Source organism: Phalangium opilio, unplaced genomic scaffold (genome assembly GCF_054372755.1).
Source record: "Phalangium opilio isolate 3A_F unplaced genomic scaffold, DU_Popi_V2 ptg000352l_1, whole genome shotgun sequence".
NCBI classification, from domain to species: Eukaryota; Metazoa; Arthropoda; class Arachnida; order Opiliones; family Phalangiidae; genus Phalangium; species Phalangium opilio.
This window is the reverse complement of record NW_028324228.1, coordinates 1,535,757-1,679,219: the sequence shown is the minus strand read 5'-3', so window position 1 is coordinate 1,679,219 and position 143,463 is coordinate 1,535,757. Positions and strand designations below refer to the sequence as shown.

Genomic DNA, 143,463 nt, shown 5'->3' with positions numbered 1-143,463 from the left:
CGGAATAGGAAAATGACCAAATAATTTGACCAAATAGTGTGAAGTTCAAAAATTCGACCAAATTTAAATTTCTATAAAACTATTCTACCAAATTTCAAATTTATAAATAATGGGACACGGAAAGGTACTATTGAACATCTGAAAACTTATTTTTGAACGAATCAAATGTTATATTTATATCAAAATTAGGTTAGTTGTCAATATATCCCTACTCGTTTTGCAATGTATGACCTCTTCCATGATACTATATTTTTTAATAGGTATACTGTAGTGACATATTATTAAGAAGTTCAATATAGTTAGCTCCGCAGCGAAAAGTTGATAATAACCATTACCCTTTAAAACCTTTAATGGTTTATCCTTGTCTATGAACTTCTAAAGACTGAGTGGCTGAATCCAGCTATAGCCTCCTAGATCACGCGACTCGGTGAACGCGGCTAATACTTAACAGTAGCCACGTCAGAATTTTAAGGCTGTGTCGGCCGAGTCGCGTCATCTAAGAGGCCACGGTCCAGCGGACACTATCACAGCGCCCATGGGGATAGGAGCATAACATTTATTTTCCTATCTCGATGACAGCGCCCTCAAATTCAAAAAATCAACAGAAAAATTCAGTAACTGGTTGCGAATACCAAATAATTTGGTCAATAGACTGTTAAAAACATTCACTTTCAAATTGTTTTATCCGCTATAGAATAGTTGGTTTTTCGAAGCTCATTATTTGGTATTCTAGAATTTTGAAAATCATTATTCGATTCGTCGGTGCGAATAGTAAACGTCAATTTTGACCAAATTATTTGGTCCGACCAAATAGTAACGAATAGTCTGCACGGCCCTACCTCCAAGCTTCTAGGCATAAGCCATTCAACGGATTTGACTTATTTATTTCCAGTTTGATCTCTTGGAGTCTGAGATCGTGGGTCCTATTGTCGACCCTCTTGTGACTAATGCGTAATTCAGGACCAATCAGATAGCCTTTGTTCCCCCAAAATAGTAGCTTCAAATATTAACTATCCATTTTAAATATTTATGTTTTATTAAGTTTAATTAATCTCGAAAGAAGTACATAAAATTCTCGTTCAAGACATTTGACGAGGCTTTCGACTTTTTGGAATAAACAGTGACTGTGTGTATAGTAGATAAGAATTATAATTCTGCACTAGGACCTTGGGAAACGGAAGTGTTCTAGATGAATAACCAAATCCCAGACTCCGCTTCAAGCCTTTTATTCGGTTCATCACTTTTTTTTTCAAAAATGTTAATTTTTACAACAAATTAGTTTTGCTTAAGATAATATTCAAATGAGGTGATATAAATATAATAGCCTTCTTCTGATAATATGTAATCACTGATGTATTTCAAAGTAAATGTAAAATAAAAAGATAAGTTTGTTAAAAGGATAAAAAATTTTTTTATTGTCTATGGCTCCTGAATCGTACAAAAAAAATCACAAAACGTGTCGCCGTTTATATACAATAAATTTTTATCTACGTGTGACGTAGTTTGTGGGATTAAGAACTCATCTCAGGTGGCCGTGAAAGTGTCGTTTGTGGATAGGGCTCGGGGTTTTTTGATCGATTTTTTCGAAAAATACGATTAACTACAAATAATCGAAAGCTATTCAGAAGTTTATTCGTTTAAACAATACAACAATTTTAGATGATATTTTTTGAGATTGAATATTCTTAGTAAGATTTTAACTGACAAATGTATTCAATCGACAAAATTTTCCGAAAAAAAATTATGTAGAAAAAAGGGTCGTACTCTACGTTCGGTTAAATTAAAAATATTTTCTATTTTCTAAATCTACTTGCTTTGAAGTTTAAATTTAAGCGTAATATTTTGAAATTTAAGCTTTGTAAAAAGTATCCAAATTATTTTTTTGTAGTAGACATTCATCTGAAATATTGTCACTATTATTTTTTATCAGAATTTAACATGTATACGTTTTTCTCCGTATCAGTTATTTATCACAAGCTCGCCTAACTCACTTATTGTTACTATCTTTTCGATAAAACCCAATTCCAAAAAGCCATAGTTATTACGTTAGTGGATTCTATAGCAAAATACTTTCCTCCAAACACCAAAAAAAGTATATCTGTGATGTTTTTGCTATAGGGATCTCGCGATACCACCTTAAACTAGTAGCAAAATTACACAGGTTTTAGTAGGCAAACTGAATTAAGTGTTTATGAACTTAACGTCTTTGATTACCGGGCTTGAAAATTACTTTTTCTTACCATATCGTCGAAATGGCGATAAAAGCAAAAATTAATGTGTAATATCAGAAGGGAATAATAGATAATGCTATCTTTTTAATTCGAAAATGGACGCTTTCGATTCTTGTTGCGAAACCCATCCATATTATCTAAACATAAACGTCCGAGACTCGAAAAAAGTGGAGTTAGTGTAATATAAAAGGGTCAAGGTAAAAATGGGAAGTGAAACAATATTTGAGGATCACCAACATACCTATTCTCTATAGGCTGTCTCTTAGGAGAAGTAAAAATGCACTCGTTCCTACCGCCTACTATATTTCCACTGCCTTCTCTAATACCAACCCTTGCGATAGGAATAAAAGGAGGGTGGAAGTTAGGATTTCACAAATGGCACTAGATGTCGCTTGACTGACGTTTCAAACTCTCGGCAAATTTAAAACAATGGGAAACTGTTAGCTACGACGAAGTGTAATCTGCTAAGTTCGTCTCGAAAAAGAAAGCAAAAAACCGGTCAATAAACCGGTTCATGATGCTGAACGGTTTCCGAGTTCGAAAAATACTAGTTTAAATTTGGTATATGTTTTGACAAGTGTCAATGGCGTCTGCATGGAAATTTCAACCCTTAAGTTTTTCCCAAAAACTGCCACTGCCAATGAAAAGGAATAGCGAACTGATTTAAAAATGATCTCAAATCTAAAGAAAACCTTACTTTTTTGAGAGTTTAAACTCTTCTGATTCCAAAAATATGCTTAATAAATATTTAAATATGAGGCAAAACACAGAAAAAACACTTCGAGAACTTGAAATTTGGGGGCAAAAAGCAAATTTGCGGAGAAGATATTTGGCGGGTTTTTCTCCTTGCTACGTCACTCACGGCATCTCGCGGAAAAGCCAAGCGCGAGCGCCCGATACTTCCGAGTATACTAATGCCGCGCGAATCTGAATAAAATAGGCTTAACGCGGCGCTGAGACACTAACAGGGGTCACGATAGCGACATCAAGAGAAAAAATTTCTCCTTACTACGTCATCAGGCGAAACAAATTTTAACTAGGCCTTTCCCAAACACAAAACTTTGATTGCAAGTTTATAAATTTCTACGAAACCAAATACAAAAGTAAACATATCATAATAAACTAAATTTTTCAAGGATTCTTTTCGTATTTTAAGTTTGTGGATGACGAAAATTATGGCACTAACTTTTTAAGTTTGATTTGGATTGCCCAATGAGCGAGCTTAGGAGAAATAGGAGGAAATTTCTTTGGCAGCTGAATTCGGACACAGACATTACCTCCAATTATTTAATTATCCACTTCTCTAGTTTAGCAGACGATGTGCCCTTGTCAATGGTCATGGACCAGGTTATTTAGTCCAGTTTAAAAAATCCTTATTTCCCTTCCTGGTCCGCCACAACCGAAAGACGTGACGTCATGCGAGACTGCGCAGTACGAATTTACTTTCGACATCGCGAAAATTCGCCTCAGAAAAGAGCCATCTAACGGTTACTAAGCGCAAAATCAAAATGTCACAAAAAATGCTTCTGTTTTACATTTCAAGGCCTAGTATTAGAGAAGGCAGTGATATTTCAGAGAGTCACACACTTAAAACATCTTATGATCATTTACTTCTAAATTTTTAAAAGACTTCTCCATTCCGTTTTTATTAACTAATGATATCAATACTCATCCTTTATTAACTTTGGAAAGAGTTTCATGGTACAGTGGAGTAAAGTCTCAATATCTCGCTTTATACAAACTATTAAATGTATCCAGTCTTTCGACTTCATACCCAATCTTCGTTACTTGTCCTTTATAAACTTTGACTACAGATTTTTCAGTTAAGAGAGGTTTTCTCAAATAATTTATTAAAATTATATGATATTAATTAATTTTATCTGAAGTTACTTATTATTCTTCTAGTTGTATCGTTTTAAGATTAGTTTTTCCTAAAGTATGCGTCTTTCGCGAGTGTCTGAAAGACCTTATAATTGTGTAGTTAGATTGTTGATGACAGTTAATAGAATAGTGGTCAGTACAGTTTTTCAAATATCCGTCAACTGTGAATACGATCTGGAAATTGAGAACCCTTTGGTTCAGATTAGCAAACTGCGAACGCGATTCCCTGGGGTGTAATAACATTCAGACAGCCCAACAAAAAACATACAGATGGATATGTCGAGAACAGAACGTTTCAAAAACAATCATCACTCAGTGAAGTAAAAAATCTAGCCTCTATATTGTCTTCAATATGAGTCCAATATATCGGTTAGAAATTTTCTTAAATGAGTGTTTGATTTTAGTCCTATATCGGTTAGAAATTTGTGCAATGTGGGCTTGATTGATGTGTGAATAATATCCTGACCATTTCTGGGTAATAACTGATCCCTTAATAGATGACTCTAAATTCAATTTTGGATGAGACTCCAAATCTGGCTTATCATTCGACAATCCGTTTTTGGACACTAGTTACGTTATCCAAAAATAGATGAAAAACTGTGCTGTCTCAAAGTCAGCCGTTTGGATCCACTTACATCCAATTTTGGACAACATTTTTTAATAGTGCACGCCTTGGGAAATATTCAAGTGCTAATAGAGTAATGATGAGGGTACTTTTTATCGTGTATGTGATTCGATTTAGTAACCTTGTTTTTAATGTTCTCATGTTACCACGCTTTGTGGTACACTTCTCTCGAAGATAAGTATTATATATTTCTGATAATATTGCCAATCATATTGATAGTTCATATCTTTATCAGGTTTTTTAGTACTGTACAATTATTTGTCAATGATTAAAACTTTGCTTATTTTCGTTAGTAATGAGCTCAAACAATTTAAAAAAGATCAGAGTTTATCGTAAAAAAATAATAGTGGCGGTTACTCGTCCAAATACTAATCGATAAAACAAACCAAAACCACATTTGTATCAAGAAATGTATGGATCATAATTTTTTATTCGAAATCGAGTAAAACGTATCGCAAAAAAACTTTTTGGAGTAAAATTATTTTGATTATGTTGAAAATTTTAGTTTTTCGGAAAAAATACATACGATTAATAATTGCATCACTCTACCTTTTTCCAAAACAAATCAAGACGAAATACTTTTATATAATCTTCGTTTTACAAATTTTAGTATGTTTATTTATTTGAATAATAGTTAACCGATCCCCGAGCCCTATTTGTGGAAAATACACGAAAAGCAAGAAGGGCAGTAGGCCTAATGGATGATAGGCGGAAACCGGGTCGTATTGGGAAAGAGATTGTTGGTATTATTTTAGAGACCACACCTGTGTGCAGAGTGAGTAGCGGAACTTATTTTCGAGCAAATAGTTGCTAATTTCACATCGAAAAGAAATATATCACAAGTTCTACAGAAAAACTATTACCACACCTAGCATTGCGATGGTGTTTTGTCTGTGGGTGTGTGTGTGTGTGTGTTTGTAGTTGTTATCAGGGATAGATAGACTTTTTTAAGACGGAATGGGTAACAGGGTTATTCGGGTGCGCGTCCTAGTCCACGACCCCCTTACCCGTGACGGAGGGGTATGAAAGAAGAGGCGGGTCTTATTTTTGTTATGGCGTTGTATGTATATCCGGGTCAAATAAACGTCGTCTGCCCCTTCGTCTGCCAAGTCGGAATGGGCTCGGATTGTAATTTTTGAAATAACATTGTTTAAAAATGGAAGTTACACAAGACATAGGGCTTGCAACTGAAAAAAAAAACGGGGAAGACCCAAGATAATTAAAAGTGGGTTAGAATTGAGTAAAAGTCTTCATAGATATTACAGCACGAACAGGTTTTAACCAAACACTAAGCTCACAAAACTCCTGACCATTCACTAAGCCTTGGTTAACTTCATCAAATTCGTTTACAAAATCATGAGGATAGTAGAAACGATTGGCTTAAGATAGAATTAGCGAACACTTTTCACCTTTACAGATGTACTCCAAATCCAAAACACCGGCACCAAATTCACTAACTACCTTCTTAATTGCTATTAAAAACAATTCCCGAATAATTACCGGACCCTTGAATTTAGACGCCTCCATTTTAAACCCATGTGAAGACGCTTATCTGTACAACCATAGCCCACTCGATCCGCGCTCTATAGCTATAGTGCGAGCAGCTTGCGTCGTGACGCGCGTGATCGAGTGGGCTATGTTACAACGCAAGAGGGGTCGTAGTCATGGCGACAGAGGTAAACAGGAATTACGTATTTTTGGCCCTCCCCGTCAGTAACGTCACCAATACGTAGTTTTTGTGAGCCAATAAGATAATTTAATTTTTTGGTTACGTGTTGAAGGAAGGGACTATATACTCGTCTATGAGTCGGACTGAAGTAAAGGCCAAACATTGTTTATTCCGTCTTAAAAAAGTCTATCTATCCCTGTTGTTATAAAGTACATTCTTTATTTAGATTAAAATACCGACTTGGTTCTTTATTGTTATCAGGGATAGATAGACTTTTTTAAGACGGAATAAACAATGTTTGGCCTTTACTTCAGTCCGACTCATAGACGAGTATATAGTCCCTTCCTTCAACACGTAACCAAAAAATTAAATTATCTTATTGGCTCACAAAAACTACGTATTGGTGACGTTACTGACGGGGAGGGCCAAAAATACGTAATTCCTGTTTACCTCTGTCGCCATGACTACGACCCCTCTTGCGTTGTAACATAGCCCACTCGATCACGCGCGTCACGACGCAAGCTGCTCGCACTATAGCTATAGAGCGCGGATCGAGTGGGCTATGGTTGTACAGATAAGCGTCTTCACATGGGTTTAAAATGGAGGCGTCTAAATTCAAGGGTCCGGTAATTATTCGGGAATTGTTTTTAATAGCAATTAAGAAGGTAGTTAGTGAATTTGGTGCCGGTGTTTTGGATTTGGAGTACATCTGTAAAGGTGAAAAGTGTTCGCTAATTCTATCTTAAGCCAATCGTTTCTACTATCCTCATGATTTTGTAAACGAATTTGATGAAGTTAACCAAGGCTTAGTGAATGGTCAGGAGTTTTGTGAGCTTAGTGTTTGGTTAAAACCTGTTCGTGCTGTAATATCTATGAAGACTTTTACTCAATTCTAACCCACTTTTAATTATCTTGGGTCTTCCCCGTTTTTTTTTTCAGTTGCAAGCCCTATGTCTTGTGTAACTTCCATTTTTAAACAATGTTATTTCAAAAATTACAATCCGAGCCCATTCCGACTTGGCAGACGAAGGGGCAGACGACGTTTATTTGACCCGGATATACATACAACGCCATAACAAAAATAAGACCCGCCTCTTCTTTCATACCCCTCCGTCACGGGTAAGGGGGTCGTGGACTAGGACGCGCACCCGAATAACCCTGTTACCCATTCCGTCTTAAAAAAGTCTATCTATCCCTGTTGTTATCTAACTTATCAAGTCTAGTTACATTGTAAAAGTGATCTCCCGTCTTAACAAGATCGTCAGCTTCCACTTAATGTGGTCACGTGTTCTAACCGAGTTCGGTTCAGTTCTAAACTGTAACCTCTTCTAGTTCGGTTCAGTTCTAAACTGTAACATCTTTCTTTCTTTATAAAATTTAAACATTTCTAAAAATTTTAATTTTAACTTATTTAATTTTAACATTAACATTTTTTTTTTTTTGAAAAAAAGTCTTATTGATAACGTTTGGGCGGGATATTTAATCTACCACTTCTTGTTGCTGGAAATGACTGCGTTGAGATATTAGAGCTTGTAAATGCCGTTCTTTGCGGAGGTCCTTTATGTATGATCAGAGGCCTAAGCATGTCCGTTGCTCCTTCTCTTGATGTTGCCAACGTTATATTTGGATGTTTCACTGATGTGGTGTTTTGTTGTTGTTGTGGTCTATCATATATTTGTAATGCACGATGTCCTTGTCTCGGTGTTGGTTCCTTTTGTTTATGTTGTAAGCCGTCCGGACCCTCTTGCATTTGCTCCTGATTTTGGTAGCGGTTAGTATTTTCCCTCTGTTCCGGTTCCTTTTGTGTTCTGTTTATATTTAATTTTGTTGTTGCCATTGGTGACTTTGTTTCGTTCGTGGGTGTTACTATGCGAGTATGTGTCCTTTTGTGAGTATTTTCAAGTCTTCCAGCGCTCCTTAAAACTATATTGGTTCTGGGACGTAAATGAATTCTTGTTCTACGATAAGTCTGTCCTCGTGGAGTTATTATCGTATAGGAGTGAGGTTCGGGACCAATTTTCTTGATTACTGCTGGTAGCCAATTTCTGTGGCTCGCAAAGTATAGCACTTCTTGTCCTTGTTGTAAAACTGGTAGATTTTTTGTTGAACGTGAGTTGTATTGGTTAATCATTTCTTTTTGATGTAGTTTTAATGTATTCCTGGCTTGTTTCAGATTATATTTTGGTTGTAGAGTTTCGGTTGTTGTTGTTAATGGTGTTCGAATTCTACGTCCTATACATAATTCCGCTGGGGAAGGCAGGTCCAGTTTCGGGGTAGTGCTATTGTTTAACAGAACTTGTTGCAAATCTTTTCCATCCTGTTGTGCTTTTACCAACGAATTTTTTATGGTTTGAATGGATCTCTCAACCATACCGTTAGGTTGCGGATGATATGGTGAGGATGTGATGTGTTCTACCGACCATTGTTCCATGGCTTGAGCAAATTCCCGAGAACCAAATGGAGGTCCATTATCAGATATGAGGCGTTGCGGGGCGCCATGACGTGAAAACTGACAAGTTAGGAATTTAATTACTGAGTTTGCATTTGTGGATCCCATTTCTTGAACTTCAATTTATTTAGAAAAATAATGCACTAGGAGAATATAATTTTGTGATCCTAATTTAAATAGGTCAACACCTGCTGCTTCCCATGGGAGATTCGGTAACTGATGTGGAGTCAGTGGAATTTTCAGATTTGCTCTAGCTCGATTATTGCAAATTGGGCAAGGGCGAATGAATTCAGTTAAATCTTGAGTAATCGTTGGCCAGAATACATTGATTTTGGCTTTTGCGAGGCATGAATTTATATCTTGATGCGTCCCATGTATGTCCTTCATAGTTTGTGTCCTCATTGTTGTTGGTATGACCAATGTGGTTCACCGATAAAGCAGATCTCAAACAGTATGTAATTCATCTTGATGAGGCCAGTACGGTTTGAGTTCCGAACTTAGTGCTTTATGGGTGCGAGGCCATCCCGTTTTTGACATCTCTTGAATCTTGGTTAATATAGGATCTTCAGCGGTAGCCTTTTTGTATTTTTCGTGATTGCTTGTGGATAGTGCTGTAATAGCATGAATCGCTGTGTGTGGTCCTTCCAAGTTATCCGTGTTAATGAGTACATGTTTTTGAGGAGTTCGACATAGCATGTCAGCGATATGAAGCTGCTTGCCAGGTACATATACCAGTGTGACTAGGTATCGGAATAATCTCATTAGGAGTCTCTGCAGTCTTGGTGATATCAAATGCAATGGTTTCTTTGAAATTCCAATGAGTGGGTTGTGGTCTGTATGTACGGTGATGGCGGTACCAGCGATGAAATAGTGAAAATGCTCACAAGCGAAGACAATAGCCAGGAGCTCTTTTTCAATTTGAGCATAGCGTGATTGTGTTGAATTAAAACTTGTTGATGCATATTCAACTGGATGGCCTTCTTGCATTAAAACCGCTCCTGCCCCGATTTGACTGGCATCCACTGATAAGACTATTTTGGCTTTCGGATTGAAAAAAGCCAAAACTGGGGCTGTGGAGGCGAATTTCTTCAGTTGATCGTAATGGTGCTGGTGATCAGGTTCCCATTGAAATAGTGCGTCTTTCTTCAGAAGGTTGCGTAGAGGAGCTGTATGGCGGTTGGCATCTGGTATAAATTTGGCTATCACTGTAAGAAATTACCGTAAAATTTACAGTCAAATTACCGGCAGCTTGCTGCCAGTAGTTTGACAGTGAAAAATAATGTCAAATTTACATTGGAAAAAAATGCAAAAGGATAGAAAAAAACGCAACTGGTAGGAATGTAAATTCACAGCTTTGTCATACTTAAGTCTGTGATTACATAAAATTAATTTTCAATGAATAATTTCCATTAAATTAACGGTATGTTGCATATAAAATTTACAGTTGCATCTTCGCCAAAATGAACGGTTGCCATGCACTTGATTTAAAATTTTATATATATTGAATTTAAGTGGGCCCAGTAAATTGGAATGTACCCGAAACGTGAACTTCGCATTTACGCAACATTTTGTATTCCATGACACCGTAAATTAAAATCTTATTATCCCGTAATATCCTGGTAATAATCACATTCGGCTAACATTTGGTTTTCGATGATCCCATAATAAAAAAATTATTAACCAGTAAAATTCGCTTGGTTTTCGAAAACGATCGCCGTAAACTAAAATGATGTTACACCAATAAAATGCCCATTCATGGAACATTAGGTTTTGTCCTATTAGCCCAGAACTAGCTTCAGACAGTGAGAATATGCACAAGTGAATGGATGATAGAGCCTGATCATACCTCAGCACTACGGCTGTAAAGTTAAGGTCATAACCCTTAATTATATATAGTGAACTTATACGTTATTTAAACGTGTTCCTAACTTTCGGCTCGTTCCTAACTTTCGGCTCGTTCCGAACCGTTAGGGCTTTCCAGAGAGTTTTAACTTTCCTTTTTTATCTAGTAATGTAAAGATCTGCATTTAGATTATGTATAAATGTAGTAAAGCTAAATTTAGTTGATAACACCCCATTTTAAATATGAATATTAAAAGATATTTTTGGCATGTGTAAATGAAGCAGAGCTTTATATCTGCGCAACTACTAAAGGCAACGCTATGCCGAAAAATATTTTCCATATCTTCCTTTTATCGTGATAAAGACCATATTAATGTCTATAAGGTTACATAGCATCTTAGCACGAAGAATAACTAACTAGGACCAGGAGTATGAACCAAGGAGTAGAAGCGGCAGTCTTATTATGAAATATGAAACTTTTCTGCTAATTTCCTTCATATAAACTCGTTAAATAAGATCTACTTGTGTTCCACTATAGTCTTCGTCTATTTGATATTTTATGAGAAATCTGCTTTATTAACTAAAGATATCCTTACTAAAATATAAACTTTGGACAAAGTTTCTATGATTTGTAATGCATTTAAGCAACGTCTGTATTACTATATATTAACTATGAAATGAAATTAGTGTGTCGACTTCATAGAAAATCTTCATTACTCCTTCTATATAAACTTTGAGGATTAACAGATGCTTTACATAAATAGTTTAAGATATCTAATTTATGTTAATTATTTTCTTCTTTAATTACTTTTACTAACTGTGAATCAATTGCCTTTATACCCTAAATTTACAAAAATTATGAAAAAGGTGTACGCTAGAAGTCAAACGCTAACAGAAACTATGTTTAAAATTATTTTAGGAATAACGTTTCTTATAACGATTAATCTTGTTCCATTATACGATCTTTTTGTAGAATTTATGATTCAGGAAAATCATCCACTGCTTTTAAGAAGATCAGATTCCGATTTTGTATTGAACTATGGTAGAAAAAACTGTTAGGTTTAATGTTGTTTTACTGTAGAAACAAGTTGGAAAAACCAAAATATTACCTCTCCGAGTCCGGAGGAGGACTACTACCACAAACTTATTAACCTTTCTCATTTTTGAAGTAAAATTTACGAATTATTAAAGCAGTATTCTAAGCATAGCGAATATACAGTAGAGCAAAACATAACGCGCATCATAAAAAGAATGAAAACTCCATGCTACTACCCGTATTCCATTAGCCCTTTCACTGATCTAATTTAAACCATGGTGCTTAGTGCTTACTTCTATTATACAATCTAGACATTATGCAAACGTGTAATTAACTTTCGGCTCTCTCTGAACCATTAATGTCGCTTCGTTACAGACATGAAAATCAAAACCCCTAACTTTACTTCGTCGCGGGTCTCAATTATTTCCTCTTTGGTTCACTAAGCCTATTATGGATAATAATTGATTTTCCCGACGGAATCTAAGCCTTAGTTTTCTTCTTGCAATAACTACAGCTAGGATTATTCTATATACAGATGTAGTATAGCTTAATTAATATATAAACAGCCATTTCAAATAATAATATTATAAAATATCCTTGGAATATCAAAATGAAACAGAGCTTTAAAGCTACGAAACTACTAAAGGCATCGTAATTACGAAAAATATTTCCAGATATTCACTTTATATTATGGAAAAAGGGAATATTAAGGTTCTGTAGGATTTCTTTACAAGGCGAACTGCTAACGCGGCGCACTTGTGTAATAACGGACGGACACACACAGAAAATCACATAGACTGCTTCTTAACCCTTTTCGTATTAATTTTGAGTTGAAAAAAAAAGATTATCTTAAATTCTTAAATAAATATAATTAATTTTAAACATTTTCTTCGTTAGTTATCCGCCTTAATGAGCGTTATATCGTTTAAGAAAAGAACAATTAATCATTCTTGAGAGACTTGACTAATATTTACGTTTGAAATGAAGCATACTCCTGTTGCTTCGCCTTACACAAATAGGTAGTATATAAAGGTTTCGAATCGCAGCTATAGGCAAGAACAGCGCAATTGCGTGAACCTTTGGAGGAAGACCCCGCCAATGGAAGGCTAGACGTTTCTCGTAACCCTAGCCGATCGCCGCGTATGTCTTAACCTTAACTTCCTTAAGGATGATGATGGAGTAGAAGCCCGGTGTACAGACTGGTGTCCATGTGGGATGGACAAAGCCCAGAGGCTGGTGGTGTTTGACAGGCAGTGGAGTAATAGCCTGTAAGCGGAATACAATTTCCGGGACTGTAAATGCGGTTCGGAAATTGAAAACACCTTTGCTCCGATTTGCAAACTGCAAACGCGGTCACGTGGGTGTGGTAAAAAGGATGGAGTATGACATGCATTTCTATACATGATTTTTTTACCTCTCCGTGTGACGTAGTCCAGGAGAGGTTCTGTAACGGCCGTGTCTGTGTGTGTGTCTGTCTGTCTGTCTGTGTGTCTGTCTGTCTGTCTGTCTGTCTGTTGTTACACCCACGTGACCGCGTTCGCAGTTTGCGTATCGAAGCAAACGTGTTCGCCATTTCCGAACTGCTTTCACAGTCACGGAAATGGCTCCTCTACTTGAGTTCTCACACCACCATCTTCTGGTCTTTGCCCATCCCACACGGACACCAGTCTGTTCTTACTGGCTTCTAATCACCACCATTTTCTGTTCTTTGTCAATCCCACATTGACACCAGTCTGCACTTACACTGGCTTCTAACACCACCACTGGTCTTCCGTCTATTCCACATAGACACCAATCTGTATCATTGGCTTCTACTCCATTATCATCGTTTGGTTTTAGGATATACGCGGCGATCAGCTAGGGTTACGAGAAACGTCTAGCCTCCCTAAGGTGGGATCGCCACCAAAGGTTTTCGCAATAGCGCTTTTTCCTTACTATTATAATGGAAACGAATCGTATATATACCCCAAATTTGAAAAAAGCGGGCAAGAGGGGTACCCTTCACTTTAAACGTCAATATTAGCAAAGTTTGAGAAGATAATAGGTATAACTTTATTTTAAACGATTTAACTATTATTAATGTTAATTATTGAAGATTAAAATAATTAAAAATAATTATATTTATTTAAATATTAAAGATAAACCTCTCGTGCAAAGAGAGAGATTATCATTGCCTCCTATATCTACCAAGGCCCGTGCATGCGATATATTTCCTTCATTGCCTCCTATATCTATCAAGGCCCGTGCATTGTGATATATTTCATTCATTGCCTCCTATATCTATCAAGGCCCGTGCATTGTGATATATTTCATTCATTGCCTCCTATATCTATCAAGGCCCGTGCATTGCGATATATTTTTCAAAACAACAACAAAAATGGGAAACCCCAACTCAGAAACATAATAACGTTTTCATTGGATACTTAAGTTTATAGAATCTTCTTGACACGGAGAGGTAATATTTTGGTTTTCCCAACTTGTAAATACTATATATTGGATTTTTTAAAGCTGAGTCATAATCGAGATGAAGTGATATTCGACGCCAGTTTTTACACTGAATACATTTTTTCAACGGTTAACCTTTGTTTTTTAGAGTTTTAACCGTCTGATGAAAAAAATGCTATTTCAAATTAATTTTAACAGTGACTATCTCTTTTCCACGTTGTACTGTTTTATGTAATGGTTTGTTACCGTAAACCAAAATAACTTCATTTTGACCGTTGTTTTAACTGTCAGGAATGGCTACTGTGATTTGGCCGTTAATTATAATGGCAAATAACATGAACGAGGAAAAAACTAAATTGACTGTTAAATTTACGGCGAAACTTGTTACAGTCGTATGACTGTACATTTTACAGTGTTTTAACGGTTTGGTTACGGTAATTTCTTAGAGTGTATATAATTTATCATCCCCAGAAAGCTTTGGAGGGCTGGTTTGTCTGTTGGTGAAGGAAGCAAACTTATAGCTGCCACTTTGGCGGGGTCAGGTGTGATGCCAGAAGCATTGATGTGATGGCCCAAATATTTTATTGCAGGTACGGCTAGTTGCATTTTTGTAGAATTGAATTTTAGGCCATAAGTTAATGCACGATCCAGAATTGTTATGAGTCGTGCTGTATGTTGCTTCTCATTAGTGGTAGCGATCAAAAAATCATCAGTGGAGATGTGAACGTCAGGGAAATCTGATACTGGGTATAAAGAACGCATGGCATGTTGACAGATTTCTGTTCCAGTCACAATACCATAAGGGAGCGAAACGAAATCGTCCATAAGGTGTTGCAAAAGTACATAATTTGGAGCTAGTTTCTGTGAGTTTTATTTGCCAAAAAGCACTCATTGCATCCAGAACCGTGAAAATGCGTGATCCTCTTAATTATGAAAATATTTCTTGGTTGGTTGGTAAGGGGTATGGCTGACGTTTAATCGAGTTGTTTAGTTTTCGAGGATCAAGGCAGATGCGTACACGAATTTCAGCAGGATCTTGAGTGGGTTTTGGCACCACAACCATAGGGTAAACCCATTCAGTTGGCTCGACAACAGGTACAATAATACCCTGTTCTTGCATTCGCTGTAGTTCTTTTTGGACAGCTGCTTGGTATGCTATCGGTATCTGGTGAGCAGCAGAGATTGATGGTGTGGTGTTCGGCTTGAGTTGAATAGAGTATTCGCCTGGAAGCAAGCCAATTTGATCAAAACATTCATGGTATTGTTTTAAAACCTCTTCTATTGCAGGGCTAGCAGTCTCTTGTACTTGAGTTGGATGTGGCAGTATCGATGTCGATTGTATCCCCAGTATCTGTTGTTCATTTAAGGCTTGCCATCTCGGCAAAACCGGGCTAAGTGGTTGATATTGGTGAATGATTAGTCCCAGTTGAGTTGCTGCTTGCGCACCTAAGATAGGGGTGCGATTTTCCTTCGTGATGTAGAATGGGAATATAGACATCGCGTTGGTTGAAGCGCAAGGTATATTCGTTACACCCATGATAGGGACTGAGTGACCCGAATAAGCTGTGATTGTGTATAATGGCGGTTGTATAGGTGGTTGTTGTGGAAGGGCCTTGTACATCTGTTCGGTAATTATGTTTACTTGGGAGCCAGTATCCACTTTAAAAATTGTTGGAGCATCGAATAAGTATATTTCATCATAGATTTGATCGGATTGTTGTGATAATGCTTCTATGGTGAGCGGTGATTGCTTTGGTAGCTCTTCAAAATTGTTAGGATGAGTTGTCAGGCAGTAGGTGCTGTACTGTAGAATTGCATCGTGTGGTGTGGGAACATAACACGTGAATGAGTCCCCATATCACCATTGGAAGGTTGATCCTCATAGTTCGAGTAGGGGTCATGAAGTTGAGAATCGTCATTAGGTTCATATTCTTGGTTTGGTATGTATGGTTCTTCTGTGTTCAGTGCATGCGACGAGCGACATCGGGTGGCCCAGTGACCTCGGACGCCACATTTCAGACACGACGAGGTTTGTGCAGGGCAAGGACGTAACGGGTGTTGCGTGCCGCATCGAGAACATCGATTTGGGTATGAAGAGTTCTGTGGTAACGGGGAATAGTGATGTGGTCGTGAAGAATGTCCTGCACGCTGATTGTGTTGTAAGTTGCGAGGGGGCAAACGGTTAGAATGAGCTGACGATGGCGGCGGTCTGTATTGAGAGCGAGTAAAAGGACGGAACCGTTGTGAGCTGCCGCGGCGTTGTAGAGCGTCGAGTGTATTTGGGGGCTGAGATTGAGAGGGAGCCATAGCACCGGCATAGACCCCGAACTTTCATCAGCTTGACAGATCTGTATGGCTTCTTGGAGTGTTAGACGAGGAATGGACAGAAGGCGTTTTCTTGTCAGTTCTTGTTTGATTCCCATGACTATCATGAGTGTGATGAGATCATCAAGAAGGGCCCCCAAGGGACGGTTCTGGGCCTTGGTTTTGAGATCGATGAGAAATTCATCAAAATTTTGGTTGTCGGCTTGTTTTGTGCATATAAACACGTAGCGGAGATACGTGACGTTTTTATAATGTTCATAATACTTATCGAAGGCGGCGAAGATCGCTGGTAGGGTGCGTGCATCATCTGTTTCTTGTATAGTTAGTGTATTGTAAAGGAAGATCCCTCTATCTCAAAAATAGAAGCTAGTTCTCATTCAAATAAAATGGCGCTACGCGGCAGCACTTAGCAATCGCCTACGGAAGGGTAGGGGCGTGCGCGAGGTACACTGGGAGAGATACGGTGCCGCAGGTCGCCCATCATCATTTCCAATCCATCTGACCTCCCTTATCCCTGGTTGTACCCACTGTACCAAGGACTTGTTTTTAAAAAATATCCTTATTTCCTAGGCTTCTTTCCTGTGGCCGTTAGGAAAAATTTAAACCTGTCTGCTACACGTTCTCTCTCTAGCGAAGTTGCGCTCCTATTGAAGTGAGTTTTCATGTACAAGAAAAGCTCTTAATGAAAGTGGAAAATCCTTCTCCCAAAGACACGAAAAACGGACCAGTGTGAGTAACTGTTAACGCTGAATCTGTGTTTATGTTCATATTTTTATTATTATTGAAATGTTATGTATGTTATCTTAACAGGGAAACTATGCTAGAAGTATGATGGATTTTCTGAAAGATTGTCGTGTTATGGTGGAACGTTTAAGCTGGTAAGTGAAGCGTATAATGCGACTTGGATATCAATAGGGCATGTAATGGATCCAACCATATCGAAACTATTATGCTTTGAAAGAAATAGATCTTTCTTGAAACCTTTCTTGTTAATTGTTCTTTTTTTAAATGATTTTATTTTAGGGAAGATTTACAATTTCACAAACTCTCTTTCCAAAATTCCGAAATGAGTTTGGTCAATCTTCAAAGGGTGGCGATTAAAGAGGTGTTTGCGAAATTATTGGAATGTCCCCTGTTTTGGGCAAATACAAAATTACGGAAACTTTATTTTTAGGAAATGAAAGATGAGGAAAATTTTAACTATGATGACTTAAGCAAAGATGATCTGATCAAAGAAGTAAAAGCCAAGGATGATCGAATCAGGGAACTGGAAGCCAAGGTATTTTTCAAAGCATAGGGTTTTTTTAAGTAGTTTGAAATGAAGCTTAAAAATATGAGAACTTTTTGGGACCATGGCCCATTTTAAATGGATGAGTGGTCGAATCTGGTGTACCTTAAAGTAGAACCAAACTCTATGGGGTGGGTGAATTAAGGTCCTTGGTGAAGTCATGAACGAAATAGTGAACAATCCAGGACATGCCTCTAACGAGAAAACCCATCCACTATGTGTAACAAGCAACTACTATCGCCCCCTGTCGAAACAAATTCGCGCTAGCGGAACTACGTCATTTTAGGGACAGAATTAAAGGTCACGTGAGAGTTTGGCTGTTTATGGCGGCATACACGAAATAGAGAATGCGGTTGTAAGATGTAAATACCGATTATCTCTATTATGGTATGGAAACACACGGTTCTTATTCTTAACCATTTTACCTAAATAACGACCATATTCCAATAATTTGAAGAAGAGTAAACCGCTGATAACGTTTTACGCCACTCGACTTCAAAGGTTCAAATTTTATGCTTTATTTATTCACCCAGAGATGGTGTTAGCAAAACCGGAAATTACTGCTTCAATTTGTCCCCAATTTTTTTCTCTCTCTCAAACTTCCATCCCCTCCGCCTATCTTTCCACCCCCTTGTTAGCGCTTTCGCCTCGCAGCAAGAGGATCCCGGGTTCGATTCCGGACTGTGGCACCGGGTGAAAATCCGGGAACAAATCCTTCTGCGTAGAGTTTGCAAGTTCTCTCCCCGTTTGTTAAAGGAGTTTTCCTCCGCGGTCTAACCCGGTTTCTCCTTTCCATCAAAACTTGCAGAGGTTAACGGTAATAGTTAGTGTAGGGCGCTGTAGGTTAGCTGTGGCATAGGGGCTAGCCACCACCCCTCTATGCATTGTAAAGGGACCCACCTGTAAATAAGTCGCGAGTTGACTTAGTGTGGATATCCCTTCCTAGACCAAGCTTAGATTATTATTATTATTCTTGTTGTTACAACTAGTGGATGTCTCGGTTTGTACGTGCAAAGGTACAGCTGTTAAGTCCTGGATTGTTCACTATTTCGTTCATGGTGAAGTCCCTATCATGATTGGCTCAAAGCTAAGGGAATTTTTCACTGATCCCCCTTCTTCCCTGCTTTAAAATACGTTCAGGGCCAAGAAAGTCCCAAGAATATTACAGGGTTGCCACGTGTCAGGGAAAAGTCAGGGAATTTAAAAATGGGCCGAAAAGTCAGGGAATGTTAAAAATTTCAGCAAAGTCAGGGAATTTGGTTTTAGAGGGTAAACTTTCTGGGGATAAGTCTTTATTGAAAGAGTAATGAGAGTTTCTCCTCATCCTCTCTGAACACAGAAAACTGTAGAACAATCCTTAAAAATTTATTTTTGTAATGGAATCTTATTTTGTTTAGTGTAATGTTCAAATTTCAAAAATGGGAAAAGAGAGAATCAGAACTTCATTAACGATAAATAAGCAAGTTGACGAAATTGATAGACTCAATAGGCTCATTAAAGAGCTGGAAAGGAGGATGAAAGATCTGATGGTATGGAAATAATGGAACATTCTTCATTTTCATGGTCAATAGAAAAATTAATCAGTTTAAGAATTATTGTTAATTATTTAATAAAATAGGAGCAATGTGGAGTACATCAATTAGCCAACGATGACTACGTGAAAACTGAACCTGTTGAAAATGATCCAGGAAATTATGGCCAGGAGTTAACCCTTCCAATCGTCCAAGGCAGTCCGTGTAAAGAGGATCTTATTCAAGAATCAACTGTTTCTGAGTGTCAATATGTTGCGGAGGTTTACAATACAAACACCGAAACTAAAATTACCTCGAAAAAGGCTGAAAATGAGGGGCTTATAACGCAAATTACGAGTAACAATTTGCCTCTACGCGCGCCATTACCCTCTAACCTCGAGGTCGAAAACCAATTCGCAATATCTCCTGACACATCAACGACAAAAAGCTGTTCGCCACCTGAAGCTCTCGAGAACAATATTAACATTAACGATGATCCTTATCGTAAATCACAAAATGTCTCGACTGAGGGAGAAACTGAGGATATTGCAACTCGATCGCCGAAATTTCGTGTTTTAGAATTTAATGTTGAAGTCGGAAATCATCTTGACGCAAATGTGAAAGGAGCCCTAGAAAACGATCTTGATGATAACCAATCGACAATTGCGAGGAAAACTTATAAGAGGCTAAATGAAACTATGAAACTGCGCTTGCGAAAGCGAAAGTTTGTTGATCCGAGGTCATCGAGTGATCCAGTGTGTGTACCTAAACTAGGACGTAACTCAAGTGAAATATCAGAATTGACCTCCGCCTCAATGAGAAGACATTTGCCCGCAATGCCGCTTGAAGTTGAAAGCAATAGTTTGGTGTCCAACTTGGAGACACGTGAAGATGTCGCTCCGAAGAATTTCGTAAGGAAAGCCACCTTGTAGGGGATTCACTGAACCCGCGCCTTGCTTTAACAGGGTTCATACAAACCTGGAAAACCTGGAAAAATCAGGGAAATAAATAGTTGACAAAAACCTCAGGGAAATATAGAATTTTTAGTAAAATTCAGGGAAATCAGGGAAATTTTTGTCAAACAGGGGCCGCGTAATTAAGCAAAATGTTCATAATAATACCCTCCATAATATTAACCTTACACTATATTAGGAGGCTCATAACTCTGGTTCTACTAGAGATAAGGGGATGTCCTTTTAGTATGTTAGAGTCCTATTAGCCCACCGTCCTTCGATAGCATTTGCTCCATAGGATACTCCATATACGGGAAAACCTGGAAAACTCAGGGAAGTATATGGGGAAAAAACCTGGAAATCTCAGGGAAATTTATTTCCAAAATTTGTATGAACCCTGTTAGTTTGACCCGAGCCGTAGTAGTAATAGTAGTTGTAGCCGGAGTTTTCGCTTTCGTTATGGTTATTTTTTAGCTAAAAAGGAACTTTATATTACCACAACCATGAGTTAATAATATGTTAGCTCCCTATAAGTTACTCAGGCAATTCATTTTCATACTCCAGCGTTTTCTCCCGCGCCGCCGGCTTCCCAATTATATGCGACGCTCTGCGGCCGCCACGTTAACGAAAATCTTATTTACTCTTCTTTCCGATTTTCCCCGGAAGCGCGTGTAGTGGAAGCTAGCCAATGATATCGGAGCTATTTAAGCAGCCGAATATTTCGCTCAGTAACCTCGGTTAAGAAAACAGTTAAGAGATCAGTGGATTGGATTTAGCTCAGTTGTATAATTTTCTGGTTACAAGTCACAATAACAACTCTTATCTTTAGCATTCTTTATCAATAGAGAGTTTAAGCATCCCCTAAACGCGTACGTGTAGCTACCTTCCACAGTGCATTAGACCAATGCATTGTCAAAGGTGGCTACACGTACGCGTTTAGGGGATGCTTAAACTCTCTAATATCGGCAAATTTCATTGAGTTCCTGTACTTTTATGTCTCAATACTGACACAAACGCCATGATTTAATGTTAAATTGTTAAAACAAAATCATTCACGACTAAAACACTCCCTTGGTGAAAAAGCAGCCGACCACTCGATGTCGAGAAGCAGTACGAGCGGGATTTTTTTTTTCGACAAGAGAGAGCGCAACATTCGGATTTTTTTCCCGCGCGGGCGAAATGAGAAGAAATCGCTGGATACATTACGCCTATGGAGCCTGAATAACTTATAGGGAGCTAACATATTATTAACTCATGCCACAACCCATCTATAGGGGAAGCTGGGCTCGGTTAGAGATTTAATTTTAATTGAAATATTTTCAAATCGCAGCCGGGAATCGAACCCGGATCGCTCACGCAGTAGAAAGACATTCTACCACTGAGCCATAGAGACTTGATAGAATCCCCGAGTTTTTATCGTTAAATTTTATCTCTAAAATTTCGGGGTGATGTGTGGTGGGGTACCTCTTATCTATGGGGTCGGATACTTTTGAATTTTTATCTGTGGGGTCGGATACTTTTGAATTTTTATCTGTGGGGTCGGATACTTTTGAATTTTTATCTGTGGGGTCGGATACTTTTGAATTTTTATCTGTGTAGTCGGATACTTTTGAATTTTTATCTGTGGTGTCGGATACTTTTGAATTTTTATCTGTGGGGTCAAATACTTTTGAATTTTTATCTGTGGGGTCGGATACTTATGAATTTGTTTGTTTGGGGTTTTTATATTTATTTTCTTTTAATTTATGTGCTAATTAAATAGATAACGATTTTCCCCGTTTCCTACCGTGCTCCTCATGTGTAGCTATCTATGTTATGTTTGACTGAAACGTTTTGGCTGTTAATTCAAATGTGGGTTTAGATAGAGCTAACATAGTGTTAAATGAGCGTTATGCGTTTGATCATTTTAGCATTGCTAAAGGTAAATCGAGGGGACAATCACTAAAATGGGTAATCACTATAATTAAACTTTCTGTTTCAAAGGTTCTGGGCATAAGTCCGTGTTAGAAATTTATAAGATGCGATAAGTGTGCATCGGCATAAGTGTATGTTGTAAACTCATCGAGGGGATTATCACTAAAACTATCTGTTCTTCGATTCGCCGGAATATTAGAATTACAGCATAAGTAAATTTATACGGTTATAATTTTATCACTGTTTAGAGTAGGGCATCGAGGGGCTATTCACTCTGATTTTATGCACGGTAAATCATTTAAGCATTGTAAAAGATAGCGCTATTCACTCATTAGGGTAAGGTATAGAGGGGTTATCCACTCATTAGGGTAGGTATAGAGGGGCTATTCACTCGTACGATGTGGCTATTATTACGAGCCCTTGGGCCGTCTTGTTAGTATCTTCAATTAGTCCTTTCTAGTTACTTTCGCTTGACTATTTTCAAAATAATTAGTCACTTTTTCACTTACTAGTATATTATTATCAGGCATGCGTATTATCAAATAATTTCGAGAATTTTATAAAATAACTAGTTCAAAATCTATGTTCGCCATGTAAGTTATTGCAAATGGTCGGTTGCTTTTGATGATTTTGGTCAAAGAAATTTGATGAATTTGGTCAGGGAAATTTGATGAATTTGGTCAGAGAAATTTGATAAATTTGGTCAGAGAAATTTGATAAATTTGGTCAGGGAAATTAGATAAATTTGGTCAGGGAAATTAGATAAATTTGGTCAGGGAAATTAGATAAATTTGGTCAGGGAAATTAGATAAATTTGGTCAGGGAAATTAGATAAATTTGGTCAGGGAAATTTGATAAATTCGGTCAGGGAAACTTGATGAATTTCCTCAGGGAAATTTGATGAATTTGGTCAGGGAAATTTGATGAATTTGGTCAGGGAAATTTTATGAATTTGGTCAAGGAAATTTGTGGAATTTAGTAAGAAAATAAGAGTGAATAGCCCCTCGATGCACTACCTTTAACTGTTTTAAAATTATTCCTTTTATTACTTCTGTTTTAATTATAATAATGTGATACGAACGGAAAAAGTGAGTGAGTACCCCCACGATGCGCATTCTTTAATAGTGGTAGAACGAAATAACCGAAAATAACCATTAAAAGAAATACTGAAGATCAGACTGAAAAGCCCCTCGATGTCCTGGCAAAAACTATAACCCTTAATGCTTACTTCAATAAATTTACTCACGTTATAATTGTAATATCTGGGGCCCCAAGCTAGCATCTTCTTTTAAAACTTTTCTCGAATTATGGAGAAATAGACGTAACTTCTAATAATAAACACCACCTTAAAGCCATAATATTTCACCAAGTTAAAACATAGGATAGTAACATTCAACTTTTTCCCTTCTTTTTAGGAATTTACATGCACGTTTCCGGACTGCCATCGCTCTTATAAATGCCGTAGCAGCCTGTAATTAGTTTTATAATTATACATATCCTGAAACCATTTTTTAACCGTCGTTGCATTTCGTATAGTAAACTGCACGAAAAAAAGCATAGAGAACAGCTCTACATTCCATGTAGAGTGGATGGCTGCGAGAGTTATTTTGGATTAACCAACGAACGTGTACTACACGAACTTCGGATGCACGGAGTGTTCCCAGAAGGGGATCGTTTACCTCTATACCTACCTCCGGTTAGTACAATTTCTTTCAAAATCCCTAAAATCAGGAGTTCATAAAACTCCTGCTAAAATATACAGAGTGTAAGTGATCAGATGAACGTTTATTTATTTGAGTATATCTTTCAGAGATGGGCCGATACCAGTTTAAACCGATACCGATGTATCGGTTTAGCCAAATACTGGTACCGATACCGATATTGGTATCGTATCGGCCAATCTCTAATATCTTTGCTAAACTTTTTATAATTGATTGTTTTACGGAAAACCATCAGTATGTTAGAAAGGCTAGAAATAAGTAGTAGTACTGCGGCATTGTAGTCATAATCAATGTGTCTACCTTGAATATTATTATCAAATACTATTCCGTTGTAAGGGTAAAAGAAATGGTTAGACAATGTTTCTTGTTGTATTTTGATCAATGAGAATAGGATTTTTCCTTCGATCCTAAATACCTGTAAAATAATATACCAGACAACACCTTCTACTCTTTGTTTCATACCCTAGCCTACTTTTTTATCTTCTAATATGTTAAGTAATCCCACAAACCTTAATATTTTAATTTTCCACAACATAAAATGAATATATATATGTATATTAGTGAGGTTAGACACAATCCAGCTTTAGTATTTTAAAAAGTTAACAATAAAGCTATACATTGTTGAGGAATAACGAGAGGATAGTGTTTTCACGTCAACCGAGTTGTGAACATTAGTTTTTATAACACGTATAATTGATAATTTTCATTTTGACGTTAGCAGTTTCTTATCAATAGAAAGCAATAATTGCAACTCGAGGTAAATAAGTGGGTAGATAGTTATTATCTCGCCTCGAAGAGGTATAATTTTGTTTACCCAACTTGTTTGTTAATTAAGTAATTTTTGCTGGAAAATAATGAAATACTTCGGAAACGTCTCTATTTTAGACTTCAAATAGTCGTAAGGGCCATCCATCGTTTAACCCTGGAAGGCCACGAAAGAGAAGGGCCCCGAAAAAAAAACAAAGCGGTTGAAAAGGCAGTGTGGTTAGTTTTAATCTTTCATTATAAATAGTCTAAAATCTAAAAATATTTTTTTAAAAACAAACTATCACGCTTTTTTAGCCACTGCTCTTCTCTAGATGGCACATGGGCATGGTGAAAAATTTATATAATATCAAGATGTTCAACTTCAAAGTTAAATATCATCAATTTGACAGTCTATGTTTATGAACCGCATTGAACTAAAATAAAAACTATCACTTTTATATCAGGAATCGCGTAGAACTCGATTACAAACTAGGAAAAGTGACAGAAAAGAGGCGAAAATTGTTGCACTCTACTTTTTAATGTTCAATATCTTAAAACTGGCACGCACAATCTTAATTAAATTTAAGTATGTTGTTAAGTGTATAAAACTTTACCAGAACGGTTTGGTTTATACCAGTTAGTCAATCTAGACAATCAAACCTTAGAAAACTGCAAAATCGCATTTGATTGTCTCCTAACATTCACTATCAATTTAAAGGTTGAATATCTTAAATGTGACTATAATTTAAATACGTTGTTAAGCGTATAAAAATGTACCAGGATGTTATTTTAAAATATTCAATTATCGTTGTCCGTCGTATTTTTGTTTATAACTAGTGTTAAAATCTATTTTTAAAAAGAGTTAGGACTTAATTTGGTTATACCTATTTTCTCCGTGTTGAGTTCTCGAAATTTGAATTCCACCTCACATTCTGCTAAATCGACGGCGCTGGTGCCTCAATGGGGATGGCGGACCAAACAGAAGGTGCCGCTAATTTTGAACCAGAAACCACTTCCAAACAAAATATACAAACATCAAGACTATGTGAAGACGTGGGTAATGATAGCATTAATCCTCCTGGAGATAATGTACCAAAAGTGTCATCTCAGTTATTTGAACAATGTAGAAGTAAAACTTCTGAAGCAGAACAGCGTATGAAAACTAGGCAAAGAATGGCGATAAAAAGAGCAGATCCCGAATATGCCTCGAGGGAACGAGAAAAAGCTCGTCAAGCCAAAGCTAGAAAACGAAAAGACCCTGCCTTTATGGAATTTGAGCGGGCGAGAAACAGAGAATTGATGGCTCTGAAGCGCCATACCCAGAATATGCAGCTACGGAACGAGAAAGAGCTAGGATAGTCATGGCGATCAAACGGAAAGGTGCTTAATTTGCTGAAGCCGAAAGAGCCTTAAACCGACAAAGAGCAGCCGTGAAAAGGAAAGATCTGGAATTTTGATCTTCCTCGAGTGACTACCACGTCTCTTCCTCAAATTGTACTTAAATGATTAATTGTATTAATTTATTGCCGTAAAAGTGCACACTTAGCTTTATATTATTAAGTTAAAAAGTGACTTTAATGGAACAATAAGGAATGGGCAAAAGGGTGATATTGTCACACCCTGCTTAGCCAATCAGGCGCAGTCCCACACTAGGAGGAGCCACCTACGACCCTATAGATAAGACAATGGAGTGAACTTTTGTCAAATAGTGTCTTTTGTATTGTTATTTGTCCACTCGTGGTGCTACACATTATTTCCAAATAAATTTCAACTGTGAGTGGTTCGAACTTATGCCATAAGGGTATGATATGCTTATGCCTATGCCTATATTTAAAATAAATATTCCTACTCACAACTGTATGTGCAACTTTGAAGTATATACTCTTAAATGTAGAAAACATGCTGTCACATGTGGTGGCAAACAGTGGTTTATTTTGTTTGATACCGACATTTAAGAGAAAAAAATAAACCAAACGGAATTATCATTTTGCCTGCCTCCTTGAATTTCTTCTAAAAATTTTATAATAAAAAGTTCTAAAGCAAGTCTTGACTTTGGTTTAGTTCAAACAAATGCCACTAGATGATCCCATAATCGAGGGATGGAGTGACAGACCCTATTAGTAGAGTGGGATATAGACCGAGTGGGGAAAGGTGAAGCCCCGCCCATTGACATGCGCGGTAACCACTGGATGTTTTACTTCCAACAGTAACAGGTAGATGGCGGGAAAAATTGATCTTTGGCGCGAAATTTAAAATACTTTTTTTAAGATCGTCTGCTTAGGAGTCTGCTCTACATTATGCGTAATCTGAGACTGTACTATAGAATTTGGGCAATAGTGGCATGTCACGCACCAAGTGCATTACACGACTTTTATTATATGCATATTACAGAGCTGATGATCTGGTGAAATGTAGAACATCTTTTTCATTTTAAAGGTAAGGAATTTGTTTCTAATGTGCATTCTTAGCCTTACAAACAAGTTTACAATTTTTCGCTCGACATTGCAACAACTTAACTCAACCTCAATGAGCCTTTTCGCACTGCGGGGAGGGAGAGAACAGGGGAGTTCGTTGGGCATGCGCGTTGCGTTGTTTGTAGCCGACTGCTGCCCAGGGTGATTGGGGCCTTTGGAGGTGAGTGGAAATTTCTTTTGATTTGTAAGTTTAGATGAAATATTTTATGTATTATTATTTTGTTTTAGGATGACCAATTTGTTTAGTTCTAAAGACAACCAATCTTTAATAAATTAGCATATTAGATAGTTAGAATTTTCATTAAAATCAAAATGCCTTCATGTTGTGTAGCTGGCTGTAAGACTCGGTCAGGTACCGATGTAGCCAGAAGAGATAATGTCAAATTTCACCGAATCCCTATTGCAAGAATTAAATTATGGCAAAGGATTATTAATAGAAAAGACTGGAAAGCTTCATCCACTAGTAGAGTGTGCAGTAGACATTTTATTAGTGGGTACCCAGGCTGGGAAGTCGAAGACCCAGATTGGATACCAACATTGTTTATGAAACCAAGTTCAACCCAAGTTAAAGCAAAAAGAATACGGCTATCGCAGTCACCTAATACCAGTAAGATTCTTGAAAATAAATCAGTGGATCCTGATATTGTCCCATTCTACCAAGAAGAAAGGCCAGTAATTTCTATTAACGAGAGAGAAGAACGATGCAAAACGAGGGAAGCTAAAAAGGTGTGATGATGACTTAAAACTTCTTATAAATACAAGATTAATGTTGCATATTTCTTTTTCGTAGCTTAAAAGAGCTAAAGAACTGAAAAATAAAAACTTCATGACAGACTCTCTTAAAGCTTCGTTAAATTTTCATGACTATGTGGTTAATTCAGTTAGTGAGACTGTTGAACAAAAGAAGAAAAACAGCGAAATAATTTACACTTGTAGGTATATTTTTTCTTGACAAGTAATTAAACGGTTATTTATACTATATTTTTTAAAGCTATTGGCACGCAAACAATTACTGACCCACTTTTATACGAGAATCATTGTTTAAAAGAAAAAGTTCAAGAATATGAGGAGATATTACGTCAAAAGTCATGGTCGGTTGAGAAAATTCAACACGATGATAATGTCACTCGATTTTATACAGGAATGCCAACTTTTCCTGTTTTCATGTGGTTGTTTAAGTAAGTATCTTAGCGCAATACTGTTTCGGGGAACTTTTGTAAATTTTAAGTGTTAATATGTTATTTAATTAATATTTTAGTTTTTTGAAAGAAAAAGCGAGAAAAATGACGTATTATCGAGCCTCAAAGGTTGAGAATAACGAAAGGAAGAACGTGCGGTTTCGGAAATTGTCCCTAATTAATGAATTTTTAGCAGTGCTAATGAGATTAAAACTCGGTCTGCTTGTGCAAGATATTGCCGACCGTTTTGATATTAGTATATCAACTTTTTCCGAAATTTTTACAACTTGGATTTGTTTACTGGATAGAGAACTTTGTGGTTTATGCCCATTTCCAGACAAAGAGCTTGTGAAAGATTACATGCCTAAGAAATTTCGCAAATACCCGGATACGCGTATAATCCTAGATTGTACGGAAGTTTTCATTGAGTGGTCATCAGATATGTTAACTCAGAATGTAACATTTTCTTCATACAAACATCACAACACAGCTAAATTCCTTATTGGGATTACACCAGGAGGTGTAATCTCATTTATTTCGGCAGCATGGAGAGGTCGAGCCTCTGATAAAGTGATTGTTGAAAAAAGTGGAATATTAGATATGTTAGACGCCGGTGACAACGTAATGGCTGATAAAGGATTCTTAATAGAGAAAATGTTAGAAGAGAGAGGGTGTAAACTTAATATACCTCCAATGAAAAAATCAAATAGAGATCAATTTACAGAAGAGGAAGTCCTTGAAACTCGGAGGATAGCCGAGTTACGAATACATGTTGAAAGATCACATTGTTAAGAGGTTTAAGACCTCTTCTAGACATCTAGAATACTGCTCTTTGAGGTCTTTTTGAAGTATTCTAGACGTCTAGAAGAGGTCTTAAACCTCTTAATAATTTGCACCTGCGCGAAACCATGTTTAGTCTGATTTTAAGATGGTCTACAGACCTCTGTATAGAATAGCCCTATACAACGTCTGTTAAAGGAATGGTTAGAAGATGCCCCTGAGAGGTCTGAATAGAAGATGCTCAGCAGAAGTCTGATTGGAAGATGCTCTCGAGAAGTCTGATTGGAAGATGCTCTCGAGAAGTCTGATTGGAAGATGCTCTCGAGAAGTCTGATTGGAAGATGCTCTCGAGAAGTCTGATTGGAAGATGCTCTCGAGAAGTCTGATTGGAAGATGCTCTCGAGAAGTCTGAATGGAAGATGCTCTCGCGAAGTCTGAATGGAAGATGCTCTCGCGAAGTCTGATTGGAAGATGCTCTCGAGAAGTCTGATTGGAAGATGCTCTCGAGAAGTCTGATTGGAAGATGCTCTCGAGAAGTCTGATTGGAAGATGCTCTCGAGAAGTCTGATTGGAAGATGCTCTCGAGAAGTCTGATTGGAAGATGCTCTCGAGAAGTCTGATTGGAAGATGCTCTCGAGAAGTCTGATTGGAAGATGCTCTCGAGAAGTCTGATTGGAAGATGCTCTCGAGAAGTCTGATTGGAAGATGCTCTCGAGAAGTCTGATTGGAAGATGCTCTCGAGAAGTCTGATTGGAAGATGCTCTCGAGAAGTCTGATTGGAAGATGCTCTCGAGAAGTCTGATTGGAAGATGCTCTCGAGAAGTCTGATTGGAAGATGCTCTCGAGAAGTCTGATTGGAAGATGCTCTCGAGAAGTCTGATTGGAAGATGCTCTCGAGAAGTCTGATTGGAAGATGCTCTCGAGAAGTCTGATTGGAAGATGCTCTCGAGAAGTCTGATTGGAAGATGCTCTCGAGAAGTCTGATTGGAAGATGCTCTCGAGAAGTCTGATTGGAAGATGCTCTCGAGAAGTTTGATTGGAAGATGCTATCGAGAAGTTTGATTGGAAGATGCTCTCGAGAAGTTTGATTGGAAGATGCTCTCGAGAAGTCTGAATGGAAGATGCTCTCGAGAAGTCTGAATGGAAGATGCTCTCGCGAAGTCTGAATGGAAGATGCTCTCGCGAAGTCTGAATGGAAGATGCTCTCGCGAAGTCTGAATGGAAGATGCTCTCGAGACGTCTGATTGGAAGATGCTCTCGAGAAGTCTGATTGGAAGATGCTCTCGAGAAGTCTGATTGGAAGATGCTCTCGAGAAGTCTGATTGGAAGATGCTATCGAGAAGTTTGATTGGAAGATGCTCTCGCGAAGTCTGAATGGAAGATGCTCTCGAGACGTCTGATTAGAGGAAAAATTCAAGTCGTCCGATGTTTAGGAGAAATTCGGGCTGAGTCACGCGATAAACGTATATAATATTTTTTCAATCATCACAATTAGTTTAAGCATTTGAGGTATTTTTATTTAAATGATATTGTCTTCGTGCACATTTCCTTCAATGTCACTCCCACATTGTTGCTCAACGGCGACGGACTTGCCTTTCCCAATAGATTCTTCATTTGAATCATCTGCTCTGCTGCATAGGTACAATAATCGGAATTATTTCACTATCATTTAAAACTTACCATAGAAGAATAAATCTTTTTTTATTTAGATTTACCATTTTTCGTTGTTTATAGTCTCAAATAAGTTGGTCATTTCAGATATTTCAGTCAACATGTCTCTCTTGGAGGCATTATTTTCTCGGAGGTCTTTTTCGTCCTTGGGGCTTTTTACTTGAGAATTTATATCCAATGCAAATTCATCATCTAAAATACAATTAAACTAAGCCAGCTGTTTTGCAATTAGGATGAATGGTCAAATTACCACTTATTTTTAAAATTTCTGACAAATATGCAGATTTCTTCCATTTCACTATCGTGGTCTTTCCCACGACACGGTCTCCTGTTGCTTGCACTTGATCAAGGCCAACTAAACTCTTTTTACCGCCCTTCGCCATGAATTTATTTATTAACATGAATATATATCTGCATTGACTAGTTAAACTACATATTCAGGGATGGGAGGGGCTTAGTTTGCGTGACCTCAGAGAATTTCCGGTGACTTGTTTTGAAAGCTAAAGCTCTTGTCATGCGAAAGGTTAATTATGCTTGTAAATTGATCAACTACCGCATTAATTTTACTTCCAACGGCAGGAAAAAAACCAGCATCATCAATTCTCGCGATTTCAAATGTTAGTAGTTTATTTTCAACCGTTTGTTTCATTTTCTTAATGGCCAAGGCTTAGCACTTTACCAACCTTTCAGAACAGGAAAAACATTGCAGGCACTTAATATAATTTCCATTAAAATATCAATATCACTTTCGGAAATCGTGTTGAGATATTTATTCACGTATCGGCGATCATTTTTAATATTCAGTTGACGCAGTTTGGTAAACCTAACCGAAAATTGTATCCCTCATAGAATTTTGTTAAACTGGTCGTCTGCTGTTCGAATTTCCAGGTGTCTCGATTTTGATTGGCTACCGCGATGACGTTAAACGCGTATGTAATAGAAAGGTCCCTCCCATCCCTGAATAACATGATAGAAAGGCTAATGATACACATGTATATTCATGTTAATAAATAAATTCATGCCTTCGCCCATTTAACAATCGCTTTTTTCGAGGACATATTGCGTAAGACTCAAACATCAATTTCACCAATACCAGACCATGTAACGTGCAAACAGAATTGGGCTGTAGTACTCAGAATGTCTATATGGTAAAACGTCAGTACTAATTTATAGAAAGCTCTTGTTTCAAGACTTATTTCAAAAACTTTATTCTAATTGAAAAAACAGTGAATCTAAAGGGAACTAAACAATGGCTGCGTTCAGTAACACTCATCAGGAAAAACATCGATGTTTGGGAAAATGAAATCGATGTTCTTTTGACGTCATGATGACGTTGCAGTTGTTGAACGGCACAATTTTGTGTGTGATGCTTTTCAAAATGGCGACCATATTATGATAACGTTACGGAAGAGGCTTAAATAATAAATCCGAAATATTTACAAAGATATTGTACTTCAATTTATCAATTAAATCAAAATTTTGTCAGAATCCGTTTTTTACCGAAATAATATATTGCTTTTTAGTATTATTATCGATAAGGATAATATTTGTCAATTCTACATTATTTTAATTGTCGTGGCTCAAAATGACGAAATTTACGTCATGAATCCGATGCTCATCAAAAAAACCTCCTCTCACAGCTGATTTTTCTGATGGGCATCCGATGAGCATCATGACGTCACTCCCAAAGACGCGAAAAACCGTTCAGTAAGACATCGATGTCATCTTTTAGTCATCGATGTTTTTGATGCTGGTTACTGAACGCAGCCCTTATTGTGCCCTGTGGATCTATAATTAACCTCTTGGTTTTACAACCTCTCCCTAAAGAACCATTTACAATGTTAGTAATATTAAGTCTAAATCAGGCTAAATAACACTATGTTTCCGGATACAAACAGAAATAATTGTTGTATCACATAATTAAGCTTAATAATTGACCTTATCCATCCATAATAGTTGGCAAATGTCGGGGACACTCTCAATTAATGTAATAAATTAAAAATATATTTCGTTTCCCTTATAGTAAAATCAACGCCACACAAATAGAATATACTTTTCCCTGTTTACAATTAAAACAGCATAAAATATTTACTTGGTACAATTTAGTTCAACGATGCAGGTTTAGTATGAAAATTAATCCGATGATACCTGACAGATCTTTTAAAAACGGGAATATGGAAGCGCGAAAAATCCGTTATGTACATAACCGGCAGGCTCTCACCCGACTGTGGCTCGATGCGATGCTCGAACGTTCATTTCCCGCCTTTTTATTATACTTCCACGCATGCGTCAGGCTGTTTCTAGGCTAGAAACCTCTCATTTTTAGACCTTCTCACGGTTTCATGTTTTTTCCTTTGACCTTCTACAGTCTGCATGTTCATTTCCCGCCTTTTTCTTACACAACCTGGCTGTTTCTAGGCTAAAAACCTCTTATTTTTGGAACTTAAGCAAAAAGTCTCAAGCTTTAATTTCTAGACCTACAGTCTGCCCTTTTAAAGGTACTTATTTTAGACCTTTTAAACTGTTCGAACGGAAAACTCATACGAGTTTAACGCTACTAAGAATGAAAAGACATAATTGTTTCATGGCATACCAAAATAGCGACGGTGGCTTAGATCAAGGATAAATTATTTCTTTCTTAAACACGAACACCCCCCATCCTTCAACCGAACCCCAGAATATTTTGCTATTGTTAAGAAACTGATAGTTAATAATAATTTCTGTCAATAATGTTAATTCGCATCAGATTTCTATTTGGGTTGGGCATGATATTTTTCTTAATGGCATTGTTAACGTGTTGGAATATGACAAGATAATGAATAAACATAGTCGTCTGAAAATGTAGATCATGATTTTCTGCTAAGGACTTGCAGCGTACGACGTTATCCTTAACCCTGAGCGTAGGCGTCTATAGGACTGCTTAAACATCTTAATATTAGACCAGACTGAAAAACCTCTTGGAAAGAGGTAGAATTAAAACCTCTAAGTTGGTCTACAAGGGCAATAGATTTTAGGTGTCTTCTTGAACCCTGAACATAGGCGTCTTTAAGACGTCTTAAACATCTTAATGTTAGACCGGACTGAAGAACATCTTGGAAAGAGGAAGAATGAAGATCCCAAAGTGGTCTACAAGGGCAACAGAATTAAATGTCATCCTTAACTATGAAAATAGCCGTCTTTAAGACGTCTTAAACATCTTATCTTAGACCGGACTGTAGAACCTCTTCGAAAGAGGAAAAATTAGGACCTCTATATTGGTCTTCAAGGGCAACCGTTTTAAGATGTCATCTTTAATCCTGAACATAGGCGTCTTTAAAACGTCTAAACATCTTAATGTTAGACCGGACTGAAGAACATCTTGGAAAGAGGAAGAATTAAGACCTCTAAGTTGGTCTACAAGGGCAACCGTTTTTAGATGTCATCTTTAACCCTGAACATGGGCGTCTTTAAGACGTCTTAAGCATCTTAATGTTAGACTGGACTAAAGAACCTCTTGGAAAAAGGAAAAAGTAGGACCTCTATGTTGGTCTGTAATTTAGGGAATCCAGAATTGCTCTTGGCTAAGACCGTGCAAAGACGTATCATAAGCCTAAAATGGATCTTAAGTTAGACCATCTTAAAACTAAAGCTAAATATTGGTCTTATAATAGCCTAAAATAAACCTTCGATCATCCCTATTTTTAACTTAGACTAATCAAGAACAAAATAAGACTTCTTTTAGTGTTTAAAGTGCAAGAATAGACCATGTTTAGACCGATTTATTTTCGTAAGGGGTATTTCCCATTACCCAAATAAAGCTAATAAGTCAAATATTTAGTGTTTGTGCATATTTAACCAACATTAATAAACCAATAATAAGATAGATTTAAAAACGTTTATAATAAAATTTATAGTTCAGTAAATTTAACATTGTCTCACTGAAATCTTTTGTACTATAATCAAATTTTGAACATTTGTGTACCCGTTATGTTTATGATTAACAGCATTTTTTATTAATATTTATACCATTCTCAATTGTAAAAAATAGGAACTTAAACCTGTTGTTATATAATATAAGGTACAATGTAGCGTTGATAAAATTCAACAAGACTGGTTTCTAGTCAGGGTTGTTGATTTTTTTGATTTTTTTCAAAAAAATCAAAAAAATCGATTTTTTTGATTTAAATCGGATTTTTTTGATTTTAATTGATTTATTTGATTTTTTTGATTTTTATTGAACTACTAGATAGTAAATTACCAACATGAAAACTATTGAGTCAAAATTAATCAAAAGCAAAACAATCATGACATTTTAGCAGCTATTGGATATTGTTACTATTCAAATGCTTGCATAAAAAGACTAGCTTGACCGCTATATCATTTCCTAGCCTATCCAGCAAGACAAACTGCAGTTCTGGGTAAAACTTAAACTAAAATATACCAAAACCATGATTATTTTTAATTTTAGGTCTTTTCTAGTTAAGTTTCTTCTCGAGTTTCTTAAACTACTTCTTGGAATCTTAGAAAACCTTTTTTAAAATTAAAAATATATTCTTGATTTTAATCAAATGATTTTTTTTAAAAAAATCGCTTGATTTAAATCAGTGATTTAAATCAAACTGATTTAAATCAAACAACCCTGGACAGCACCACACCAGGCGTCGCTTTGCGAGAATCTGTGACGTTTCACGCACGTCACTTCATGACAAGCTCTCAGAAACCAGTGACAAATTTATGGAATATATCGTATGAACTTATGTATTTACCCAGTGAATCTGCAATTTCTGCATGATTTATTTTCAGTTTTCGAAATATATTCGGTTAAAATATTTCTGCGTATTTAGAGCTATCAAAGCTAGTGGTCGGCATTTGGATAGGATAATATCTGTTTGTTTTATCTTTATTCATAATTTGAAATTATCCACGGGAAGTCTATGATTAATGCTATGTGATCACGAATAATTATCTGATTATTATCCATGAATAACTGATTAACCAAAATTCTGTGGATTATCTTGTCCAAACGCCGACCACTAATCAAAGCTTATTATTATTGTAGCCACAATTAAACGCTATTATCCGTTAAAAACGTTTATATAAAAATGAAATACCTACATTTGATAAAACCTAGATTAACACTGAATATTGTCCTTTTGGATTTTAAGTTAATTTGCTTGACAAACGTTTCTCGAGTTATTGAATACTTGCAAGGAGAGTACAATTTTACGAGTCCTATAAACGCTAGTGCTTTTTATAGAAACAGGGCTTTCCGCGAGTTCTCTACTAAAGCGTGTTTCCGTTTCGTCGATATTTGCTTCATTTACTAAAACATACAAAACTCCTTTGTTTTTATAATAATAACAACCCACTTTTACTTCTACGAGTGTCCGTATTATACGCAGGGGTTCTGTTTCCAACATCTGTGTATGTGTGTTCTTACTCCCCACTCCCCAGGGCAGTTATTTAAAGCGTAACGTATTTAGTGTCCAAGCGTTTCTCCGCATCCAAGATATAATTTTCTGTTTTTTCTGAGGTCAGAAACAAGACACGTTAAAACGTTTCGGGAAGTAATTTTACTGGTTTTAGGATTTTTCATATCATTAGGATACCCTCGGATACTTCAACCCTCTACCGCACTCGAAAGTATAGGATAAAAATTATTGGAAGAAAAAACTTAATAATATGCTCATCAGGAATTTTATATAAACCATAAGTTTATAAGATATGTTCCATAAGTATTACACTACCTACACTTCAGAGACTTACTGAGAGCTAGCTCGAGAACAACAAGCGAGAATTGACTACACTCAGTTAATTTTGCAGTCCATCTTCTCTTATTTCGGCTATACTAAGCCTTTGACAGTGCCTCACCAGGCCTCGCTTTACGAGAATCTATCACCTACGTCACTTCATAACATGCTCTCAGTAACCAGTTACAAATTTATGGAACATATCATATGAACTTATGTATATACCCAGTGAATCTGTCATTTCTGCATATATTATTCTCATTTTTCGAATTATCTATATCTATATAAATCAAAGTCCTGACTGACAGACTGACTGATAATCAACGCCCAGCCCAAAACCGCTTGCCCTAGAAGGCTGAAAATTTGCAGGAACGTTAATCATAAGTAGTAGGCGCGTACTAAGAAAGATTTTTCCAATACGCCGCCATCTTAAAAAATGGCGCCCAGAAATGTAAAAACTTTTCTCTATGCAACTAAGTTCGCGCGTTTCAACCGATTTCACAGATATTTAGTACACGGGTTTCCTTTAACCTATTGACGGGCTGAATGGTCTTTTGGTTTCGATTTGCTGCCATCTTTTTAAATGGCGGCCAAAAACTAAAATCTTTTCTTTATGGAATAATGTCCGCGTGAAAAGTAATAAAAAATGTCCCGATGGGCTGACGGGCAACGCCGAGTGGCTTCTCTCCTAGGGTGCTACAAAAATATCAGTCATCAGTAAAATCTACCCATTCTTTGCATCATTTTGATGGAAGTTCTTATTACACGCGAGCGACGCCGCGGGTAACAGCTAGTATTTCATAAATTTGCTCGTATTTAAAGCTATCAAAGTTTATTATTATTGTAGCCTTAATTAAACGCTATTATCCCTTAAAAAGATTAAATAACAACAATTGATAAAGACTTTGTTAACATTAAACATTACCTTTCTGGATTTTAAGATAATTTGTTTGGGAAACTTTTACCGAGTTATTAAATATTTGGTAGGAGAGTACAATTTTACGAGTCCTCTTAACACTAGTGCTTTGGACAGAAACAGAACTTTCCGAGAATTCTCTACCAAACAAAGTCTGTTTTCGTTTAGTCGATAATTGCAACATTTAGCAAAACACACTATACTACTTTGTTATTATTACATTAATTATTCAATCATAATAGCAACCCTTTTTTACCTCTACGGGTGAAGTAATATACGTAGAGGCAGAAGTGAGATGAGACTAGAAGTACTGAGCTAACCAAATTCTTCACTTGGCGAAAGTGAATATTCTTGATAACACACCAACGGTTGGCCCTCTGGTAGCGGATTTAGAATTTTCCCACCAAAACGTGAGACGCTCAAGGCGGTAGACGACCGAACTAGATTCGCGGCTTTAGGTTGAGGGGAAGGGGGTAGTAAATTTTTTGTAACTCGACCAATTTATTTCTCTCTAGTGTAGGCGCGATGGAAGCGGCCAATAAAATCCTCAAATTTGTTCACTCGTGCCAGGGTCTACTACCAATGCTAGCGCTCTTTACTTCTAGTCTCATCTTACTCCTGGTAGAGGCTGTGTGTGTTTTGTCCCCAGGGGATTGCGTTTCCAGTTTGCAAAACGGAGCAAACGTGTTCGCAATTTCCGGACCTCATTGGCAGTTTTGGGAATTGTATTTCTGTACGTTAGCTATTCCACCTTATTTCAACTCACAGTTTTACTTTACACAATCACTCTTCAGCGGCGTTTAAGAGGACAATCATGATGAAAGATGAAGTTTCATCCTTCGGTTGGAATTAGTGCTTTGAAAGAACGTTCACTTTCATAGTTCAAATAGTGAAACCTTTGAAAATAGCCTCTAACCAAAGCTCTGATATTTATTAATGAATACGATATACTTGCACCCCCATCAACCTAGCAAAATTTCATGATAAAATATTTTGGACAAATGTAATTTTCGTAAAAAAAAACCGAAGATAGAATTTTTATTATAATAATTGTTTATAACCATGTCTTTAAAATGAAAAATTTTAATATCTGGTACTTCAATCACTCAATTTTGTTTTCTTATCATTTACTTTCTCTAGTCTTTGTCCATCAAGACATTTTATATTAATTTATTATTTTATTTTGGGGTTGGACATTTGGCCATCTTATAAATGGTATCCCGGAGTGTAATAAGAACACCATGATGGGTAACTTCGGGTCCCTTTGCTACCCGTTTCAAATAACGCATAATATAATAGATACACACATTGTTTTGCTTTCGAAATAATTTATAATCGCTTGAATTTTCAACAATGACTTGTTATGACATATTTCTTTTTCATTAAAACGAAGATTAATCACAAATTTCGAAAAACAATACGTTTTTTTGAATTAAAATTTCTGACAAATGCTAGCTCGAGATTAAAAAATTTAAAGTTGCACGAGTCGACAATTTTTCAATGGCATAGTAGCGTTATATAAAAAGTGACGGTGAAGGTGAAGCATCTTCGAATCATTTTCAAAAGAAAAATTATACTCGGATTTGGTAAACAGATCGTATATTCTATAATATATGTATTTTATATTTGGCGATTTTAATATTATTATTTTTGAGAAGAAAACACGCCCTCTATTATCAGCTCAGATTCTATTTTATCTTCTCATACAGTTAATTTGAAAAAAACTCTTTCAGTTAACAAACTGTCCTGCTGAAACTCCCCTGATAGACGGAAGGTGTTTTTGCAAAACGCCAGAGGATTGTAAGAATTATCCGTGCAACAGAAAAGAATCCGATCCATCCTGCGGCTCAGGCGTAAAACCGGTGGGGTGTTTCTGCTGGTCTAAAGCTGGTAGAATCCAACCCGAGGATTCTTAAAGAAATCCAATCATCTTAATATATTCTGTGTAAACAAAGAGTTATATTATTAAGAATTATTAAATAAAACATTGCATTTATTATTATGTTTCACATGCAGTATTCAGTTATTACATTTTGTTTTCTTATAATTTTATTTTTCTATTTTTGTCCACAAAGACATTCTAAATTAATTTATTAATTTATTTTGGGGTTGGACATTTCGACATCTTGTAAATGCTATCCCAAAGTGTAATAACAACTTGATGGGCAACTTCGGGTCCCTTTGCTACCCTTTTCAAATAAGGCATAATATAATACGAGTACACATTGTTTTGCTTTGGAAATGATTTATATTCGCTTGAACTTTCTACACCGACTTGTTATGACATTTTTCTTTTCATTAAAACGAAGATTAATCATTAATTACGAAAAACATACGTTTTAATCCACATCGTAGTATACGATGAGGCTCTTAGTTTGACCCGAGCCGTAGTAGTAGTAGTAGTAGTAGTAGTAGTAGTGGCCGGGGTTGTCGCTTCGTTATTGTTAGATTTTAGCTTAAAAGGAATTCGATAGTACCTCAAACCACCCATAGGGGTAACTGAGCTTGGTTAGAGATTTTATTTTCATTTAAATTTTTTTTGGTCGCAGCCGGTCTTGTTTGAATTAAAATGTCTGACAAATGCTAGCTAGAGATTATAAAATGGAAGAGTACACGAGTTGACAATCTTTCAAAGGCAAAGTAGCGTTATATAAAAAGTGAAGGTGAATAGAGTTCGGCATTATCTATCCATTATCCACGTTATTTTATCTTTATCCATACTCGAAAATTATCCACAGAACTTACATGTTAAATCGTATTATAATCCACAACTTTGTTTATAAATAATCGGTTATCCACCAATTTGTGGATAATGGGTTGAAAATGCCGAGCTCTAACGGTGAACCATCTTCGAATCAGTTTCGAAAGAAAAATAATCCTCGGAATTGATACACAGATCGTTTATTCTATAAAATATGTATTTTACATTTCACGATTTAAATAATCGTTGACGCCATCTTGTTAAAACTTACACCGATATAACGTCGTCCGGTTGCTTTCTGCTATAGTTAGGGCTCACACAAGACAAGCCAGATTTACGAAAAAGTCAGGTACAAGCTAAATGTCCTCTTCATTGCAAGGTGAAAACGTTGTGACATTATGCCTAATCAGGTTTACGCCTTGAAAATTCTTTGATTTTTCTACTAACAAACCAAATTTGTTCACTGCTTAAATTTTTACATTTTCAAATACTTATAACTATCAAAACCTAATTCAAAATTAAACGCAACTTTCCCTTTAAAATCAAAAATTTCTTTTAAAAAATACCACAAGATAATAATTCAAATCCAGGGGACCCCTTCTCTCTTGCATTAACTACTTCTGATAAATTTATTGTAGAGGTTGCAGCATTCCTAGAGAATTTTATGAAAGATTAAGCCAAGAACAATTCGCAATTTTTTAAATAACTCCCTAGCTTTAAAAAATGAATGCAATTAATTTAGCTTGATTCGGGGATTAAGAAAAGAACTTGGGAGTCCATCTCATAACACTTGTTAATATTCAGTTTATGTTAATATTCAGTTTATATTAATATTCAGTTTATATTAAAATATTGTAAGTTTATACCGAAATGAAAAGTAATAATGAGGGAAATATTGCACAATGAAACCCAGGGTCTCGCAGCAAGAGAGCAAAAACGACTTGACGTGTTCCTAGTCAGTTTACTCTACAGATGTATTAGTTTCCTATTTTTACCAACGAGTCAAAATTATTTTAAGTTTTGATTCCGAAAATACACCTTTCTTCTCGGTTTGGTTTACGTTTTACTGCTTGCTTCTGTTTGAAGCACTCGCAAAAATTTATTTTCACTGGACGTCGATTCTTGAGCTATCAGAGAGAAATTATAATAGGGAGTGGAAGCTCTTGCCCTTGACAGTGCTTAATGCAATGTAGCTCAAACAAGTAGGCTGCGACGCGGAAACTGACCAGGTAAATTTCCGGTCACATGACTCTCCTTTAATTTTAAAGTTTGACCTCAATCACTGTTGGTTGTTCTATTACCCAAAAATTTATTTTCACTGGACGTCGATTCTTGAGCTATCGGCGAATCTTTTCTCTAGGTCCCTAATCAAGTGCCTCGTGTTGATTAATTGGCATGCAGAGGCTCAGATTCATCTTTTCGAATTTCATTATTTTTTCTAAACCACTGAAACGTTTGTGGATAAATTTAGAGGTTCCAAGTCAATTTGGAAACTTTGAAAAGAGGAAAATTGTTGATTTTAATATTATTATTTTCGAGAAGAAAACACGCCCTCTATTATCAGCTCGGATTCTATTTTATCTTCTCATATAGTTAATTTGCAATCATCTTAATATATTCTGTGTAAACAAAGAATTATGTTCTTAAGAATTATTAAATAAAGCATTACCTTTATTATTATGTGTAACATGCATTATTTTATTTCTACAAACATATAGAACCGGAAGTATACCCTAAATCCTTACTAATGTTATGAAGAGGTAAAATTTGTTTGTTTCTTTGCATGTATAGGTTTGGTTACGCTAGGCTAATGTATAGGTTTCGTTACGCTAGGCTAATGTATAGGTTAGGTTTTGTTTTGCTTAAAGAGAGGGTGAAGTAGAAAATCAAGTGATTTTTTTACCGATTCTTCTGCAAATTATAAGACCAGTCTGCCTAGTGAAACATTCAGGAAATACTTCCGAATTATTTTAAAATTGGAATTAGCTTCTGATTTTAAGGATAATATTAAAGAAGGACCTCCGACCAATCGTGTAACGCCCTGCCTTTTTATTAACAAAATTCTCGTTGCAAAATATCATGATAAAATATTGCAAAATATCATGATAAAATATAGCAAAATATCATGATAAAATATTGCAAAATATCATTTTCGAGGAAAAACGAATATATAGGTTATTTATAAAATAATTTATGTTTTATAATCATGTCGTTAAGGTGAAATTTTTAATATCTGTTACTTCAGTCATTCCATTTTGTTCTCTTATAATTTTATTTTTTAATTTTGGTCCACAAATACATTTTTAATTAATTTATTAATTTATTTTGGGGTTGGACATTTCGTCATCTTATAAATGGTATCCCAAAGGGGAAAAAGAACACCTTGATGGGCAACTTCGTATCCCTTTGCTGCCCGTTTCAAATAAGGCATAATACAATACACATATTGTTTTGCTTTCGAAATAATTTATATTCGCTTGAATTTTCAACAACGACTTGTTATGACATTTTTCTTTTTCATTAAAAGGAAGATTAACCATACATTGCGAAAAACAATGTTTTTTGAATTAAAATGTCTAACAAATGCAAGCTCGAGATTATAAAATGAAAGAGTACACGACTCGACAAATTTTCAAAGGCATAGTAGCGTAATATAGAAAGTAACGGTAAAAAAATACTTGGAATTGTTATACAGGTCGTATATTCTATAAAATATGTATTTTACATTTAGCGACTTGAATAATCATTGACGCCATCTTTTTATAAAACTTACACCGTTATAACGTCGTCCGGGTGCTTTCTGCTATAGTTAGGGGTCGCACAAGACAAGCCAGAATTACGAAAACGTCAGGTACGAGCTAAATGTTTTGTTCATTAAAACGTTGTGACATCATGCCTAATCAGATTTATGCCTTGAAAATTCTTTGGATTTTCAACTAACAAAACTAATTTGTTCTCTACTTCATTTTACATTTTCAAATATTTAAAACTATCAAAACCTTAAACGCTACTAGCCCTTTAATATCACATACTTCATTTGAAAAATACCACAAGGTAAGAATTCAAATCCAAGGGACCACCTTTCATAAACTACTGATATATCGGAGCCTCCGGAATGAACTAGGCCCATGCATGTCAAATTTTATGTGGGGAAATATCCAGTTTGTTAGAAAAAATATTTTCACCATAGAAGGCGCTTATTTTTCCGTTGTGACAGGGGTCTTCCTTAAATTATCGTTGATATTTTAGGGGTCAGTCATAAAATTTTTATGATAGAGAAAAGTTTCATCCTAAAATTAACGTAAATGTTTTTGGGGCTATTCACTTTTTACTGAATCTTTCGGTTAGATGGTATTGATGACAACAAAATAAATTATTTCAATTAAAATAATTCAGTAATAGTTATAAAAACGTATACTTACAATCCGCGACCTTGGCCCAAATACTTAAGCAGTCGACAGGGTCACGGGGTTGAACTTTGTTTATTTATCGGTCGTATCAGCGCCCCCAAACGGGAAAACACGGCGAACTAAATTAGTTAAAAAAATATTCTTGCTTCGCCACACGCATGGGCCTAGTTCATCCCGGAGGCTCCGGATATATTTATAGTGGAGTTTGCAGCAATCTTAGAGAATTTTATAAAAAATTAAGGCAAAAACAATGCGCAAATTTTTAAACAACGCTCGATAGCTTTAAAGAATGAATTTAATTAATTTTGCCTGATTCTGGGATAAAGAAAAGAATATTCAGTTTATTGTAAAATATTGTAAGTTTATACCGAAATAAAAAGTAATAATGAGGGAAATATTGCACAATGAAACTCAGGCTCTCCGCAAAAAATTGACGGGTTGGCCCCAAGAAAGCGAAAACGACTTGACGTGTTCCTACTCAGTTTACTCTACAGATGATACCTCACCTTGGACAGTACAGTCTTTTAAACAATCGTGATTAAGCATTTAACTAGAGGAATCTTACTCGCCGTACCTTGTGCCACAACTCAGCGGATTTTACCCTTGTAATATAAGTATTACCTTTTGACTATATTACGAGACTGAATTAAGAACCGTACAAGCAATTTAGCAACTCTGTAGGTTGAGCTCGTAAATCAAACTGTTTTGTGAATATAATGCGCAACTCCAACGTCTGAATCATCATTTCATAGTTCTCTTAGACGCTAAGTAAAACAGCTTGAAAATTTAAATTGCGCTTACTAACAGTCAAATAGGTTTAACGATGAAGTTGTTAGTAGTTTCGGTTTTGTTGTTGGCCAGTGCATTGCAGATTGCTCAAAGTGAAAGGGATAAGGGTATGGTAAAATAGTATTTTATTATTCACCTTATAGAACAGTATCACACACATTCTATTATTAAACCTTCGAGTCATAGTTTACTTTTCTCAAATAGTTGGATATGGTCCACTCTTATGTTGTGTGTGTAGTGTATTAGTTTCCTATTTTTACCAACGAGTCCAAAATTATTTTAAGTTTTGATTCCGAAAATACACCTATGTTCTCGGTTTGGTTTAGGTTTTATTGCTTGATTCTGTTTGAAGCAGAGAGAAATTATAAAAGGGAGTTGAAGCTCTTGCCCTTGACAGTGCTTAATGCAATGTAGCTCAAACAAGTAGGCTGCGACGCTAAAACTGACCAGGTAAATTTCCGGTCGCATTACTTTCCTTTAATTTTAAAGTTTGACCTCAATCACTGTTGGTTGTACAATTACCCAATAAGGGTTCGCGATTTCGAGTGCAACTGGCACCATTTGGAGTTATTTTAAGTCAGATGTTTCCCTTTCCCTAAATAGATAGTGTCCATTTCCCCTAGACCCTCCCGCAACATTCTAGACCCGCCCTAGAGGGAGGAGCCACAAAAAATAGTACCGTAAATAGACCTGGCCAGTTTTGTTGATCACGTGATTTTTGAGCTACATAATATTTCTCAGTTTCCACTCCCTATGATAAATTCTCTCTGGAGCTATATCGGCGAATCTTTTCTCTAGGTCCCGAATCAAGTGCCTCATTTTGATTAATTGGTATGCAGAGGCTCAGATTCATCTTTTCGAATTTCATTATTTTTTCTAAACCACTGAAACTTGGGTGGATAAATTTAAAGGTTCCAAGTCAATTTGGAAACTTTGAAAAGAGGAAAATTGTTGATTTTAATTAATAATTTCGAGAAGAAAACACGCCCTCTATTATCAGCTCAGATTCTATTTTATCTTCTCATACAGTTAATTTGGAAAAAAAACCTTTCAGATAACAAACTGTGTCCAGATGAAGCTCCTCTGATAGACGGAGTATGTCATTGCAAAACGGCAGACGATTGTAAGAATTATCCGTGCGAAAAAGAAATTTTCTTACCATCCTGCGGCACAGCCGTAAAACCGGTGGGGTGTTTCTGCTGGCCTTTATTCCAAGGCAACGAGTATTAACGAATTGCAATCATCTTAATATATTCTGTGTAAACAAAGAATTATGTTCTTAAGAATTATTAAATAAAGCATTACCTTTATTATTATGTGTAACATGCATTATTTTATTTCTACAAACATATAGAACCGGAAGTATACCCTAAATCCTTACTAATGTTATGAAGAGGTAAAATTTGTTTGTTTCTTTGCATGTATAGGTTTGGTTACGCTAGGCTAATGTATAGGTTAGGTTTTGTTATGTTTAAAGGGAGAGTGAAGTAGAAAATCAAGTGATTTTTTTATCGATTCTTCTGCTAATTATAAGACCAGTCTGCCTAGTGAAACATTCAGCAAATACTTCCGAATGATTTTAAAATTCAAATTAGGTTCAGATTTTAAGGATAATTTTAAACAAGGACCTCCGACCAATCGTGTAACGCCCAGCCTTTATATTAACAAAATTCTCGTTGCAAAATATCATGATAAAATATTGCAAAATATCATGATAAAATATAGCAAAATATCATGATAAAATATTGCAAAATATCATGATAAAATATAGCAAAATATCATGAACGAGGAAAAACGAATATACAGGGTGTTTCTGATAAGTCTGCCATAAATCAAGGGGCGTGTTCTTTGGGTCAAACTGAGTGGAAAGTGTCAAAGAACATGGGGTGTACAAGAATTTGCAACGAAGATATGGCCCCCCAAACATTGGCCCCTAAAACAAGAAAATATTCGAATATGTAGACTAAAACAAATTCAGCCTTATCAACTTGTTTAGAAATAATGAGACAATTTCAATAGTTTCCCTCTAACATCGTTATTGAACTTTCACCTGGCAGAAGTGTATTAAATGAGTAGAAGTATGCCTACTCTAGTAAAGTAAATTCAAAGTATCATGGTAACTTTCGGTTGGTATTACTTTTATTCTTAACAAGTTAACATGGACGTTACAGGTATTGTTCAAAATGTCCACCAACGGCGTTAAGAGAAACATGAACCCGTCTTTCGAAAGATTCTTGGACATGTTGGAAGATTCCTGGCATGTTCCTGATTGTTTGACAACCTTCAATAATTCGTCTTCGCAAGTCTTCCTCATCACGGACTTCATTCTTGTACACGATGTCTTTGAGATGACCCCAAAGATAGAAATCGCACGGATTTAAATCCGGAGATCTGGCTGGCCACGCAACTGGTCCTCCACGCCCAATCCACCTCAAATTAAACGTAGCTAGTGGTCGGCATTTGGATAGGATAATATCTGTTTGTTTTATCTTTATTCATAATTTGAAATTATCCACGGGAAGTCTATGATTAATGCTATGTGATCACGAATAATTATCTGATTATTATCCATGAATAACTGATTAACCAAAATTCTGTGGATTATCTTGTCCAAACGCCGACCACTAAACGTAGCATTAAGATGTTCTCTAACTGCACGGCTGAAATGTGGGGGTGCCCCGTCGTGCATAAACCACATGTCACGAAGTAATGCAAACGGTATGTCCTCGAGTAGTTCAGGTAAAGTGTCTCTTAAGAACGTGAGATATGCTTCACCATTTAGTCTGGGTGGAAGAAAATGCGGACCTAGTAAATGATTACCGACAATGCCGCACCATACGTTTAAAGAAAATTGCTGTTGGTGACTTCTAACACTAGTTGCGTGTGGGTTTAATTGGCGCCATTCGTGGTGGTTGTGATAGTTCAGAATTCCATCCCGGGAAAAATGTGCCTCGTCGGTTACTAAAAGGACCCGTGGAAATTGATTGTCCTCTACTCTGGCCAAAAACCACTCGCAAAAGTCGATGCGTCTTGGATAATCTGCCGGGTTAAGAGCTTGCACCTTTTGAATATGATACGGGTGAAACTGATGTCCGCGGAGAATTCGCCAGACCAAAACGTGATTAACATGTAATTGTCGTCCAACTTGTCTGGTACTTGTCGAGGGGTCCTCATCGAACATGGCAAGGACGTCTTCCTCGATTTCCTCCATGTCTTCTGGAATGTCTCGCTCTCGAACGTTGTTGGGTTGTACTTGTCCGATGTCCCTCAAGCGCCTGTCAACAGCCTCGAACGTACGACGATTTGGTATGCGTCGTTGCGGAAATTGTTCCTGGTATCGCCGCTGTGCTTCCACTGAATTGCCCTGCGCCAGTCCATACATGAGATGCATGTCTGCATATTCTGCATTGGTATACGCCATACTGTACTACCACACGTTCGTTCGAAGTGATACTGTGACGTTATCAACAACATCGCGTTACTTTATAGCAAACCACCGTTTAGTTTTTACGTTTGCGTCATGACTGTCAGCATTGTTTTTTATTCACAAACGTAAACAATAAACGGTGGTTTGCTAAAAAGTCTTTGGGGTCATCTCAAAGATTTTTTTGACATCGTGTACAAGAATGAAGTCCGTGAATAAAAAAAAATGCTGACAGTCATGACGCAAACGTAAAAACTAAACGGTGGTTTGCTATAAAGTAACGCGATGTTGTTGATAACGTCACAGTATCACTTCGAACGAACGTGTGGTAGTACAGTATGGCGTATACCAATGCAGAATATGCAGACATGCATCTCATGTATGGACTGGCGCAGGGCAATTCAGTGGAAGCACAGCGGCGATACCAGGAACAATTTCCGCAACGACGCATACCAAATCGTCGTACGTTCGAGGCTGTTGACAGGCGCTTGAGGGACATCGGACAAGTACAACCCAACAACGTTCGAGAGCGAGACATTCCAGAAGACATGGAGGAAATCGAGGAAGACGTCCTTGCCATGTTCGATGAGGACCCCTCGACAAGTACCAGACAAGTTGGACGACAATTACATGTTAATCACGTTTTGGTCTGGCGAATTCTCCGCGGACATCAGTTTCACCCGTATCATATTCAAAAGGTGCAAGCTCTTAACCCGGCAGATTATCCAAGACGCATCGACTTTTGCGAGTGGTTTTTGGCCAGAGTAGAGGACAATCAATTTCCACGGGTCCTTTTAGTAACCGACGAGGCACATTTTTCCCGGGATGGAATTCTGAACTATCACAACCACCACGAATGGCGCCAATTAAACCCACACGCAACTAGTGTTAGAAGTCACCAACAGCAATTTTCTTTAAACGTATGGTGCGGCATTGTCGGTAATCATTTACTAGGTCCGCATTTTCTTCCACCCAGACTAAATGGTGAAGCATATCTCACGTTCTTAAGAGACACTTTACCTGAACTACTCGAGGACATACCGTTAGCATTACTTCGTGACATGTGGTTTATGCACGACGGGGCACCCCCACATTTCAGCCGTGCAGTTAGAGAACATCTTAATGCTACGTTTAATTTGAGGTGGATTGGGCGTGGAGGACCAGTTGCGTGGCCAGCTAGATCTCCGGATTTAAATCCGTGCGATTTCTATCTTTGGGGTCATCTCAAAGACATCGTGTACAAGAATGAAGTCCGTGATGAGGAAGACTTGCGAAGACGAATTATTGAAGGTTGTCAAACAATCAGGAACATGCCAGGAATCTTCCAACATGTCCAAGAATCTTTCGAAAGACGGGTTCATGTTTGTCTTAACGCCGTTGGTGGACATTTTGAACAATACCTGTAACGTCCATGTTAACTTGTTAAGAATAAAAGTAATACCAACCGAAAGGTACCATGATACTTTGAATTTACTTTACTAGAGTAGGCATACTTCTACTCATTTAATACACTTCTGCCAGGTGAAAGTTCAATAACGATGTTAGAGGGAAACTATTGAAATTGTCTCATATTTCTAAACAAGTTGATAAGGCTGAATTTGTTTTAGTCTACATTTTCGAATATTTTCTTGTTTTAGGGGCCAATGTTTGGGGGGCCATATCTTCGTTGCAAATTCTTGTACACCCCATGTTCTTTGACACTTTCCACTCAGTTTGACCCAAAGAACACGCCCCTTGATTTATGGCAGACTTATCAGAAACACCCTGTATAGGTTATTTATAAAATAATTTATGTTTTATAATCATGTCGTTAAAGTGAAATTTTTAATATCTGTACTTCAGTCATTCCATTTTGTAATTCTCTTATAATTTTATTTTTAAATTTTGGTCCACAAATACATTTTAAATTAATTTATTAATTTATTTTGGGGTTGGACATTTCGTCATCTTGTAAATGGTATCCCAAAGTGGAAAAAGAACACCATGACGGGTAACTTCGTGTCCCTTTGCTGCCCGTTTCAAATAAGGCATAATATAATGGATAACCATACGAGTACACATATTGTTCAGCTTTCGAAATAATTTATATTCGCTTGAATTTTCAACAACGACTTGTTATGACATTTTTATTTTTCATTAAAACGAAGATTGATCATAAATTTCGAAAAACAATGCGTTTTTTGAATTAAAATTTCTGACAAATGCTAGCTCGAGATTATAAAATGAAAGAGTACACGAGTCGACAATTTTTCAAAGGCATAGTAGCTAGTGACTGTAAAAAAATATTACTTGGAATTGTTATACAGGTCTGATAGTCTGTAACATATGTATTTTACATTTCGCGATTTGAATAATCGTTGACGTCATCTTGTTGAACCTTACACCGTTATAAAGTCGCCCGGTTGCTGCTGCTATAGTTAGGGGTCGCAAAAGACAAGCCAGATTTACGAAAAAGTCAGGTACAAGCTAAATGTCTTCTTCATACGTTGTGACATCATACCTAATCAGGTTTACGTCTTGAAAATTCTTTTAATTTTCAACTAACAAAACTAATTTGTCCATTGCTTAATTTTTACATTTTCAAATAATTAAAGCTATCAAAACCTCACTGGAAATTAACGCAACTAGCCCTTTAATATAAAATACTTCATTTAAAAAATAATTCAATAGGTAATAATTCAAATCCAAGGGACCACCTTTCGCTTTCATAAACTACTTATGATATACTTATAGTGGAGGTTATAAAAAATTAGGTCAAAAACAATGCGCAAATTTTTAAATAACGCTCGATAGCTTTAAAGAATGAATTTAATTAATTTTGCCTGATTCGGACATAAAGAAAAAAACCTGGGAGTTCCTTCTCATAAAACTTAATAATATTCAGTTTATTTTAAAATATTGTAAGTTTATACCGAAATGAAAAGTAATAATGAGGGAAATATTGCACAATGAAACCCAGGCACTCCGCAAAAATTGACTGGTTGGCCCCAAGAAAGCGAAAACGACTTGACGTGTTCCTAGTCAGTTTACTCTACAGATGATACCTCACCTTGGACAGTACAGTCTTTTTAACAATCGTGATTAAGCATTTAATTAGAGAAATCTTACTCGCCGTACCTTGTGCCACAACTCAGCGGATTTTACCCTTGAAATATTAGTATTTCCTTTTGATTATATCACCAGACTGAATTAAGAACCGTACATGCAATTAATCAACCCTTGCACTTCGTAGGTTGAGCTTGTCAATCATATTTTTGTGAATATAAAACAACTCCAGCGTCATTCTCACTTCAAAGTTCTCTTAGACGCTGACTAAAACAGCTTGAAAATTTAAATTGCGCTTACTCGAGAGACGAACAGTCAAATAGGTTTAACGATGAAGTTGTTTGTAGTTTCGGTTTTGTTGTTGGTCAGTGCATTGCAGATTGTTCAAAGTGGATACTACCTCGATAAGGGTATGGTAAATTAATATTTATTCACTATAAAGAACAGTACCACACACATTCCTTTTTAAAATTTCGAAACTCAGTTCACTTTTCTCAATTAGCCGGTTTTGACCCACAATCAAATTGCGTGTGTAATGCATTAGTTTCCAGTTTTGGCCAACGAGGCAAAAATCATTTTAAGTTACGTCGATTCGGAATATAGTGTACCCTCTTGTTTTGGTTTAGATTTACTTGCTTAAAGTCAGTTTGAACTTTGAAGCACTCGTAAAAATTATTTTCACTGGAAATTTAAACTTCTTGAGCCAGCGGCGACTCTTTTCTCTAGGTCCCGAATCAAGTTCCTCTTTTTACCTCTCCGAGTGACGATGACTCTTAATTACGTTTCGACTCGGAGAGGTTATTTTGGTTTCCCAACTTGTTGATTAATTTGCATGCAGAGGTTCATATTCCTTTTTTAAGATTTAATTATTTGTTGTTAACCACTGGAAAGGGTTTTATTTCATTGAAGTTTTCGAGAAAAAACACTCTCTCTATTATTACCTGAGATTCTATTTTATCTTTTCATACATTTAATCAGAAGTCCCTTAAATTAGCCTAGGAAGTGAACAATTACAATGGCAGGTATAGCGTACGTCTCTGCTGGGATAAAAACTACTTCTAACTCCATGGATAGGGGGTTAAATTTTTCCCCCTTTCCTAACACAGTTTCAAATCTCGAGCTCCTCTCTAGAAAGTCTTTCTTGACGTGAGCGGGGCGTGACTTCTTCAGCCCATGAACGCTGCATCTCTAAAGGGTAGATTGTTTGCTTTATAAAAAATTAAAAAAGGAACGGCCAGTAGAAAATCAAGTGGTTTTTTAATCGATTCTACTACTAATTATAAAAAGGCATGGGGTTACGCGATTGGTCGGACGTCCTTATTTAAAATTATCTTTTAAATCTGAACCTAATTTGAATTTTAAAATCATTCGGAGCTAGTATTTCCTGAATGTTTGACTATGCAGACTGGTCTTGTAAACAGTAGGGGAATCGATAAAAAACCACTTGATTCTCTACTTCACCCTCCCTTTAGATAGTTTTTTTTCAATAGGTTTATGAAGAGTCATAAAAAACTGAATGACCTTGACTGTTCCAAAATTCACACCCCCATCCCTTCTCCTATTTTTAAGCGGGCTCGGTTTTACAGTGGAAGGGGGCGTTTTCGGCCAATAGTTTTTTCTCTCTCGATAGGGCAAATTTTGGCGTACGAGTCGCACCTAAACCGGGCATCTGAGAAAAATTATCGCAGGTGGCGAATGTGTCGCTCTTCTTCAGTATTGCTACACAAGAGAGGGGAGTCGCAAACCCCGCTTTGGTTACTTCCTAGGCTAATTTAATGAACTTCTGATTTAATTTAAAATGAAAAACTCTTTCAGATCTCAAACGGTGTCCAGAAAAAACTCCTCTGATAGATGACGTGTGTCATTGCAAAGCGAAAGAGGATTGTAAGAATTATCCGTGCGACAGCAAATTTTACAAACCATCCTGCGACAAATCCCGTAAACCGGAGCGGTGTTTCTGTTGGTTTAATTACCATAGCAGAGGTCATTAATGTATTCAAAATTATCTAAATATATTCTGTGTAATCTAATATTTATAATATTAAGAATAATTAAATGAAAAATTATGTTCATTATTTTGTTTTAAATAATTTATTTTTACACTCAAAGCCAACCGGAAGCATATGCTAAATCTATACTAATATTTTAATTAATTTATTTGTTTGTTGTACGTATGGGCAGGGATAGATAGACTTTTTTAAGACGGAATAAACAATGTTTGGCCTTTACTTCAGTCCGACTCATAGACGAGTATATAGTCCCTTCCTTCAACACGTAACCAAAAAATTAAATTATCTTATTGGCTCACAAAAACTACGTATTGGTGACGTTGCTGACGGGGAGGGCCAAAAATACGTCATTCCTGTTTACCTCTGTCGCCATGACTACGACCTCTCTTGCGGTGTACCATAGCCCACTCGATCACGCGCGTCACGACGCAAGCTGCTCGCGCTATAGCTATAGAGCGCGGATCGAGTGGACTATGGTTGTACAGATAAGCGTTCATAATGGAGCAGTCTAAATGCGAGGGTCCGGTAATTATTCGGGAATTGTTTTTAATAGCAATTAAGAAGGTAGTTAGTGAATTTGGTGCCGGTGTTTTGGATTTGGAGTACATCTCTAAGGGTGAAAAGTGTTCGCTAATTCTTTCTTAAGCCAATCATTTCTACTATCCTCATGATTTTGTAAACGAATTTGATGAAGTTAACCAAGGCTTAGTGAATGGTCAGGAGTTTTGTGAGCTTAGTGTTTGGTTAAAACCTGTTCGTGCTGTAATATCTTTGAAGACTTTTACTCAATTCTAACTCTTTTTTAATTTTCTTGGGTCTTCCCCGTTTTTTTTCAGTTGCAAGCCCTATGTCTTGTGTAACGTCCATTTTTAAACAATGTTATTTCAAAAATTACAATCCGAGCCCATTCCACCTTGGCAGACGACGTTTATTTGACCCGGATATACATACAACGCCATAACAAAAATAAGACCCGCCTCTTCTTTTATACCCCTCCGTCACGGGTAAGGGGGTCGTGGACTAGGACGCGCACCCGAATAACCCTGTTACCCATTCCGTCTTAAAAAAGTCTATCTATCCCTGGTATGGGTTTGTTACGCCAGTCTAATTTAGGTTAGGTTTAGTTTAGTTTTGTTTATGCTTAAAATAAAGCTAGGCTTTCTAAGCAAAATTTAGATTAATTTTTAAAAATTACACTTGTTACTTCCTCAGTAATTGAACGTATTTTCCAAATTAACGATGGATACATTTACTTACTTTCTTAATAACTTGACGCCTAGGTTAGTTAAGGTTGGGTTGATAAACTAGAAGGCTGGTGAAGCAGTAGTTTAGACTGCAGAACCAAAGCACAATACAGTGACGACGTTTAAGCAGGGTTGTTGATTTTTTTGATTTTTTCAAAAAAATCAAAAAAATCGATTTTTTTGATTTAAATCGGATTTTTTTGATTTTAATTGATTTATTTGATTTTTTTGATTTTTATTGAACTACTAGATAGTAAATTACCAACATGAAAACTTTTGAGTCAAAATTAATCAAAAGCAAAACAATCATGACATTTTAGCAGCTATTGGATATTGTTACTATTCAAATGCTTGCATAAAAAGACTAGCTTGACCGCTATATCATTTCCTAGCCTATCCAGCAAGACAAACTGGAGTTCTGGGTAAAACTTAAACTAAAATATACCAAAACCATGATTATTTTTAATTTTAGGTCTTTTCTAGTTAAGTTTCTTCTCGAGTTTCTTAAACTACTTCTTGGAATCTTAGAAAACCTTTTTTAAAATTAAAAATATATTCTTGATTTTAATCAAATGATTTTTTTTAAAAAAATCGCTTGATTTAAATCATGATTTAAATCAGTGATTTAAATCAAACTGATTTAAATCAAACAACCCTGTTTCTAGTTCGTTCCAAGCATCGGGATCAAAACGAATTCTTTCCATATAGACGTGACTAGTTTCTTTGGTACCAGTAAATATCACAAAATCTGCCCAGGGCAGATTTTTAATTGCCATTTCCCCTAAAATCTGATAATAATAGATGGAGTTTCGCTTTAAAAAGTATTCGTCATTTTTCCTCTCTACACAAAAATTTTTGAACTGACTAGCAATTTTGGTGGCAGGCATGTTACTAATATCTATTTTGTTTAAAGATGATGGACATTTAACCTCTAAGACTCCTTTTGAAAACTCGTTAGGGTCCATTACAATTCCATCGGAAGTTGCTCCAAGAAAATTGTACTTGGTGTATAGTGTAAGGCCCGTTTCTTTAACTTCGAATCCAGTTAGATCCTTGTACCTCTCTATTGCTAACGGTTCCAAGTCTATTCCTCTCTTCATGGCCTTTGGAAGAGACGAATACATGTCCAGTTTTTGTGGATTGAGAATTTTTTCAATGATAGATTTTGGAATCGTCTTGCACTTGGCTTTCGCAACAAGTCCAAAGTTGGAGCTGGTAATTCTGCCAATTCTTAAATCTTTCCATAAATCACAGTTTGCTTGAGTTTTGGTGTGCTGCTCAATAAATTTAACCTCTTCCAAACTTATTTTCTGTACATTTATGTCTATGAAAGCTCTTTCATCGGTAGGATTTCCCAACTCGTTTTTTATTTTGAAAATGAATTTCTTCGCATCAATTACAGCGTCAACTTTGCTAGAAATTTTTAAATCAGATGGTTTGGAAGAGTCTGGTAATTCAGCAATTTCAAAAGCAGATTGGGCGAGAGATGGTGCTATTTCTGGACATTCTCTAACGTTGATATCGTTTCCAGCATCATCTGATCTAATATCAATTTCTATAGCAACTTCAGGCACCATTTCTTGAAATTCTTCAATTGGAATTTTCCAGAAATGCTGTAATCCAGTTGGAAAGATTGTCATTAGCTCTTTAACTGCTTGCCTATTTTTCACAGGATCAATTTCTCGATCACAAGCACGGCGTCCATCAAAATCGAACTTGAGGTTGTTAGCTTCTTCGACAATACGTGTAGTGTCATTGCACAATCGTGGTCTTTTAAACATCTTTGGCATAATTATACTAGGTTGGAAATCTTGAGAACGTGGCTGATTCCACACACATGGCTTGGATGTGCATGCTGATTCTCCAGAACTTTGGCGTTCCCGACTTAAAGCCTCCAAGCACAGAAGCAATGCTCCGATATGGCTACATGATCCAGATAAGCCTCGAGCACATTCACATGCCCCGCCACAGATTTTACCATTGGTTTTGATGCAAACGATAACATAGTACGCCAGACGCTTTTGTGATGCAAAACACTTTGACTTTACGTACACTAAAGTGGCTGTAATTTTAACAACTAACATCAAAGAATGAATGTCACCAGAATTTCTATGTGCAATGGCCCTATCTAGCCCTCTCTTATCCATTCTTGCTTCACCATCAATCATATTAACATTAATAAAATAATCATATATGTGAGAAAAATTAAGTTCAGGGATTTGGGAAACATTGGTGGACCAAATTTTCGGTGGAATTTCTTCGGGATCAGGAAGACAATATTTAACCCTGTATAAGGGTAATGCTTCTGGGATTTTTTCTTCTAAAACGAACTCTTTATGGAACGAACTCTTTATGGAACGAACCTGATGAATTAAAAGTTAATTTCCTTCCAACGTGAACGTCGTTAATGTTTTTGCAAGTTTGAAGCCTTGGGCAATCAGTTACTGCAGCTGTAGAGGAGCCGGAAATGTTATTATTTTGGTCTTGACCGCCTTGGTTACCTAAGCCTTGGTCACAACTTTGTCTTTCATCACAGTGAAACTTTTCTAAAGCTTCGATGTATTGAATTTTTTTCCAGTTGGATTTAAAAACTATTTCCTTTTCTTTCAATAACAGTTTCAGTTGCGAAATGGTGTATTTACTATACATTTTGGATATAACTGTACTGTTAACAAACCCTCCATTCGAAAATAAGGTAGAATCGCGCCGAAGCGAGAAAATAAGCTACATCACGCTTTCTGCGCAGGCGTGAATAAATTAGCGAAAAGGCTCATTGATTGTGGAGTATTCTAGTTATGAAAGAACTTAATTCTTCAAGTGGAGATTTCATGCTTGTAATGTTTTGTAGAACTGTGTCCAGGAATTGTTCAGACAGGCTAACGAAGTCTAATAGTCTCGATGAAGGATGTTTGAGGTTACCAAAAGCCTTGTGCTGTGTAAGAACTGATGATGAAGGCAATTCGTACGTTTTATATTCATGTTAAATTACTTTAAAACAAATATATCCTGCTATATGGTAAATTGTCAACTCTTTTGCCTTTTCCTTTAGGTCTATGCTCTCCACTTTAGTAATTTTCAGTTCTTTTTGTGCCAAGCCTGCAAGTCCAAGGAATTCAACCAAGTCTTCTAAATTTTCACAGCATGAATCAAAACTCCTTGCTTGCTTGTGGGCAGAACTATTTTGTTCTTCCGTAAAGCTATAAACGGCCTCTGTACCAAATATGTCTTCCACTAGAGTTCGAAGAATGTCAGAGGCCGGTTTTTCTAAACATATCTATGGAAATATGAAGGTTAGCATTTTATAATAGTATAGGATATATCACTTAACAGATTGGTCTCGATTTAATGGCATGATGTCCATGATTTGACTATGCTCAGTCACTTGAGTCATCTCCAAGGCTGGCGAATCTTGTTTGTGAAGCACCTGATTTTCATGTTCACCAGGATGTAGTGGCTCGTTTAACAGGCCATGCTAAATAGAAAGAAAGGTAACAGAGATAATTATTATGTTCTTTACAATATGAGCAAGTTAAACTTACAGACGTGCTTGGAGCGGTATATGCTATTTCTTCCACCTCCGTCTCAATGTGGTTCTGAAAAAGGAAAAAAGAAAAATGTTATAACTATAGAGTTAGATAAGCAACACCATTGCAGCAATTTGCTTTGATAATGCTAATAATATTACTAATTCATTCATGATCTTTTCAACATTTAGATCAGGCATAAACCTTTGGGCTTGCTTCACAAGCAAAATCTTTAAACGATGCCGAAATTCTCTTCCTGATGGAAATTTGTTACCCCTGGCGCGAACACACGAGAATAAACTTTCTAGTGCATTTTGATTGAAGCGCCCAGCCATGACAAACTTGAAACTCCTTTGACAAAGGTAGGTATTCAATTCTATGATTGACAGTGATGCCATTATAACACCAGTTTGAATTGGCTTCCATGCTTTAGCAATTTTCATTCCTTCAAACAGAACTACCACTTCACGTAAATATTCGATGTTGCTTGCTTTTAAGGATTTACCTTTACAACGACCATTCATTATTTGAAACCAGTTATGCATAAGCCGACAAAACCAAGCAGTTGTTAAGGCCTCCTTTTCAATATGTCCAATGTGAACAGCGGTTTCCACCGCAGCAGCTGTATCGGCACTTAATAGTTGTTGCGCAAGAGACACTCTCATCTTCTGATAATGTGTTGGATTAACATGTGTTGGGGTAAGTTTAGGCGCTAGTTTCAGTTCTGAAGTTGCCTGAAAGTGTATGAGGTGCTTCAAGTACTTAATGTCAACATTTTTGCAAGGAAGATTATATTTCGCAACACATTGCTCTGGCAGCTCCAAGACATTGACCAGAATAGAATTTCGAACACTTTTCAAAACATGAGGTGGATCTGGTACTACAAAAATCTTGTTCTCTGGATTGCACGGGTGTGTAAAGTGGTGTTTCTTTTCATAACATGACACCTTAATGTTGAGTGAACTGATTTGAACTGAACCGTCTTATCCCCAGGCCCTAGAATTGTATATAAAGAGATTTTCCCTCACGCTTAAGTTAGTCATTACCATGTACGCGATACTATGATGTATGAAAATAACGCGGTCAATAGACTCAGTATAGTTTTACGATTAATAAATGAACTTTATTAAACAACAAACGGTTTGTGTATTTCTAAATCAGTAGAAACACAACATGGTGTCAGAAATAAACTAAGACGATTATCGGTGTCAGGTCAGTTCGGTTTTCTTCATTATAGCCAAGGCTTAACGTTAGTAACGTCGCGTTTCGAGCTGTCTCGCGTGTTCAGTGATTTATAAAAGTATTGCGGACAACGGACTTTCATCGACGTGTGTAATGGCGAATCCTATGACTGTGTCTTCGTCTTCATTTCAAGTTACTCCCCCAGAACAGTTTAACTTCACGACTCCCACGGAATGGCCAACTTGGAAACGTCGCTTTGAGCGCTTCCGTAGGGCGTCCGGTCTCAGCACCAAGCCAGAAGAAGACCAGGTTAACGCACTTATATATCTGATGGGACCTAAAGCTGACGACATCTTCACGTCCTTTACTTTATCTGTTGCCGAAGCAAAAGACTACACCACAGTCATCACAAAGTTTTAAAATCATTTCATCATTCGGAGGAATGTTATTTATGACAGAGCAAAATTCAATACGCGTACTCAACGTGACGGTGAGACTGCTGATGAATTTATCACTGCCGTTTATGCTCTGGCTGAGCATTGCAACTACGGTACGTTAAAAGACGAACTCATTCGTGATCGGATTGTGGTTGGCATCAGACACAAAGGGTTATCCGAACGTCTTCAAGACGACGAAAAGCTAACTCTTGAACAAGCGGTACAACGAGTAAGAAGTTTGGAGGACAGACAACGAGAACAGCAAGATCTACATGCACCAATGAAGCAACTCGATCGTATACGGGCTACTCAACCTCGCAAAACCTCCAAGAAACCCTACGTTAACGTACACACAACTGGAAAATTCCCAGCACCTACAAAGGCTGTTCGCAAGACTCACAGCAATACCAAGGACAAGGGATGCCATCGTTGTGGTGACCTTCAATTACACGAAAGGGAACAGTGTCCAGCCAAAAATGCCAAGTGTTTTCAATGCGAGAAGACGGGTCATTACTCTAAAGTCTGTAGGAAGAAGAGTCTCTACACAATTGAGACGGGAGCTTTTCTGGGCGCAATTTCTACAGAACCTCCTCCAGAATCCGATTTGGACGATTACGGCCTGGCATCTCTGTTTTCCGGAGGAATTGAATCAAACCAGTTAAATCAAAATCATACGACGACAAACTATTCCCAGATGAGCGTAGCCAATTTGGACTCACTAACGAATCCAGAGGCAAGAAGATGGACGGTGAACATAGAAATAAATCAAGTACCAGTCATGTTCAAGGTGGATACCGGAGCCGATGTAAATGCAATTCCAATCGCATTTTACGAAGAACATCTCAGTCATATTGCGCTACTCCCAGCTGAGAAACAGTTATTCGGTCCAGGAAGAACAGCACTAAAAGTAGCTGGAAGAATTCAAGCAACATTACGACATAGAAACTCGCAGATCAAAGACGACTTATACGTAATCTACGATCTACAGATAGCGCTCCTTGGATTAGCAGCCTGCGAGGACTTGAAATTAGTTGAGAGAATAGCAACCATAGGAGATAAAGCTACGCAATCAGCCGTAGATCCTGTTGTCGAGTTTCCCAAGTTATTCAATGGACTAGGAAGAATGAAGAATTCTTATAAAATACAACTGGAGCCGAATGCAAGACCATTCTCTCTATCAACGCCGCGCAGAGTCCCGATATCCTTACTGGACGAGGTGAAGTTGGAACTTGATCGAATGGTACAAAACGGAGTCATAACAAAAGTAGAGGAACCTACTGACTGGTGCGCTCCAATGGTAATAGTCCTTAAAAATAGACAAGCAATTAATACCGACGAAAAGACGCCACCGGACCTTCGTATTTGTGTGGACTACACTCAGTTAAATAAAAACGTACGAAGAGAGAGATTCCAGATGCCTGCTGTGGATCACGTTTTGGGCCAGCTAGCCGACGCGAAAGTGTTCACCAAGCTAGATGCTAATAGCGGATACTGGCAAATTCCACTAGACAACGAGTCAGCATTGCTTACGACGTTTATTACGCCGTTTGGACGCTACTGTTTCCATCGCTTACCATTCGGATTAACCTCCGCCTCAGAACACTTCCAGCGGCAAATCAGCACGATATTGGAAGGCGTCCCAGGAAAAGTAAACCTGCAAGACGACGTATTGGTTTATGGCAAAGACTACGAAGAACACGATGCACATCTGAGGGCAATTCTTCATCGCCTCAGTGAAGCCGGAATTACCTTAAATCTCGCCAAATACAAGTTTGCTGTAACCGGAGCCTCCGGGATGAACTAGGCCCATGCGTGTGGCGAAGCAAGAATATTTTTTTTTGTTTAAAAGACTGTACTGTCCAAGGTGAGGTATCATCTGTAGAGTAAACTGAGTAGGAACACGTCAAGTCGTTTTCGCTTTCTTGGGGCCAACCCGTCAATTTTTTGCGGAGAGCCTGAGTTTCATTGTGCAATATTTCCCTCATTATTACTTTTTATTTCGGTATAAACTTACAATATTTTACAATAAACTGAATATTCTTTTCTTTATCCCAGAATCAGGCAAAATTAATTAAATTCATTCTTTAAAGCTATCGAGCGTTGTTTAAAAATTTGCGCATTGTTTTTGCCTTAATTTTTTATAAAATTCTCTAAGATTGCTGCAAACTCCACTATAAATATATCCGGAGCCTCCGGGATGAACTAGGCCCATGCGTGTGGCGAAGCAAGAATATTTTTTTAACTAATTTAGTTCGCCGTGTTTTCCCGTTTGGGGGCGCTGATACGACCGATAAATAAACAAAGTTCAACCCCGTGACCCTGTCGACTGCTTAAGTATTTGGGCCAAGGTCGCGGATTGTAAGTATACGTTTTTATAACTATTACTGAATTATTTTAATTGAAATAATTTATTTTGTTGTCATCAATACCATCTAACCGAAAGATTCAGTAAAAAGTGAATAGCCCCAAAAACATTTACGTTAATTTTAGGATGAAACTTTTCTCTATCATAAAAATTTTATGACTGACCCCTAAAATATAAACGATAATTTAAGGAAGACCCCTGTCACAACGGAAAAATAAGCGCCTTCTATGGTGAAAATATTTTTTCTAACAAACTGGATATTTCCCCACATAAATTTTGACATGCATGGGCCTAGTTCATTCCGGAGGCTCCGCTGTAACAAAAGTCATGTTCGTCGGACATATTATCGACAAGAACGGAATCAGCCCGGATCCGGAGAAAGTGAAAGCAATAACAGCAACACCACCACCTCAGGACGTAGCGGAACTAAGACGTTTCCTGGGAATGACGAATTACCTAGCGAAATTCATTCCGAGGATGTCGGAAATCATAAGACCATTGACATCGCTTTTAAGTACAAAGAATCATTGGGTATGGTCTCATGAACAGCACAAGGCATTCGAAGAAGTAAAGAAAATATTATCCTCAAAGCCGATATTAGCCATGTATGATCCAAGACGGAAAACAACAATATCCGCGGATGCATCTTCCTTCGGTATAGGAGCGGTAATCCGTCAAGAACAGCCAGACAACGAAACGAGAGTTGTGGCCTATGCATCTAAAACATTAACCTCGGCGGAGCAGAAATACGCGCAGATAGAAAAGGAAGCACTAGCGATGACATGGGCATGCGAACGGTTCAAGGATTATATTATTGGCATCAGAATCCAGATAGAAACCGATCATAAACCATTAGTATCCATCATGCAGCACAAGGCCATTGATGATCTGTCTCCCCGTTTACAACGTCTCAGAATTAAAATGATGCGATACGACTACGAAGTCTTCTATACGGCTGGAAAAGAACTAATAATAGCCGACACGCTGTCCAGGAGACCACTGAAAGAAACGGAGGACAACGGTCTTGAAGAAGAAATTAGCGCATACGTCCAGCAAATCACTTCAAGTGCTCCAGCAACCGACATACGGCTTGCCCAAAAATGGGAAGAGCAAAAACGAGACGACATATGCAAGATCCTCCAGCATTATACTAATACAAAATGGCCAACAAGCAAAAACATAAATGGGAAAATTTCCAAATATTACCCATTTCGAGACGACATCACGGAACAACAAGGCATAATGATGAAAGGATCCAGAATCATTATTCCAGCTAGCCTACGCAAAGATATACTTGAGAGGATCCATCAGGGACATCAAGGAATTACGAAGTGCAGAGAGCGTGCCAGGTCATCGGTGTGGTGGCCAGGAATTACCAAGGATATAGAAGAAACCGTCAAAAATTGCCAAGTCTGCATAAAAGAAAAAACTAATCCTCACGAACCACTTCATCCAAGCGAATTTCCGAACCGACCTTGGAAGATCGTGGCTATGGATTTATTCTATATACACGGGAAATGGTACCTTATTGTTACCGATTTCTACTCTCGTTACTTCGAAATCAAACAACTTCAAGATCTCAGCTCCAGAGCGGTCATAAGACATATTAAAGAAGTATTCGCAACGCATGGGATTCCTGAGATCGTAAAGAGCGATAATGGGCCCCAGTTCCAGAAAACGAATAACTCCGAGTTCGTCCAGTTTGCAAAAGAATATGGATTTGTCCATATTACATCGAGTCCTCGATATCCGCAGAGTAACGGACTTGCCGAAGCTGCCGTAAAGATCGTGAAACAGACTCTCAAGAAAAGTCATGATCCGCATATGGCATTATTGTCATACCGTACGACTCCATTAGCCAATGGATATTCACCGGCAGAGCTTTTAATGGGACGAAAGCTCCGGACAACGTTGCCTATCACGGACAAGGAACTTATGCCAACGATACCTCCATTTGACGTCGTCCAAGAAAGAGAAGCCTTAAGACGTCATAAAACGAAAGAGAATTATGACAAGCGTCACCGGGTTAGACCATTGCCTTCACTACAAAAAGGAGAGCATGTATGGATTACCGATCTGAGAACAGAAGCCGTGGTCAAGGACGTATCCGAAGAACCAAGATCTTATCTCCTCCAAACGTCCAACGGCATTATTAGACGAAATAGGTATCATTTGGTCGTTATACCTAGGACACAAGCTCCAGATCCAAACGTTCTTGACTCGGACCAGTCAACTCAACCCATCAGGCTACAACCATCTAGTCAACAGAACGAGCCAATCGAGACCGACGAATCTAGTCAACAGAACGAGCCAATCGAGACCGACGAATCTAGTCAACAGAACGAGCCAATCGAGACCGACGCATCTAGTCAACAGAACGAGCCGATCGACATAGAGGAAGCTAGTCACCAGACAGAGCCGCCTATCCAGCAGATCTCTCCAGATCGATCCATTCAACAACCTGACCAACTTCAAACCAACCAAGAGATTGTCGTAGACAAGACTAGCACAAAAGAAACTAGATCTAGAAGCGGCCGATTAATTAAAAAGATTGAAAAACTTAACTTGTAAATTTAACTTAAGTAACTTAGGGGAAGGATGTTGAGTGAACTGATTTGAACTGAACCGTCTTATCCCCAGGCCCTAGAATTGTATAAAAAGAGATTTTCCCTCACGCTTAAGTTAGTCATTACCATGTACGCGATACTATGATGTATGAAAATAACGCGGTCAATAGACTCAGTATAGTTTTACGATTAATAAATGAACTTTATTAAACAACAAACGGTTTGTGTATTTCTAAATCAGTAGAAACACAACACTTAATTCCTAGGTCACGATACATAGCCATATTTTTAGGGCCCATGTCACTTACTATCGACACAACGTTAAATCCAATGTCATGAAGGCATTTTATACAGTCCATCATGAAATTCTTCAGATCACCGCTGTCTATACTGTTGCCAACCAAATGCCAACCAAGAATGTATTTCCATTTGGAGCAAGCAGAACGAACCATTACCACTAATCCCTGGGTAGCGACTGCATGGTTGGACAATGTTGAATGTCCCAATACAGTTTTTAATCCAGCATCATATTCGTATGACCGCTTAATTTGCATTTCGTCAACCAAGAGTATAACACTTTCTTCTATCTTTGTCATTTTGGGTGATTGTTTTTGCAGCAGGCGCAGCGTGGCACTTTGAATACCTGGCGGAAATTGAAGCGTCTCTAGATGTTGATTTAGGCACCTTGTTGTTGGAAGTGGATGGCCTTGCTCACGTAAGAAATTGTACCCTTTTGTACCAATATTGTATAGAAGTTGTAATGACGATTGTATGGCTTGAGGAGACCACTGTTTGCATCGTTTGCGCTGTTCTACAACGTGATTTTATTTGATCCGCAGTGAAGAGTTTGCCAAAGGCCGTCATTACTTTCTCTAATTGGTACCTTGATTTTTCGTGTTCCAAAAACAGTTTAGCGTGCTGTTTTTCAAGGTCTGTATTCTTCTTTGACAATTCCGCTATTGAAGTCTTCAAATCTTTTATAATTATTTTCAGGTTTTCAGAGGCATTCTTTGACTCATCAGAAAACGTTTCTGTCTGTGTTTCGATGTGGCACTTTCGTGAATTGTCAACAGACGCCTTTAACATATTAATGCAAAGTTTAGACCAACGCCAAAAGGTTTAACATACATTCAATCTGTTTGATAATCGTGATTATTTACATTTTTGGCCACATCAATTGATTCCAAACGCCGCACTTTAGAAAGTCTTTCCATCTCGTCCTGGGATTAATTGCAATAAATAACTAAAACATCCCTGATACCAAACAATATTGCGATGTTATTAAATCTAAACTTACCATATCATTTCCGGTGTTTTTTCTTTTATTCCTCTCTGACATGGATACTTCTTTTTGAATTGGGTTTGGTGCTCCAATTGTAGGAACTGCATTTGGGAGTTTTCTACCATTTGTGCCAAAGCAATTAGGAGAAAAATGATCCTTCAAACAAAGTGGTTATTAGATAACTATTATTCATTCATTAATAAAACAAGACATTACCTTACAAAGACGGAAGTGTCGATATTTTCCACTTAAAGGGATAGAATCGGATTTATCTGAGTTGGTCAAACTAACATTGGTTTTCTATAAATTAACCACCCCTAAAAACATGGGGGTCAGTAGAAATCGCGAGAAACATTTATTATTTAAAATAAACGTGAATAAAAATTTAAATTTTGAACGCCAGATTTAAAGTCGGTCGCCATTTTCAACTCATTACCTAGGTAGGTAAAGTTAGGCCTCTGATTGGTTGCTAGTAGTTGGAATGAAATCTGTCGTTTTAGGAGTAAAAAGTAGTAGGAACGAGAATTAGCCTTTTCACACTTATGGCCGCTCATGAGCAGTTGTAATGTTTGGCGCCTTGAGTTTTACGCTTCTATGGAGTTAACGTGTAAAATAAACTACGATGGACGAGTTTTAGAATATTTTGTGATTTATTATTAAAATAAAATGCCTAGTATTTAAACCGAGAGACTAAAATTGAAACCACGTTAAGAAATAAACAGTGTTTAAGTTCTAACGGAAACGGTGCAATGATAATAATTGGTTTAAACTCACTAAGCCTCGGCGAACGTATGGGATCGCCGATGCCGTGCCGAAAGTCGGCAGCGTTACCCCGCGTAGTGACGGAACTCCCGTCAATCTGTATCATACTGCGCTCACAGAATGAATCCCCCTACCAGTAGGAAAAACACTACGGAGCCTAAGAGACTTATGACGTCGAAATTGGTAGAGACGAACTAGTAACGTTTTTCGGTGGTTCGACTCTGTATCACCAGGTGTCCTCATGATCGCAAAACAATAGCATTTTGGATCTTTTAATCGTAATTTAAAAATCATTAATTAAACTAAAATATAAAAACATATATATTTTCAGAATCCTTATTTGTCTATCTATCGAAATAAATTAACCTTATAGGGATTTATTGCAATGAAATTAAAAGAAAGTATCCCTTTAAGGCATCATTGCTATTTCTACCGATAAATTTAAACCATTGTTGTCTAACGTCATGATTATTTGGAAAATAAAATAAATAAACATCCTTTTCTGTGTTTGTGCAAGGCGGGAATGAGCATTTACAAGTCATAGTAAATTTTAAATTGAAAATTTAAATTCAACCTACTCCCTTGACTTTAAATTGAATAAAGAAAAACTCATGAACTTGAATATATTCAACTTTATTCTTTAGTAATAAACAATGTGTAAGTTGTGTTTAAAAATGGAGGCAATATTTTTCACAATCTATAAAATAACACCAATTCTCAGTTTTTATTACAATTTCAACCAACAATGTCTTTAGTAACACCAATGTTCTAAAAACGAAGTATTTTAAATTTCGCGCCAAAGACCAAATTTTCCCGCCATCTACCTGTTACTGTTGGAAGTAAAACATCCAGTGGTTACCGCGCATGTCAATGGGCGGGGCTTCACCTTTCCCCACTCGGTCTATATCCCACTCTATGAGTTAGGAGGGAAAATGGGGGTCGAACCGGAACGTGTAACACGTACCGCAACGCCATCTACCGTACAATAGACTAAATACTTTGACTCTGCCAGTCTGTCTTCTGCTACTATTATAATAGCTTTTTAGTTTTGACGTTTACTTCTTAAATTAACTCTATTATTTATAATGGGCGTAAAGCACTGTGTATTCCCTAACAAAATAGTTAAAAGTAATAGTTAGTTAAAAAAATTGAACCCTTGAAAGGAATCTAATGAACAGTCCTGATTTGAATGTCCTCTGTACGAGTTTGCGCAACCGATTATCTCGACTGTATTTATTTGTAGCTATCATTTATGCAATCATTTCTGTAATATAAGCTTTCTTACCCATATCGATTTCATACACTTTGATAATGTATCAGAGTGGACCTTCAATGATTTGATATTCAAAATTTTTGTAAGCTTAGGGTTTTACTTCAGTAATGAAGACGTTTCTTTAGCTGCATGTCTGTTAAAAACATGTTCAAACTTTTCTTCATCTTTGGTGTAGCATTCACCTGTCAAGCGCATGAAAATAATGGTAAACTTTTTTTTCTATAATCTTGCTTAGTTGGTAAAATTTATACTTAACAAAGGGTAATTGTGACTGACGTTAATATAACATAATTCCTCGCAGACTGTCTACTCCCTGAACCTCCAAAAAATGGATACTTGATAAGTGACCAATGGGGTATGGTTACTCATAGTATATATGACCCGGATATTACAAAATACGTAATGGAAGATACATCACTGGCATTTTCCTGTGACCGTAAATATAAACTTGAGGGCAAAGAACTGATTTCCTGCGTCAAAGGCTCATTCCAAGATGAAGTACCTGTGTGTGTCAGTGAGTACCCAACATAAAATCGAGGTTACGGAAGCCGTTGAAACAGTTTTTGGCAATAAATTTGAGATTGAATTGTTTTGAAATAATTGAACTCAACGGTTATATGAAAAGTACAATATTAACCATATTACGCAGAACTGATAAGCCTTTTAAACAAGTCTACATACACTTTGCAATATAAATTTTTCGAAAGTAATGTTTCATAAGTAGTGGTCGGCATTTGGATAGGATAATATCTGTTTGTTTTATCTTTATCCATAATTTGAAATTATCCACGGGAAGTCTATGATTAATGCAATGTAATCACGAATAATCATCTGATTATTATCCATGGATAACTGATTAACCAAAATTCTGTGGATTATCTTGTCCAAACGCCGACCACTATTCATAAGCTACTTTACAAAACTTAGAGGTGGTTTGTGGCGAAGTGTTTTTGGTAGAGAAGGAAAGCTATCGATTTCGTGACGTCAGGATGCTCGAAACAGGGGTTATAGCAAGAAGAACGGCGACTACTTTGAATGTTTAGAAGAGTGGGGCTTATATTTTCAAAACTCGCGATCGCCATCTATTGGGCTTACCCTCTTATATTTTGGTGGAAGTCTAAGTAAATATTTTATTACACCGCAAGAAAACCACATGTACTTAAAGCAACTACTATTGAAAGAAAGATCGGAAATTGCAGCCAGTGAGTTCCAGTGTGAGATAAATATACACTCATGTTAGGAATAGCGCCCATAATCGACGGTTTTAAAATTAATTCCACTTAATTGGGAGTTAATTTGCATAGTCTTCCGCTTTGGTTTTCTACCAGTCGGCCGAGACTGGTCTTTTGACCCTATAAGGAAAATATTAATGGCCTTTTGTTGTTGAAATAATAGCGTTATATTAGTCTATTTCACTATTTACTATTAAGTCTGTATTTACATCGATATAGAATATATGTCCTAAAAGTAGCAAGACTATATTCAGAGCGGAGGTGCGCAAAGGTTTTCAGGCTGGCTGAACCACTTGGCATTGCTTAAAAACGCCAATCAGTGACCGCAAATAGGAGGTCGGAGCGACCGAATTGTCCTGGAGTCTTGGGCCGAGCCAAACGGACTCTTTTTATCAAGGATTATAGGGGGTGGAAACGAATTCTGAGTGAAATAGGCGCCGTAACTTCGGAAACGATTGGGTCTGGTGGGACGCTTAAAAAGGTGGAGGAATACTCGGGACGAAAGGTAGGTGGTACTGCCCACCTACCTTTCGTCCGAGTTTGAAGTATGAAAACTTGACAATATTTGGCGCCATCTAGTCGGCCTAATTTTGCTTCCATATGCCAAAGTTATTTTAAACTATTTTCCTCATAAATAAAATTTTCAATCGAAACACTAAATTCAAAAACAGATTTATGTACATAAATCCGTTTTTGCTAAATTTCATATTAAGTTATTTTTTAATAATTATTGCTTCCAAATTGTTGCAAAAATAATAGAGTACATAGATGACGCTGCAAAAGGGAAACGCAGCTAGGGATTTATTTGAAAGCGCTAGGCGTCACCTTGAGTTGTTACTTCCGCTTTCAAGGACGATTGAAAAGATTAATAATTTGATTAAAAAGAAGGAATTTAACTTCTAACGTATAGTGATTAAACCAAACATGATTTTACTTTGCTTGAAAAAACTTGCTTTGATTTTAAAATCTTTTCTTCTTTCGCGCATAAGAATGATAATTTTACTCCATAGTTAGAAGTTAAAAACATAATTTAATCAAATGTTTGGTCAAATAATCCTTTCAATCCCCTTGAAAGCGGAAGAAAGAACTCTAGCAGACGCGTCTAGCGCCTTCAAATAAATCCCTACCGGCTTTTCCCTATTGCAGCGTCATCTACGTGCACTATTATTTTAGCAACAATTTCGAAACAATAATTATTAAATATTATCAGAAGTGAGATGAGACCAGAAGTACTGAGCTAACCAAATTCTTCACTCGGCGAAAGTGAATATTCTTGATAACACACGAACGGTTGGCCCTCTGGTAGCGGTTTCTGAATTTTCCCTCCAAAATGTGAGACGCTCGTGGCGGTAGACGGCCGAACTAGATTCCAGCACCCGCGTCCGTGATCCGCGGCTTTAGGTTGAGGGGAAGGGGGTAGAAAATTGTTTTGGAACTCGACCAATTTTTTCCTCTCTAGTTTTAGCGCGTGGGAAGCGGCATAAAATCCTAAAATTTCTTCACTAGTGCCAGGATCTACTATCAATGCTAGAGCCCTTCACTTCTAGTCTCATCTCACTTCTGATATTATCTCTATATAAAAATTAGTGTTTCAATTGCAAATTTTATTTGTGAGCGAAACAGATTAAAATAACTTTGGCATATTTAAGTAAAATTAAGCCAACACGATGGCGCTAAATTGTGTATAATTTTTAAGTAGCCCACCTAGTGGTCGGCATTTGGATAGGATAATATCTGTTTGTTTTATCTTTATCCATAATTTGAAATTATCCACGGGAAGTCTATGATTAATGCAATGTAATCACGAATAATTATCTGATTATTATTCATGAATAACTGATTAACCAAAATTCTGTGGATTATCTTGTCCAAACGCCGACCACTAAGCCCACCTGCTTTTCGTACCGAGAATTCCTCCCCCATTTTTAGCGTTCCACCAGATCCAATCGTTTCCGAAGTTACAGCGCGTATTTCTCTCAGAATTCGTATCCACCCCCAGAACTGCCGAGACGTCGGAAAAAAGATTTTCCCGCCGACATAAAAATCTCGAACCCGAGTTTTCGAGTCTTCTTCCCGTCACCCGACGAGGTATTTCTGCACCGAGAAACCGAACCACTTGCTTCCAAACAAATATGGCCGCTACTCCCGACCAAATCGCCGCTGCGGTAGCCGCTGCGATTCAAGCCGTTAATATAGCGCGAGACGCTCCTCGATTCAACCCAGACTCCCAGCACGTGTGCGACTGGCTAACGGTTTTTAAGAAAGTGATACAGGCCGACCATAGCCGCATATCCAGCCTGCCCACGGTCCTTGAAGGCAAGGCGATCAATTGGTTTTCGTCGAAAATCCGACAAAACGACGCCGCTCAAGTAACCCCTACTTGGGTAGAATGGGAAGCTGAACTGATATCAGAATTTGGCTGAAACTCAATAGCCACTTTCAATGAATTACTATCCCGCAAACAACAACCCGGTGAATCACCGGTAACTTATTTCCGAAACGTCACGGACTTATGCTCCCGTGTCAACCCCTCAATGCCTGAAGTAGAAAAAGTTCATCATTTATTCAGGGGCCTATTACCGCAGCTACGGGAAAAAATCGTCCATATGAACCCTAGCACTACAAAAGATTTCCTATCGAACATCCAACTCCTTTCTACCACGGAGTCAACCTTCACTTTCTCCGAAAGCCGCATCATGGATGTTTTGGCAACGGCTTTGGCCGGTAACTCCGTCCCAGCTACACCCGCAGCTACTACACCCTGCCTCTATCAAGCCCCCGAGGACGAGGAACTCTCCAAACTAAAAAAGGAACTACGGAGCTTAAAAGACGAAAATCGTCTCCTCAAAGAGGAAAACAGCGAAATACGAGAGGATAACCGCCGAATGAGGGAAGAAAATCGCCACCTCCGGTCCGACTTAGGTCACATACATCAAAGCAATCGATGTTCCCTATGCACTCGTACCGACAATCTAACCTCCTACTGCCGTACCCATCTTCCTTCTCGCCCAGTACATGAACAAAACACTCCTGATGCCTCTAGCAACTCACAACGTGGTTTTAGGGACGGTCCCTCAAACTTTAGGGGACGAAGTCCATCACCCTACCTGAACAATAACAGAGACCCCTCAAGAAGGGATTCCACACCATCTAGAGGTCGCAGTCCTTCTCCTTACTTCCCCCAGGGACGAGCTACCTCCCCCTACCCGACTACACGACGATCAGACTCTCCACATAGACCGGCAGAGCAAAGATTCAATAACAATCGAGACCAATTTAACAGCAATTCACGAAATTCGGGAAACGACAACCGACGGTGGAGATAGGGGATACCCCACCGTCATCGCCTATAGAGCACCCCCTTCTCTTCCAACGCAAACAAAACCGGACCCCTCCGGCCACACCTTTAGAGCAACCCCTTCTTCTCCAGTCCGAACAAAAACTAGTACAGATCAAAGGCTGTATAGATGGATCCGATAACCAACTCAACGTTGTTTTAGATACCGGGAGCATCAAAAACATTATCAGTCAACAAACCGCCCGGGGGCTAGACTTAAGAATAACGCCAGCCGAAAACATAGTCTTCAGAGTTGCTAACGGTGACGGCATAAAACCTGTCGGAAAAGTCAATACCTGCATTCAACTCGGGAAAAAGAAGCACATCATCGATGCTTTTGTTATTAATGATTTTACGTACGACTTACTACTTGGATTGGACTTCTGTTCCACGAACCGGGTCGTGATTGACTTTGGGTCATCACTAGTATCCATTGAAAACGAGACCCTCACCTTTCATCACCCATCGGACTCTGACGAACCAATTAAAATTCGTGTTCTAAATGATCTCTCCATTCCACCTACATCAGAGGCCATCTTGAGAGTCACGTGTTCCGAAAACGAAGCCACCCTTCTCATCGAGGGGGCCGATAGAGTAGTTCAGCAACACGGTCTTCTTCCTTGCAAAACTCTCTCAGAATTTCACAAAGGCCAAGGATTCTTACGGGTAGCAAACCCCACCAAGCAGACGATAAGTTTAAAAGCCGATACCCTGGTGGGAAATGGATACCGTGTCACTGACCTCAACTATCTGGAAAAGGATATCTCATCAAGCGAAACCCTACCCGACGACCTCCATATCGGAACCCAACTAACCCATCAAGAAACAAACGCATTAAAAACTATGCTACGCAAATATCCAAAGATATTTTCAAGACACAGCACTGACCTTGGTCGCACATCACTCGTACCGCATCGCATTAACACAGGAACAGCAGCACCGGTTAGGTGTCAACCTTATCGCAAATCATACGCCGAAAGGGAGACCATTAAGAAAGAAGTCGACAAAATGCTCGAGGGCAATATCATCCGAGAATCCTGCTCGCCTTGGGCCGCGCCGGTAATCATGGTAAGAAAAAAGACGGAACCCTACGTTTCTGCGTAGACTGGCGCAAACTAAACGCCGCCACAAAAAAGGACGTGCATCCGATTCCCAGAATAGACGACACCTTGGACCGCCTATCGGGCTCATCACTTTTTACTACCCTAGACTTAGCACAAGGATATTTCCAAGTCGAACTCCATGAGGAAGATAAGGAAAAAACAGCCTTTGTTACACCCGACGGCCAGTACGAGTTTAATGTCCTAGGCATGGGCCTATGTAATTCCCCTGGCACCTTCCAGCGCCTAATGCACAAGGTTCTTGGGTCCCTGATGTGGCAAGTCGCGCTTGCATATCTCGACGACATTATAATTTTCTCCCGCTCCTTCGTCGAACACCTCATACATCTAGAAGCAGTCTTGAAGCGCCTCGAAGAAACTGGCTTGAAAATAAAGCCGGAAAAGTGCTCTTTTGCCCAAACTCGTATTAAATACCTTGGCCACGTTATTGACGGCGACGGAGTCTACCCCGACCCTCATTTGATAGATGCCGTGGCTCATTTCCCACGTCCAGAAAACGTCACGGCAGTCCAACGCTTTTTGGGCCTCGCCGGCTATTACCGGAGGTTTATAAAAGGCTTTTCGTCCATAGCCAAGCCCCTGTCGGACCTCACCATTAAGAATGCGCCATTTGAATGGACCTCCGAGGTGGAAACAGCATTCAACACACTTGGGGAAAAACTAACATCATCACCTATCTTGGCTCATCCGATTTTTGAAGATCAGTTCGAACTCCACACCGACGCTTCCGCCTATGGGATTGGAGCAATCCTTAAACAACGCCGTCTGGGGAAGGAGCATGTCATCGGCTACGCTAGTCGTCTTTTAAATAAAGCAGAGCAAAATTACAGTCCCACCGAACGGGAATGCTTGGCAATAGTATATGGTACGCAAAAATTCCGACCGTACCTTTATGGCCGACCCTTCAAAGTTGTCACGGATCACCACGCCTTATGCTGGTTGAAATTCGTTCGTAACCCTAATGGAAGATTGGCCAGGTGGGCGCTTCAATTACAAGAATTTGACTCCGTTATAACCCATAAAAATGGAAGGATACACAAGGACGCCGATGCTCTATCGCGAGCCCCTTTTAGTGGGGCCCCCCAAGAAGAGATACCCCTCCTAATAGCTGCCGTCAATCAAGCCAACACAATGAACCAACTTCGAGCCTTCGATATCGCTAAACTTCAACGAGAAGAACCTTTCTTCGGACCTATTATCCAATACTTAGAAAATCCTGGGGGACACAATACGAAGATCGTCGCGAAAGCAGCTAAGCCCTACAAGTTGATGGGAGATCTCCTCCATCGCCAAGTAAAAACTGACGAAGGGTTCAAGCTAGTAATGGTCGGTCCCAAAGAAATCCGTTCCCTGATTTTAAAAGCACTACACGACGACGCCACCTCGGGCCACTTAGGCTTTCGCCGTACCTGGGAGCGAGTAAAACAGCGCTTCTTTTGGCCGAAAATGTTAAAACACGTTGTTAACTATGTCAGTTCATGCATTCCATGCAACAAACAGAAAACCTACCCATTCCGACCGGCTGGGTTTTTACAACCAATACCCTCCACTACAAAGCCATTCGAACGAATTGGATTAGATAAATTGGGCCCATTCCCCGACTCGACTTCTGGCAATAAACACATTTTCGTATGTACCGACTATTGTACAAAGATGGTCGTTGCAGCCGCGGCGCCTCGTGGGACCGCTGAGGAAGCAGCATCCTTTCTTTTGAAAGGCGTACTATTAAAGTATGGCTCCACCCGCGAGCTCATCACTGACAGGGGCCGAGAATTTGTCAATGCCCTTCTCCAAGAACTAACACGACTTTTCAAAGTACACCATAATACCACCACCGCTTACCACCCACGTACCAACGGTCAAACTGAACGATTCAATAAAACCTTAGCCGATATGATGTCTCAGTATGTCTCCGAAGAACACTCTGATTGGGACCAATTCCTTCCCCACCTTGTTTTTGCATATAATACTTCAATACACAGTGTTACCGGCTATTCCCCATTCTATCTTTTACACGGATACGAAGCCGATTTAAACCTAGACGCCGCCCTTGACCTCCCGGCCAGGGCTCTTAACACCCCTTTCGGACTACACAATATCGTATATGCTCAACGAGCTCGAAACATGGCAGCCGAACGTCAAACTCTAGCGCAAGACAGAGACAAAAAACGCTTTGATAAAGGCCGCCGCGAAGTGACTTTCTGCGAAGGCGACCTCGTCTTTCTTCGAACTCCCCGACGTGTCCCCGGGCGTTCAGAAAAGCTGTTACACCAATTTAGCGGACCCTACAGTATTATTCGCCAAACAGCGCCCAACAATTTTGAAGTAGTGGATTCTACTGGGAAGAAGAAAGATATTGTCTCGGCGGAACGTTTGAAACCATACCATCCCCGACTACCCTTTCAGAAGAAAGTTCACTTTCACGACACCCCAGTGACCCATATTTTTAACACCGAAGAGGCGCCCACTACGTTCCATCCGGACCAGATCGCTCCTTCATCCACTACCAGAACCAATCCCATTGTACCCATAATGGTACCCAGCATTGGAAAAAATCTCGTGCAATCCGGGCCTAGTCTTACTTCACCAGTGGACACTTGTCCCTCAACTCTCCGACGCTCAACACGCCACCGTCTCTCACCAGATCGCTACGGTTACCCTTCACCGTTTTAATGCGTTATAGCAAATTAATTCGCAAACAGCAACGTCGGGCTGTTGCACGTAATACCCGGATTACTCAACTCTCCCCTATGACATCATTTGCCACGTCTCGCTTGGACCTTCACCTCTCGGTATTGGAACCGATATGTCCAACCACCTGTCGCAATATTCGTGATCACTGCCTCACCCCGGACATCATCGACGCATATCTTGCACTCATCAACCGCACCGCATCCCGTTCCACCTTCATCTTCCCTTGCCTTTTCTACACCACTTTGCAAAAGGTAGGGGCCGCGAAAGCCTCAACATTCGTCGACCAAGAGGAAGACCTCTTCGGCTATTCATTACTACTTATCCCGATTACCCGTTTCAACCATTGGAGCTTGGTCGCTATCGACCTTGACCATCACCGCTTTCAACACTTGGACTCGTTTCCACCGAATCTTAATCTTCTAGCAGAACTTCTCGCCTTCTTCCAGCGCGAAACATCACTGCGGGGTATTATTGATATGTGTTTTGAGAATTTCGATCGGACTGTGCCCCCACTACCGCGGCAAATGCATGGTGTTGACAGTGGTATTTTTTGTTGTGAATTCGCGCGGTTAACCATCATACGTGGTGAGTACAAGTTTAACGCCGCGGACGTACCCGCTCTCCGGCGGAGAATCCGGACTGAACTCCAACGTCAACAATAATAATAAAAAAAAATGCTAATAATAATATCATCTCAGTTTGGTTTGTAAATTTTTCCCTGTTTTATAATCGTAACTTTAATCATAACCCTCTTTTTGAGTTTGTTTTGAATATTTTTTTTGTCTTGTTTTACTAATTTCTTGTGTACATTGCTTGTATTTTTTGCCACTTAGTTTGTCTTGGCCCCTTTTTGTAACCGCCGGGACGGCGTTTTCCTTTGCGGGGAACTGTCAGGTATAGATTAGCCAAGGAGCCAAGATAAGATCATGAAAGTCCGTGCGAACCGGCCAGTCTCCTGGTTTATGGGCCACCCATGCCGCTTGGGTATAAAAGGACCCCTCGCACGGGCATTCGAGAGATTCGCTTCGGCGACAGTAGAGGGATAAGACCATTGGTGTCCAGCCCCTACTAGTTCGTCTAAGTTCTCCGCTCTCAGATAGAGGGATAAAGACCCTTGTTGTCCAGCCCCTATTCGAGAGAACGTCCCTGCAACCCTGACTTAGGTTCCGGCGACCCCTTGTTCATATACCGAATAAAGAATATTTAAACGTACCATACAACTGTCGTCTCACTTAAGAATAAGCCTATTCCGACTTATCCGTACAAATACTGACGCGACACTATTTTGTTTTTAAATGGTAATGTCACACCACGTGACACAAAAACCCGACGTTTTCAAAATGGCGGCCATTATTCCGTACTCGGAAGTTAATAAAGATTTTTGATCTTAACAAGATTCACTGGGAATCCACGTTTCCGCCACCCGTCCCTAGTTTCTTCTATGTCTAACTTTATATGCACTGGGCTAAAAAAGTGTTCAACGTTTTGAAACTGATAAACATTAACCCGTGAGCCACCATTTAGTTTAGAGCAAAGGTGGCGTACCAGAAGCTCATATTCTTCATATAGAATAAGCTCTGAGAAGACGGCGTTACTCAGATCTCTAAAATTTCAGAAAAATATTGTGACGAGCCACCTGCTATTGAAAACAGTTACTATAGGAGATATGCCAGGCCGGTGTTCAGGAAAGGAACTAGGTTGTTGGTCTACTGTGCTGAAGGGTATCGGCGTGAGAGTGGATCACCTAAAATAGTTCAATGCATTAGGGTTGAAAACGAACTTAAATGGTCAACGGATCTTCCCATATGCGAAAGTAAGTTTTCATTTTTCAATCTGTATGCAATGAAAATTAAAAACATTGTTAAGGTTTAAGCTTTTCGTAATAAAATTTGACGCTCAGAATTATTTATCTGGAAACAGTGTTAATTTCATCTTCAATGCGTTTGTATTCTGATCATCAGGGCTCTAAATTAGGGTATTTCTAGTAAAGACTAATTCAGAAAAATTTGCTCGTAGGCAGTGAATTAATTTCGTGTAATCGACTTTAGGTGCCTCTAGCGGCGCATCTTAAATGCCTACGAATGGTTTCGTGCCCCAGTAAAGTTCTCTAAATTGTTCCAATTTCCAAATTTGACTATTTCACTTCGAAGTAATAGCGAGTTCCATTTATAGTGAGATATTTTACGAGTTATATTGACTTGATATTATAATAGGGAATAATTGAAGCTCGATGTTAACTCTCATAATAATCAATTGCAAGTATTCAATTGTTAACTGACCATTGACCTTTGTACTGTACAACTCTTCTGATAAATATTTTGTCTTAAGACGAATAACTGACGCCGTTACAAACGCTGTGAATCAATAACTTTAAAAAGTTGAACAAGTTTAGCTCTTTCGAGTGTAGTCTGTAGTCACAAGCCTCCTAGCGTCTGCTATTTTGATAGTAACTTGATTAAAGAAAAGGGAAAAAAACTAAATTCTGGGAAAATTATAATTTTCCATCAGTGCCAGACTCGGGAATTATTATTTTTTTTTTCGATTTACACTTTGAATCTGTAACTATAAACGCGACATCTATCGTATTTCTTGAAAATTATTGCTTTCAGTATGCAGTGATTCGAGGTCGTAAAACCACCTCTTATACCATTCTGTCCTTCATTTCAGAGATTGCTAGCTGCGGAGATCCAGGTACACCCTTAAACGGTGAACGTGTCGGCAATAGTTTCCACGTTGGTGATACAGTAAGCTTTTCATGCGGTGGCAAGGACGTACTCGTTGGAAGTGAAGTATTGACTTGCAGCTATGATGGTGTATGGGATAATCCAAGACCCAGATGCCGGCGTTAGTATGAAATTATACAGAAAGTCCATTGGACCGATAAATAAAAAGTGGCGCCTCCAGCTAACCAAATTTCCATTTCAAACGCTATCAAGAGCAAATATTTGGGAAGGGGGCAGAGAGAATTTATAATAGGGAGTGGAAACTGAGGAATATTATGTAGCTCAAAAATCACGTGATCAAAAAAACTGGCCAGGTCTATTTCCGGTACTATTTTTTGTGGCCCCTCCCTCTAGGGCGGGTCTAGAATGTTGCGGGAGGGTCTAGGTGAGATGGACACTACCTTTTTAGGGAAAGGGAAATGTCTGACTTAAAATAACTCCAAATGACGCCAGTCGCACTCGAAATCGCGAACCCTTATTGGGTAATTGTACAACCATCAGTGATTGAGGGCAAACTTTAAAATTAAAGGAGTCATGTGACCGGAAATTTACCTGGCCAGTTTTAGCGTCGCAGCCTACTTGTTTGAGCTACAATGTATTTAGCACTGTCAAGGGCAAGAGCTTCCACTCCCTATTATAAATTCTCTCTGATGGGGGTATGATAAACATTGCATTTAATGTGCTAATCACGGCGGGGCAAAATACGTAGTGAAAATCACACGAGCAGTGACAAACGCTCTTTGTAAAATATGAAGGAAATCTATTTCGTTAATTGGTGGTGGGAAGGAAAACGTAATACTGCTTTGCACAGTGGCCAATTGGTCTCGTTCTCACTCATTCTCTCGTCGCAAAGAAACATGACATGAAGCGTGCACGCAAAATTTGCGCAAAGTCGGTAAACCCCATTCCTCACGACACAAGGATACGGGGCCAATACTGATTTAATATCCTTTGAGGAGAGAAAACTTGTTACCTTGAAAACGGGGCGTTACGCAATTGCCTATTGTTGCAACTTTGATGATTTCATTGATGAAATCTGAATTTAAAAAGGCGCCACTGCAGGCTTGCGGCCGAGGCGGCTTTGTACGATTTAAATGTTAGTCCGCCGTTCGCACATATAGGCATAGAGGTCCCCTACAAACCTCTGGTAACGCCCTGTAACTTTCGTTTTTAAAACAAGTGGAGATATTTTCTAAATGTTTAATTACACAGATATGTCTTATTAATAGTTGAAGAATCAATAAAAAAAATCTTCAATTTTCCTCTTTAACTTCCCTTTAACAGATTCAGTCGCTTATTTCAAACTTACTGCGGAAAATTGAATTTTTTACCCCTTTTCCATCTCCTAAACACATCCATGTCCATTAGGTTTCGCAAAACATTTGCTTCTTTAAAGAGTAGTAGACCATGCTACGAAAAATCTAAGATTAAAATATGAATGTGATTATTAAATCTTATAATGAAAGTAATGGTTTTTTTTCTCTGAATACCGACTTTGTCACTATGGATTGCGAACCGTTCAGATAAACTGTTCGTAATCGTTCAGCTAGTAGAGCTTTGTTCCAGCAATTTGTGCTTTACCCCACTAACAGATGCACATGAACAATCACAATTAACGCGTGTGTTTCTTTTTTCTAATTCAAGCCATGTAAAACATTATTTCTAGCGCCTCTATCATGTCCCGATCCACCGGTTCAGGATCATGTCCAATATGAAGCCGTTCATCAAACTCGTGACTATTTCATCCCCGGAGACGAAGTAAACGTTTTGTGTGACGAGGGATTCGCCATTTACGAGGGCATTGACCACAATTTCTGTACGGATAAAAAATACGATTACTATGAAGACGAAGAAAATATTTTGAAATTAAGCGCAGAAGTGGGAAATGAACCTATTCCACCTTTTTGGAGCGAAACATTTCCCAAGTGCGAAGGTACAATCTAGAATTTCAATTAAAAGTTTCCAACTGATTTAATGAAGCATTTACAAGAAGAGGTATTATTTTGGTTCCCCAACTTGTTTTAGTAATGAAAATATTTGACCAACACTAATATTTTTGAATGAAAATTGTAATAATGCTTGCGAAAGAAATTAGTACACAAAACTAAAGAATTATGAAACAGAACGTGAAATGAGAAATAGACAAAACACGTTGATTTTGCAAATGATTATAAATTATTATCTAAATGGATAATGTTATAGATTTTGAAAAGGAAGTAACATTAAATGAATCAGGTTTAAAAGTTTCAATATCGCCATGGGTCTGAACTTCGGAATTAAACTTTCAAGCGTTATCTCATCAGTGCTAATGTAATTACTGAAGGTGGAATGAAATGAAAGGAGTCTTGCTTATTGCAAATAGTAATTGCTCTTTCATGAGTCTGCAATTTGGTATAACATTTACTTCCAACGGTTGGTCGCTTCCACAATGTGTATTGTAACAAGTCAATGTAAACGTTTTAGAGAAAAGGGTTCCAGGGAATTTCATATTGGTTCGGTAGGTTTGTTATAGTTTGCATCGCCATGGTATTTTTAATCACAACATTAGAAAAATGGGAAGGCCGGTTAGAAGTTCAGGGAAAAACCCGTGAAGGTCAGGGAAATTTGGAATGAAAAACCTATTGCAACTCTGTGAAATTGTTCTTGATTTCACTCTCAATATCTGTTTGAAGTCGCCGCGATTGTTAGCAGACATTTTTGAAAAGGAGGAATACAAATGTTAATGATTTCCTATTTTCCTTAATTAATTTCGTAGAAGTATTTTGCACTGCGCCGTCGATTCCTAAACACGGATTCATCAAAGAATTCGGCCAAAGAAATTTAACTTATCATGCGTTACATTTCAAATTTGAATATACCATTAGTTACGCCTGCAAGAAAGGTTACCAGATTATTGGAGCTCATTTCAGCGAATGCACAGAATCTGGTTGGAGACCCAAGAAGCCCTATTGTCGAAGTAAGTTTGAATTTTTCTTTTTTTTTAACCTAACTAACATGCTTATAAAATGATTGAAATAGCGAAAGAATGTTTTATACGAAGCAAAGTATAACCGGCGAAGCTCTTTCCCCCTCGTATTTGTCGTCCTTTTTGCTTTTGTGCCAGTCAATCAGGAACGTTTAGAATACCAAGTAATTCAAATGCAGTCTTCGATACCCGTTCACAATGCGTTCCGTCTTTTGAAGCTAGGACACGGGCATTCTTATTAATTAATTTATGTTCAACCTGTTTTCGTCAGACAATGGAAAAAGGGTTCACCGTTCTAGTCCTAAACTATAATTAGAGGCCAAAGTCAAGAGGGGAGGAAAAATTTCAAGGTTATAGAATTTGGGGTTTCACGTCTTTGTAGTAAAACGTTTCAGGGTTTTAGGAAACCACTTGCTGCATTTCAACGTTCTATCTCACAGGGAATGGAGGATAAAAACCATTGTAGTGACTTATCCTCAGGGATAAGTCAAAAACGCCATGTCAGAAATATAAAAAACAATCATTATGGACTAACCTATTTGGCTAATATTTAAAGGGATAGAATCGGATTTATCTGAGTTGGTCAATCTAACATTGGTTTTCAGGGGCGTCGGAACGTTTTTGAACCTGGGGGGGCTGAGAATTTTAGCTGGCCTTATGTGTGTTTGAGAAGAATCCTTGAATAATGGGAAAGTTTGAAACAAAGGTGGACATGAAATCAGGGATGTCCTTATTCACGTACACAAACAAAATGCAATTATAATTTTTTTTTATGTAAGCTGAGTAAATTCTACTGGTTTTAAATTTCACATATTGACCCATTAGTCATTTTAAAAAAGAGAAACTTATATGCATAGTCAAGTATTACGCACGGTAATTATAATCCGTTTCAACGTAAAAATTTATTTGCTGTTAATATCGAATAAATGAAAGTTCACTTTAAGCAAGCACTATATACATCCTTTCTTTCGGGGGGGACTGTGAGAATTTACTCTGACAGTGAGGCCGCCTTGAAAGCGCTGAACCAGTGTCAGATAACTTCTCAACTGGTGCGCAGTTGCCTTGATCTACTTGCGCGACTGGCGTCCCGCAACAGGGTCCAGTTGTACTGGGTGACGGGGCATAGCGGACATCATGGCAATGAGCAGGCCGATAGGTTTGCTAAAAGGGGGGCGAAGGCCAAGTTCTTGGGACCGGCACCGGTCGTCCCCATCCCCTACGGGTACGTTAGACGGAGTCTGCATGACAGGTTGACTGTCGTTCAAAATAAGCTCTGGCATAATATGGAGGGTGAGGGCCAGAGACAGTTTGTCAATGGCCCCTGCAGGTCTAGGGCTAGGTACCTTATTGCGCTCAGCAGATGGAATATTTGGCTGGCCACCGTTCTTTTGACCGGACACTATCGGCTAAATAGACACCTCCATCTGATGGGCCTTGCTGACGACCCTCTCTGCCGGTCGTGCCGGGAGAAGGAAGAAACTCCTTCTCACATACTGTGCAAGTGCGATTACTTCGCCTCACTCAGATTAGAACACTTCGATTCACATGCTGTGGAGCCATCGCGGGTCTCTTCCATAACGATGGAACGAATTCTACGCTACACCGCGGCCACAGGTCTCTTCAAGGCCTGAATATGAGGGTGCACAATATGCCTCTGGCATCGGTGCAAGGACGTGAGGCTCCTCTCCCCCAATAATATTAATTCAATACTTTGGTATTCTTTATTACTTGAAATATTTGTTAAATCAGTTCGTTTCGTTAACCACTCAAGAACAGATTTTGTTCTTTGACTTTTTGGACAATGTGAAGTTCCGATAATGATTTCGCTAAGAATTATAAGAATCACGGGACGACTTTCATTGCATATCATCTATTCTAACTACTTAATATGCCCGATAGGTGAGCGACCAGTCAGTTTTGTAAAAGTAATAAAACACAAACATCTTGTAGTGTCCATGTTACGTATTTTGTGAACGGCCCAAATAAGTAACGTGGACACGGATGGAGGAGAGTTGGAATAAATGTTACAAGTTATTACAGAGAGAGGGAATGGGTCATGGAAAACGTTAAGTAGCAAATCATATTTTGACACATCAACCTCAAAGCATAATTTTAGATAATATAGTCTTCTTTAAATTTTCCAAAAGCCCAAAAATGGATTTTCAGTTTAAGTATAGTCTTAGAGAAATATTTATATTCGATAATATTCCCTACTCTGAGTATAGTTTTGCCTATTTTCCTACGCTTTTTAGGGAAAAGAAATAAACGAGATCAGAAGTTTATGACTTGTTATCCTGGGAAGTATTGGACTCTAACCATATCCGGAACCATCTCTGTTAATCAACTTCTTATTAGGTCCGATCACCGCGCCACCTACGGCATTTCCCTCATTTTGAGTTGGAAGGCTGATTTGCGCGCCAGCAGCGGGCAAGAAACGAAACTTTAAGGTGTGTCCTGTGGTTTGAGGTAACGAATCTGAAACGGTGACAAGAACAGCTGTATTAATAGACTGCTAGAAATTCCGGTCTAACTAGTGTGGGGTCTAGGCCCACGGATTGTAATGGATTTTCATAGAGTTCTAGCCAGACGGCTTTTCAACGATTGGCGCTGAAGAAGTTTTAAACACGCCCCACAGTTTGAGTGCCACAGCCTCTCGGCGTGGGATTTTTTTCAGTAGATTAGATAGTTTTCCTAGTGGGGAGGAAACTTTCGACCTTTCTTTTACGATTGCCATAGGCAATTTTGACTTGCAGGGATGGATACTATATAATGCCTTAGTGTCCAATACTTCCCAGGATAAGAAGTCATCAACTTCTGACGAGATAGATTTGTAGTCTCAAAATGCTAGTATATGGGGTCATTGGGTCAACCGTGTTTGTTTCGTAATTAAGGGGTATAAGTCTTCCTCACTGTTACTTTTTAATACAAGTAACTCAAATTGAGAGAAGTGTCAAAATTGGACGATTTTTAGCTTTTGGCCTTAGAACGTTTGTGAATAGCAATTGTGAAATTTTGAGAAAAAGCAAGTTAAAGCCACTCTATCGCATTGTGGATCTGGCCTATTTAGGAAAGGGGGTTGTTCATTGTCTTGGCAGTAGGGGGTCTATTATAGGCCTAACTCTCTCGAGAGTGACAAAAATATTTTTCACCTGGGGCCTAGCACTTGCCGAGAGGAGTGGTCTTTTTTATGTTTATGAGCCACGGGGATCAGCTAATCACATCTGAATAATATAATATTTTAAAATCTATTTATTTTTACTGGTATTATTAACATTTATATTATTTATACTATTTTTTGGCCTAAATTCTGAGGGGGCTCAGCCCCCCCAGGTTCAAAAATCGAGGGGGCTTGATCCCACCCTGCCCCCGGCTTCCGACGCCCCTGTTGGTTTTCTATAAATTAACCACCCCTAAAAACATGGGGGTCAGTAGAAATCGCGTGAAACATTTATTATTTAAAATAAACGTGAATAAAAATTTAAATTTTGAACGCCAGATTTAAAGTCGGTCGCCATTTTCAACCCATTACCTAGGTAGGTAAAGTTAGGCCTCTGATTGGTTGCTAGTAGTTGGAATGAAATCTGTCGTTTTAGGAGTAAAAAGTAGTAGGAACGAGAATTAGCCTTTTCACACTTATGGCCGCTCATGAGCAGTTGTAATGTTTGGCGCCTTGAGTTTTACGCTTCTATGGAGTTAACGTGCAAAATAAACTACGATGGACGAGTTTTAGAATATTTTGTGATTTATTATTAAAATAAAATGCCTAGTATTTAAACCGAGAGACTAAAATTGAAACCACGTTAAGAAATAAACAGTGTTTAAGTTCTAACGGAAACGGTGCAATGATAATAATTGGTTTAAACTCACTAAGCCTGGGCGAACGTATGGGATCGCCGATGCCGTGCCGAAAGTCGGCAGCGTTACCCCGCGTAGTGACGGAACTCTCGTCAATCTGTATCATACTGCGCTCACAGAATGAATCCCCCTACCAGTAGGAAAAACACTACGGAGCCTAAGAGACTTATGACGTCGAAATTGGTAGAGACGAACTAGTAACGTTTTTCGGTGGTTCGACTCTGTATCACCAGGTGTCCTCATGATCGCAAAACAATAGCATTTTGGATCTTTTAATCGTAATTTAAAAATCATTAATTAAACTAAAATATAAAAACATATATATTTTCAGAATCCTTATTTGTCTATCTATCGAAATAAATTAACCTTATAGGGATTTATTGCAATGAAATTAAAAGAAAGTATCCCTTTAATATCCTGGTTCGGTATATCCCACAAAAGAGCTTATTTCTTTTCGGGTTGTACTTACCGCCATCTTTTTAAATGGCGTCCCGAAAAAAAAAGAAACTAAATTTTCGAAACGAGCTGACGACGGGCAACGCCGGCTCTCTTTGCTGCTGGTGTTAACCAGGAATAGATTTCATTTTAGGAGTAGGAATGAAGAACGATTAGTATTTACTTAAGTCCGACTCATAGTCCAGTATAGAGCCCCTCCATCCGACAAGTAACGAAAAGTTTCAATTATCTTATTGGCTCATTTTGATGACGTTGCTGACGGGGACGGCGAAAAATATACGTAGTATCTTTTTTACCTCAGTCGCTATGACCCGCCTCTTCTTTCACACCCCTCCGTCCCGTGGAAGGGGGTCCGGAACTTTGACGCGCGCCCAGATTGCTCTGTTCTCCATTCCTACTTCTAAAATTAAATATCATAAAAGGGCTTAATTCTCTGAGGTTAAACTTGTCATCATCTTTTAAAATGGTGAACTGAAATGAAACAAAACTATCTAGACGAGTTGATATAAATAGAAAATTTTAAACGCACTGACCTGACAGTATAAATATGGCCAGGAGCAGATGACAAAGGAGTCTCGGACGCTAGCTTCCACAATATAGAGGGCAATGGGACCCGCGTACGTCACAGCTGTAGCGGTATCGTTTGCCATAGAGGCGCTATCAGACATTATAGCAGACGATGCTTTTGGTGGATTATACCTGTGCACCAAAGTCTGCTGGGAATTTTTTTATTGTAATAAATAACGGACTAACGGTGGCTACTGAGGTTCGTCTTATCCGATCGCGACATAAATATACACAATACAATTACTTTATTCAAACAGCTGTAACTGGTGGTATTAAGATAAAAGATAAGACTACATTTTGTGACTTTAAACCTACTAAATAGTCAAATTAAGTTCAAACTAACAGAGAAATCAGGTAAGCCAAGGCTTAATTAACAATTTGTGCCCACTGGAATGATTGAGCTCGGGTTTTCAAAAGATACAAGCAAGGTTTTAAAAGATGCCGAAACACAATGTTATATATGTGTTTTAGGGCCAAAATATTCCGTATTTCTTTTGAATTAATTGACTGCTACAAAGATGTTGGAAACGAAATCACTGTCTCTTACTTTTTGGGTTTAAAACATCGTGAGTGATTTCTTTTCCCAACCTCTTGTAGCTATCATTTAATTCAAGAAGAAATTTAGAAAAAAATTGGCACTGAAACACATTTTAGTTTTTTAATAGTGTACAAACGTTACTCGCTGGGCTTTTCATTATCAATTGTAGTCGAAAAAAAGATTAAAAAGCCGTTGAAATCTTTATTTTAACTCTAATACTCGTTAAGCCTAGGCTAATTATAAGCAGACGATACCTATTTTTAAAGAGAGGCTCAGGACGCGATTTCCCAGATATCCTTTCGAGACTTTGCAGCCCCGCTATTGGTTGGAAAATAAAGCTCAAATTTCCTACGAGAGGTGGCACTGGCGTAATGATTTTGGTTAATAACCGTGACGTTCGCGGATCCCATTGCCCTCTACATTATGGAAGCTAGCGTCCGAGACTCCTTTGTCATCTGCTCCTGATATGGCTGTATTGGAAAGTATTCTTCGCTAATATTCAAACTTTATTCATTATGGTTTAGAAATCACGTGTTCAATACCACCTACTCCCGATGATGGTTGGGAAAATGTAAAAATGGGGACAGGTAGTAATATTGGCGATATCGTGCAATTTGGATGTTTTCCCGGTTTCACTCTGTCCGGAGCAGTTGAAAGAGAATGTTTAGAAAATGGACAATGGTCAGGGGAGCCTGCAGTTTGCGTTTCTGGTAAGATCACAGGTGATGGAAACTTTCGTCATTAACTAGTCTCGATACTTACCCTAACACGTTGGTGTTATACTGGGAAAATTGCAAGTGATTTACATGCGTCCGTATCCCGTTGTATCATAAAACCTTTGTACTCCAATATTTGATAGAACATAAATTATTTGATAGCATTTGAATTGGAGGTAATGCAGCTATTCAATCAATTATTTATAACTGCATGTAAATTCGATTCACATATTCTTCCTGCATCACATATTGCGTTTCGAGAATTACCTAGACTGTTCACCGTCGAAAGTTTCCGATCTGTATTTTCGACTTTACATTTATTTACTACTTTTAACCCTATTTTAGAATCTACTCATTGCCCAAATCCTGGATCACCGTTACATGGCTCAAAGTTTGGCAATAATTACAATTTAGGAGCAGAAGTATCCTTCACGTGTGACTTCGATTATACATTAATCGGTTCACCCGTTAGACAATGTATGCCCAATAGAGTTTGGAGCGGAGAAGAAGTGGTTTGTAAAAGTGAGGAATTTCATTGAAAAGTTCGTAATGTATCAGTCTGTCTATCTTTTAGTAACGCTCTAAAAGAGTTAAGCTTTCGAAAATAATGGAAATAAATTTTGCAATAGCATAAGCGCCTGAAACCTCTAAGTACCCATCTGAGGATGTTCGCTGAAAGGTCTCTTCCCATTTTATTTTACGTCAGAGATAGGGCGACAAAAATGCACCATAGATTTCTATTTCCCATGTGGCATCACTCGTGGTTAAGAGAGAAGAATATGACTTGTCTCTTTGTTAGATGGAAATTAGTCCTCAGTAGATAACATGTCGTCGAGAAATAAGGAAGAAGGTCAGAGGCCCTTATTTAAAATTATCCTTTAAATTTGAACCTAATTTAATTTTAATATCATTCGGAGACTGTATCTCCTCAATGTTTGACTATGCAGACTGGTCTTATAATTAGTGGAAGAATCGATTAAAGATCACTTGATTTTCCACTTCATCCTCCCTTTAAATTTCGATACCTATGTTTTACCCATGTTATTGATACATTAGACTCAGTGACAATAATAATTCTGGTGCAATAATGACGTTGATGTAATAATGAAATTTAAAGTGTATGAGAAGCTTCGTTTGAAAAACCTCTGATTTATTTACAAAAGATGGAATTAGTTTCTGTGAGTTCAGAAATATCTAGCTTTTATTTCTCCGATTTCTGGTTATTTGGCAATATGCATTTGAAAATGCTTCATTTGAAATGATTTGAAATCCACTTTTTATGAAAGGCTAAAAGTTTCAGTAGTTTGACGTCACAGATATATTTTATCACGTGAGACGGTGCTACTCTCTACGCTATCAGGACCAGAGTTTAGACTGGCGAGAAACCCGAGACGCGTATAGGATTCCCGCGCTTTTTTTCCCACGTCATAGTGATGTCATAAAACTGGCGAACAAGCTCGACAAGACAAAATCATTGATATATCGAAACTGAGTTTTCGTGATTTTTCAATGAATTTTAAAAATATAAATTAACTTTGGTTCAATTACATTAAATTGAATAATAAAATTTTGAAAGTAGAGACTCGAAAGTGAAACATAATACCACTTTCGTGGTAAAATATGATATGAAATTGTAAATTCTCATAACCTTTAAATATCATTTAGAAAGCACCGATTTTGATCGCACTTCGGCACTACAGTATCGACTTTTGTCCAACTTAAACTCGATGGTTCTTCTTCAAGATGCCAAATTGCAACCAAATTCTACCACTGCAGGTACTGTTCATTTCTTTTAATAGAAAATAGCATAATGCATTTGTTAATTCCTAATTATAGACGGCAAACTACCGGAAGATATTGAAATAAACGAAAAATATGTCCGCTCGTTTGATACTACTCCAGCAGGAGATGGATCGCTCGTTTTATATTTCATATTCGATTCGTCAAGAAGTGTCGGAAGAAAGAATTTTAATAGAAGTATTGATTTCGTCAAAGCCTTAGTGCAACGTGTAAGACTTATGGCAAAATGATTAAATTATCAAGAAATAGATTCACTATTTCTTCATAGATCGGAGTTTCTGTCGGTGGAGTTAGAGTGGGAGCGGCAACTTTTGGAAATAAAATTAACAAGGAGAGTTTCGTGCCAAACGAGTATACCAATACAGCGGGTGTTTTACAAGGTCTTGAAAATTTGAAAAAAGCATATAGCGGTAAGTAAATACGGCAGAGTCCTGCACGGGCCGAATTTTTCAGGCCCGATCCGAGCCCGGCCCGGGATTCAGCATTTAAAACAGTCCGAAACCCGGCCCGCTTCCAAGTACATAGTTGGTTTTCCGGGCCAGTCCAGCCCGGCCCGACATATTGAATGAATTGAACAGACTCGGCCCGTTACACGTAGTGCAGTTGTAATTTTTATATTTTTTAACATAACATCAATGAATTGAATTCATATTTGATTTAGCGTCGTGTATTATTCATTTCTTTTGATAATTGTTCGTCACATTTGTTCCTAGAAGCTTATACGCATTTAAATTATCTTTCATTTGAATTTTGGATTAAAGGAGAATCAAGTTTGGTACGAATTTTGAAAAAATGAACAAAAAGCCCGGTCGGGCCCCTTAATTTGCAAAATTTGAAAAGCCCGACCCAACCCGGCCCGATAAAATTTTCAAATGTGGAAAGCCGGCCCGTGCGGGACTCTGAAATACGCTACATTTAAGAAAAACCGGGTTTTCAAGCGACTTGGAATAATCGGTTTGAAACGTTTCACCTCTTAATTGCAGAGGGAGATACCAATATTCACAGGGCATTGCGGTATATTGAAAGCAATGTACTGCCTTTAATTGAGGGAACTATTGGCAAAGAAGGCAAAGTTACGTGGCATGTCTTTCTACTTAGCGATGGTAAATCCATTTTTACTGAATTTACCAAAAATGTATTACTAACAGTTAAATCGAATTAATTTTTCAATCATCCATTGCTATTAAATAGTTATGACTAGTAAATAAGCCCGTTACGACCCTACCGTATAATTAAATGTTTTTGCGAAAACCTTTTTGTTAACGTTTATCGTAGCTCTTGTATAATCTGCTCGTAGGGTTCTATTCAATTCACGCAATAACTACACTTAAGTTAACAGTTGTTTATTATTAATTAATTGAGGTACAAATAAGAAGTTACGGACGTCTAATCTCTTAGACTACATCATGAGGAGTGGTGGCTAGCACGTTGGCAATTTTCTAAGTTAAGGGGTAATAGGAGTACCTAATACTGGAGTGGATATTTATCATGACTAAAGAACTAGGAGTAGTAATACTGGATAGGAATGTTATAATACATTATTTCTTAACTCATATTTCAACATCTTCCTTTTTTTTTTTTTTTTTTTTAATAAACTTTTACTAATCTAAAGTTCATAATCTTGTAAACGACGAGGCAACTTGACTGGGCGACCACTTCGTGTACTCTTCATTGTATCCTTGGGAATTTCTGGAGAGGAGGACGGACTAGTAGGTGGCGCTGGACAGGGGTTTTGTACATCAGTGGGAAGATCACAGTTCGGGACGCCTAACGCGGGAGCCCTTCGTGGTTGTAGCAGTTGAACGCGATTTCTTCGTAAGGTTCTACCTTGGTTCGTCTTGACTACGTAGGACCGTGGTTGGTCGTGCTGAACGACGACTGTGGCAGGGTTCCAGATTTTCTCGTTATTTTCATATATGAAGACTGAGTCGCCCGGATGGAGTTGAGATTGGAGTTTAGTGTGGCGATCATAGTTTTCTTTGGCCTTGTCTTGATAACGCTGAAGCTTTGACATGACTTCTTCAGGCGGGACGGTGTGGGGAAGAAGGTGAGCTTCTACGATAGGCAGTGTTGAGCGTAGAGTTCTGCCTAACATCATCTGGGCTGGTGAAAATCCTAATTGTGGATTTTTAGAATTGCGAAAATCTAGAAGTGCTAAGTGAGCATCTTGACCACTATGCTTGGCTTTATTCAGGAGCTTCTTGACGGTTTGGATTGTGCGCTCCGCTAACCCATTGGACTGAGGGTCTCGGGGACTTGACGTGACGTGCTGGAATGCCCATTCTTTGACAAACTTTGCGAAGTCGGCAGACGAATACTGTGGTCCATTGTCAGATATTACGGTGTCGGGGATTCCGTAACGTGAGAATAGATCTTTGAGCTTGAGGATCACTCCTGTACTCGTTGTGTCTGTTACTCTGACAACTTCAAAATATTTGGAGTAGTAATCAACGCATACCAGATAATCCTTGTCATCGTAGTGAAACATGTCCGTGCCGACTTTGGACCAAGGTCTGGACGGTATTTCATGGTGAACCAACTGTTCTTTCTGATTGGCATTGCGGTGGCGCAAGCAGGTAGGACATGACTGAACTAATGCTTGTATCTCACGAACCATTCCTGGCCAGTAGACAGCTTCTTTGGCTAGGCCCACAGTGCGTTCTTCACCTAGGTGGCTTTGGTGAGCGAGCTTCATGACGTACTGACGCAACGTATAGGGAACGACTATTTGCTGACCCTTTAATATGATTCCTTCAACTTGGCTAAGTTCTGGCAGTACAGATAGCAATTTCTTGACCTCTTCAGGTACCGTATGGAGTTTTGCGGGACGACCATGTCTCATATATTTCATAAGTAGCGTCGGGTTTTCGTCTTTTCTTGTTTCTTCCGCGAACTGAGCTCTTCGAGCTGGTGACATTGGAAACTGGGCTACTATACTGTGTACTTGGACGTCTTCTCTAGCCTGTTGGTCTTCAATTTCTCGAGGATCAAGAGCAGGGTATGCTCGTGACAAAGTATCAGCGACTTTGAGATTCTTTCCCGGCGTATACATGACAGAGATCTTGTATTTCTGAGTTCGTAGTAACAAACGTTGTAGTCTTGGTGGCGCGGTGACTAGCGGTTTCTTAAAAATGGCTTCAAGGGGTTTGTAGTCTGATTCCACCAATATCTCACGTCCGTAGCTGAATTGGTTAAACCTTTCTTATCCCACAACAATAGCCAACAATTCTTTTTCAATTTGGGAGTAGCGCTTTTCAGTATCTGTCATTGCCTTAGACATGTACGCAACAGGGCGTTCGTCTTGTAATAGAACTCCCCCTAGGCCTGACTGAGCGGCATCGACTGATAAATTGACGGGCTTGCGTATATTAAAATACTGGAGAGTTGGTAATTCGGCTATTACATTTTTCAGATCTTGCAAGACCACATCATGATTGGCATCCCATACCCATGCAGAGGTATCTTTTAGGAGATCGCGAAGGGGTGCCGTCAACTCAGAAAGGTTGGGAATGAATTTACCCAGATAGGTGGCCATTCCTAAAAGGCGATGGAGATCCACCTTGGAGATTGGAGTGGGAATATCTTGTATAGCCTGCACCTTGACGGGATCGGGTTTGACTCCCTCCGCTGTCAAGATGTGACCTACGTATGAGACTTCCGTCAACCCGAACTTGCATTTGCTCCGGTTAAAGGTTATGTGCCTTTCTCTTGCTTTCTGTAGCGCTAGTTCGAGATTTAGGTTGTGCTCCTCCAACGTAGTTCCAGCGACTAGTATGTCGTCAAAGTAGTTCATTATTTTCGACTCACCCTCAAACACGTCCTCGACTTCTTTTTGGAAGACTTCTGGGGCGCTCGAGATTCCAAAGGGAACTCTTTAAATCGGTAGCGCCCGAACGGCGTTGCGAACGTGCAAATACGTGAGCTAGCATCGTCTAAGGGAAGTTGCCAAAACCCAGAATTAGCATCCAAAACTGAGAAATATTGACAAGAATGGAGTCTGGAAATTAAATCGTCCAACGTCGGGATTGGGTGATGAGCGCGCTTGATGTTTGCATTAAGTTCTTTAGGATCTAGGCATATTCGGAGATCGCCATTGGGTTTTTCAACAATCAGCATGGGATGTACCCATTCAGTAGGTTCCGTGACCTTTTCTATAACCTCTTGGGCGGTCATTTTTTCTAACTCAGCTTTCAGCTTCTCTTGAAGCGCTAGTGGTACTTTTCTCGCCGAGTGTATCTTAGGTATTGCTTCGGGATCCAAAACTATTGTGTGTTTCTTACCCGTCATGCATCCCAGTCCGGAAAACACGTCGTGATATTTTTCCAGAACTTCTTCTACTGACTTTGGTTTGGTACTGGACACATCGTATACTCGCTTCATTAGATTCAACGTTAAACAGTCTTTTAACGACAATAAGGGAGTGGCATCTGTGTCGACTACCCATAGCGTTATGTTACCGTTGAAATTCCTGTCAGGCAGGAAAACCTTGACAGTCATGAGTCCATGAACCTTAAGCCTGGAGCCTGAATAATCTTTAATGTGAGCTACGGGAGGATGAACTTGAAGATGACTGAATGTTTCTTGATACATCTTCAACGGAATGGTGCTAACTTCCGCCCCCGAGTCTAATTTGAATCGTATAGGAACAGTTTCAACTAGTATTTCTTCGGTCCACTCAGTCGTTGTTTCGTGACCATCCGTTTCGACTGCTTGTAGAAAGAATGTAGTATCGGGCTGGCTACCGCTAACGGTCACGTCTGGTGCTGTTTCATTCATCTGTTCATTCTGATTGTCCAGTTCTAACATGCCAACTCGATAAACGGTATTCAGGCATACACGTTCAAAGTGATTTGGCTTCTGGCATTTCTTACACAGATGCCGGAACGCCGGACATTTTCTAGGTGGATGATTATAACCACAATAAGAACAGTCTTTCTTAAAATCCTGAGCTGGAGGACGCTGCTTCTGCGAGGGTAGAGATCTTTTGTCTTCGACCTTCCGCTGATTCTGTTGCTTGTGGACGGCGTGAAGGGATAATAATAATAATAATAATAATAATCTAAGCTTGGTCTAGGAAGGGATATCCACACTAAGTCAACTCGTGACTTATTTACAGGTGGGTCCCTTTACAATGCATAGAGGGGTGGTGGCTAGCCCCTATGCCACAGCTAACCTACAGCGCCCTATACTAACTATTACCGTTAACCTCTGCAAGTTTTGATGGAAAGGAGAAACCGGGTTAGACCGCGGAGGAAAACTCCTTTTAACAAGCGGGGAGAGAACTTGCAAACTCTACGCAGAAGGATTTCTTCCCAGATTTTCACCCGGTGCCACAGTCCGGGATCGAACCCGGGATCCTCTTGCTGCGAGGCGAAAGCGCTAACCGCTACGCCACCCCACTTTGGTGGCACTCTCGCCTTGGAGTTCTTTCAGCTGCTGGCGAGATGTTTCATCTGTGCGGCAAATTTGTACGGCCTTATCTAGGTCCAACTCGCTTATTTGTAATAGTCTATCCTGAAGACTTTCCTTTCGAATGCCCAGAATGAGGCATGTAGTGAGAAGGGACGCTTCTAAGCTTCCCAGCTCGCAAGACTTTGCTCGTCCGTAACGTATTGATCAATGTTTTGCGTACCTTGTCTGTATGTGAAGAGGCGATGTCTTTCAAAGTTGATATTCTTCCTCGGCATACAGTAATCTTCAAACTGCTTTAGAATTCCGGTGAGAGAACCGGCGCCTTCGTCTTCATTAACCGTAAAAGTGTCATAAACCTCTACGGCGGCTTCGCCAATCACGTGGAGCAGGATAGAGGCCTGTCTTTCCTCTTCCAGGTCATCCAATGCGGAAGCCCGTAAATAAGTCATGAATCTGGACTTAAAGCGGCGCCAATTTTCGGCTAAGTTCCCTTCAAGCACCAAAGGTGCGGGCTGTTTGAGGTTATCCATTCCTCGGCGTGGTGGAGCTAATGTAGTACGTGGTGAAGACGCAGTACTCTCAGCCTCACTATCATGGGCGTCGACCAAATCTCTTCTTTCCACCGGCATAACAAAGAGAACCAAGGCTTAGCAAACAGGCGGCGTGTTCCTTACGTGAAAGAATGTAGGACTTCTGACACCATGTTACGTTTATCGTAGCTCTTGTATAATCTGGGTAGGATTGCACTTTACGTGACCCACCCAACTAACAATGGTTTCTAGTTAATTGGACCATGAGGAGTCCGAAAAAAATAGTTAAAAAATTATTTGGCCGCCGCAAGTTGGTCAAAAAAATTTTTGAAAATTTTAAAATCCATGCACTTACCGCCATTGAAGTCGCTATCCGCTTAACGCATTCTGCACTCAATCTTGCAAAATAATCCGAGGGTGACTGTGAAAAATTGACGTACTCGCGCCGGAGTTATAGCTATGGAATTTTTTAAGCTTACGGAAACCGTTTATTTCTGATAAAAGGACGGAAATATAAATGCGAGAAAAACTGAAATGTTTTGGGAAAATCGTTGAATTTTTTGGGAATTCGATAATTGATAACGGTAAATTTTGGAAAAAGCCGTCAAATTATTCGGGGATTTTTTTTTAATTCACTCAACATTATTTTGTAAAATGTGTCAAATCCTTGGGATATTTGTCAAATGTGAATGGGAGTACAACTATATTTTGGAAAAGGCGCCAATTTATTTCAGCTATATTTTGGAAAAGGCGACAAACTATTGGTCAATTAACAATCCTTGGTAAATTTGATTTTTTGGTAAAAAAATTTGAAATAAAAGGCGTAGAGCTATTGCAACTATGTTTTAGAAAAGGTGTTAAATTATAGGGAAATTAGCAAATGTCAACGTCAATATTTCTGAAAAGGAGTCTAGTTTTTTTGCAACTATATTTTGGGAAAGGCAACAAATTATTGAGAAAGTACCAAATGTCAACATCAATATTTTGGAAAAGGCGTCAATTTATTTCAACAATATTTCGGAAAAGGCGACAAATTATTGGGCAGCTAGTAAATGTCAACATCAATATATTGGAAAAGGCTTCAATTTATTTCAGCTATATTTTGGAAAAGGCGTCAATTTATTTCAACTATATTTTGGAAAAGGCGTCAATTTATTTCAACTATATTTTGGAAAAGGCGTCAATTTATTTCAACTATATTTTGGAAAAGGCGTCAATTTATTTCAACTATATTTTGGAAAAGGCGTCAATTTATTTCAACAATATTTCGGAAAAGGCGACAAATTATTGGGCAGTTAGTAAATGTCAACATCAATATATTGGAAAAGGCTTCAATTTATTTCAGCTATATTTTGCAAAAGGCGTCAATTTATTTCAACTATATTTTGGAAAAGGCGTCAATTTATTTCAACTATATTTTGGAAAAGGCGTCAATTTATTTCAACTATATTTTGGAAAAGGCGTCAATTTATTTCAACTATATTTTGGAAAAGGCGTCAATTTATTTCAACTATATTTTGGAAAAGGCGTCAATTTATTTCAACTATATTTTGGAAAAGGCGTCAATTTATTTCAACTATATTTTGGAAAAGGCGTCAATTTATTTCAACTATATTTTGGAAAAGGCGTCAATTTATTTCAACTATATTTTGGAATAGGTGTCAATTTATTTCAACTATATTTTGGAAAAGGCGTCAATTTATTTCAACTATATTTTGGGAAAGGCGTTAATTTATTTCAACTATATTTTGGAAAAGGCGACAAACTATTGGTCAATTAACAAACGTCAACATCAATATTTTGGAAGTCATTGCAACTATATTTTGGAAAGAGTGCCTATTTTTAGGCAATTTGATAAATGTAAACACCTTTTCAAAAATATCGTCCTTTACATTTACCAAATTCAGAAATAATTTGATGTCTTTTCCAAAATATCGTCCTTCACATTTACCAAACTCAGGAATAATTTGACGTCTTTTCCAAAATTTTGTCCTTCACATTTATCAAATCCAGGGATAATTTGACGGCTTTTCCAAAATATCGTCCTTCACATTTATCAAATTCCCGAATAATGACACATATTTCAAAATATCGTCCTTCACATTTGTCAAATTCCCGAATAATATGACACCTTTTCCAAAATTTCGTCCTTCATATTTATCAAATTCCCAAATAATTTGCCACCTTTTTCAGAATATCGTCCTTCACATTTATCAAATTCAGGAATAATTTGACACGTTTTCCAAAATATCGTCCTTCACATTTGTCAAATTCTCTAATAATATGACACCTTTTCCAAAATATCGTCCTTCATATTTGTCAAATTCCCGAATAATATGACACCTTTTCCAAAATATCGTCTTTCATATTTATCAAATTCCCAAATAATTTGACACCTTTTCCAAAATATCGTCATTCACATTTATCAAATTCCCGAATAATTTGACACCTTTTCCAAAATATCGTCCTTCATATTTATCAAATTCCCGAATAATTTGACACCTTTCCAAAATATCGTCATTCACATTTATCAAATTCCCGAATAATTTGACACCTTTTCCAAAATATCGTCCATCACATTTATCAAATTCCCAAAAAAAATTGACGGCATTTTTCTCTCATTATATTTCCGTCCTTTTATCAGAAATAAACGGTTTCCGTAAGCTTAAAAAATTCCATAGCTATAACTCCGGCGCGAGTACGTCAATTTTTCACAGTCACCCTCGGATTATTTTGCAAGATTGAGTGCAGAATGATAGCGACTTCAATGGCGGTAAGTGCATGGATTTTAAAATTTTCAAAAAATTTTTTGACCAACTTGCGGCGGCCAAATAATTTTTTAACTATTTTTTTCGGACTCCTCATGGTCCAATTAACTAGAAACCATTGTTAGTTGGGTGGGTCACGTAAAGTGCAATCCTACCGCGAGATTATTGGAATGTTCCCTGTTTTGGGAAAATACAAAATTAAGGAAACTTTATTTTTAGGAAATGAAAGATGAGGAAAATTTCAACTATGATCACTTAAGCAAAGATGATCTGATCAAAGAAGTAAAAGCCAAGGATGATCGAATCAGGAAACTGGAAGCCAAGGTATTTTTCAAAGCAAAGGGTTTTTTTAGTAGTGTGAAATGAAGGGCAAAAATATGAGAACTTTTTGGGACCATGGCCCATTTTAAATGGATGAGTGGTCGAATCTGGTTTACCTTAAAGTAGAACCAAACTCTATGGGGTGGGTGAATAATTAAGGTCCTTGGTGAAGTCCCTATCATGATTGGCTCAAAGCTAAGGGAATTTTTTCCTAATCCCCTTCTTCCCTGCTTTAAAATACGTTCAGGCCAAGAAAGTCCCAAGAATATTACAGGGTTGCCACGGGTCAGGGAAAGCCTGGAAAAGTCAGGGAATTTAAAAATGGGCCGAAAAGTCAGGGAATGTTAAAAATTTCAGCAAAGTCAGGGAATTTGATTTTTGTGGGTTAAATTTCTGGGGATAAGTCTTTATTGAAAGAGTAATGAAAGTTTCTCCTCGTCCTCTCTTAACACGGAAAACTGTAGAACAATCCTTAAAATTTAATTTTTGTAATGGAATCTTATTTTGTTTAGTGTAATGTTCAAATTTCAAAAATGGGAAAAGAGAGAATCAGAACTTCATTAACGATAAATAAGCAAGTTGACGAAATTGAAAGGCTCAATAGGCTCATTAAAGAGCTGGAAAGGAGGATCAAAGATCTGATGGTATGGAAATAATGGAACATTCTTCATCTTCATGGTCAATAGAAAAATTAATTAATTTAAGAACTATTGTTAATTATTTAAAAAAAATAGGAGCAATGTGGAGTACATCAATTAGCCAACGATGACTACGTGAAAACTGAACCAGTTGAAAATGATTCAGGAAGTAATGGCCAGGAGTTAACCCTTCCAATTGTCCAAGGCAGTCCGTGTAAAGAGGATCTTATTCAAGAATCAACTGTTTCTGAAAGTCAATATGTTGCGGTCGCTCACGATACAAACATCGAAACTAAAATTACCTCGAAAAAGGCTGAAAATGAGGAGCTTATAACGCAAATTACGAGTAACAATTTGCCTCTACGCGCGCCTTTACCCTGTAACTTCGAGGTTGAAAACCAATTCGCAATACCTCCTGACACAACGACGACAAAAAGCTATTCGCCATCTGAACCTTTCGAGAACAATATTAACATTAACGATGATTCTTGTCGTAAACCACAAAATGTCTCGACTGAGGGAGAAACTGAGGATATTGCAACTCGATCGCCGAAATTTCGTGTTCCAGAATTTAATGTTCAAGTCGAAAATCATCTTGATGCAAATTTCGAAATCGATTCACTAGAAGGAGCCCTAGAAAACGATCTCGATGATAACCAATCCAGAATCACCTTGACAGATGCGAGGAAAACTTATAATAGACTAAATGAAACTATGAAACTAGCCCAGGACTTTTAGGGTTTGACCTAGAACATTTGAACATAAAGATGAAAATTGGTACATGTGTTGTTTTTGACCCAACAAAAAATATACTAAAAGTCCCCTGCTGTAGAGCGCGAGCTTTCGCCGCCATCTTGGAAAATGGCCGCCGGGAATTACAGCTACAATGTATTCCACGTTCTTCTTCAAAAATTATGAAAATTGGTACACATAATGATTGGACCCACATGAACATCATGGAAAAATTTTACAGCTCTGTGTTCAATAGTTTGGTCGCCATATTGGAAAATGGCCGCCGTGAATGCTAGGTACAGTATATTTCACCATGTTGTTGGAAAATTATGAAAATTGATAGGTATTATAATGAGAGCTGTGTGAACCTCATACTGAAATATTGAAGCCATTTGTCAGATAGTTTGGCCGCCATGTTGGAAAATAGCCGCCATCAATGTCATTTTGATACTGTATATGGTTCAAAAATTATAAAAATTGGTAATAATTATAATGAAGACCGTTTAAACATCATACTTGAATATTGAAGACGTGCTACTGTTAGTTTGGGCGCCATCTTCGAAAATGACTTCTGGAAATGCTAAATATATTTCAAATATGTAAATCTTTTTGAAATTCCTATTTTGAATAGATGATTTTTATTAACGTAATAAACAACAAAAAATAGATATCTCGAAGTTGAAATTATCGACGCCATCTTTAAAAATGGCCACACGAAAATTATTGCCCTAAATTCTGAAAGAAAGAAAAGTTATTCAAAGCTGTTATTCTCAACATGTTGATTAGAGAATATTCTTTAATATAGGGTTTATATATTCTAGTGTTGTTTAAGATTAGATTTTAGACAAATCTCTAACATTTCATTCATATACATCGTCATCCTGAAGATTTTTCATAATAATTGCATGTCAGAACCCTTGATTAGGCGCTACACTTAGCTGGGGGCCTTATCAGCGCCCCTCCCCATCATATTCCAAATTGAACCTGCGGAACCGCCGTCATGGCACACGGGAGCAGCCAGTGGGACCGACAAACGCCACTTGAGCAGGTGACAGAAGCTGGACACCGTCAACGTCGAGCCCAGTCATAAGGTGGTCGGTGACAGGGAAGGATTAAGGCAGCAGAAGACTCGAGGAGACGGGGGAGTTCTCTCCAAGCACAACAGTGCCATACGGCCCAAACAAATAGTGTATACGCGACCCCTAGAGGGTTGCCAATAGCGGGGGCGAGCCAAGACAACACCTGGGCGTGGGCGAAGCGGCCGGGAAAAACCTTCACGGATTGGGATAAGGAACGCTCTGAACCAAGGCCGAACCCAAGGAACTCCCGAACCGTCACACCGAACTCAGGCCCCCTCCGCATCGACAAGTCCTTTGAGTTAAAAAGGTTAAAAGAACACTTCTTTCATTTACGTGCTGTAACTGGGTTTGGTTATGATAAGGCGTGGTTTAAAGTAATGACAGATAATCAACATTTTACTAATTTGTTGGGCTTTTTTAATGACCATATTGCATCTAAGGAAGCCATTGCTGCCGAAGAGAGATTTCTTTTCGATTTTCTTAGGGTGATAATTGACACGTCCAAGCTTCAACTATGTAGATATTAGACGTATAATGGAACCGTTGCCACACATACTGTCAAGTATTCATTTGATCTCGCTAAGTTTCATCCAACAACAGACGCCGCAAAACTGCATTTTTTCCGAGCGTATCTTCAAGTCCAACAATAGCTGGGAAACTATTTATTCCTGAACAGTGGGGATTGGTTCGCGATCGCGAAAGTCGAAGACCCATTCACACCATTCTCCTTCCGGCATCAGATGAACTTATAACACTCATTATTTGTACCTGCAGTCTGCAGAACATCTTGTATAAAGAACTGTGAATGTAGACGATCTGGATTAGCTTGCTGGGCCATGTGTGGTCATTGGCAAGGTATTAGCCGTAATAAAAAAATCTTCAGGATGAAGAGAAATATGAACGAAATGTTAAAAATGTGTCGTAAATATAATACTTAACGACACTAGAATGTTTACACCCCATATAAAATGGTTTTTCCTAACCAAAATCCGAGTAATATGGCATTCCTTTTTTTCAGATTTTAGATAGTAATATTTCAGCGACCATTTTTGAAGACGGGTCAAAAATTTAGACTCGAAGATAGTTAATTTTATGACATTTAATACGTTCATGAAAATCATCTACTCAATAAAAAAATATTGAAAAAAATTAATATATCGGTAATATATTTGGCATTTCAAACAGTCATTTTCGAAAATGGCGCCCAAACTATCAGTAGCACGTCTTCAATACTCAAGTATGATGTTTAGACGGTCTTCAACATAATTATTACCAATTTTCATAATTTTTGAACCATATACTGTAACTAAATGACATTGATGGCTGCCATTTTCCAACATGGCGGCCAAACTAACCGACTAATGGCTTCAATATTTTACTATGAGGTTCACACAGCTCTGAATATAATACCTATCAATTTTCATAATTTTCCAACAATATGGTGAAATATACTGTACCTAGCATTCACGGCGGCCATTGTCCAATATGGCGACCAAACTATTGAACACAGAGCTGTAAAATTTTGCCATGAAGTTCATATGGTTCGATTCATAATGCGTACCAATTTTCATAATTTTTGAAGAAGAATGTAGAATACATTGATGCTGCCATTCCCGGCGGCCATTTTCCAAGATGGCGGCGAAAGCTCGCGCTCTACAGCAGGGGACTTTTAGTATATTTTTTGTGGGGTCAAAAACAACCCATGTACCAATTTTCATCTTTATGTTCAAATGTTCTAGGTCAAGCCCTTTTTTGGCCTATCTGTCCTGGCCTATTGCAGAAGCGAAAGTTTGTTGATCCGAGGTCATCGAGTGATCCAGTGTGTGTACCTAAACTAGGACGTAACCCAAGTGAAATATCAGAATTGACCTCCGCCTCAATGAGAAGCCATTTACTCGAAGTTCCGCTTGAAGTTGAAAGTAATAGTTTGGTGTCCAACTTGGAGACACGTGAAGATGTCGCTCCTAAGAATTTCGAAGGTAATACCTCATCGCCTTGTTCGGAAATTGGTAAGCCATTTTATGCTTTAATAGTCTTGAGTACCCAGGATGGGGGAAATATGCTAATCAATTAATTCCGCTTTCTCGGTGTAAAGTCTAATACAGGGTTCAAAAAAACCCAGCCCACCGGGTTTTATTGCGTATTTAGGTTTTTTTTGGGAGGTTTTTAGCCACATCGTAGTATACGATGAGGCTCTTAGTTTGACCCGAGCCGTCGTAGTAGTAGTAGTGGCCGGGGTTGTCGCTTCTTCGTTATCGTCAGATTTTAGCTTAAAAGGAACTCTATAGTACCTCAACCCACCAATAGGGATAACTGAGGTCGGTTACCGTGCTCCTCATGTGTTTCGTTCTCGTTCGGTAGCTATCGCCATCTATGTTATGTTTGACTGGTACATTTTGGCGGTTAATTCAAATATGGTTTTAGATAGAGCTAACATAGTGTTAAATGAGCGTTATGCGTTTGATCATTTTAGCATTACTAGTAATTCGAGGGGATAATCACTATAACTAAACTTTCTCTTTCAAACGTTTCTAGGCACAAGTCCTTGTTAGAAATTTATAAGATGCGATAAGTGTGCATCGGCATAAGTCTATGTTGTAAACTCATCGAGGGGATTATCACTAAAACTATCTGTTCTTGGATTCGCCGGAATATTAGAATTAGAGCACAGCAAGTTTATACGCTTATAATTTTATCACTGTTTAGAGTTGGGCATCGAGGGGCTATTAACTCTGATTTTATGCACGGTAAATCATTTAAGCATTGTAAAAGATAGCGCTATTCACTCATTAGGGTAAGGTATAGAGGGGTTATCCACTCATTAGGGTAGGGTATAGAGGGGCTACTCACTCGTACCATGTGGCTACTATTACGAGCCCTTGGGCCGTCTTGTTTCACTTTAGCAGTTGCGTTCGTCGTAGAAATTGTCATTCAAAAGTAACAGCTTAATGAAAATGTCTTAAAATGTTTCATTAAAAATAATGAATATTTTTAAATAATACTTTTGAAGTTGAAACAACAAATATCTTAAACTATCTAGCATTCAAATTAATCAAAATTGAAGATCTTAGGGATGGGTTTTTATGGTGGGTAAAACCCAATTAAACCCGCGGGGTTTTTTGGGGGGGGGCTGGGTTTTTTAATTCAAACCCTGGTCTAATAGCGTATTCCATTTACCTGCTATGAGACCGCTCTCTATTTGCTCTCAATGACATAAAATCCGCTTCCTTTCATGAGCTGCGTTAACGTTTTTTTAACTAATTTAGCGAGCTATCTGTTCTGTACAGATAGGCACCAATGAGATCTCGGATCCAGCGCTCGGTAATTGGAAAACGTAAATCCGAGCTCGAGATTATCTAGCGGCATTGAGCGGTAAATGAAATACGCTACTGCCATTGCTGCTATGTAGGTGAAAGACTGAAACCCATTTCACTCCTGGTGTAAATAGGTAGAACCCCATTTTAAAGTTCATACCTGAGTGAGGGATTTGCGTAAAATTGGCAAAAATCTCGGGGGTTTGATACGTGTCGTAAAAAGTTTCAATCAAACCATGCGGCGCTCAATGCAATGCTACGATGAAGTGGGCTTTGGTATGCAACTCAAAATGGTCAGGCATAATCTTGAAAAGTGTATGGGATTTTTATTTGAAAACTTTTAACTCCATTCCCCTCTTTCTTCTTCTTTAATTCAGAACATGGTTATCAACGTACTTAAATTTACCGAGTTTTTTGTTCTTGTTTTGACATTCTCGATGTAGCTTATTTGAACCAATTATCCAGGCTAAATTAATTTAAGATTAAACTTAGTATGGATGAAATCTATAACGTCACATTAATACGCTAACCAGAAAAACCCTTCAAATGTGATTAGTGTTTCTTTGGAAATAGAACATTAATTAGAACGTGGGGGTGGCTTTTGCCAAGCGGAAAAACGAAGTGAAAACTTTAACTAGACGTCACAAGGTAGAGGGAGTTCCATAACGAAATAAATTGGTATAACTTGTGTTCTCGCAGCATCAGCTAGTATTTGATTATTCGAACGTCAGTCGAATATGAAAATACGAGCTTTCTAGTTTCGCGGGCCAGTATTTCAGTTGATGTACATCTCCTTTTTGTTAATAAGGTCGTTTATTCATCAGCTAACCCCCTGATCAGTACCGTTTCTTTTCTTTAAAACTTAGTTTTCGTAGACCTTAGCATTATCCTTTTTTATGAAGTGCGCTTGAATGTTACAGTATTTTTGATACTAAAAAGTAAATGGTGTATGTGTGGTTTTTATATTTCATTTATAATTTTCTGTAGGGAAATTCAAGAAGAAACGTTCAACTCGGTTCAAATATTCCACTGATTATAAAAGGGGTCTACAGCGTCGCGCTAGAATGGGTAACGAAGAAAAACACTTCAAATGTGATCAATGTGACTATGGCAGCACAATGAAGACTAATTTGATCATTCATCAACGCATTCACAGTGGTGAAAAACCCTTCAAATGTGATCAATGTGACTATGCAAGTACGCGGAAAAAAGATTTGATCACACATCAACGCATTCACAGTGGTGAAAAACCCTTCAAATGTGATCAATGTGACTATGCCAGCACAATGAAGAATAATTTGATCACTCATCAACGCATTCACAGTGGTGAAAAACCCTTCAAATGTGATCAATGTGACTATGCAAGCAGGCGGAAGAAAAATTTAATCTCACATAAATGCATTCATAGCGGCGAAAAACCCTTCAAATGTGATCACTGTGACTATGGCAGCATAATGAAGACTAATTTGATCATTCATCAACGCATTCACAGTGGTAAAAACCCTTCAAATGTGATCAGCGTGACTATGGATGCAGGCAGAAATGTCATGTGATAGTACATAAACGGAAAAGTCACATGAATGGATGGATTCACATTTTAAGTATGCAGGACAAAAACGATCTATCATCCTCTTCTGTAATGAATACCCCGAAACTGTGTAATAAACCATTCAATTTTTCTGTTCGGGATGTTGTTAATTGAATTGTCTGAAGTTTCTTCAGGTTTTAACGTGGTACTTGATCTAGGTCTCGGATCGTCATTTGCGTCTTTAACTACTTTAACTTCGTCATCGGCTCTGGTACTGAATGGTTTCAAAAGTTAAAACAAAGACAGGAAATTTGTCGCTAACTATAACTTTACCGTTACATTGTTGCTTTTGTTTATTCAGCACTTAGTAGTAGGAGTATCACCAGAAGTTATCACGTATAGAGGTTTAATAGCTGATTATTACTGTTTGTTCATATTGCCACACATGTTATCATACGTTTATAATTATAAGTTGGCATTCTGTATTGTCATAGGACCGTCTCAGTGATCAAATTTTAGTCTAAATATATCGAAAATTCTAGGTTTGTATGCTTGTTCTTTCCGAATATCGGTAATACTATGGGAAAGTTTTAGAAGTGGATTGATTGTAGTCGTCTATAGACTGGTAATGCGGCGAACCCAAGCCATTAAGCCTTTTAAGAACATCATACTCTGGATCATTTTAGCTTTATGATTAACCACTATTTAAGCGTCGTAACATTGATTTTGAAAGTTGTAAAAAAATTGAGACAATATCACGAAGCTATTTCATAGAAGTGGGCGCAAAGTCTATTTAGTGTTTATTATCGACATAGATAGTTACTTAAAACACCCGGGCAACGCGGGAAACTAGTCTAATATATATTCAAAATATTTTATATTTTTGTGGGTTGGGGGACTGTTCTCTGGTTGCAAGGGATGTCTTTGCTGGTTCTTTTTAGACTTACAAAGTCCATGTTTAAAGCTTGAAGACTAACGGGCTTAAACTTACTGTTTCATTTTTATGAACAAATGGGTTTCTACGAAACATTGAACTAGAACGCCGTGGCGGATTGAATGGAAAATGAAGTAGTTCAACAATTTCATTTGATTTAGATTTTTTTTTTAAATCATCGTTCAGTAAGACCCTTTACAAAAACAGGGGTGGGGATAGTAAAGCATGCTTGATATAGGGTTTCAATGAAACATCCGGTATAAGAATCCAAAAACGTCCACCAGTCCACCAAAGTTCTTTTGCTTGAAGCCGTGTCTAACGTCTATGGGAGCAATGCTTCTAAGTGACAATTTAAATTAGAGAGCTGCACGGAACGGAATTTTTTCCGTTTTCCGCGGAGTCCGTTCCGTTCCGCCGGCTTAAAACGGAATCGGAAGAAAGAAAGATCTATATAACGGAAACGGATCGGAAACGGAAGAGCTAATGAAGGAGTTGTGGAAACGGAACGGAAACGGAAAAGCTAATGAACGTTTTTATGGAAACGGAACGGAAGCGGAAAAGCTAATGAACGATTTTGTGGAAACGGATCGGAAACGGAAGAGCTAATGAAGGATTTGTGGAAACGAAACGGAAACAGGAAAAAAATGTGTTATGGTTAAGGCAGGGATAAAGAATACCCGTGAGGAGTTTTCACTCTACAGGATAGGCAACTCCCTATATCGAACGACAGCTTATTCTGTATATACTCTATTACAGCATCGGTTTTCAGCAAGCGCAAAGCTAGTTCTCTATGTAACCTAACTCTGTATGTGATGTCACGAGACGAAAAACTTCAGGATTTAATGTATCCGCGAGTTTTTTTAGCGCGAGTGTAAGGACCTCAAGGCCTTAGTTTTCGATGCGTGTGAAATTGCCTACAGCCAACTGCACGTATTTGAATCTAAGGCCTGAGGTTTTTCGTCTCTTGTCAGCGCGCACAAAGGTAGGTTACATAGAGACCTAGCAATGCGCGTGATGATAACCGATCTTGTAACAGCGTATGTACAGAATAAGCTGTCCTTCGAGATAGGTAGTTGCCAATCCTATAGCGTGAAAAGAAATTTCCTCACGCACATTTTTTATACACGGTTAAGGAATTGAATAGGATCGGACACAGATCTTTTGTTCTCTGCAGCTCTCTTGTGAGCTGCACCGAAAGGAATTTTTTCCGTTTTCCGCGGAGTCCGTTCCGTTCCGCCGGATTAAAACGGAAACAGAACGGAAACGGAAAAGCTAATGAACGATTTTATGGAAACGGAACGGAAACAGAAAAGCTAATGAACGATTTTATGGAAACGGAACGGAAACGGAAAAGCTAATGAACGATTTTATGGAAACGGAACGGAAACGAAAAAGCTAATGAACGATTTTATGGAAACGGAACGGAAACGGAAAAGCTTATGAACGATTTTGTGGAAACGGAACGGAAACGGAATACCTAATGAAGGAGTTTCGGAAACGGAACGGAAAAAGGAAAAAAATATCTTATGGCTACGGAATTGAAACGGATCGGACACAGATCTTTTGTTCTCTGCAGCTCTCTAATTTAAATAATTGTAAGTATTAAATGGAAACTGGAGGCTTGGTGAAAGATAAGTGTAGTTTTAATTTTAATTTGTTAGTTTAATTATATGTTGTCGATGTTTTATCAAAAACAATTTGTGTTTTGGGTTAATTTCAGCTTAATGCATATAAGCTTCTAAGAACAAATGTGACGAACAATTATCAAAAGAAATGAATAATACACGACGCTAAATCAAATATGAATTCAATTCATTGATGTTATGTAAAAAATATAAAAATTACAACTGCACTGCGTGTAACGGGCCGAGTCTGTTCAATTCATTCAATATGTCGGGCCGGGCTTGGTTATTGCATGTCTCGGGCTGGGCTGGACTGGGCCGGAAAACCAATTAACTATATACTTGGAAGCGGGCCGGGTTTCGGACTGTTTTAAATGCTGAATCCCGGGCCGGGCTCGGATCGGGCCAGAAAAATTCGGCCCGTGCAGAACTCTGCCGTATTTACTTACCGCTATATGCTTTTTTCAAATTTTCAAGACCTTGTAAGACACCCGCTGTATTGGTATACTCGTTTGGCATGAAACTCTCCTTGTTAATTTTATTTCCAAAAGTCGCCGCTCCCACTCTTAACTCCACCGACAGAAACGCTGATCTATGAAGAAATAATGAATCTATGCCTTGTTAATTTAATCATTTTGCCATAAGTCTTACACGTTTCACTAAGGCTTTGACGAAATCAATACTTTTATTAAAGTTCTTCCTTCCGACACTTTTTGACGAGTCGAATATGAAATATAAAACGAGTGATCCACCTCCTGCTGGATTAATATCTAACGAGCGGCCAAATTTTTCGTTTCTTTCTATATCTTCCGGTAGTATCCCGTCTATAATTAAAGGGAATGCGAATTTACAATTTCATATCATATTTTACCACGAAAGTGGTATTATGTTACACTTTCGAGTTTCTACTTTCAAAATATCAAGTTTTTAATATAATTGAACCAAAGTTTCTATTTTTAAAACCCATTGGAAATCAATAAAACTCAGTTTCGATATATCAATAATGTCTTGTCGAGCGCGGGGATCCTATACGCGCGAGATATACGCGTCTCGAGCCTCTCGCCAGTGCGGCTAGTCTAAACTCTGGGTCCGATAGCGGAGAGAGTGGCACCATCTGACGTGAAAAAATATATCTGTGACGTCGGCCTACGGGAAACGTTTTAGCCTTTCTTAAAAAGCGGATTTCAAATAATTTCCTATGAAACATTTTCAAATGCATATTGCCAAATAACCAGAAATCGGAGAATTAAAAGCTTGATATTTTCGAACTCACAGAAATTAATTCTATCTTTTGTTGTATAAATCAGAGGTTTTTCAGACGACGCTTCTCATTCCCTTTAAGAATTAACAAATGGATTAGGTTATTTTCAATTAAAAGAAATGAACAGTACCTGCAGTGGTAAGGTTTGGTTGAAATTTGGAATCTTGAAGAAGAACCATCGAGTTTAAGTTGGACAAAAGTCGATACTGTAGTGCCGAAGTGCGATCAAAATCGGTGCTTTCGAAATGATATTTAAAGGTTATGAAAATTTACAATTTCATATCATATTTTACCACGAAAGTGGTATTATGTTACACTTTCGAGTCTCTACTTTCAAAATATCAAGTTTTTAATATAATTGAACCAAAGTTAATTTATATTTTTAAAATTCATTGAAAAATCACGAAAACTCAGTTTCGATATATCAATGATTTTGTCTTGTCGAGCTTGTTCGCCAGTTTTATGACATCACTATGACGTGGAAAAAAAAGCACGGGAATCCTATACGCGTCTCGGGCTTCTCGCCAGTCTAAACTCTGGTCCTGATAGCGTAGAGAGTAGCACCGTCTCACGTGATAAAATATATCTGTGACGTCAAACTACTGAAACTTTTAGCCTTTCATAAAAAGTGGATTTCAAATCATTTCAAATGAAGCATTTTCAAATGCATATTGCCAAATAACCAGAAATCGGAGAAATAAAAGCTAGATATTTCTGAATTCACAGAAACTAATTCGCATTTTTTGTAAATAATCAGAGGTTTTTCAAACGAAGCTTCTCATACCCTTTAAATTTCATTATTACATCAACGTCATTATTGCATCAGAATTATTATTGTCACTGATACTGAGTCTAATGTATCAATTGCATGGATAAAACATAGGTCATAGAATCGAAATTTAAAGGGAGGGTGAAGTGGAAAATCAAGTGATTTTTAATCGATTCTTGCACTAATTATATGACCAGTCTGCATAGTGAAACATTCAGGAAATTCTGTCTCCGAATGATATTAAAATTAATTTAGGTTCAGATTTTAAGGATAATTTGAAATAAGGACCTCTGACCTTCCTCTTTATTTCTCGACAACATGTCATCTACTGAGGACTAATTTCCATCTAACAAAGAGACAAGTCACGCCCAGATATTCTTCTCTCTTAACCGCGTGGGAAATCGAAATCTATGGTCGGTTTTTGTCGCCCTATTTTTTATTTTTTATTGCGATATCTACCCCGTTTACATGACTCTCCTTTAATTTTAAAGTTTGCCCTCAATCACTGTTGGTTGTACAATTACCCAATAAGTGTTCGCGATTTCTAGTGCGACTGGCGTCATTTGGAGTTATTTTAAGTTAGATGTTTGCCTTTCCCTAAAAAGGTAGTGTCCATCTCCCCTAGACCCTCCCGCAACATTCTAGACCCACTCTAGAGGGAGGGGCCAAAACATTTTACCGGAAATAGACCTGGCCAGTTTTGTTGATCACGTGATTTTTGAGCTACATAATATTCCTCAGTTTCCACTCCCTATTATAAATTCTCTCTGCTTGAAAGCAGAAAAATATACAACTGAGCTAAATCTAATCCACTGATCTCTTAACTGTTTTCTTAACCGAGGCTACTGAGCGAAATATTCGGCTGCTTAAATAGCTCCGATATCATTGGCTAGCTTCCACTACACGCTGTTCCGGGCAAAAACCGGAAAGAAGAGTAAATAAGATTTTCGTCGCATATAATTGGGAAGCCGGCGGCGCGGGAGAAAACGCTGGAGTATAAAAATGAATTGCCTGAGTAACTTGAAGGGAGCTGTGCACGAAGCGAACCAATCGACCTATTCACATTATTACCCCCTTTCAAAGAACTACAGAACTAAAGGCTTAATTGAAAATTTTGTGAAAATTCCTCATGAAAATATTCTTGGATTATTCTGGTAAATTGCTGTGTGTCATCGACGTCGTGTGAATCGATGATTAAAGCAAACCGCGGGTCCAGTGGATCCCCTACAAGGTGACTTTACTTACGCCAGTTTAGGCTTGGATCCAGTGGACGCGAGCTTTGCTTTAACGAGTATCATACGTACATTTACAAAACGGTTTTTCACCGTTCCATCCATTTTCAGTGCACGTTTGAGATGAACTACCATTTAGCTCGTAGTTGAGAGAGACGCATTTGTAGGAAATCTTGGTCTGATATGGATACTTGTTTTGGCTGTTTAGAGGTTTGGTAGAACTTTCAATTTCAACTCCTTCCGAGAGGTCAACGTTGTCGCAATAGAAATCTACAAGATAAGTATGCAAAAGTGTGTGTGTGGATGAATATTTATAAATATACATATATAGAACAAAGTTAACAATACCTAGACACGATGGAAAATCGTCAGACCAACCATTAGTAGTACAATTCAGTGTTTTTGCACCATCCAAAACGAAATCCTTCAAGCAATCGAAACGAATTTCATCTCCGTAGTCAAAAGTGCTTCCAGAGTCTGATAACTTATTGTAGACTGCGTTTTCAATACTAGGTGGCGTTTCACAGGATATCGCTGTTCAAACGATATAAATCGGATAGACTCTTAAAACAAAGTTAGCTTAGTTGAAGAGCTGTTGAACTTAAAACTGTAGGTCAGTTTAAAGTTCTTATCAGTTCTGTGTAATATGTATAGTATTGTAATTTTCATATAGCGAGTGACCTCTGTTATCATAGTAGTTCTTCTAAAGCCTAGATATGATATTGAGTACTTACTGACACACAGGGGTACTTCATGTTCCAGTTCACCATCGTGGCAGTAAATCTTGTCCTTGCCAACAATTTTGTATTTATCGTCGCAGGAAAATGATACCGATGTATTTTCCATTACGTATTTTATAATCTCAGGGTCATATTTACTATGGGTAATTATGCCCCAATGGTCACTTATCAAGTATCCATTTTCTGGAGGTTGAGGAAGTATACAGTGTTGAGAATTTAGTAAAGTAATTTTCGCGTTTCTAAAATAAGATAATGATTAAATTTAAATTTGTATAAATACTATCAAACCTGTATAACTTAAGCATATCACGTGCAAGTGAACAAAACAAAAATAATAAAAAAACCCACCTAACCCCTAAAAATACCGTAAATAAAATATAACAAAAAAGATAAGAACCTTGAACTTTCAATTTCAAAAAAGACCACCAACCCTTCAAAAATAACCATTGTAGCAATAAGAAAAATTTGTAAAAGAACCTTGTCAATTGTAATCTGGAAGATCTTCTCTCTCGAGCTAGCGAAAGGGGAACGTCCCCAAAAACACCACCAAGTGCCCAAAAACCGAATGCACGTGTACAGCAAAAAGCTCGAAGATGATTGGCTAGCTTAGAGAGAGGAGATCTTGCAGAATAAAAAATACCTTGTAAAACTTAAAAAGTATACCTCTTTACCTTGTAGCTGGACCCGAATGGTCACCTGCCTAAGCGGGAAATTTATTCCAAGTTTTAAAACTTTAAAATTATACCCTTCCCTTTTTATGTCGCTGGACCCGATTGGTCATTTGTAATAGTTTAAAATTTTATCATTTACTATTAAATTTATTGTTTAGTTAAACGAGTCGCTAAATAATTACCAGAACTAATTACCAATCAACAACAATAAAACCACAAATATTCATCCATTGTTTCAGTCCGGTGGATGGAAAAAATATTAGCTCTCCCAAGCGCTTTTCTACATACAGTCAGCGAGGAATTATATTATATTAACGTAAGTCATAATTACCCCTTGACAATAAACTACAAAAAACTAGGTGGAATTACAACAAAGCAGGCGCAGGAAGACTTTTATAGAAATAACCAAGCGATGCAAAGTCAATCAATATTTCTTTGGATGATTTTTGTTTCGAAAATGTTCTGTGTCATGTTGCCGTCTGGGCCACTGTTTTTGAGTTATGATTGCAGTATTTTAGGAATGACCCCTTAATTAAATTAGAAATTATTGTCTTTCAGTTTCTTAGTTAAATCTAAGGGGCCATCTCTGAAATACAGTGACCAGGACGGAAAAATGTCTTACAATATTTTCTACTCAAAATCGTCCAAAGAACATCCCCTTAATTTTTGATGAACTTTGCAAAAACCCTCTGTATAGCTACTAAAGCTGGCTTTGTCACCGTGTACGTTGGTTATGGAACGTTGCTAAAAATCAAATAAACAGCAGTTTTCGTAATGACAGCGTACAAAAGTGACCTGATGGCAATAACGGACACTTTCTTGTCAGTGAAAAAAAAAGGATCTGCATGAAAATAATATGTACTGTTATTTCCATGGACTTGAATGGTTTTGTCGATCCAATCTCTAACGCTAGCTACAATAGTGTAATACCCGTATTCTCCTCTTTCTCCGCATTTATTTCTCGGGTTGAAACTAGTAATGCCAGTTTGTACCCAGGAAACTGTACCATCAGAATTATTCTGCTGTTTCATAAATGGACCTCCGCTGTCTCCACTGCAAGTGTCTTTGTCTGAAATAGTTTTAAAATTCAATAGGTTTAGGATTTGGAGGAGACGCTGTAATTCAGCAATTTTGTGTTTATCTGAGGTTCAAGAAAAATTCCTCCATCATATATTTTAAGGCTAATTTTTACATTGAATTTTTTTAATCGAAAGAACTTATAAAATAATGAAATTTCATATTTTATCCACATAGAATATGAAACCAAATAAGAGCCGTACATGCGTTAATCCTGCAGTCCAAGATGGCGACATGGTTAAAAAAGCTTTTGGACCATTAGACGTTAAAAAGGGGTAGGCAACCCCCAGTATCGAGACATACAAGCAGGGTTGTTTGATTCAAATCAAGCTTTTATAAATTAATTGATTAAAATCAAATAGTTGTTTTTTTCCAATTATTTTTTTACTAAAACACCAAGCATTAGTTTAAGAGACTTAACTAGAAAAGGCCTCTTATGAAAAGCAATCATGGTTTTGGCATATTTCAGTTTCATTTTTGCCCAGACTTCCAGTTTTTTTTTGTAACTCATGTGGTCACTTTTAACTCAATGAAAAATACATAATAGATGTGTAAATGTCATGATTATTTTGCTTTGGTTAATTTTGTCTCAAACGTTTTCAGGTTCGTAACTTAGGAACGAGTAGTTAAATAAAAATAAGTCAAATCAATAAAAAGTTAAAACCCCGATTTAAATAAAAGAAAATCTATTTTATTGATTTTTTTTTGGGTAAAAATCCAAAAAATCAACAACCCTGCATGCGACGAAATAGAGTATTGGGCGACCAGAACCACATGCAGTACCACCATTAATTCATGGTACCACCTGAAACTTTTCGATGACGAAAACATACTGTACAAGAGAGGTTTTTGTAGATTAAACTGACCTCAAAGCAAAGTAGTGGAGTATTATAGCATGTATTTTAGTTGATGGAAGTATATGTAACTATACCTTTTTCACCGCCAGCACAAAACATTCTTGTTGAGTATGTTTTGAATTTGCTGCCAAGGAATCCGTTGCTGCATTCTTCGTCATTTCTAATTTCTAAGACAACTTCTCTTAGGGTTTTAAACGTTTCGCTTTCATCTTTTCGCTCACGACTGAAGATCCCGTACCCTATGGCCCAGCCTTTAGTTTTTGCGGCGTACAATTTTGACTCATCAGGAATATCCGAAAACATTTAATGATACTGAAAATATTTTTTTGACAATTCATGTGGCGCTGGTTGCTATGACGTGCTTGGGTCCCATTCAAATTTCTCAAAAGAGACGTTTTATTTACATACTGCCGGCAGGGAGGAGAGACTTGAGAGGGAGTGTTAGTCTAATGTTAAAGAAGCAGTAATATAAATGGAAGGGGGAAAAAAGGGAGGGTAGGAATTTTTATCTCTCTCCCTCGTTTCTAGCTAACGCGCACGCGCGAGTGGTGCCGGTTACTACACTACCGCCAGCTCCCACTTCTAGTTCAAAGCCGGTTAGTAAATTTTACGTATGCGTACGGACACCGCGGCGAGTGACTGAGCCAGCGCCGGAGAGAGACGAGTTTAGCCACGAAGTGAACCAATCCGCCTATTAACATTGTTGCTCCCTCTCAAGTCTCTCCTCCCTGCTGCGGGCTTGAAGGAGAGAGTGGGAAATAATCGAAATGGGCGTGGGCCATGAGCCACATGGAACTCTCCTACTGTACTTTGCGCATGCCCCTTCCTTCGGTAGGCGATTGTTAGCGCTGGCGCTTAGCGCCCTTGTATTCGTATGAGAACTAGACTATTAGAAATGGTTTCAGTTACGTAATAGATCTCCTAGCATACAGAAGACATTACAGATGTGAAGTCTGTTTGGTTGGAGTCCTTTGTGTAACTAACTTAAAAATGAATGATGAGTCCTGGAATGACGATGTTTGGTGGAGAGAACCGGAAAAATTAACCTGATTCAAAAATTCAGTATCAAGAAAAACCTTAAGGAGCGTGGGTGCTCAGCTTTCATTATTAGGTAACAGATGAGTCAGTATCCTAGTAAAATGAATTTTTTGTTTAAAAATTTGAACAAACACACAGGTCTAACTCGTTCCTCATATTCGATAGAGTGGGCAAGTTTTATAAGTGCAACGTCATAGTCAAACTTTTCCAACTTGAAATATTCAGGGTGAATGATTACTTTGGACGATTTAATGTCTTGAATATTGGTATCGTTTAGAGATTTCGTGTAGCCTGTTAAAATTTTTTATTAAAAATTTAGAACCTCTCCTTTTTCTGAACCAAAGCTAATACATGGACGTTTTCGGGTTTTAGCATATTCCACTTTATTGGCTCTGCACTATCATGATACATGCAATGAGCTGCAGTCAGTATCCAATCTTGGTCAATAATTGATCCGCCACAAAACTGCCAAGACATTAGAAAATATTTTTAATGCAATTCGTAAATTTCTTTACAGGTTTAAATTGTGGTTTATTTAAAGAATCGGCAACTTGAACTTATATCGTTAAAGAGAGAGTGAAAAAGAAAATTAAGTGATTTTCAAATAATTCTTTAAGCTCTCGGGTCAGACGTTTGACATTTTATGGTTCCGTATCGAGATACCTTTCTGCGCAGTGAAACATTTATGAAATGTCTCTGAAGGATTTTAATTATATAAATAGAATCAAAAAGCCATCGTCTTCCAAGCAAGCACTTTAGCATTCCAACTATCAAGTTTTAGCCGATATTTTCAGATGTCGCACTGAGTTTTACTCGTTGTTACGCGAGGTCTAACTTTTAATTTAAAAGTTTTGATTCGAACAATTACTAGCCAAAACGATAAAGAACCACTTAATTAGCCATTTCATCAGCCTCACTTTAACAATTTTAGTGGAGTCTTTCAAACTTACTCCAGTAAATTAATTTTTGTCCCTATTGAACTGCCTTAGCATAGCCATCCATGGCCAATAGGTTTTCGTTTTATCACCAAAGGCTCGGCCGGGGTTTTTAACTTCTTCGGCGACGGCTACGCCACATTGCGAATATTCTAAAATGTAAAGAATTTGATGTTTTAATAGTTAAAATGCTATGCCTAACGCTAATCTTTGGTAAACAAACTGTGCACTTTTATAAAAAGAGTAGTAAGGAGCACAAACGAATTAACCTCCGCGAGAAAAGCGCACGCGACCACTATAACAACAGTTACAACACAAATAGGCCATTATGAAAAGATTATGATTTGCATCTTGTTGAAATGCTCGTCACACAAACACCACAAATACACGTACACACAGATCAGTAGCACAATAGCTACGTTAAATATTGCATAACCAAACGGGAAACAAATTACCTTTAATTTTTATTGAACTTAGATAAATTGAAAAATAAAAACTTGCTTTCGCATATGTGATTATCCGAAGTCCATAAAAGATCGTTTTTAACCCTGAGACATTGAACTATTTTTGGTGATCTAATTTTATGCCGATACCCTTCTGTACAATTGACGAACAACGTAGTTCCTTCCTTGTACTGTACATTACTTTCTTGAATACTCTCTTTTTAGGTCTCCTTTTGGCGTAGTATCCATTTTCAACAGCAGATGGGCTGTCGCAATATTTTTCTGAAATTCAAAAAGTTTTCAAGTGCGCGGTAATCTCAGGGTAAAACTATTTATGCCTAAAATGAAGCACAGACCAATTTTTATCAGTTTCCAAACTTATGTGGTCGATTTTTGGCACTTTTTCAGGTTAAGTTTCAAATGTCCAATTATGGATTCCCAACTAGGCCAAAAAAGACCACCAAATACGCGTTATACGCCCGCGGATGTGAGACGGAAGTAATTCTAAACGAAAATAGGTTGGTCACGTTAGATTAGCCTGGCTATACTCACTGACACAAACAGGTACTTCGTGTTCCAGTGAACCTTCGTCGCAGTAAATCGTTTCCTCTCCTTCAATTTTGTATTTATTATCGTAGGAAAATGACACGTATTCATATTCCGGTATGAATTTCTGAATTTCATAATCTTTGGATCATATTCACTATGCGCAATTTTACCCAATGATTCGCTTATCAAATACCCATTTTTAGGAGGTTGAGTTAGTAGACAATCTGCGTGGAATTAGAATTTATTCTCGTTAGTCACTATTCACTGTTGACAAGCGTAAGCTGTCCAAAATAAATGACAGCTCGAAATCGTTGATGAGGCCCCTGCACTGTACTTCGGTCTTTATTGTTCAAATAAAAGTACACTAACCGTTTTGTTGTGATAGATGAGAAAGAGCATAGAGAGCAGCGACAACAATTAAGTATAAATTTTTGGTGGCCATTTTCTAAAATGTTAGAGTTTTTACTGGAGAAATCAAATATCATTGTTTGGAAGGGTACTTTTCAAACGTGCTAAATATTTAAAAACAAAACCATGGGAAAACTATTTATACTTAAAATTTAGTAGTAATATTTAAACATTTGCTCTTACATTTCCCTACAAAACGTTTATACGAAAAGCTCCAAACAATTTTGAAATTTTATTTGAGATGTAAAGATTTCTTACAATTGGGCAATACAGTTCAAACGCAAGGAGTCAAATTCCAGAACTTGGAATAAAATTGATAAGAAATTTCATCTTTTGATCGGTATCTATATAAGACGCTAGTCAGGGTCATTCAATCACTCTTCCTGAAACATTTACATACAGTGTGGGGAAGATTAGAGCTACACGTTTACTGTCTAAAAATTGCAAAACTACATCGGTATATCGAAGATATCGGTAAACTTAACTGCGGATCTGTGAAACTGAATGTACAAGTATAGTTATCAATTAACATATAATAACAGATATTGCAAATTACTTTTGCAATATTTTTGGATACAGATTATCCAATTGGTAAATAATTGAAATCAAAGGCTTATTTTTAGCATAACGATTTTTTCCTGTGAGCAGTGCATCCCATAGACACTGTGTAAGATAATGTATAACGTTGCGGAATATTTAGACTTATTATTAAATCGTTATACAGTATAGGATATATTTTCTTTATTGATTTACGAAACTGTGCTTTTTTAAAATATTCTCAAACAACAACCAGAAGTACAAAAATTTATTTTTAAGACATGTAATAGTATTGAATGCGGCCCTCTTTGTTGTCAGGGTGTCTCCTTGAGATTAAACGATCAAAATCAGATAATCGACTTTATATGAACTTTATTAATATAGCAGAAAAAAATTCTCAATTAGAGTTTCGAAGCTGATGTTAGTTATTTTGAATGGTTTCGTCGATCCAGTCCCTAACGGTGGCAACTTTAGTGTAGTAACCGTAATGTCCTTCTAGTCCGCATGCATTTCTTGGGCTGAAACTAGTAATGCCAGTTTGTATCCAATACGCTTGACCATCAGCGTTGTACTGGTATTTCATAAATGGACCTCCACTGTCTCCGTAGCAAATGTCTTTGCCTGAAATATTTTAATGATTCAATGATTAAATATGTTACAGAGAAACTAACGCTTCGCAACACACATCGAAATTTTTTCATGTGATACTCGAGGGAAATCTCTCATTGACATTTTAAATAGTTTCACTTAAAAAACCACAAAATATTTTTATTCGAAATAGCATATAAAATTGTAATAATAATAATTGAATTGAATTGGTGGTTTATTGTGCAATGAAAAAATTTGGTTAGAGCTCTCGACATCATAATAATAATAGTAATAATTTAAGCTATGTCCGTGATGGGACGTCCACACTAAGTCTTAACTTATTTACAGGTGGGTCCCTTTGCAATGCATAGAGAGGTACTGTCTAGCCCCTATGCCCCTCAGCTAACCGACGGCGCCCTATACTAACCATTACAGTTAACCTCAGCAACTTTTGATGGAAAGGAGAAACCGGATAACACTGCAAACTCTGCGCGGAATGTTTTGTTCGCAGGTTTTTCACCCGGTGCCTTAGTCCGGGATCGTACTAGAGACCCTCTTACTGCGAGGCAAAAGCGATATCCGCTAAAATAATGAATGTTTTAAAATTTTCGTATCTAACTTAAAAGTACATGTACTAGCAATAAACCGATCTAAAAGCCGGATACATATTAGGCCTCTCAGCAAACACAAATGTCTATAAAACCCTACTGAACAACTAATAAGACCTGACGGACTGAAACCTTGCGAAGACAAATCGGTTTTTATGAGTTGGATTTTTCTCAAAGCAAGTTGACGTCATTTATTTTTATGTAAGTGTACCTTTTTCACCGCCAGCACAAAACATTCTTGTTGTGTAGTTAAGGACAGGGGTACCAAGCAAGTCGTTGCTGCATTCTTCTTCACTTCTAATTTTTAAGTCAACTTCTCTTAGGGTACTAAATAATTCGTGCTGATTAACTGGCTCATCCGTGAATTTGCCGTACCCTATGGCCCAACCTACAGTCTTTTCGGCGTACAATTTTGACGTATCTGGAATATCTAAAATGATCTTGTTACAGAAAAATCTTTCTTTGCGATATACATTATGCGTGATTCTAAGACCGATCTGCCCTATAAAGAGAAAAATATTAAGAGTAAAAGCTGGGTTCCCAAACTAGCTTGGGTAATTCGGCTTGCCTGCTTACATGGGCTACTATTCATAAGCGAAGTTTTCATGAACGCACCGCACGAGGGATGGGCGGGATATATTTTTTTTGTTAGATGAGAGGTTACTTTATCTCTTTCTGTAATTGCAATTTGCAGAAAAGAGTGACTTTATAGTTTATACCAGAGAGAATTTATAATAAGGAGTCGAAGCTCTTGCCCTTGACAGTGCTAAATAAAATGTAGCTCAAACAATTCCCTTACAAAAATCTTCTTAAGAACTCTTAAGAAAATTCCTTGGGAAATTTCTTTGGAAATCCTTAAGGCGTTCTTTAGGAGATTGGGGAATATTGGTATCTCTTTCTTTGGAAATTGCTTCGGAAATATCTTTGGAATTTTCTTGGGAAATATCTTTGGAATTTTCTTGGGAAATATCTTTGGAATTTTCTTGGGAAATATCTTTGGAATGTTCTTGGGAAATATCTTTGGAATTTACTTAGGAAATGTCTACGGTAGTTTCTTGGGAAACATCTTTGGAATTTTCTTGGGAAATATCTTTGGAATTTTCTTGGGAAATATCTTTGGAATTTTCTTGGGAAATATCTTTGGAATTTTCTGGGGAAATATCTTTGCAATTTTCATGAGAAATATATAGAGAAGTGGGTAAATTAATTTAGCCACTTGAAACGAGGATAGTTCTTACATGCAGAACCATATCCCAATACAGGAAGTGTAGTTCTTATATGCTGAACTACACCCCTTATAGAGAGGGAAGTTCTCGCATGCAGTGTGAAATTGCCTCTAAAGTCAGACATTTAATCGATTTGAAAACATCCGTAAACGGCAGAAAGTTTTAAACCTTGTGTAATTGTATGGGGTACTAAGTGGGTTTTAGAGGCTTTAGCGGCCAAGCAGTAGATACAGACGTCGTTGTTAAATTTAATAATGTATATTCACTGAGAGTTTTTCGAGTATCAGAAACGCGTTTAACCTAATTTCCTCCACAATTTTTTTTAAAAAATATTTATTTTGGACTCTAATTACGCTCGAAATAAAGATTAAACATGCCATAAGAGAATTAAGCAAAAACTCCGACTGACAGCTTAGATTCCCTGTAAATCTAAACATAACGATTTTAATTACTCTTATTTTACTTTTAATCTATTTTATCCTTTACGTAAACACCTCACGGATTATTGAAGGCAAAAAAAAATAAAAATTAAAAAATAGGTAAATATAACATTCCATTTCAGCGCTTGCTGAGCCTTAGCTACGGGACAAGCCTTCGTGAAACGTTTTTAATTTTTTTAACCATCAAGTTAATATCTATCTAGGAAAACTTTAGCTAAACAATTTGGGTAAAAATATTTCGAGATAATTATATGTAAAGCATAATTGCAATATATCTGGCCCTTTGAAATTCATCTCTAAAATTCTTAACTAATTTCGTTGGAAAATAAACCTTCTTTGGAAATTAATCTCTTGAATTCCAAACGAATTTCGTTGGAAGATAAACCCTAGATCTTCTTTGGAAAACCAACACTAGAGCTTCATTGGATATTTATCTCAATAATTCCTAACGAATTTCTTTTGGAAATAAACCATGGACTTTCTTTGGAAATTTATCTCAAGAATTCCTTACTTTGGAAAATAAACCTTAAACCTTCTTTGGAAATTGATCTCAAGAATTCTAAAGAACTTCTTTGGGAAACAACCCCTAGACATTCTTTGGAAATTTATCCCTAGAATTCCTAAGGAATTTCTTTAGAAAATAATCCCTAGAAATTCTTTGGAAATTTATCTCTAGAATTCCTAAAGAATTTCTTTAGAAAATAATCCCAAGACATTCTTAGGAAATTTATCTCTAGAATTCCTAAAGAATGTCTTTAGAAAAGAATCCCAAGACATTCTTAGGAAATTTATCTCTAGAATTCCTAAAGAATGTCTTTAGAAAAGAATCCCAAGACATTCTTTGGAAATTTATGTCTAGAATTCCTAAAGAATTTCTTTAGAAATTAATCCCAAGACATTCTTTGGAAATTTATCTCTAGAATTCCTAAAGAATTTCTTTAGAAAATAGTCCCTAGACCTTCTTAGGAAATTTATCTTTAGAATTCCTAAAGAATTTCTTTAGAAAATAGTCCCAAGACATTCTTTGGAAATTTATCTCTAGAATTCCTAAAGAATTTCTTTAGAAAATAATCCCTAGACCTTCTTAGGAAATTTATCTTTAGAATTCCTAAAGAATTTCTTTAGAAAATAGTCCCAAGACATTCTTTGGAAATTATCTCTAGAATACCTAAAGAATTTCTTTAGAAAATAACCCCAAGACATTCTTTGGAAATTTATCTCAAGAATTCTTTAGGAAATTCCAAGGACGTCTTTGGAAATAGTTTCTTTAGAAAATGATCCCAAGGGCTCCGTAGTGTTCCAAAGAAATTCCTTTAGAACTCTTAAGAAGATTTTTGTAAGGGAAGTAGGCTGCGACGTTAAAACTGGCCAGGTAAACTTCCGGTCACATGACTCTCCTTTAATTTTAAAGTTTGCCTTCAATCACTGTTGGCTGTACAATTACCCAATAAGGGTTCGCGATTTCGAGTGAGACTGGCGCCATTTGGAGTTATTTTAAGTCAGACGTTTCCTTTTCCCTAAAAAGGTAGTGTCCATCTCCCCTAGACCCTCTCGCAACATTCTAGACCCACCAGAGGGAGGGGCCACAAAACATTATACCGGAAATAGACCTGGCCAGTTTTGTTGATCACGTGATTTTTGAGCTACATAATATTCCTCAGTTTCCACTCCCTATTATAAATTCCCTCTTCGGTTTCTTTAAAGATTTACTTACTTGCGCGAAAAAAAAAACCTGATCAAAAAGTTATAATCAAGTCGAACGTTGAAGAGAGTGGGCATACTCTTAGATAACAGATCAGCCTTTTTAAATATAAATTTCGATTGTAAAAATACCATCCAGTACACACCTCTGACTGCGGGACTCAAACACAGGTCTAACTCGTTTCTCATAATCGGCAGAGTGTGACAGTTTTATTAGCGCAACGTCATAGTCATACTTTGCTAACTTGAAATATTCAGGATGAATGATTATTTTGGATGATTTAATGTCTTGAATATTGGTATCGTTTAGAGCTTTCGTGTAGCCTGTTAAAATTTTATTTGAAGCTTTAGTAACAATCCTTTTAAAAACCAAAACTAATACTTATATCCAAGCGGACAAATAGGTTTTCGGGATCTATCAATTTCCCCTCTAATGGGTTTTCACCAAGAATAATGCATTGAGCTGCAGTCAGTATCCAATCTCGGTCAATGATTGATCCGCCACAAAACTGACAGGGCAGAAAACAAAACACATTTTAAATGCCAATACGTATATTCATTTTTAAATGGAAAAGTTTAGAATAATTTAAGAAAGAATTAAGACATATATCCTTATTGAAGGGAGAATGAAAAGTAAAATGAATATGAATTTATATGCACTCAGAAACACACAAAATATCTTCAAATGATTTAGAAAATAAAAAAGACTAAAATTTCATTCCCAGCCAATCTCGTAACGTTCTTTCTTCCAACCAGCTAGGAACAACACTTAAGTTTTGTAGGCTAGAGTTTTGTCTAATCGAGTGTTTCAAACTTACTCCAGCAAATTCATTTTTATCCCTTTTGACCTGCCTTAGCATAGCCATCCATGGCCAATAGGTTTTAGTTCTTGCACCAAAGACTCGGCCGAAGTTTCTCTCTTCGTTCTTCTCTACGACTGGTATTCCACATCGAGAATAATCTAATATGGAAAAATTCGATCGTTATTCTCAAATATGCCATGCTTATGATGAAAACGAAGTTTATAAGATATGTTCCCTGGATGGGTATGGCACATGCTTCGTAATACTAGAGACTTAATGAGATCTATTTCGGGAACGAGGCGAGAATTGACTACACTCAGAAGTAAATATTGGAAAGTAGGTATGCGTTGCCGTTTTGCGAGGCGTCACTTGACGGAATTTTTCGCGCCTCTAAATACCGGCGGTTTAGATGAATATATGGAACTAGTTTTTTTTTCAGGGTTTGTCTGCTTTAATTTTTATCAGAGTAGAACTGTCGAATTTGCCCTTAAAATTTGTCCGACTTTTTTTATCACTTGTTTCACGATAAATTAAATGGCACTTCGTTAACTTTGCAGGACTTCCATCTTCCTATTTAGTCCGTACTGCGCCTTTGACAGCGCCTCACCAGGCGCCGCTTTGCGAGAATCTATGACGTTTTACCTACGTTACTTCATGGCAAGCTCTCAGTAACCAGTGACAAACTTATGGAACATATCTCACGAACTTATGATGAAAGTAATGGTTGTTGTTTCACGTACCAACAGTGCCATTAAGAACTACGTCAACTATCCGTTCTAACTCTTCATTGTCTTTGAGCTCGTAGACGTCCTTTCTATCAGAAGCAATTTGGTACAAAGCTTTTAGATTCAGCTTTTCACCACTAATAGCTACGCAAGAAAACTTCACTCCTGCCTCCTTCATTTCTGTTGCCAAGCTCGTTGGGTCTCCTCCAGCGTTGTAAGCACCTTTGAACGAATATTAATGGGTACAGAAAGCTAGCACATGTCATTATGAATTATTTTTGGTTAAAGGCCGGGAAACGGCGAGAAGGGTTCTTGTCAAACTGAAAACCGTGCATCGAACTAACAATGGGCGACCGTGCTTCAAACTTTTTAGGGGTTCTTGTCAAACTGAAAGCCGTGCAAAGCGGTTCTTGTCAAACTGAAGATAAACAATTGTTAGCGCCCAAACCCCCTTACGAATAGATGGCGCCAGAGTCCTGCCAATACTCGATCAATAACCCTATTCCCTCGTTTCTCGCACGCTTAGGTAGGAAAGAGGAGGAATACGGTCTCTTAACGCGCGGCTCTCGTAGAGAGAGGACGGTAGTATTAACGCTATGTAACGTACCTGATTTACTTTATTTTATTTCATTGATTAAACTCTTTTATTACACTAATGATCCTGACTAATCAATACACGACTCTTACATCTCAGAAGTGGGATATTTATCCAATTACGCCGTTATATTAGGAGATGAAACGCGATACGAAAAACATTTTGCCCGGTACGACAACGTGCAGAAAACAAAGCCGAGTCCTAAGCCTCGTCACGCGCACTAACGGGAAACGTTATGTTTTTATCGCGCTAACATCGGTATTTCTATTTCTACGGTAAACGAAACAGTCGGTTTTATTATGTTTACATATAACGAACCTTCGGTTAACGGCGCGGATGAACTGAACGATTAATGAACGATTAAATTGCGAACTTTGGCCTTATTTTTACTCGTGAGCTTTTGTGAGACAAAGGGAGCTACGCGGTCACCTTGCCAACGATTCATGCAAGAAACAGAGAGCTGTCTCCACGTACGAAGAAGCGAGCGAGTGAAAAATACTAGGCCCACGAGGTGCATTTTATGCCGCGAAACGAAACCGCCAACTGGTAGCACGAAACGAAGAGAAAACCCCACTGAAATTACATCGCGAACAGATTCCAACGTTCTTGAATCTGTAGGCCACGAAACGCCAAACGTAAGCGACGAACTTTCATACGAAAATCTCAACACTAAGCTCTCTACCAGCGCGATTAACGAAATTACTGACGACTTTCCTTCACGAACGGGTTCCAACGTCCTAGAACCCGGAGGCAACGAAGCGCCTACGGTAAGCAAAGATAATTTCGCCGAGAATAACGATTTCAACGTAAACAACGACACGGCGGGTTCCGAAGTCTCTGAACCCGAGGGCAACGATCAGCCTACTATAAACGAGGAGCTTTCCAACGACTATTTTGAGGAGAATAACCAAACTCACGGCTCATCCAGCGGAAACTCCGACACCCATCGCGTTCTCTCCGAAAGATTTTACGCCTTGAACGAAGGTTCTCGATTAATCCACGTCAACAACGAACATATCAGCGATAGCGAAGATTCTTTTCACGAATTATCAGAATCTCCTCGAGCTGTTGGTCCAATGAGTGTCAACTCGGACTCTGGAGACGAGGATAACGAACGAGAACGGGGATCCGTCTCAAGTGAGAATTCCCGCAACGAACGAATTATTCCACCCGGAATGGAAGGGCTTAGGCTACAAGACGAAGCTGGCAGGCAAGTACCTCAAGGGATGCTTTCTCTTACAGCCTTTGAACAAGCGATAAAATTAGCGGTCGGTGCTGCTGTAGAGCAAACGTTAGCGGCGGCTGGGAATGGCGCTAACCGGAATCACGATACAAATTCCGGGGATGCCAGTAGAATTATCCCTGATTTTGATCCTGCAATGGCACCTCATCAAACGATAAATCAATGGATAAGGAAGATTGACGATGCTGCAAGGGCCTACGGTTGGTCTGAGCGTCTCATCATCAACACAGCAATGCCGAAACTCAAAGGAACTGCTCAAGTATGGTATGAAAGCCTTGATACTGTGGTACACACTTGGGGCGAATGGAAGGAACTTCTCGTAGAATGGTTCCCGCCAGTCAAGAACTCTCAAAGGCTTTACCGCGATATGGAACAGAGGACCCGCCGTTCAGGGGAATCTGTAGAAGTATATTATCACGACAAAGTAGCCAAGGCGAGGCTCTGCGGCCTCTCAAACGATGACATGATGGAATACATAATCACAGGTCTGCACGACGAACAGCTGATTGCGTCTTTGAGCGTCCGTGACTACGATACACTACCGGAGCTACTTAAGGCGATGCGACAGTTGGAAGACCGTTTACAATCATCAAAACGAAACAAAGCCAACTCTTCCAACGAATCAGTCAAGGATAGCAATGGGCGTCACGGAAGGGCTCCCGATCTGAAGCCCCAACCCCAAGAACCAAAGACTGAGGAGCGTAGCAATGGATCGTCTAATTCTCGAAGAAAACCGAAGTTTAAACATGGTGAACCTCTCTGTTTTAACTGTTCTTCATATGGACACATGTCGCGAGACTGCAAGAAGCCCCAGAAGGTAATGCGTTGCTTCACGTGTAGACGACCAGGGCACGAATCTAAGGATTGCACCACGAAATCGCTTCCAAGTCAAACTCGAGAAATCGCTCACGTTGAGAGTAAACACGCTGATGTTGATGCCAATCAGAAGTATTTCATGGATGCGGAAGTTAATGGAATACAGATAAGGTCGTACGTTGACTTGGGTAGCAAATGCGTCGCTATACGAAAAAGCGAAGCTGAGCAGCTGAAAATAGAAACCGATGAAGTCGACGGAGACTCGTTCATAGGTGGTTACGGCTCAGGGAAAACGAAGCTTTTAGGAGTGGGCAAGGTTAGTCTCAGGGTTGACCAGGCGACGGCCGAGGTCAAGATCCACGTAGTACCTGACACAGCTCAAGATATACCCCTCTTAATCGGACAGCCCTTTACCGAACAACAACACATTGTAGTTGTCAAGCGAAAGAAAAACTTACGTATTTTTGAAGAACGTCCCAACGAGCAAGACGGCGACGAATGCCTTCTCAATCTGGATATCCCGTCGTTACCAGAACCGGCGGTAAACCTTTGGGCTAAAGGAGCCACTGTTATCCCGTCTAACTACATAGGAGTAGTAGACCTAGTAACGCAAGGACGTAGTCACGACCCACTAGACTTGTACATAGAAACCAGCATGAGGATGAAGCCGGGAAACGAATATTGCATCCCCCGTACTGTTTGCTCAGTTGGTCAAGATGGGGAAACGTCACTGCCAATTTTCAATGTATCGGATCAAGATTTAACTATTAAAGCTGGGCAGATAGTAGCACGAGGCGAACCGTGCTTTAGGGAAACAGCATCCGTCACCGAAGTTTTACACGCGGAAATCGTCCAAAGACCTCCGCTTCCTGTGGAAGATATCGTTACGGGACCGGACGTATCCGAAGAAACTCGGTTGCAGTTACACGAGCTGTTAAACTCATATCGAGACTGCTTCGCCAGCGATCTGATGGAACTCGGCAGAACGGACAGGGCCGAAATGAAAATTGAGCTAGTAACGAATGAGCCGGTCTCCTATCGACCTTACCGCTTGTCCTTTGCTGAAAGGGGCCGGGTACGAACGAAGATCTCAGAGCTTTTGGAAGCCGGGATTATAGAAGAGTCTAACTCGCCGTATGCCAGTCCCATAATAATAGTTAAGAAGAAAAACGGAGAAGAACGCTTGTGCGTAGATTATCGCGCTCTAAACAAGATTACGAAGAAAAACGCTTACCCGTTGCCGTTGATAGAAAGCCAGTTGGAACGGCTTAGCGGTAATAAGCTCTTTACAAGCTTGGATATGATGTCGGGTTACTACCAAATTCCTGTGGACAAGGATTCGAGAGAAAAGACGGCTTTCGTGACCCCCGATGGTCATTACCAGTTCATTACGATGCCGTTTGGGCTCTCCAACGCCTGTGGAGTTTTCCAAAAGATGATCAACTCTGTATTAGGAACGCTACGGTACGCTATAGCGCTCACCTACATGGACGATGTTTTGATTCCGTCAGTCAATGAAAGCGAAGGCCTCAACCACTTACGTCAAGTGCTAGAAGTCATACGGAACGCGCACCTGTCATTAAACCTGAAGAAATGCCGATTTCTGCTCAGTGACATAGAGTACCTGGGATTCGAGATAAGTCGGTATGGGATCCGTCCCGGTTCAAGAAAGGTCGACTGCGTAAAAGAATTTCCGCCACCGAAAAACGTCCACGAGCTCCGGCGATTCTTAGGACTCGCCAGCTATTTCCGGCGTTTTGTTAAGGGTTTCGCTATGGAAGCTCAACCACTCACGACACTCTTACGAAAGGATATGGAATGGGTATGGAAGCCCGAACAAGAAAAGGCTTTTACCTTCCTCAAAGCAAAACTCACGGAGAGGCCCATTTTAGCCTTATACGATATGAACGCTAAAACGGAAGTTCACACGGATGCGAGTAAAATTGGTCTCGGCTCGATACTTCTCCAGCAAGCTGAGGATCAGAAATGGCACCCAATTTGCTACGCCAGCAGGAAGACGACGAAGGAGGAAGCGAAATACCACTCAAGTGAGCTAGAGACGTTAGCTGTGGTTTGGAGCCTAGAAAAGTTTCGAGTTTTTCTAATTGGAATGGAGTTCGACGTGGTAACGGATTGTAATTCGGTGCGGTGCACCCTCTCGAAGAAACACCTGGTCCCACGAATTGGACGTTGGTGGTTGCGACTTCAAGAGTATACGTTTCAAGTCACACATCGCCCCGGAACCCGAATGGCACACGTAGATGCTCTGAGCAGAGCGCCATGGGACGAAGCCGAAGATATGGAACCTACGGACGGTCTTCAGATTTTTCACGTTGAAATAACCCGCGAAGATTTCCTAGTCGCGGCCCAAAACGAGGATCCTAAAATGAAACTAATCAAGGACCAGCTAACGAAAACAGGGAAGCTATCGAAAGAAGAAATAGGAGTTCGTAAGGAATACGTCCTCAAACAAGGAAGGCTCTTTAAGAAGATCCGAATGGACGAAAACAAGGAAGAAACCTTACTCTTGGTAGTACCAAATCGTGCCAGGTGGCGCGTGGTAAAAAGTTGCCATGATGACCTGGGCCATTTTGGTCTGGACAAGACTATCCAGAAAATTAAAGAAGACTTTTGGTTCCCTGGTATGAAACGCTACGTCAGACGCTATATTTCGTCGTGTCTCGAATGTTTGTTTCACAAACGCCCCTCCGGCAGGCAGCCAGGCTTCCTACATTCGATAGATAAGATTGGTCTACCCTTTCACACGCTGCATTTAGACCACCTGGGTCCGTTCGTTCGAAGTGTAAACGGAAACACTTACTTGATTGTTGCCATCGACGCTTTTACAAAGTTTACAATCTTGAAGCCAGTTCGAAACGCGGGAATGAACCCTACCAAACGATTTTTACAAGAACTCATCGGAGTATTTGGAGCCCCGAAACGTATCATTACGGATCAAGGCACAGCCTACACGGGAAAGGCTTTTGAAGACACTTGCAAGTTAGCACGTATCACCCATGTTCTTAACGCCACCGCAACGCCTCGCGGGAATGGTCAGGTTGAACGCCTAAACCGAGTTTTGAGTCCGGCTTTAGCAAGCATGACCGTACGTGAAGATGACAAGGATTGGGACGAGCATGTTCACCAAATCCAGTGGGGAATAAATAACACGATACATAAGGCTACGCAAAGAACGCCTTTCTCCCTACTCTTCAACTACGCGTCGAGAAATCCAACGGGAAGCGCTCTCATAGACGGCGTACGAGAAACCTTTGATGAAGATACGCTCGAACGACGAGCCAAAGCCATTGAAGCTATAAGAATCGACCAAGCGAAGCAGAGAACTCGATACAACGCAAAACGGGCCAAAGCACCAACCTTTGAGCCTGGTGACCTTGTCGTAGTTGAGCGCAAACCCGAGGCTACCGGGTTACCAAGGAAAACAGCAGCGGTCTATAAAGGACCATACGTTGTCGCTGAGAAGCTAAAACACGACCGCTATCTCATAGAGGATTGCCCGGAGAACCAACGAAAGCAGAAGTTCTACCGAAATACGGCTCCGGTAGACAAAATTAAACGTTTTCTCATAGTTGACAATGCCGATGACGATTCCGGAGACGAGTCCCAAGATGACGTCCCACCACCTTCACCAGGAGTTCCGGTCTTTGCTGATTCCAAACGCACGCAATTCCGTCCAGCTAGCAGTAAGTCGACCATTTCCCAAGAGGTTCCAACAGCCCAAAACGAGACGACTGTCGAAGCTGATGGTACGAATACTCTGTCCGAGCATGATGCCGACGAAGACGACGGAATGAGACGCAGTTCCAGGCGACGCAGAACTCCGCTCTATTTAAAAGACTTTATTTGCTAAATTTAATTTTTACCATACGCGGGTTAATATTTTTGTTACGCGTTTTCACGTCGTTACTACGTAATTTAGTTAGTCTTTTGTAACGTTTTTCACCAAACAGGTGTTTGTTAACTTTTTATTTTATTTTGGATGGCCGAGTGTTAGCGCCCAAACCCCCTTACGAATAGATGGCGCCAGAGTCCTGCCAATACTCGATCAATAACCCTATTCCCTCGTTTCTCGCACGCTTAGGTAGGAAAGAGGAGGAATACGGTCTCTTAACGCGCGGCTCTCGTAGAGAGAGGACGGTAGTATTAACGCTATGTAACGTACCTGATTTACTTTATTTTATTTCATTGATTAAACTCTTTTATTACACTAATGATCCTGACTAATCAATACACGACTCTTACACAATGGACAGTCTCTTAAATGGGGGATGCAAAAAGTCGGGGAAACAAAATTGAAGAGACTGTCCATTGTTTATTTTCAGTTTGACAAGAACCGCTTTGCACGGCTTTCAGTTTGACAAGAACCCCTAAAAAGTTTGAAACACGGTCGCCCATTGTTAGTTCGATGCACGGTTTTCAGTTTGACAAGAACCCTTCTCGCCGTTTACCGGCCTTTAAACTCAAAACAGGATTAACACCACAAGCTTTTCAGCTAATTTAATATAATGGTGGGTTTAGGAAAAGTCTGTCAGAAATGATTGGACAATTTTTAGCCAAAAATATTTTTTGACATTTTACCGTTCAGGCCACCGTTTTTGAGTAATGTTTGAAGTGTTTTACGGATGACCCCTTAAATAAATTAGCATTTTCTTTCAGTTTCTTAATTAAAGTTAAGGGATCTTCCGTAAAACACTCCAAACATAGCATGAAAAAGGTATCCCGGACGGCAAAACATTTTCGACTTGAAATTTCGGAAAGAGCTTTCCAAAACACCCTGCATAAAAGCCTGTTATTCTCCGTTGACCAATCAACCATATTCCCAAATCACCTGAAATTTCGTTTAACAATTATTAAAAGAAAAGTGTTGAAATATGAGTTAAGAAATAATGTATTATAACATTCCTATCCAGTATTACTACTCCTAGTTCTTTAGTCATGATAAATATCCACTCCAGTAATAGGTACTCCTAGTACCCCTTAACTTAGAAAATTGCCAACGTGCTAGCCACCACTCCTCATGATGTAGTCTAAGAGATTAGACGTCCGTAACTTCTTATTTGTACCTCAATTAATTAATAATAAACAACTGTTAACTTAAGTGTAGTTATTGCGTGAATTGAATAGAACCCTACGAGCAGATTATGGTAGGATTGCACTTTACGTGACCCACCCAACTAACAATGGTTTCTAGTTAATTGGACCATGAGGAGTCCGAAAAAAATAGTTAAAAAATTATTTGGCCGCCGCAAGTTGGTCAAAAAATTTTTTGAAAATTTTAAAATCCATGCACTTACCGCCATTGAAGTCGCTATCATTCTGCACTCAATCTTGCAAAATAATCCGAGGGTGACTGTGAAAAATTGACGTACTCGCGCCGGAGTTATAGCTATGGAATTTTTTAAGCTTACGGAAACCGTTTATTTCTGATAAAAGGACGGAAATATAATGAGAGAAAAATGCCGTCAATTTTTTTTGGGAATTTGATAAATGTGATGGACGATATTTTGGAAAAGGTGTCAAATTATTCGGGAATTTGATAAATGTGAATGACGATATTTTGGAAAGGTGTCAAATTATTCGGGAATTTGATAAATATGAAGGACGATATTTTGGAAAAGGTGTCAAATTATTCGGGAATTTGATAAATGTGAATGACGATATTTTGGAAAAGGTGTCAAATTATTTGGGAATTTGATAAATATGAAAGACGATATTTTGGAAAAGGTGTCATATTATTCGGGAATTTGACAAATATGAAGGACGATATTTTGGAAAAGGTGTCAAATTATTCGGGAATTTGATAAATGTGAATGACGATATTTTGGAAAAGGTGTCAAATTATTTGGGAATTTGATAAATATGAAAGACGATATTTTGGAAAAGGTGTCATATTATTCGGGAATTTGACAAATATGAAGGACGATATTTTGGAAAAGGTGTCATATTATTAGAGAATTTGACAAATGTGAAGGACGATATTTTGGAAAACGTGTCAAATTATTCCTGAATTTGATAAATGTGAAGGACGATATTCTGAAAAAGGTGGCAAATTATTTGGGAATTTGATATAAATGCGAGAAAAACTGAAATGTTTTGGGAAAATCGTTGAATTTTTTGGGAATTCGATAATTGATAACGGTAAATTTTGGAAAAAGCCGTCAAATTATTCGGGGATTTTTTTTTAATTCACTCAACATTATTTTGTAAAATGTGTCAAATCCTTGGGATATTTGTCAAATGTGAATGGGAGTACAACTATATTTTGGAAAAGGCGCCAATTTATTTCAGCTATATTTTGGAAAAGGCGACAAACTATTGGTCAATTAACAATCCTTGGTAAATTTGATTTTTTGGTAAAAAAATTTGAAATAAAAGGCGTAGAGCTATTGCAACTATGTTTTAGAAAAGGTGTTAAATTATAGGGAAATTAGCAAATGTCAACGTCAATATTTCTGAAAAGGAGTCTAGTTTTTTTGCAACTATATTTTGGGAAAGGCAACAAATTATTGAGAAAGTACCAAATGTCAACATCAATATTTTGGAAAAGGCGTCAATTTATTTCAACAATATTTCGGAAAAGGCGACAAATTATTGGGCAGCTAGTAAATGTCAACATCAATATATTGGAAAAGGCTTCAATTTATTTCAGCTATATTTTGGAAAAGGCGTCAATTTATTTCAACTATATTTTGGAAAAGGCGTCAATTTATTTCAACTATATTTTGGAAAAGGCGTCAATTTATTTCAACTATATTTTGGAAAAGGCGTCAATTTATTTCAACTATATTTTGGAAAAGGCGTCAATTTATTTCAACAATATTTCGGAAAAGGCGACAAATTATTGGGCAGTTAGTAAATGTCAACATCAATATATTGGAAAAGGCTTCAATTTATTTCAGCTATATTTTGGAAAAGGCGTCAATTTATTTCAACTATATTTTGGAAAAGGCGTCAATTTATTTCAACTATATTTTGGAAAAGGCGTCAATTTATTTCAACTATATTTTGGAAAAGGCGTCAATTTATTTCAACTATATTTTGGAAAAGGCGTCAATTTATTTCAACTATATTTTGGAAAAGGCGTCAATTTATTTCAACTATATTTTGGAAAAGGCGTCAATTTATTTCAACTATATTTTGGAAAAGGCGTCAATTTATTTCAACTATATTTTGGAAAAGGCGTCAATTTATTTCAACTATATTTTGGAATAGGTGTCAATTTATTTCAACTATATTTTGGAAAAGGCGTCAATTTATTTCAACTATATTTTGGGAAAGGCGTTAATTTATTTCAACTATATTTTGGAAAAGGCGACAAACTATTGGTCAATTAACAAACGTCAACATCAATATTTTGGAAGTCATTGCAACTATATTTTGGAAAGAGTGCCTATTTTTAGGCAATTTGATAAATGTAAACACCTTTTCAAAAATATCGTCCTTTACATTTACCAAATTCAGAAATAATTTGATGTCTTTTCCAAAATATCGTCCTTCACATTTACCAAACTCAGGAATAATTTGACGTCTTTTCCAAAATTTTGTCCTTCACATTTATCAAATCCAGGGATAATTTGACGGCTTTTCCAAAATATCGTCCTTCACATTTATCAAATTCCCGAATAATGACACATATTTCAAAATATCGTCCTTCACATTTGTCAAATTCCCGAATAATATGACACCTTTTCCAAAATTTCGTCCTTCATATTTATCAAATTCCCAAATAATTTGCCACCTTTTTCAGAATATCGTCCTTCACATTTATCAAATTCAGGAATAATTTGACACGTTTTCCAAAATATCGTCCTTCACATTTGTCAAATTCTCTAATAATATGACACCTTTTCCAAAATATCGTCCTTCATATTTGTCAAATTCCCGAATAATATGACACCTTTTCCAAAATATCGTCTTTCATATTTATCAAATTCCCAAATAATTTGACACCTTTTCCAAAATATCGTCATTCACATTTATCAAATTCCCGAATAATTTGACACCTTTTCCAAAATATCGTCCTTCATATTTATCAAATTCCCGAATAATTTGACACCTTTCCAAAATATCGTCATTCACATTTATCAAATTCCCGAATAATTTGACACCTTTTCCAAAATATCGTCCATCACATTTATCAAATTCCCAAAAAAAATTGACGGCATTTTTCTCTCATTATATTTCCGTCCTTTTATCAGAAATAAACGGTTTCCGTAAGCTTAAAAAATTCCATAGCTATAACTCCGGCGCGAGTACGTCAATTTTTCACAGTCACCCTCGGATTATTTTGCAAGATTGAGTGCAGAATGATAGCGACTTCAATGGCGGTAAGTGCATGGATTTTAAAATTTTCAAAAAATTTTTTGACCAACTTGCGGCGGCCAAATAATTTTTTAACTATTTTTTTCGGGTAGGATTTTACTTTACTTAACTAACCCAACCAACACTTGATTCTGATTAATTAGACCACGGGGAGTTCGGAAAAAATAGTGAAAAAATTCTAAACCCGCCGCAAGTTGGTCAAAAAAATCTTGAAAATTTGAAAATTGCATGTACTTACCGCCATTAAGACCGCTACGCGCCTAAACGCATTCTGCCCTCGATCTTGAAAAACTACCCGGGGGGGTAAATATAATAACAAGGACTCGCGACGGAAATCAGGGAGCACACACTGCGGAAAAATAGCTATGAAATTTTAAACACCCGCTAAAACATTTACAATTCACATACCAGGATAGAAAAATATTTGAAGCAAGCTCCAATTTAAAAAATTTTCAACGATATTTTGCTAAATTGCGTAGATTATTTCGTAAGTAAATGAAGATAAACAATAATATTTTGCTAAATTGCGTAGATTATTTCAAAAGTAAATAAAGATAAACAATAAAATTTTGGAAAAGGCGTAACATTATTTGGGAAGTAAATGAAGATAAACCACAATATTTTGGGAAAAAGGTAACATTATTTGGGAAATAAATGAAGATAAACAACAATATTTTGGGAAAAACGTAACATTATTTGGGAAGTAAATGAAGATAACCCACAATATTTTGGAAAAGGCGTCATATTTTACAGCAATATTTTGGAAAAGGAGTTCTACTTTACAGGAAAATTTTGGAAAAGGCGTCATATTTTACAGCAAAATTTTGCAAAAGGCGTCTTATTCTTTTTGAAATATCTAAACACAAACAGCGATATTTTGTAAAGGGTTTCAAATTACCAGAGAACTAAATACAATTAGAAATTCCAAATATATTTATGGCTATGCCGTAATGTATTACCCGAGAAACACCACTTGGTGGAGGCCACACTTCGTTTCTCACGGAGAGTAAAATTTGACGCCTTTCCCTAAATATTGCTGTAAAATTTGACGCCTTTCCCTAAATATTGCTGTAAAATTTGACGCCTTTTCCTAAATATTGCTGTAAAATTTGACGCCTTTTCCTAAATATTGCTGTAAAATTTGACGCCTTTTCCAAAATATTTCTGTAAAATTTGACGCCTTTTCCAAAATATTGCTGTAAAATTTGACGCCTTTTCCAAAATATTGCTGTAAAATTTGACGCCTTTTCCAAAATATTGCTGTAAAATATGACGCCTTTTCCAAAATATTGCTGTAAAATATGACGCCTTTTACAAATATTACCATTCACTTCCAAATAATTCGCGCAATTTTCCATAATTTTGCCTTTGCGTTCATTTGCTTCCCAAATTATTTGAAGCCTGCTCCAAAAACTTGATGATTACTTCATTTACAACCCAAATAGAATGCAACCTTTTCTGAAATATTTCTCAACTAAAGTCAGCCTTTTCCAAAGTTTTGATGATTACTTCATTTACAACTCAAATATAATGCGCCCTATTGCTAATTTTTTTCTCAATTAAAATCCACCTCATCAAATATTATTATTTAGTAGAGGTGTGCGGTTAACCGTTTCAATCGAATAATTCGATCGAATACCGAACCGAATTATTCGATCCGGTATTCGATAAACAAATTTTCACTATTCGATACGAATATCGAATACCGAACTGACTATTCGGTTAAAGTTCGACTGCCATAAATTTAGGTCCTTGGCACTAGAGAGACCACCTTCTTTTAAAAAATATCATCCCTATTTTATTTGTCCTCCATCAAAAACTACCAGCAAGTGCCTAGGAAAATTTTAAGAAACACTTGACCACCAATGAGGAGAGATATTTTGAAATTTAAGAGCTCCTAAATGTTTTCTCCTTGCTTTGTATTAACTATTCGCGAATATTAGGGTTACCACCCGATTAATCGTCAATAGTTAAGTCTAGTATTCGCGAGTATTAGGGTTAACTATTTGCGAATACTAGAGTTAACTATTCGCGATTAATCGGTAAGAAAAAATTTACCAAGGCCTAACTATTCGGTATTCGATTTGGAATAAACTATTCGATTCGGTATTTGATATGGAAAATTTTTTAGTATTCGATTCGGTATTTGATATGGAAAATTTTTTAGTATTCGATTCGGTATTTGATATGGAAAATTTTTTAGTATTCGATTCGGTATTTGATATGGAAAATTTTTTTTATTCGATAATCGGTTCGATACCCAAAAAGTGGTATTCGCACACCCCTATTATTTAGGGTTCGGTTTGGTTACTTATTTGCTAATTTACCACCTTTTCCAAAATTTCTGTTTGCGATTAGGCCTAGTTACTTAAAAACCAATTGGTGCCTTTTTTTTCCTAAAATATTGTTTTACTTTTAAATACTTCCCAAAAGTTTAATGCTTGTTTTAGAAACTAAAATATCGCTAATGTAATTTTCGCCATTTCTCGCCTTTATTCTCCTTTTCCTTATTTTTGGCATTTCTAAATTTTTCTTTACGCAATATTTTGGAATTTTACACAGATTACGTTTCGATCTCAGTACCAAAAATGAATGGTTTTGTTAAATTCAGTAGGTCTTAAAAATTCCATAGCTATACTTCCGTTGCGAGTCCTTGAAGTTCTTATAGTTGCCCTCCCCCCGGCATATTATCAAAGATTGAGTGCATATTGCGTTTAGTCGCAAGTCGGTAAGTACATTCAATTTTAAAATTTTCAAAATTTTTTTGACCAACTTGCGGCGGGTTTAGAATTTTTTCCTACCATAATCTTCACTTACCAGCTTAAACGTTCGACCATAACGCGACAATCTTTCATAAAATCCATCATACTTCTAGCACAGTTTCCCTGTTAAGATAAAATATGTAACATTTCAATAATAATAAAAATATGGCCATAAACACAGATTTAGCGTTAACAGTTACTCACACTGTTCCGTTTTTCGTGTCTTTGCGAGAAAGAATTTCCACTCTCATTAAGAGCTTTTCTTCAATTCTTGTACATGGAAACTCACTTCAATAAGAGCGCAACTTCGCAAGAGAGAGAACGTGTAGCAGACAGGTTTTTCCTAAGTTCCTAACAGCCGTAGACCAGGGTTGGAAATAAGGTGAATTTTGTTAGAGGTCCTCGGGACCAGCGACCACTCATGTTGGAATTATTAAACTGGTCCTAAGGGACCAGTGACCCTCGTATTAATTATTATTTTACCGGTCCCACTATAAATTAAATTTCTAAAATGGTGAGAATTAAAAGCACGTAAAGACACAAAAGTAAAGAAGCTGAAAATTCTAATTGATTTTCAATTATTTACTGTAGGATAAAGTAGCGTATCAAAATTAAAAACAGTTAACTTTTATTTCTTATCACAACTTTTCAACTAGTTGCCACTAAATTTCAAATCAACATGTCTAATGATATTTAAAGCAGTATGAAGTCTTATCTAAGAGAGCTATCGCTCTCCTAGAATTTAAAGTTCTTAATCCTTTTCTGAACTATTCTTATTGATGGCGGATTGTCAATCATGGGCAACGAATTTTAAGCGACAAATGTAAACGTGTCTCAAAACGGGTAACAAGTTTTTTCCTTCTAGAAATAGCACCATATATACCTTTTCATTTATGTCAAGAAAATTAATAAACATTTGATTTATGCAAAATAAATATGTACATTAATCTGATGTTTCCTTAATTTTTTATATAATTAAATATATATTTTTCAAATTTCACAGCTGTATTTTGGTAAGTGGAATACTTCAATAATTTTTGTAGTGTTTAGAAAAAAAAACAGCCCATGAATAAATTGCGTAGATATTGAATGTCTGATCCATGGTTTTTTAATATTTCTAATGTTGTTAATTTCAATAAGAACTGCTACTTCAGTAAATTTTATATGTTTATTTAAAATTTAAAATTTTAAACTTTGGGAGCTTTCGGACCGCGGTCCTTCCTCAGCCAATTTTTAAAATGAACTAAAATAATTTAATTTTACAAGCAAAAAATTTTCATTTTTTTACATAGATTCAGTGGCGTCGCTAGGCCTTTTTTGGGGGGGGGGCTATAGCCCTCCAAATTCCAAACTTAGCCCCCCAAAATAATCCGTAAACCCTACCAAAAAATTGCTGTTAGCAACCTAAAATTCTGTAGCATTATTTAATAAATTTTAATGATAGATTCGTTAAGTTTCATCTCTGCAGAGATGAATTTCAATATCAAACAGTACAATTTTGAAGAAAAGAAAAGATGGAGACAAGTAAAATGTTTCATGTTCTTTCGAAGGGAGTCCCAATAGTGTGGACTAAAAGCTAACCAAAACTAAAAATAAACGAGTGAAAATCCTTCATAATCGGTTCCGTAGTTATCAATAAAAGGTTGTATATCTTTAAAATACGAATAATTTCACGTAGACACAAATTTACGGATAGTTTTAAAGGTCTATACATTTTCCAATGAACACATTATGCAATTTTTTTTACTAAGTTCTTATAATAACTAGTTTGCCCAGATATAGCCCCCCCCCCCAAATTTCAAACCCTAGCGACGCTACTGCATAGATTGAAGGTGACGTTGCCCCTTTTTTACATCGTTTTTAATATATTATTTTTTATTTTTTATTTAAGTTAAATCCTCCCCACACGCGTATGTTTACTGAACCTTGATCTAAGTTTAAATTTCCTCTATCTTTAATATATACTGATTCCTTCAAACATCGTTTGTACCAATTAGTTTCCTGACATAAAACCCGAGTTAAATCCCAATCAATTTGATGGTCCTTGTTCTGTTTTATATGGGTCGCCAGTCCGTTGGTTTCGTCATATTTTTTACATCATATTTATGTTCTGTTTGTCTTTTTTTTAGTTGTCGTTTTGTATGTCCTATGTATTTTTCATCACATTTACATCTAATTTCATATATTATACCCGTTTTTTTCCTTTCATCTATTCTAGGTTTATTTTTAATTAATTCTGATTTTAATGTTTTCGTTATTTTGCTAAGGTAATTGTGTGTTATTTTAAGTGTCTGCTTGTCTTTTCAGAAATTCCTTTAACATAGGGTAATGATATAATGTGTTCTGGTTTTTCTTTGATTTTAATATTTTCGACATCATGATTGTTAAATATTTGATCAAGTGGTTTATCTGATAAACATTCTATCCGTTTTTTAAATGTTTTTACAACGCCTATTTTTATTTTTTCATTATGGGATGATCTAAAATTTAAAAATGATTTTGCATGCGTAGGTTTTTGATACTTCATGGAGTAAATTTTTTATGTTTATTTAAAATTTGAAACTTTGGGAGCTTTCGGACCGCGGTCCTTCGTCAGCCAATTTTTAAAATGAACTAAAATAATTTAATTTTACAAGCAACCAATTTTCATTTTTTTTTACATAGATTGAAGGTTGCCCTTTTTTATATCGTTTTTTATATATTATTTTTTATTTGAGTTCAATCCTCCCCACCCGCTTATGTTTACTGAACCTTAATCTAAGTTTAAATTTCCTCTATGTTTGATATATTCTGATTTCTAACTACGATACTTTCAATACGTTGAAAGGCTATGTATATGTTTGTGTTTAATTTTGAAGTTTTTAATTCTTGGGGGTGAGCGCGAACGCACGACCCCCGCTACCAAAAATAGTACGCCCCACTGATCACGATTAGTGATAGCGGTGAGGGTCAACCCGATCGGAGTGCAATGATCGGGTCTCGCCCCAGCCCGCCTCCTTTAAGATCAAGACCGCAGCGACGCCAGGTAAGTATGATTAAAATGGAACTGACATTAGTTTATATATGAACGATGGAGAGCCAAAATTAGGCGTAAATGCAATATGGGTAACGTTAATTAACCCTTCAGGACATTGATTAATTTTTAATTTATAGATGAGTAGCTTAATTTTTAGAATGATGAATAGCTTCATATTTAGAATGATGACTAACTTAATTTTTAGAATGATGATTAGCTTAAATTTTAGAGTAATGTATAGCTCATTTTTATAATTATGAATGGCTTAGTTTTCAGAATGATAATAGCTTAATTTTTATGCAGGCACTAAACACTAGTTAGTGGTCGGCATTTGGATAGGATAATATCTGTTTGTTTTATCTCTATTCATAATTTGAAATTATCCACGGGAAGTCTATGATTAATGCAATGTAATCACGAATAATTATCCATGAATAACTGATTAGCCAAAATTCTGTGGATTATCTTGTCCAAACGCCGACCACTAACACTAAGTTATATTTTGACTCACAATTTTCAAGATTAAAACCAACACCTTATAATATGAATTCTATACATGTCAAAATCAACAATCGAATATGGATTCTATTTTGATCTTTATTTATGGTGTCTTCGCGGGCGTTTTCTTAAATTAAAGTTTCTGGAAATTTGGATAGGTAGGCTTAGATGTCAACATATGCATAATTATTAACGCTAGAGGATACGACTTGCTAAGCGTTAACAACGTGTACATTTCCGCCCCTATCGCAACCTACGTTAGTTCAACATTATGGAAAAGCCGTACGTGAAAATTTGATTTCCGCAAAACAGACGAGACCGAGTAGCGAATTCAGTCAAAACCTTAAATTATGTTTTTATACATATTTCTTCTAATAATTTCGATAACGAGAGTTAGTTACGCCAACGGAAAATCCGATACCTTCAGGTATAGTTTCAAGCGAGGAGGCGCATTTCCGCACAATTTTCAAGAATCACAATTTTTATGGCCCATTTGTGCACAGTTTTTACATCGAAATTTTAGTTCACCACTTTTTACCATAACCCATTTCAGCACAGTTTCCAAATAAAACGTTTTTATTTTCTTGTTGATTAGGTTAGGTTTGGTTAGGTTATAGGGTTAGGTTTTGTGATCATAAAAACTCACATTTTGGCTCGGCGTAAGTTTCAGGGTTTTAAAAAGTATTCAACAAGAAAATAAAAATGTTTTATTTGCAAACTGTGCGGAAATGAGTTGCGAAAAATTGTGCGGAAAGGGGCTACAGGTTAAGGTGTGAAAAAAAACTGTGCGGAAACTGATTATAAATTAACAGTGTTTTTTCCCCGATCTGCTTAGGGAATTTGAACAAGTCACGTCAAAGCTAGACCCTGAAGAAGTGAAATATGTTAACGGAGACAAAATATTTTATCGAAAAGTCATGGGTCCGGAATCTATAGCGGAATACAATGGTAAAGATTACTGAAAACTTAAGTAATTGATTTCATTTCAAATGTACAGTTTTAAGCCGCTACTCACCATATTACCACAAGATAATAATTCAAGTTCAAGGGACCTGCCTAGTGCCGCATTAAGCCATTCTGGGCACACCTTCGCATTCGAGGCTGGCAGGACCGCATGGCGGTGCTGTATCGGCACCACCCCCAAGTTTAGTGAACACATCAAGGTTTTAGGAGGTTTGCTCGATGAATTTAATGAAGTTTTAAGTAATGCATCGACACAAAAGAGCTCGTACGTCAATGAGAACTGCTTTTTAAAAATAAGAAACAGATTTAATTCGAAATATTTTAAATATGCCATAATG

General features: G+C 37.9%; 9 protein-coding genes, 2 long non-coding RNA genes and 1 other non-coding gene across 24 annotated transcripts; 6 read left to right on the top strand and 6 right to left on the bottom strand.

Moving 5' to 3' along the window:
* The first annotated feature begins 27,344 nt into the window (after positions 1-27,344).
* On the top strand, positions 27,345-29,081 carry LOC149602803 (uncharacterized). Its single transcript, XM_089860257.1, has 5 exons — positions 27,345-27,837; positions 27,902-28,043; positions 28,103-28,289; positions 28,370-28,545; positions 28,627-29,081. Exons 1-5 carry the CDS (start codon positions 27,424-27,426, stop codon positions 29,079-29,081), a joined length of 1,374 nt encoding a protein of 457 aa, XP_089716383.1. The 5' UTR covers positions 27,345-27,423.
* Positions 29,082-58,150: 29,069 nt separating this feature from the next.
* LOC149602801 (uncharacterized) lies at positions 58,151-64,967 on the top strand. Of its 2 annotated transcripts, none has more exons than XR_016376989.1 (4): positions 58,151-58,230; positions 58,320-58,442; positions 64,375-64,797; positions 64,922-64,967. It is a non-coding gene; the product is annotated as an uncharacterized LOC149602801 (long non-coding RNA). The 2 variants fall into 2 exon arrangements; XR_016376990.1 differs by having other exon boundaries at positions 58,160-58,230; positions 58,316-58,442.
* LOC149602802 (uncharacterized) lies at positions 59,140-61,000 on the top strand (the record flags this gene model as incomplete). Its single annotated transcript, XM_089860299.1, has 1 exon — positions 59,140-61,000. A coding segment is annotated over one exon (1,815 nt), but the record flags the coding sequence as incomplete, so codon positions are not given.
* Positions 64,776-65,510, bottom strand: LOC149602800 (uncharacterized). Its single transcript, XM_089860300.1, has 3 exons — positions 65,380-65,510; positions 65,243-65,302; positions 64,776-65,159 (listed from the first exon to the last, which is right to left on the bottom strand). Exons 1-3 carry the CDS (start codon positions 65,419-65,421, stop codon positions 64,794-64,796), a joined length of 468 nt encoding a protein of 155 aa, XP_089716426.1. The 5' UTR covers positions 65,422-65,510; the 3' UTR covers positions 64,776-64,793.
* A 1,560-nt stretch (positions 65,511-67,070) lies between these two features.
* Positions 67,071-81,177, top strand: LOC149602799 (complement decay-accelerating factor-like). 2 transcript variants are annotated; one of them, XM_089860357.1, is made up of 6 exons: positions 67,071-67,481; positions 67,575-67,604; positions 67,701-67,913; positions 77,399-77,596; positions 78,451-78,627; positions 80,173-81,177. In XM_089860357.1, the coding sequence occupies exons 3-6, from the start codon at positions 67,757-67,759 to the stop codon at positions 80,448-80,450; spliced, it is 810 nt and encodes a 269-aa protein (XP_089716483.1). In that variant the 5' UTR covers positions 67,071-67,481; positions 67,575-67,604; positions 67,701-67,756; the 3' UTR covers positions 80,451-81,177. The 2 variants fall into 2 exon arrangements, with proteins under 2 accessions (XP_089716483.1, XP_089716482.1); XM_089860356.1 differs by having other exon boundaries at positions 67,071-67,604.
* A 94-nt stretch (positions 81,178-81,271) lies between these two features.
* On the top strand, positions 81,272-90,565 carry LOC149602798 (complement factor B-like). Its single transcript, XM_089860256.1, has 8 exons — positions 81,272-81,462; positions 87,412-87,597; positions 87,949-88,125; positions 89,269-89,379; positions 89,440-89,612; positions 89,672-89,813; positions 90,387-90,506; positions 90,552-90,565. Exons 2-8 carry the CDS (start codon positions 87,465-87,467, stop codon positions 90,563-90,565), a joined length of 870 nt encoding a protein of 289 aa, XP_089716382.1. The 5' UTR covers positions 81,272-81,462; positions 87,412-87,464.
* Positions 90,566-93,195: 2,630 nt separating this feature from the next.
* On the bottom strand, positions 93,196-95,444 carry LOC149602797 (uncharacterized). The gene is made up of 3 exons (XM_089860254.1): positions 94,992-95,444; positions 94,804-94,929; positions 93,196-94,416 (listed from the first exon to the last, which is right to left on the bottom strand). The coding sequence occupies exons 1-3, from the start codon at positions 95,442-95,444 to the stop codon at positions 93,196-93,198; spliced, it is 1,800 nt and encodes a 599-aa protein (XP_089716380.1).
* Positions 95,445-99,710: 4,266 nt separating this feature from the next.
* On the top strand, positions 99,711-108,308 carry LOC149602796 (uncharacterized). Of its 3 annotated transcripts, XM_089860405.1 has the most exons (3): positions 99,711-99,849; positions 102,623-102,892; positions 105,185-108,308. In XM_089860405.1, exons 1-3 carry the CDS (start codon positions 99,840-99,842, stop codon positions 105,748-105,750), a joined length of 846 nt encoding a protein of 281 aa, XP_089716531.1. In that variant the 5' UTR covers positions 99,711-99,839; the 3' UTR covers positions 105,751-108,308. The 3 variants fall into 3 exon arrangements, with proteins under 3 accessions (XP_089716531.1, XP_089716533.1, XP_089716530.1); XM_089860407.1 differs by lacking the exon at positions 99,711-99,849 and having other exon boundaries at positions 102,463-102,862; XM_089860404.1 differs by lacking the exon at positions 99,711-99,849 and having other exon boundaries at positions 102,463-102,892.
* Positions 108,309-108,454: 146 nt separating this feature from the next.
* Positions 108,455-112,412, bottom strand: LOC149602795 (E-selectin-like). 7 transcript variants are annotated; one of them, XR_016377051.1, is made up of 6 exons: positions 112,278-112,412; positions 111,892-112,077; positions 111,616-111,813; positions 108,933-109,105; positions 108,731-108,873; positions 108,455-108,622 (listed from the first exon to the last, which is right to left on the bottom strand). XR_016377051.1 is itself a non-coding variant. In XM_089860411.1 (5 exons), the coding sequence occupies exons 1-5, from the start codon at positions 112,387-112,389 to the stop codon at positions 108,820-108,822; spliced, it is 723 nt and encodes a 240-aa protein (XP_089716537.1). In that variant the 5' UTR covers positions 112,390-112,412; the 3' UTR covers positions 108,455-108,819. The 7 variants fall into 7 exon arrangements, 2 of the variants coding, with proteins under 2 accessions (XP_089716537.1, XP_089716538.1); XR_016377050.1 differs by having other exon boundaries at positions 108,455-108,594; XR_016377052.1 differs by having other exon boundaries at positions 108,455-108,589.
* Positions 112,413-114,700: 2,288 nt separating this feature from the next.
* LOC149602794 (uncharacterized) lies at positions 114,701-115,086 on the bottom strand. Its single transcript, XR_016377055.1, has 2 exons — positions 114,963-115,086; positions 114,701-114,892 (listed from the first exon to the last, which is right to left on the bottom strand). It is a non-coding gene; the product is annotated as an uncharacterized LOC149602794 (long non-coding RNA).
* Positions 115,087-117,660: 2,574 nt separating this feature from the next.
* Positions 117,661-133,600, bottom strand: LOC149602793 (CLIP domain-containing serine protease B4-like). Of its 3 annotated transcripts, XM_089860409.1 has the most exons (8): positions 132,859-133,600; positions 124,905-125,111; positions 120,571-120,669; positions 120,206-120,496; positions 118,445-119,419; positions 118,223-118,365; positions 117,873-118,077; positions 117,661-117,808 (listed from the first exon to the last, which is right to left on the bottom strand). In XM_089860409.1, exons 2-5 carry the CDS (start codon positions 125,065-125,067, stop codon positions 119,220-119,222), a joined length of 753 nt encoding a protein of 250 aa, XP_089716535.1. In that variant the 5' UTR covers positions 125,068-125,111; positions 132,859-133,600; the 3' UTR covers positions 117,661-117,808; positions 117,873-118,077; positions 118,223-118,365; positions 118,445-119,219. The 3 variants fall into 3 exon arrangements, with proteins under 3 accessions (XP_089716535.1, XP_089716534.1, XP_089716536.1); XM_089860408.1 differs by having other exon boundaries at positions 118,223-119,419; XM_089860410.1 differs by lacking the exon at positions 120,571-120,669 and having other exon boundaries at positions 118,223-119,419; positions 120,206-120,424.
* Positions 133,601-141,517: 7,917 nt separating this feature from the next.
* LOC149602792 (U1 spliceosomal RNA) lies at positions 141,518-141,681 on the bottom strand. The gene has a single exon (XR_016377090.1). It is a non-coding gene; the product is annotated as a U1 spliceosomal RNA (small nuclear RNA).
* Positions 141,682-143,463: the final 1,782 nt, after the last annotated feature.

Bases quoted from the DNA above. Each gene is read 5' to 3' on its own strand.
- LOC149602803 (XM_089860257.1), top strand. From the start codon at position 27,424: ATGCCTTCATGTTGTGTAGCTGGCTGTAAGACTCGGTCAGGTACCGAT. The intron at 27,838-27,901 runs GTGTGATGATGA...TCTTTTTCGTAG, and splicing joins AAACGAGGGAAGCTAAAAAG to CTTAAAAGAGCTAAAGAACT. The intron at 28,044-28,102 runs GTAGGTATATTT...TATTTTTTAAAG, and splicing joins CAGCGAAATAATTTACACTT to CTATTGGCACGCAAACAATT.
- LOC149602800 (XM_089860300.1), bottom strand. From the start codon at position 65,421: ATGTCAGAGAGGAATAAAAGAAAAAACACCGGAAATGATATG. The intron at 65,303-65,379 runs GTAAGTTTAGAT...AATTAATCCCAG, and splicing joins AAAACACCGGAAATGATATG to GACGAGATGGAAAGACTTTC. The intron at 65,160-65,242 runs GTAAATAATCAC...AATATGTTAAAG, and splicing joins CAATTGATGTGGCCAAAAAT to GCGTCTGTTGACAATTCACG.
- LOC149602799 (XM_089860356.1), top strand. From the start codon at position 67,529: ATGTCTGTTAAAAACATGTTCAAACTTTTCTTCATCTTTGGTGTAGCA. The intron at 77,597-78,450 runs GTAAGTTTTCAT...CCTTCATTTCAG, and splicing joins GGATCTTCCCATATGCGAAA to AGATTGCTAGCTGCGGAGAT. The intron at 78,628-80,172 runs GTTAGTATGAAA...CATTATTTCTAG, and splicing joins TCCAAGACCCAGATGCCGGC to CGCCTCTATCATGTCCCGAT.
- LOC149602798 (XM_089860256.1), top strand. From the start codon at position 87,465: ATGGGGACAGGTAGTAATATTGGCGATATCGTGCAATTTGGATGTTTT. The intron at 89,380-89,439 runs GTACTGTTCATT...TCCTAATTATAG, and splicing joins ACCAAATTCTACCACTGCAG to ACGGCAAACTACCGGAAGAT. The intron at 89,814-90,386 runs GTAAGTAAATAC...TCTTAATTGCAG, and splicing joins TTTGAAAAAAGCATATAGCG to AGGGAGATACCAATATTCAC.
- LOC149602797 (XM_089860254.1), bottom strand. From the start codon at position 95,444: ATGCCGGTGGAAAGAAGAGATTTGGTCGACGCCCATGATAGTGAGGCT. The intron at 94,930-94,991 runs GCGAGCTGGGAA...GGCATTCGAAAG, and splicing joins TTACGGACGAGCAAAGTCTT to GAAAGTCTTCAGGATAGACT. The intron at 94,417-94,803 runs GTGGGGTGGCGT...GCCGTCCACAAG, and splicing joins AAGGCGAGAGTGCCACCAAA to CAACAGAATCAGCGGAAGGT.
- LOC149602796 (XM_089860404.1), top strand. From the start codon at position 102,586: ATGTACCAATTTTCATCTTTATGTTCAAATGTTCTAGGTCAAGCCCTT. The intron at 102,893-105,184 runs GTAAGCCATTTT...AATTTTCTGTAG, and splicing joins ATCGCCTTGTTCGGAAATTG to GGAAATTCAAGAAGAAACGT.
- LOC149602795 (XM_089860411.1), bottom strand. From the start codon at position 112,389: ATGGAAAATACATCGGTATCATTTTCCTGCGACGATAAATACAAAATT. The intron at 112,078-112,277 runs GTAAGTACTCAA...TCGTTTGAACAG, and splicing joins TGAAGTACCCCTGTGTGTCA to CGATATCCTGTGAAACGCCA. The intron at 109,106-111,615 runs GTACGTATGATA...CTTTAATTATAG, and splicing joins TGAAAAACCGTTTTGTAAAT to ACGGGATACTACCGGAAGAT.
- LOC149602793 (XM_089860408.1), bottom strand. From the start codon at position 125,067: ATGAAGGAGGCAGGAGTGAAGTTTTCTTGCGTAGCTATTAGTGGTGAA. The intron at 120,670-124,904 runs GTACGTGAAACA...TTGCAATTACAG, and splicing joins AGTTCTTAATGGCACTGTTG to AAAGAGATAAAGTAACCTCT. The intron at 119,420-120,205 runs GTACACTTACAT...AAAATATTTCAG, and splicing joins TTGTGCTGGCGGTGAAAAAG to GCAAAGACATTTGCTACGGA.